General features: G+C 44.2%; 1 protein-coding gene, 2 long non-coding RNA genes, 2 other non-coding genes and 2 pseudogenes across 6 annotated transcripts; 5 read left to right on the forward strand and 2 right to left on the reverse strand.

The window, feature by feature from the left end:
• Positions 1-38,850: 38,850 nt before the first annotated feature.
• LOC148755211 (5S ribosomal RNA) lies at positions 38,851-38,970 on the reverse strand (annotated as a pseudogene).
• Positions 38,971-49,126: 10,156 nt separating this feature from the next.
• On the reverse strand, positions 49,127-49,244 carry LOC148755212 (5S ribosomal RNA). The gene has a single exon (XR_016019119.1). It is a non-coding gene; the product is annotated as a 5S ribosomal RNA (ribosomal RNA).
• Positions 49,245-51,821: 2,577 nt separating this feature from the next.
• LOC148755213 (testis-specific Y-encoded-like protein 4) lies at positions 51,822-95,037 on the forward strand (annotated as a pseudogene). The gene is made up of 8 exons (XR_016018952.1): positions 51,822-54,855; positions 62,092-62,273; positions 64,284-64,423; positions 68,576-68,699; positions 72,068-72,247; positions 74,666-74,881; positions 76,274-77,206; positions 87,121-95,037. The product of XR_016018952.1 is annotated as a testis-specific Y-encoded-like protein 4 (transcript).
• LOC148755214 (U5 spliceosomal RNA) lies at positions 74,803-74,924 on the forward strand. The gene has a single exon (XR_016019114.1). It is a non-coding gene; the product is annotated as a U5 spliceosomal RNA (small nuclear RNA).
• A 2,822-nt stretch (positions 95,038-97,859) lies between the features above and the next one.
• LOC148755215 (uncharacterized) lies at positions 97,860-100,869 on the forward strand. Its single transcript, XR_016018953.1, has 2 exons — positions 97,860-99,705; positions 100,551-100,869. It is a non-coding gene; the product is annotated as an uncharacterized LOC148755215 (long non-coding RNA).
• Positions 100,870-100,921: 52 nt separating this feature from the next.
• On the forward strand, positions 100,922-111,631 carry LOC148755216 (uncharacterized). The gene is made up of 3 exons (XR_016018954.1): positions 100,922-101,068; positions 101,484-101,866; positions 110,733-111,631. It is a non-coding gene; the product is annotated as an uncharacterized LOC148755216 (long non-coding RNA).
• A 13,651-nt stretch (positions 111,632-125,282) lies between these two features.
• On the forward strand, positions 125,283-126,150 carry LOC109437054 (malignant T-cell-amplified sequence 1-like). Its single transcript, XM_019715998.3, has one exon. It carries the CDS (start codon positions 125,456-125,458, stop codon positions 125,999-126,001), a length of 546 nt encoding a protein of 181 aa, XP_019571557.1. The 5' UTR covers positions 125,283-125,455; the 3' UTR covers positions 126,002-126,150.
• The last annotated feature ends 15,781 nt before the right edge of the window (positions 126,151-141,931 follow it).

Below are 141,931 nucleotides of genomic sequence, written 5' to 3' on the forward strand. Positions count from 1 at the left end.
GGGTTATTGTTACTTTTAGGGATAGGGTTACGGTTAGGTTCAGGGTTTGGTTTATGGTAAGGTTAGGGTTAGGTTTAGCGTAGGTTAGGGTTAGGGTTAAGGATAGGGTTAGGGTTATGGTTAGGTTAGTGTTAGTGTTAAGTTAGAATTAGGGTTAATGTTAGGACTTTTTAGCTTTATGATTAGGTTTAGGGTTAAGGTTAATGTTAGGGTTTAGGGTTAGGGTTAGTGTTAGGGTTTGGTTAGATTTAGGGTTAGGGTTAGTGTTATTTTAGGGTTAGGTTTAGGTTTAGGGTTAGGTTTAGGGTTAGTGTTAAGGTTATGTTTGCGTTAGGATTAGGGTTAGGGTTAGGGTTTAGCGTAAGGTTAGGGTAAGTTTAGGTTTAGGGTTAGGTTTATTGTTAGGGTTAGGGTTTTGGTTAGGTTTAGGTTGAGTATTAGGATCAGGTTTTGAGTTAAGGTAGGGTGAGGGTTAGGTTTAGGTTGTCGTTTGGATTAGGATTATGGTTAGGGTTTTAGGTTAAGGTTAAGGTTAGGATTAGGGTTAATGTTATGTTAGCGTTAGGTTTAGGGTTAGTGTTAAGGTTATGATTTAGGGTTAGGATTACGTTTAGGGTTAGGGTTAGGTTTAGGTTAGGGTTCGGATTAGGGTTAGGGTTAGGTTTAAGGGTTAGGTTTAGGATTAATGTTAAGGATAGTTTAGGGTTAGGGTTAGGGTTAGGGTTTGGGTTAGGGTAAGTTAGGTTTAGGGTCAGGGTTAGGGTTAAGGTTTAGCGTTAGTTTTAAGTTTAGGGTTACGGTAGGTTTAGGGTTAGGTTTAGGATTAGGGTTTGGGTTAGGGTTAGGGTTTGGGTTAGGGTTAAGTTTAGGGTGAGCCTTACGTGAAAATTCGGAGTAGGATTATGGTTAGTGTTAGGATGAGGGTTAGGATTAGGGTTATGGTTATGTTAGCGTTAGGGTTAGGGTTAGGGTTAATGTTAGGTTTAGGTTTAGTTTTAGGGTTAGGATAGTGTTAGGGCTTAGGGTTAGGGTTACGATTAGGGTTAGGGTTATGTTAGTTTTAGGGTTAGGGTTAGGTTAGGGTTAGAATTTTTTAAAAATTAAATTTATTGGGGTGACAATTGTTAGGGTTACACTTTTATTTGTTTTTCATTCACCTATTATTTATTTATTTATTTAAATTTATTGGGGTGACAAATGTTAGTAAAATTACATAGATTTCAGGCGTATAATTCTGTATTACATCATCTATAAATCCCATTGTGAGTTCATCACCAAGAGTAAGTTCTCCTTCCATCACCATATATTCGATCCCCATTACCCTCATGTCCCACCCCCCACCACCCACCCGCCTTACCCTCTGGCAACCAGTAAACTATTATCTGTGTCTATGAGTTTCTGTTTCTCATTTGTTTGTCTTTAGGGTTAGGGTTAGCGTTACGGTTAGGTTAGGTTTAGGGTTACATTTAGGGATAGGCTTAGGGTTAGGGTTAATGTTAGGGTTAGTTTAGGTTTAGCGTTAGGGTTAATGTTTGGGTTAGGGTAAGATTACTGTTAGGGTTAGGGTTGGGTTTTAGGTTTAGGGTTGGGTTTAGGGTTAGGGTAGTGTTACGGTTAGCTTTAGTGTTAGGGTTAGGGTTAGGGTTTAGTGGTAGTGTTAGGGTTAATATTAGGTTAGGTTTAGGGTTAGGGTTATGGTTTGGGTTAGAGTTAGGTTTAGTGTTAGGGTTAGGTTTAGTGTTAGGGTAAGGGTAAGGGTTAGGTTTAGGTTAGTGTTCGGTTTAGGGTTAGGGTTAGGTTAATGTTTACGTTAGGGTTAGTGTTAGCTTTAATGTTAGGTTTAGGTTAGGGTTAGTGTTAGTGTTAGGGTTTGGTTAGGGTTAGGGTTAGGTTTAGGGTTAGGGTTAGGATTAGGTTTCGGGTTATGTTATCGTTAGGGTTAGGGTTAGTGTAAGGCTTAGGATTTAGGATTAGGGTTAGGGTTAATATTAGGGATAGTTTAGGGTTAGGGTTAGGGTTTGGGTTAGGGTAAGGTTAGTTTTAGGATTAGGGTTAGGGTTAAGGTTTAACGTTAGGGTTAGTGTAGGGTAAGGGTTCGGGTTAGTGTAAGGGTTTGGGTTACGGTTAGGATTAGGGTTAGGGTTAGGTTAAGGTTCGTATTAGGATTAGAATTAGGGTTTAGGATTAGTGTTATCTTAACGTTAGGGTTAGGTTTAGAGCAAAGGTTAATGTTAAGTTTAGGTTTGGGTTACGGTTAGGGTTAGGTTTAGGGTTAGGGTTAAGGTCAATGTTAGGGTTAGGGTTAGGTTTAGTGTTAGGGTTAGGGTTAGGTTTAGGTTAGGGTTTGGTTTAACCTTAGGATTAGGGTTATGTTAACGTTAGTGTTAGCATTAGGATTAGGGTTAGGTTTAATATTAGGGAGTAGGTTTAGGGTTAGTGTCAAGGTTAGGGTTAGGTTTAGGGTTAGCGTTTGGGTAGGTTTAGGGTTACGGTTAGTTTAGGGTTAGGGTTAGGGTTACGGTTTAGGGTTAGGTTAAGGCTTAGGGTTTGGGTTATCTTAGCGTTAGAGTTAGGGTTAATGGTTAGGGTTAAGTTTAGGGTTAGGTTAGGTTTAGGATTAGGGTTAGGGTTAGGGATTGTGTAGGGTTAGGTTTAGAGATAGGTTTGGGTTTAGTGTTAGGGTTAGACTAGGTTAGGGTTAGGGTTAGGTTTAGGGTTAGGGTTAGGGTTAGTGTTAGGGTAAGGCTTATGCTTAGGGATTAGGGTTAGGTTTAGGGATATGGTTAGGGTTATGTGAGCGTTAGGGTTAGGGTTAGGTTTAATGTTAGGGTTAGGGTAAGTGTTAGTGTTAGGGTTGGGGTTAGAGTTAGGGTTAGTGTTAGGGTAGGTTTAGGGTTACGGTTAGGTTAGGGTTAGGTTTAGGGTTAGGGTTAATATTTAGGATTAGTTTAGGGTTAGAGTTATGTTAGCGTTAGGGTTAGGGTTAGGGTTAATGTTAGGATTTAGGGTTAGTGTTAGGGTTATGGTTAGTTTAGGTTTATGGTTAGGGTTATGGTTAGGGTTAGGGTTTCGGTTATGGTAAGGTTTAGGGTTAGGTTTAGGGTTAAGTTTAGGTTAGGATTCGGATTAGGGTTAGGGTTGGGGTTAGGGTTAGAGTTTGGGTTAGGGTTAGGTTTAGGGATAGGGTTAAGATAGGGTTTGGATTAGGTTTAGGGTTAGGGTTTAGTTTTAGGGTTAGGGTTAGCGTTAGGGTTATGTTAGCATTTGGTTAGGGTTAGGGTTATGGTCAATGTTAGGCTTAGGGTTAGGGTTAGGTTTAGGGTTAGGATTAGGGTTAGAGTTAGGGTTAGGTTTAGGTTTAGTGTTAGGATTAGGGCTAATGTTAGGTTTAGGGTTAGGGTTTGGTTTGGGTTATGTTAGGGTTCGGATTAGGGTTAGGGTTAGTGTTTCGGTTTAGTTTTAGGGTTAGGGTTCTGTTAGTTAGGGTTACGATTAGGATTAGGGTTAATGTTAGGGTTAGTGTTAGGGTGAGGTTTAGGTTTAGGTTTACTGTTATGGTTAGGGTTACTGTTAGGTTTAGGGTTAATATTAGGATTAGCTTTATGTTAGCTTTAGGGTTAGGGTTAGGTTAAGGGTTAGTGTTTAGGGTGTGGTTTAGGGTTATGGTTAATATTAGGGTTAGATTGGGGTTAGGGTTTGGGTTATGGTTTGGGTTAGGGTAAGATTAGGTTTAGGGTTTAGTGTTAGGGATAGCTTAGGGTTATGTTATGGTTAGGGTTAGGTTTAGGGTTAGGGATAAGGTTAGGGTTCGGGTTAGGTTTAGGGTTAGGTTTAGTGTTAGGGTTAGGTTTAAGTTAGGGTTCGGATTAGGTTTATGGTTAGGGTTTAGGCTTAGTTTTAGAGTTATGTTAGCGTTACGGTTAGGTTTAGGGTTAGCGTTAGGGTTTAGGGTTAGGGCTTAGGTTACGGTTAGGTTAGGTCTAGGGTTAGGGTTAGGTTAAGGGTTCTGGGTTAGGCTTAGGTTTGGGTTAGCATAATGTTAGCGTTAAGGTTAGGGTTAGGGTTAGGGTTTCGATTTAGGTTTAGGCTTAGGGTTAGTGTTATGTTTATGTTAGGGTTAGGGTTTGGGTTAGGGTCAACGTTAGGGTTAGGGTTAGGGTTAGATTTAGGGTTAGGATTAGGGTTAGGGTTAGAGTTAGGCTTAGGGTTAAGTGTTAGGGTTCGGTTAGTGTTAATATTTGGGTTAGTTTATGGTTAGGGTTTGGGTTTAGGTTAGGGTAAGGTTAGGGTTAAGGTTTGTAGTAGGGTTAAAGTTATGCTTATGGTCTGGTTAGGGTAAGGTTAGGGTTAGGTTTAGGGTAGGGTTATGGTTAGGGTTACGGTTAGGGTTTGGGTTAGGATTAGGTTAGCGTTACGATTAGTGTTAGGGTTAGGGTTTAGGGTTAGGTTTAGGTTAGGTTTAGGGTTTAGTTGAGGGTTAGATTTAAGTTTGGGGTTAGGTTATGGTTAGGCTTTAGGTTTAGGTTTAGGTTAGGTTTAGATTAGGTTTAGGGTTAGGGTTAGGTTTAGGTATAGGGTTAGGTTTATGGTTACTGTTAGGGTTAGGATTAGGGTTAGGTCAGGGTTTGGAATAGGGTTGGGGTTAGGGTTAGCATTTAGGTTTAGGTTTTGAGGTACGGTAAGGTTAGGGTTAGGGTTAGGAACAGTGTTTAGGTTTACGTTTAGGGTTACGGTAGTGTACGATTAGGGTTATGTTTAGGGTTAGGGATAAGTTTAGGGTGGGTTTGACTTAGTGTTTAGGTTTAGGGTTAGGATTGAGTTAGGTTAGGGTTCGGATTATTGTTAGGGTTAGGGTTTAGATTTAGGGTTATGTGAGCGTTAGGGTTAGGGTTAGGTTTAATGTTAGGGTTAGGGTAAGTGTTAGTGTTAGGGTTGGGGTTAGAGTTAGGGTTAGTGTTAGGGTAGGTTTAGGGTTACGGTTAGGTTAGGGTTAGGTTTAGGGTTAGGGTTAATATTTAGGATTAGTTTAGGGTTAGAGTTATGTTAGCGTTAGGGTTAGGGTTAGGGTTAATGTTAGGATTTAGGGTTAGTGTTAGGGTTATGGTTAGTTTAGGTTTATGGTTAGGGTTATGGTTAGGGTTAGGGTTTCGGTTATGGTAAGGTTTAGGGTTAGGTTTAGGGTTAAGTTTAGGTTAGGATTCGGATTAGGGTTAGGGTTGGGGTTAGGGTTAGAGTTTGGGTTAGGGTTAGGTTTAGGGATAGGGTTAAGATAGGGTTTGGATTAGGTTTAGGGTTAGGGTTTAGTTTTAGGGTTAGGGTTAGCGTTAGGGTTATGTTAGCATTTGGTTAGGGTTAGGGTTATGGTCAATGTTAGGCTTAGGGTTAGGGTTAGGTTTAGGGTTAGGATTAGGGTTAGAGTTAGGGTTAGGTTTAGGTTTAGTGTTAGGATTAGGGCTAATGTTAGGTTTAGGGTTAGGGTTTGGTTTGGGTTATGTTAGGGTTCGGATTAGGGTTAGGGTTAGTGTTTCGGTTTAGTTTTAGGGTTAGGGTTCTGTTAGTTAGGGTTACGATTAGGATTAGGGTTAATGTTAGGGTTAGTGTTAGGGTGAGGTTTAGGTTTAGGTTTACTGTTATGGTTAGGGTTACTGTTAGGTTTAGGGTTAATATTAGGATTAGCTTTATGTTAGCTTTAGGGTTAGGGTTAGGTTAAGGGTTAGTGTTTAGGGTGTGGTTTAGGGTTATGGTTAATATTAGGGTTAGATTGGGGTTAGGGTTTGGGTTATGGTTTGGGTTAGGGTAAGATTAGGTTTAGGGTTTAGTGTTAGGGATAGCTTAGGGTTATGTTATGGTTAGGGTTAGGTTTAGGGTTAGGGATAAGGTTAGGGTTCGGGTTAGGTTTAGGGTTAGGTTTAGTGTTAGGGTTAGGTTTAAGTTAGGGTTCGGATTAGGTTTATGGTTAGGGTTTAGGCTTAGTTTTAGAGTTATGTTAGCGTTACGGTTAGGTTTAGGGTTAGCGTTAGGGTTTAGGGTTAGGGCTTAGGTTACGGTTAGGTTAGGTCTAGGGTTAGGGTTAGGTTAAGGGTTCTGGGTTAGGCTTAGGTTTGGGTTAGCATAATGTTAGCGTTAAGGTTAGGGTTAGGGTTAGGGTTTCGATTTAGGTTTAGGCTTAGGGTTAGTGTTATGTTTATGTTAGGGTTAGGGTTTGGGTTAGGGTCAACGTTAGGGTTAGGGTTAGGGTTAGATTTAGGGTTAGGATTAGGGTTAGGGTTAGAGTTAGGCTTAGGGTTAAGTGTTAGGGTTCGGTTAGTGTTAATATTTGGGTTAGTTTATGGTTAGGGTTTGGGTTTAGGTTAGGGTAAGGTTAGGGTTAAGGTTTGTAGTAGGGTTAAAGTTATGCTTATGGTCTGGTTAGGGTAAGGTTAGGGTTAGGTTTAGGGTAGGGTTATGGTTAGGGTTACGGTTAGGGTTTGGGTTAGGATTAGGTTAGCGTTACGATTAGTGTTAGGGTTAGGGTTTAGGGTTAGGTTTAGGTTAGGTTTAGGGTTTAGTTGAGGGTTAGATTTAAGTTTGGGGTTAGGTTATGGTTAGGCTTTAGGTTTAGGTTTAGGTTAGGTTTAGATTAGGTTTAGGGTTAGGGTTAGGTTTAGGTATAGGGTTAGGTTTATGGTTACTGTTAGGGTTAGGATTAGGGTTAGGTCAGGGTTTGGAATAGGGTTGGGGTTAGGGTTAGCATTTAGGTTTAGGTTTTGAGGTACGGTAAGGTTAGGGTTAGGGTTAGGAACAGTGTTTAGGTTTACGTTTAGGGTTACGGTAGTGTACGATTAGGGTTATGTTTAGGGTTAGGGATAAGTTTAGGGTGGGTTTGACTTAGTGTTTAGGTTTAGGGTTAGGATTGAGTTAGGTTAGGGTTCGGATTATTGTTAGGGTTAGGGTTTAGATTTAGGGTTATGTTAGCGTTAGGGTTAGGGTTAATGTTAGCGTTAGTGTTTGATTTAGGTTTTGGGTTAGGTTTACGGTTAGGGTTAGGTTTACGGTTATGGTTAGGGTTAATGTTAGGTTTTGGGTTATGTTAGCTTTAGGGTTAGGGTTTGGGTTAGAGTTTATGGTTAGGATTAGGATTAGGGTAGGGTTAGGGTTACAGTTAGGGTTAGGGTTAGGTTTGGGTGAGGGTTACGATTAGGGTTAGGGTTAGGTTTTAGGGTTATGATTAGGGTTAACGTTAGGGTTATGTTAGCGTTACGACTAGGGTTAATGTTAGAGTTAAGGTTAGGGTAATGGTTATATTTTTGGTTAGGATTAGGGTTAGGGTTAGGTTTAGGATTAGGGTTAATATTTGTGTTAGGGTTAGTTTCGGGTTAGGGTTAGGATTAGGTTGTCGGTTAGTTTTAGGTTAGGGTTCGGATTAGGGTTACGTTTTGGGTTTAGGGTTAGGATTAGGTTAGGGTTAATGTTACGGTTAGTTTAGTGTTTCGTTAAGGTTTGGGTTTCGGTTAGGGTAAGGTTTGTGTTAAGATTTGGATTAGGGTTAAGTTTCGGGTTAGTGTCTGGGTTTGGGTAAGGTTAGTGTTAGGTTTAGGGTAGCGTTAGTGTTAGGGTTTAGGTTAGGGTTAAGTTTAGTGTTAGGGTTATGTTAGCGATACAGTAAAGTTTAGGGTTAGTGTTAATGTTAGGGTTAGGGATAGTTTAGGGTTAGGGTTAGGATTTGGGTTAGGATTAGGTAAGTGTTAAGGTTGGGCTTAGGTTTAGGATTTATGTTTAGGTTAGGTTAGGGTTACGGTTAAGTTTATGTTAGGTTTAAGGTTAGAGTTAGGTTAGGGTTAGGGTTTAGGGTTAGGTTTAAAGTTATGTTTAGGTTATGTTTAGAGGTAGGGTTAGGTTTATGGTTAGGGTTATGGTTTAGAGTTAGGTTTAGAGCCAGTGTTAGTGTAACGTTAGCTTTAGGGTTAGGGTTATGGTTAGGTTAGTGTTAAGGTTTAGTGTTAGTGTTAAAGTTAGGGTTAGGTTATGTTTAGGATTAGGGTTATGGTTAGGGTTAGGATTTTGTTAGGGTTAGGTTTAGGGTTAGGTTTAGGGTTAAGTTAAGATTCTGATTAGGGTACGATTCAGGTTTAGGGTTAGGGTTAAGATTAGGATTAGAGTTAATATTAAGGTTAGTTTAGGGTTAGGGTTACTGTTAGGCTTTGGGTTCAAGTAAGGTTAGGGTTAGGGTTAGGGTTTAGGTTTACAGTTAGGGTTAGGGTTATTGTAGTGTTAGGGTTAGGGATAAGGTTACGAATAGGGTTAGGTTTTGGTTTACGGTTCGGGTTAGGGTTAGGCTAAGGTTAGGTTTCAGATTAGGTTTAGGGTTATTGTTTAGGTTTAGTGTTAGGGTTAGGGTTAGCGTAGTGCTAGGGTTAGGGTTAGGGTTAGGGTTAGGGATAGGGTTAGTGTAGGTTTGGGTTAGGTTTCGGATTAGGGATATGGTTAGGTTAGGGTTCGAATTAGTGGTAGGGTTAGGGTTATGGTTAGGGTACTTTAGGGTTAGGGCTAGTTTATGGTTAGGGTTAGGGTTAGGGTTAGGATTTAGGGATAGGTTTAGGGTTAGAGTTTGTTTAGGTTTATGGTTAGGGTTATGGTTAGGGTTAGGGTTTGGGTTAAGGTTAGGGTTATGGTTAGGTGTAAGGTAAGGTTTAGGTTAGTGTTCGGATTAGGGTTAGTGTTAGGGTTTAGGGTTAGTGTTAGTGTTAGGGTTAATGTTAGCGTTAGTTTATGTTTAGGGTTATGGTTAGTGTTTGGTTTAGAGTAAGGTAAGGTTTAGTGTTAAAGTTAGGGTTAGGGTTTAGGTTTAGGGTTAGGGTTATCTTAGCGTTAGTTTTATGGTTAGGGTTAGGCTTAGGTTAAGGGTTAGGTTTAGGATTAGGTTTAGGTTTAGGGTTAATATTAGGGTTAGGGTTAGTATTAGGTTTAGGGTTAGGATTAGGGTTAGGGTTAAGATTAGGTTTAGGGTTAGGGTTAGGGATTGGCTTAGGTTTATGTTTAGGGTTAGGGTTAGGGTTAAGGTTTGGTTATATTTAGGTTACAGTTAGGGTTATGGTTCAGGGTTAGGGTTAGGGTTAGTGTTAAAATTAGGGTAGGGTTAGGGTTAGGTTTACAGTTAGGGTTATGTTTAGGATTAGGGTTATGGTTAGGATAAGGTTCGGATTAGGGTTAGGGTTAGGAATTAGGGTTAGGGTTAGGGTTATGTTAGCATTACGGTAATGGTTAGGGTTAATGTTAATGTTAGCTTAGGGTTATTTTATGGTTAGGGTTACGTTAGCGTTAGGGTTTAGGTTTAGTTTTAGGGTTAGGGTTAGGTTAGGTTTAGGGTTACGGTTAGGTTTAGTGTTAGGGTTAGGTTTAGGGTTACTGTTAAGGTTATGGTTAGGTTAGGGTTCAGATTAGGTTTACGGTTAGGGTTTATGTTTAGGGTTAGGGTTAGGGTTTTGTTAGCGTTAGGGTTAGGGTTTGGGTTAATATTAGGGTTAGGGTTTAGGGTTAAGGTTATGTTTAGGCTTAGGGTTTGGGTTAGGGTTAGGGTTAGGGTTATGTTAGGTTTCGGATTATGGTTAGGGTTATGGTTTAGGTATAGGGTTCGCTTTAGCGTTAATTTTAGGGTTAGTTTAGGTTTAGGGTTAGGTTAGGGTTTGGTTTAGTGTAAGGTAATGTTTAGGGTTAGAGTTAGGGTTAGGGTTCAGGGTTAGGTTTAGGATTTGTGTTAGAGTTAGGGTTTGGGTTAGGGTTAGGGTTAGGGTTTTTGTTTGGGTTAAGTTTAGGCTTAGGGTTAGGATTAGGTTTTGGTTTAGGTTAAGGTTAGTGTTAAGGTAAGGGTAGGTTTATGGTTCGGGTAAGTTTAGGGTTAGGGTTTAGGTTAGGTTTTGTGTTTAGGGTTAGGTTTACGGTTAGGGTTGTGTTTAGGGTTATCATTGGGGTTTAGTTTTAAAGTTAGGGATAAGGTTATGTTAGCCTTAGGGTTAGGTTTAGGGTTGAGGGTTAGGTTTATGGTTAAGGTTACGTTTGGTTTAGGGTTAGGTTTATGGTTATGGTTAGGGTTTATTTTTTGAGTTAAGTTTAGGGTTAGGGTTAGGGTTAGGGTTAGGGTTATGGTTAGGGTTAGGTTAGTGTTCGGAAAGGTGTTAGGGTTAGGGTTCGCGTTTAGGGGTATGGTTAGCTTCAGGGTTAATATTAGGGTTAGTTTGGGTTACGATAAAGTTAGGGTTATGGTTAAGTTTAGGGTTTAGAGCTAGGATTAGGGTTAGGGTTAGGGATGGGTTAGGATTAAGATTTGGCTTAGGGCTAGTTTTTTGGTTATGGTTTGGTTAGTGTTCAGATTATGGTTAGGGTTAGGGTTTAGGGTTATCGTTAGCGATAGTATTATGTTAGCTTTAGGGTTAGGGTTAGGATTAATGTTAGGATTAGGTTAGGGTTAGGATTAGGTTTAGGATAAGGGTTATTGTTAGGGTTAGGGTTAGGGTTAGGGTTTGGGTTATTGTTCATTTTAGGGTTAGGGTTATTTATGGTTATGTTTAGTGTTAGGGTTTGGGTTATGTTTAGGTTAGGGTGAGAGTTAGGGTTAGGTTTAGGGTTTAGGAGTAGGGTTAGGTTAAGTTTAATGTTAGGGTTAGTTTAGCGTTAGGGTTAGGGTTTGGTTTGGGTTACTATTAGGGTTAGGTTTACGTTAGGGTTCGGATTAGGGTTAGGGTTATGGTTTAATGTTAGGGTGAGGTTTTGTGTTATGGTTAGGGTTGCTGTGTTGGGTTAAGTTAGCTTTGGGTTAGGATTAGGTTTAGCGTTAGGATTAGGGTTAGGTTTAGGGTTAGGGCTAGGGTTATGGTTAGGTTAGGGTTAGGGTTATATTTAGGGTTTAGGGTTAGTCTTAGGTTAGGGTTATTGTTCGGGTTAGTTTACAGTTAGTTATATGTATAGGGTTTGGCTTAGTGTAAGGTTACTGTTTAGGTTAGGATTAGTGTTAAATTTAGGGTTAGGTTCTGGGTTATTGTAAAGTTAGAGTTAGGTTTAGAGTTAGGGTTAGGTGAGGTTTAGGGTTAGGGTTACGTTTAGGGTTAGGTTTACGTTTAGGTTTACTGTTATGGTTAAGGTTACATTAGTGTTCGGATTAGGGTTAGGGTTAGGGTTTAGGGTTACGGTTAATGTTAGGGTTTGGGTTAGGGTTAGGTTATCATTACGGTTAAGGTTACGTTTAGGGTTCATGATCAGGGTTAGTTTATTTTGGGGGTTAGGGTTTTGGGTCAGGTTTAGGTTAAGGTTCGGGTTACGTTTAGGGTTAGGGTTAGGTTTGGGTTAGGGTTTAAGGTAAGGTTTAGGGTTAGGGATAGGGTTAGGGTTAGGGTTAGGGTTAGGGTTAGGTTAGGGTTACGGTTATGTTAGCGTTAGTGTTAGGGTTGTGGTTAGGGTTAATGCTAGGGTTAGGGTTAGGTTTAAGGTAAGGGTTAGGGTAAGGTTAGGGTTAGGGTTAGGGTTATGGGTACGTTGAGTGTTAGGATGGACGTTAGGGTTAGTGTTATGGTTAACGTTACAGTTAAGGTTAGTTAACGGTTAGGGTTAGGGTTAGGTTTAGGGTTTGGATTAGAATTAGGGTTAGGGTGAGGATTATGGTTAGTGTTAGGGTTAGGTTAGGGTTCAGATTAGGGTTAGGATTAGGGTTTATGATTATGTTACGGTTAGGTTTATGGTTATGGTAGCGTTAGTGTTAGGGTTAAGGTTAGGGTTAGGGTTAGTGTTTAGGGTTATGGTTAGGGTCATGGTAGTGTTAGGGTTAGGTTTATGGTTAGGGTGTGGCTTAGGGTTAGGGTTAGATTTTAGGGATAGTATTAGCGTTAGGGCTAGGGTTATGTTAGCGTTAGGGTTCTCGTTAGCGTTAGGGTTAGGTTAGGTTTAGGGTTAGGTTTAGGTTTAGGGTTAGTGTTTAGGGTTAGTGTTAGGTTTACTGTAGGGCGATGATTAGGGTTAGGGTTGGGGTTAGGGTTTGGGTTAAGGTTAGTGTCAGGGTTAGGGTTAGGGTTATTTTTAGGTTAGGGTTCTGATTAGGGTTAGGGTTAGGGTTTAGGTTTAGTTTAAGGTTAGTGTAGTGTTAGGGTTAGGGTTTAGGTTTAGGATTAGGGTTATGTTAGCGTTAGGGTAAGGGTTAGGTTTAGGGTTTGGGTTAGTGTTTAGTGTTAGGGTTAGTGTTTAGGTTTAGGGTAAGTGTTAGGTTTAGGGTTAGAGTTTAGGGTTATGGTTAGGTTTGGATTTGGGTTAGGGTTAGGGTTAGGGTTACGGTTAATGTTAGGATTAGGTTAGTGTTCAGATTAGGGTGAGGGTTAGGGTTAGGATTATGTTTGCGTTAGGTTTCGGATTAATGTTAGGGTGAATGTTAAGATGAGGGTTAGAGTTATGTTTAGAGTTAGGTATAGGTTTAAGTTTAGGGTTAGGGTTTATGGTTAGGCTTAGGGTTAGTGTTAGGGTTATTGTTTATTGTTAGGGTTAGTGTTGGGTTTATTCTTTGGGTTATGGTTAGGGTTAGGTTTAGGGTTAGCTTTAGGGTTAGGGTTAGGTTTAAGTTTAGGGTTAGGGTTTAGGGTTAGTGTTAAGGTTAGGGATAGGGTTAGTGTTTAGGTCTAGGGTTAGGCTATGGTTAGGGTTAGGGGTAGGGTTGGGGTTATGGTTTGTTTTAGGGTTAGGTTTAGGTATAGGATTAGGGTTAGATATAGGTTAGGGTTCGGATTAGGGTTAGCGTTTGTGTTTATTGTTAGTGTTAAGTTTAGTGTTAGGATTTGGATTTATGTTTAGTGTTTAGGGTTAGGGTTAATTTATGGTTGGGGTTAGGGTAAGGTTTAGGGTTTGGGTTAGGTATAGGGTTAGGTTTAGGGTTAGTGTTTATGGTTAGGGCTAAGGTTACTGTTGGGTAGGTTTAGGGTTTGGGTTAGGGTTAGGGTTAGGTTAGGGTTACGGTTTTGGTTAGGGTTAGGGTTTAGATTTAGGGTTAGGGTTAGGGTTATGTTTGCGTTAGGGTTAGGGTTAGAGGTGGGGTTAATGTTAGGATTACGGCTAGGGATAGGGTTAGGGTTAGGGTTTGGTTTAGGGTAAGGTTAGGGTTAGGGTTATGGTTAGGTTTAGGGTTTCGTGTTAATGTGAGGTTTATGGTAAGGATAGAGTTAGGGTTACGGTTAAGGTTATTGTGTGGGTTAGGGTTAGGTTTTGGAAACGGTTAGGGGGTTAAATTAGGATTAAGTTTAGGGTTAGGCTTATGTAACCGAAACGGTTAAGGTTATGGTCATTGTTAATATTAGGGTTTGCGTAAGTTTAGTGTTAGTGTTAGAGTTAGGGTGTGGCTTAGGTTTAGCGTTAGGGTTAGGGTTATGTTTAGGGTTAGAGTTACGGTAGGGTTTAGGGTTAGGTTTACTGTTAGGGTTAGGGTTAGTGTTAGTGTTTTGGGTTAGGTTTAGGGTGAGGTGTAGTGTAGGATTAGGGTTCAGGCTAGAGTTAGGGTTGGGGTTAGGGTTGGGGTTAGGGTTTAGGGTTAGATTTAGGGTTAGGTTTAGTGTTTAGGGTTAGGGTTAGTATTAGGGTTATTGTTAGGGTTGGGGTTAGGTTTTGGGTTAGGGTTAGGGTTAGGGTTAGTGTTATGGTTAGTGTTTAGGGTTAGGGTTAGGGTTAGGATAGGTTTAGTGTTAGGTTTGAGGTTAGGTTTGGGGTTAGGGTTTGGGTTAGTTTTAGGGTTAGGGTTAGGTTTAGGGTTAGGTTAGCGTTCGGATTAGGGTTAGGGTTAGGTTTTAGGGTTAGTGTTATTGTTAGGGTTAGGGTTAGGGTTTGGCTTAGGGTTAGGTTAGGGTTAGGGTTAGCTTTTAGGTTTAGGATTAGGGTTAGTTTAGGGTTAGGTTTAGGTTTAGGGTTAGGGTTTGGGTTAGGTTAAAGTTAGGGTTAGGGATAGGGTTAGGGTTAGGGTTTAGATTTAGGGTTAGGTTTAGGTTTAGTGTAGGGTTAGCGTTAGGGTTAGGTTTAGGGTTTGTATTACGGTTAGTTTTAGGGTTAGGTTAGGGTTCAGATTATAGTTAGGGTTAGGGTTAATTTAGTGTTAGTGTTAGGGTTATGGTTATGTCAGCGTTTGGGTTAGGGTTTTTGTTAGGGTTAGGGGTAGGGTTTAGGGTTAGGGTTAGTGTTAATGTTAGGGTCAGTTTCCGGTTAGGGTTAGGGTTAAGTTTCTGTTAGGGTAAGGTTAGGGTTAAGGTCAGTGTTAGGGTTAGTGTTTAGGGTTAGGGCTAGGGTTAGGGTAGGGTTAGGGTTAGTGCAAGGGTGTGGATTTGGGTTAGGGTTAAGGTTAGGGTTAGGGTTTTGTGTTAGGGGTAGCCTTAGGGTTAGGTTTATGTTAGCGTTAGGGTTCCGGTTAGTCTTAAGTTTAATGTTACGGTTACTTTTCGTTAGGTTTAGTGTTAGGTTTAGGGTTAGGGTTATGGTTAGGGTTAGGGTTAGGGTTAGGGTTAGGGTTAGGGTTAGGGTTAGGGTTTTGCTTAGGTTTAGGGTTATGGTTAGTTTTAGTGTCAGGGTTAGGTTTTGGGTAGGTTAGTGTTCGGGTTACTGTTAGGGTTAGGGTTTAGTGTTAGTGTTAGCATTAGGTTTAGGGCTCTGTGAGCGTTAGAGTTCGGGTTAGTGTTAGGGTAAATGTTACTATTATGGATTGCGTTAGTGTTAGTGTTAGGTTTAGGGTTAGGGTTAGGGTTTAGGGTTAGAGTTAGTGTTAAGTTTAAGGTTAGGGTTATGGTTGGTGTTAGGGTTTGGGTTAAGGTTAAGTTTAGGTTTTGTTTTAGTGTTATGTTAGGTTTCGTATTAGTGTTAGGATTAGGGTTAGGGTTAGGGTTATGTATCCGATACGGTTAAGGTTATGGTTATTGTTAATGTTAGGGTTAGGGTAATTTTAGTGTTAGTGTTAGAATTAGGGTGTGGCTTAGGGTTAGCGTTAGGGTTAGAGTTATGATTAGGGTTAGAGTTACGGTATGGGTTTAGGGTTAGGTTTAGCGTTAGGGTTAGGGTTAGGGTTAGTGTTTAGGGTTAGGTGTAGGGTAAGGGTTAGTGTAGGGTTAGGGTTCGGGCTGGTTTTAGGGTTGGGGTTAGGGTTTGGGTTAGGGTTAGGTTTAGGGTTGGGGTTAGGGTTTGGGTTAGGGTTAGGGTTAGTTTTAGGGTTAGGCTTAGTGTTTAGGGTTAGTGTTAGAGTTAGGGTTAGGTTTATTGTTAGTGTTGGGGTTAGGTTTTGGGTTAGGTTTAGGGTTAGTGTTATGGTTAGTGTTTAGGGATAGGGTTAGGGTTATGGTATGTTTAGTGCTAGGGTTTGGGTCAGGTTTAGGGTTAGGGTTAGGGTTAGGATAGCGTTCGGATTACAGTTAGGATTAGGGTTTAGGTTTAGTGTTAAGGTTAGGGATAGGTTTAGTGTTTAGGTCTAGGGTTAGGGTTAGGGTTAGGGTAGGGTTAGGTTTAGGGTTAGGGTTGGGGTTATGGTTTGTGTTAGGGTTATGTTTATGTATAGGGTTAGGTTTAGATTTAGGTTAGGTTTCGGATTAGGGTTAGCGTTTGTTTTTAGGGTTAGTGTTAAGGTTAGGGTTAGGGTTAAGTTAGGGTTAGGGTTACGGTTAGGGTTAGGGTTAGTGTTAGGGTTTGGTTTATGGTTAGGTTAGGGTTCAGATTAGGGTTAGGGTTAGGGTTTAGGGTTAGGGTTAGCATTAGGGTTAGGGTTATGTTAGCGTTATGTTTTGGGTTAGTGTTAGTGTTAATGTTAGTAGTAGGGTTAGCGTTAGTGTTAGCGTTAGGTTTAGGGTTAGTGTTAGGGTTAATGTTAGGGTTAGGGTTAGTGTTTAGGGGTAGGGTTATGGTTAGGGTTAGAGTAGAATTAGGTTTAGAGTTAGGGTTAGTATTCGTGTTAGGTATTTTTTCGGGTTAGGTTTAGGGTTAGGTTTACGGTTTGTATGAGGGTTAGGTGTATGTTTAGGTTAGGGTTCAGATTAGAGTTAGGGTTTAGTTTAGTGTTAGGTTTAGGGTTATTGTTATGTTATCGTTAGGGTCAGGGTTTTTGTTAGGGTTAGGGTATGGTTTAGGGGTAGGGTTAGTGTTAATGTTAGGGTCAGTTTCCAGTTAGGGTGAAGATTAAGGTTTCTGTTACGGTAAGGTTAGGGTTAAGGTCAGTGTTAGGGTTAGTGTTTATGGTTAGGGCTAGGGTTAGGGTAGGGTTAGGGTTAGTGTTAGTGTGTGGATTAGGGTTAGGGTTAAGGTTAGGGTAGGGTTTTGTGTTAGGGGTAGCCTTAGGGTTAGGGTTATGTTAGCGTTAGGGTTCCGGATATTCTTAAATTCAATGTTACGGTTAATTTTCTCGTTACGTTTAGTGTTAGGTTTAGTGTTAGGTTTAGGGTTAGGGTTAGGGTTAGGGTTAGGGTAGAGTAAGGTAAGGGTTAGGTTTAGGGTTGTGGTTAGGGTTTGTGTTAGGGTTAGGTTTAGGGTTAGGGTTAGGGTTAAGGTTAGTGTTAGGTTAGGGTTCGGATTAGGGTTAGGGTTCGGGTTTAGGGTTAGTGTTACGGTTAGGTTTAGGGTTATGTTAGCGTTTGGGTTAGGTTTATGGTTAATGTTAGGGTTAGTGTTAGCATTAGGGTTAGGGTTAGGTTGAGGGTTAGGGTTTGGTTTAGGGTTTAGGGATAGTTTTACTGTTAGGTTTCAGGGTTAGGTTTAATATTAGTGCTAGATTTAGGTTTTGGGTTAGTGTTAGCGTTAAGGTTAAGGTTAAGTTTAGTTTTTAGGGGTAGGTTTATGGTCAGGGTTAGGGTAGGGTTAAGGGTAGAATTAGGGTTAGTGTTGGAGCTAAGGTTAGGGTTGGTTCAGGGTTAGTGTAGGGTTAGGGTAAGGGTTAGGTTTAGGCTTCTGGTTCGGGTTACGTTTAGGGATATGGATATGGTTAGGGTTAGGTTTAGGTTAGGGTTAGGATTAGGGTTAGGGTTAGGTTTAGGGTTAGTGTATAGGTTTAGGTTTAGGGTTAGGTTTGGTTTAGTGTTAGGGTTTAGGGTTAGGTTTAGCGTTATGGTTAGAGTTATGTTTAAGGTTAGAGTTAGGGTTTGGGTTTAGATTTAGGGTTACGGTTAGGGTTAGGTTTAGGGTTAGGGTTAGTGTTTAGGGTTAAGTTTAGAGTTAGGGTTAGGGTTAGGGTAGGGTTAGTTTAAGGGTTAGGGTTGGGGTAGTTTTTGGGTTAGGGTTAGGGTTAGTGTGAGGTTTAGTGTAGTGTTATGGTTTTGGTTAGGGTTAGGTTTAGGGTTTGGGTTAGTGTTCGGGTAATGGTTAGGGTTAGAGTTAGGTTAGGGTTCAGATTAGGGTTAGTGTTACGGTTTAGGGTTAGGTTTAGGGTTAGGTTTAGCGTTATGTTAGCGTTAGGGTTAGGGTTAGGTTTATTGTTAGTGTTAGGGTTAGAGTTATGGTTAGGGTTAAGATTAGGGTCAGGGATAGGTTTAAGGTTAGGCTTTAGGGTTAGTGTTAGGATTAATGTTAGGTTTAGGGTTAGGGTTACGGTTAGGTATAGGTTTTGGGATAGAGTAAGGTTAGGGTTAGGGTTAGGGTTAGGGTTTGGGTTAGGGTTCGTGTAGGGTTAGGGTTAGGGTAGGGTTAGGATGTGGCTTAGAGTTCAGTTTAGGTTTAGGATTAGGGTTAGCGTTAGGGTTAGGGTTAGGTTAGGATTCGGATTAGGGTGAGGGTTCGGGGTTAGGTTTAGTGTTAGGGTTATGGTTGTGGTTAGGTTTTGGGTTAGGTTTAGGTTAGGGTTAGGGTATAGGGTTAGGTTTAGGGTTAGTTTAGTGTTAGGTTTAGGGTTAGGGTAAGTTTATGGTTAGGGTTATGGTTACGGTTGAGGATTAGGGTTAGTGTTAGGGTAAGGATTTGTGTAGGGTTAAGGTAGGGGTGGGGTTAGGGTTGGGGTTAGGTTTGGCATTAGGGTTAGCGTTAGGTTTAGGTTTAGGATTAGGGTTTGGGTTAGGGTTTAGTGTTAGTGTAGTGTTAGGGTTAGCGTTAGTGTTTAGATTTAGTGTTAGGTTTAGGTTTAGGGTTAATGTTTAGCGTTAGTGTTAGGTTTGGGTCTGGATTAGGGTTAGTTTTAGGGATATGGTTAAGGTTAGGGTTAGGTTAGGGTTCGGATTAGGGTTAGGATTAGGGTTATGTTTGCGTTAGAGTGTCAGTTTAATGTTAGAGTGAATGTTAGGGTTAGGGTTAGTGTTAGGTTTGGAGTTAGGTTTAGGGTTAGTGTTAGGGTTAGGGTTAAAGATAGGTTAGGGTTCGGATTAGGGTTAGGGTTAGGGTTTAGGGTTATTGTTAGGGTTAGGGTTAGGTTTAGGTTAGGGTTTGGTTAGGGTTTAGGGTTAGGTTTAGTTTTAGTTTAGGGTTAGGTTTAGGGTTAGTGTTTAGGGTTAGGGTTAGGGTAAATGTTAGTATAGGTTTAGGTTTAGGGTTAGGGTTGGGGTTACGGTTTGGGTTAAGGTTAAAGTTAGGGTTAAGTTTATCGTTTAGATTATTGTTAGGATTATGTTTAGGGTTATGTTAGCGTTAGGGTTAGGGTTAATGTTAGGGTTAGGGTTAGTGTTAGGGTTAGGGTTAGATTTAGGGTTAGTGTTAGGGTATGGTTAGGGTTAGGGTTTGAGTTGGGGTTAGGGTAGGGTTAGGGTTAGGGTGAGGGTTAGGGTGGGGTTAGGATGTGGCTTAGAGTTCAGTTTAGGTTTAGGATTAGGGTTAGCGTTAGGGTTAGGGTTAGGTTAGGATTCGGATTAGGGTGAGGGTTCGGGGTTAGGTTTAGTGTTAGGGTTATGGTTGTGGTTAGGTTTTGGGTTAGGTTTAGGTTAGGGTTAGGGTATAGGGTTAGGTTTAGGGTTAGTTTAGTGTTAGGTTTAGGGTTAGGGTAAGTTTATGGTTAGGGTTATGGTTACGGTTGAGGATTAGGGTTAGTGTTAGGGTAAGGATTTGTGTAGGGTTAAGGTAGGGGTGGGGTTAGGGTTGGGGTTAGGTTTGGCATTAGGGTTAGCGTTAGGTTTAGGTTTAGGATTAGGGTTTGGGTTAGGGTTTAGTGTTAGTGTAGTGTTAGGGTTAGCGTTAGTGTTTAGATTTAGTGTTAGGTTTAGGTTTAGGGTTAATGTTTAGCGTTAGTGTTAGGTTTGGGTCTGGATTAGGGTTAGTTTTAGGGATATGGTTAAGGTTAGGGTTAGGTTAGGGTTCGGATTAGGGTTAGGATTAGGGTTATGTTTGCGTTAGAGTGTCAGTTTAATGTTAGAGTGAATGTTAGGGTTAGGGTTAGTGTTAGGTTTGGAGTTAGGTTTAGGGTTAGTGTTAGGGTTAGGGTTAAAGATAGGTTAGGGTTCGGATTAGGGTTAGGGTTAGGGTTTAGGGTTATTGTTAGGGTTAGGGTTAGGTTTAGGTTAGGGTTTGGTTAGGGTTTAGGGTTAGGTTTAGTTTTAGTTTAGGGTTAGGTTTAGGGTTAGTGTTTAGGGTTAGGGTTAGGGTAAATGTTAGTATAGGTTTAGGTTTAGGGTTAGGGTTGGGGTTACGGTTTGGGTTAAGGTTAAAGTTAGGGTTAAGTTTATCGTTTAGATTATTGTTAGGATTATGTTTAGGGTTATGTTAGCGTTAGGGTTAGGGTTAATGTTAGGGTTAGGGTTAGGGTTAGTGTTAGGGTTAGGGTTAGATTTAGGGTTAGTGTTAGGGTATGGTTAGGGTTAGGGTTTGAGTTGGGGTTAGGGTAGGGTTAGGGTTAGGGTGAGGGTTAGGGTGGGGTTAGGATTTGGGTTAGGGTAAGGTTTAGGGTTTGGGTTAAGATTCGGGTTAGGGTTAGAGTTAATGTTTAGTATAAGGTTTAGGGTTAGTGTTAGGGTATGGTTAGGGTTAGGGTTAGGGTTGGGGTTAGGGTATGTTTAGGGTTAGGGTGAGGGTTAGGGGGGGTTTAGGATTTGGGTTAGGGTAAGGTTTAGGGTTAGGGTTAGGATCAGGTTTAGGGTTAGAGTTAGGAGTAGTGTTAGGGTTACAGTTAGGGTTAGTGTAGGGTTTGACTTAGGGTTAGGTTTAAGGTTTGTTTTAGGTTTAGATTTAGGGTTAGTTTAGGGTTCATATTAGAGTTAGGGTTAGGGTTTAGGTTATTGTTAGGTTTAGGGTTAGGGTTTAGGTTTAGTGTTAGGGTTAATTTTAGCGTCAGGTTACGGTTAGGGTTAGGGTTAAGGTTTCGGTTAGGGTAAGGTTAGGGTTAGTGTTAGGGTTAGTGTTTAGGGTTAGGGCTAGGGGTAGAGTAGCGTTAGGGTTTGGGTTAGGGTGTGGATTAGCGTTAGGATTAAGGTTAGGGTTTGGTTTTAGTGTTAGGGGTAGCCTTAGGTATAGGGTTATGTTATCGTTACGGTTCGGGTTATTCTTAGGGTTAATGGTACGGTTACGTTTATCGTTAGGTTTAGGGTTAGGGTTAGGTTTAGAGTTTAGGGTTAGGGTTAGGGTTAGGGTTAGTGTTAAATTTAGTGTTTAGGGTTAGGTTTAGTGTTAGTGTTAGGGTTATGGTTAGGGTAGAGTTAGGGTTAGGGTTAGTTTTAGGGTTCGTGTTAGGTTTTGTCTTAGGTTTAGGTTTAGGGTTAGGGTTAGGGTTAAATTTAGTGTTAGGTTAGGGCTCGGATTACGGTTAGGGTTAGGGTTTAAGCTTAGTGTTAGGGTTAGTGTAGGGTTAGTGTTAGGTTTAGGCTTAGGTTTAGGGTTTGGGTTAGGTTTAGGGTTAGGGTAAGTGTTATGGTTAGGTTAGGGTTATGTTAGCGTTAGGGTTAGGTTTATGGTTAATGCTAGGGTTAGTGTTGCCATTAGGCTTAGCATTAGGTTATGGTTAGGGTCTGGTTTAGGGTTTAGGGATAGGGTTAGTGTTAGGGTTAGGGTTAGTTTGAATGTTAGGGCTTGGGTTAGGTTTCTGGTTAGGGTTAGGTTTAAGGTTAGGGTTAGGGTAGTGTTAGGGTTTGGTTTATGGTTAGAGTTAGGGTAGTGTTAGGGGTAGAATTAAAGTTAGTGTTTGGGTTAGGGTTTGGTTTAGGTTTAGGGTTAGTGTAGCGTTAGGGTTAGGGTTAGGCTTTAGGTTTAGTGTTAGGGTTAATGATAGTTAGTTTATGGTTAGGGCTAGGATTAGGGTTTGGGTTACGGTAAGGTTAGGGTTAGGGTTAGTGTTAGGGTTAGTGTATAGTGTTAAGTTTAGGTTTAGGTTTGAGTTAGGGTTAGGGTTAGGGTTTAGGTTTAGTTTTAGCGTTAGAGTTAGGGTTAGGTTTAAGGTTATGGTTAGGGTTTGCGTATAGAGTTAGTTTTACTGTTAGGGTTAGGATTAGGGTTAGTGTTTAGGGTTAAGTTTAGGGTTAGGTTTAGGGTTAGGGTAGAGTTATGTTTAGGTTTAGGGTTCGGTTAGGGTTTGAGTTAGGGTTAGGTTTAGGGTTAGTGTGAGGTTATGGTTAGGATTAGGGTTAGGGTTAGGGTTTAGGGTCAGTGTTAGGGTTAGTGTATCGTTAAGCTTTGGGTTAGGGTAGGTTTAGGGTTTGGGTTAGGGTTAGGTTTATGGTTAGGGTTAGGGTTAGGTTAGGGTTCAGATTAGGGTTAGGGTTATGGTTTAGGTTTAGCTTTAGGATTAGGCTTAGGGTTATGTTAGCGTTAGGGTTAGGTTTAAGGTAAATGTTAGGGTTAGGGTTAGCGTTAGGGTTATGGATAGGTTTAGGGTTAGGGTTTGGGTTAGGGTTTAGGGTTAGGGTTAGGGTTAGGTTTAGGGTTAGTGTTTAGTGTTAGGCTGAGTTTTAGTGTTAGGGTAGGGTTAGTTTTAGGGTTAGGGTTAGGGTTAGTGTTGGGTTTAGTGTTTGGTTAGGGTGAGGGTTTTTGTGGGGTTAGGTTTTGTGTTAGGGTTAAGGTTAGTGTTAGGTTTAGGGTAGGTTTAGGGTTAGGGTTAGGTTAGGGTTACGGTTAGCATTAGGGTTATGTTAGCGTTAGTGTTAGGATTAGGCTTAGGGTTAGGGTTATGTTTAGGTGTATGGTTTGGTGTAGGGTTTAGGGTTAGGTTTAGTGGTAAGGTTAGGGTTAGGTTTATTGTTTAGGATTAGGTTTAGTGTTAGGGTTAGGGTAGGGTTAGAGTTAGAATTAGGGTTAGTGTTGGGGTTAGGGTTTTGCTTAGGGTTAGGTTTAGTGTTAGGTTTAGGTTTATTGTAGGGTTTGGGTTAGGGTTACGGTTAGGTTTAGAGTTCGGTTTAGGGTTTGGGTTATGGTAGGCTGAGGGTTAGGTTTGGGTTCATTTTAGGGTTAAGATTAGGGTTTAGGATTAGTGTTAAGGTTATTGTTAGGGTTATTTTAGCGTTAGGGTTAGCGTTAGCGTTGGGGTTAATTTTTAGGGTTAGGGTTAGAGTTAATGTTATGGTCTGTTTAGGGTAGGGATAGGATTAGAGTTTGGGTTAGTGTAAGGTTCGGGGTACGGTTAGTGTTAGGGTTAGTGTATAGGTTTGGTTTAGTGTTAGGGTAGGGTTAGGGTTAGGGTTAGTGTTAGGTTTAGGGTGAGGGTTAGGGTTAGGGTTTAGTGTTAGGGTTACCTTTAGGTTTAGGGTTATGTTAGGTTAGGGTTCGGGTTAGTATTAGTGTTAATATTAGGGTTAAGTTTAGGTTAGGGTTCAGATTAGGGTTAGGGTTAAGGTTTAGGTTTATGGTTAGGGTTAGGTTTAGGGTTAGTGTGTAGGGGTCGGTTTAGTGTTAGGGTAGGGTTAGGGTTAGGGTTAGTGTTAGGGTTTAGTTGTGGATTAGTGTTAGGGTTAGGGTTAGTGTTAGGGATTAGGGTTAGGGTTAGCTTTAGCGTTAGGTTTATGTTAGGTTAGGTTTCGGGTTAGTCTTAGTGTTAATATTATGGTTAAGGTTAGTTTAGGTTCATATTAGGGTTAGGGTTAGGATTAGGGTAGGGTTAGAGTTAAGGTAAGGTTTAGGGTTCGGCTTAGGAATTGGCTTTGGTTTCAGGTTAGTGTTAGGGTTAGTGCTAGTGTTAGGTTAGGTTTCGGATTAGGGGTAGGGTTAGGACTTGGTTTAGGGTTATGTTTAGTGTTAGGGTTATGGGTAGGGTAGGGTTACGTGAGGGTTTAGATTAAGGTTAGGGTTAGGATTTATGGTTAGTATTACGGTTAGGTTTAGGGATATATTTGCGTTAGGGTTAGGGTTAATGTTAGGGTTAGTGTTAGCGTTAGGGTTAGGTTTAGGTTTAGAATTAGGGTTTGGGTTAGGGTTTAGGGATAGGGTTAGGGTTAGGGTTAGGGTGAATATAAGGGCTGGGTTAGGGTTAGGTTTAGGGTTACGGTTATGTTAGCTTTAGTGTTAGCATTAGGTTTAGGGTTAATGTTAGCGGTAGGGTTAGTGTTAGGTTTAGGGTTAAGTTTAGGGTTAGGGTGGAGGTTAGTGTTAAATTTAGGGTTAATGTTAGGGTTAAAGTTTGTTAAGGGTTACGGTTATGGTTAGGTTTAGGGTTTGGTTTAGTGTTAGGGTTAGGGTTAGTCTTAGGGTTAGGGTTAGGGTTATAGTTAGGGTTACGGTTAGGTTATGGTTCTGATTAGTGTTAGGGTTATTGTTAGGGTTAGGTTTAGGGTTAGTGTTATTGTTAAGGTTAGGGTTATAGTTATGGTTAGAATTAGGTTATGGTTCAGATTATGGTTAGGTTTAGTGTTTAGGGTTAGGTTTAGGGTTATGTATAGGATTAGTGGTAGGGTTAGGTTTGTGTTAGGTTTAGTGTTCGGGTTAGGGTTAGTGTTTAGGGTTAGAGTTAGTGTTAGGGTTAGATTAGGGTTAGGGTTAGGATTAGTTTTGGGGTTATGGTTTGGGTTAGGGTTAGGGTTAGGGTTAGTGTGAAGTATAGGATTTGTGTTAGGGTTAGGTTTATGGTTAGGTTTAGGGTTTGGGTTAGGGTTAGAATTAGGGTTAGGTTTAAAATTTGGGTTAGGGTTAGGGTTAGGGTTAGGGTTAGGTTAGGGTTCAGATTAGGATTACGGTTAGGGTTTAGTTTTAGTGTTGGTGTTAGGGTTAGGGTTATGTTAGCTTATGGTTAGGGTTAGGGTTAGAGTTAGGGTTAGGTTTCGGGTTAGGTTTTGGGTTAGGGTTTAGGGTTAGGGTTACGGTTAAGGTTAGGGTTAGTGTTTAAGTTTAGGGTTAGGTTTAGGGTTAGGGTACGGTTATTGTTAGGGTTATCGTTGGGGTTAGGGTTTGGGTTAGGGTTAGGGTTAGGGTTAGGGTTAGTGTTTAAGTTTAGGGTTCGGATTAAGGTTAGTGTTTAGTGTTAGTGTTAGTGTTAGGGTTACTGTAGGGTTAGGGTTAGGGTTAGTTTTGGGTTGGGGTTTGGGTTAGTGTTAGGGTTAGGGTTAGGTTTAAGTATAGGATTAGTGTTAGGGTTAGGTTTCGGGTTAGGTTAGGGTTCGGGTTAGGGTTAGTTTTAGGGTTATGTTAGCGTTAGGGTTATGGTTAGTGTTTATGTTAGGGTTAGGGTTAGGGTTAGGGTTAAGATTAGGGTTAGGGATAGGATTAGGGTTAGGGTTAGTGTTAGGTTTAGGGTTAGAGTTAGGGTTAGGATTAGGGCTTGGTTTAGGGTTATGCTTTGGTTTAGGGTTATGCTTAGGTTTAGATTTTAGGGTTAGGGTTAGGGTTAGGGTAGGGTAAGGGTAAGGGTTATGGTTAGGGTTATAGTTAGGGTTAGGATAGGGTTAAGGTTAGGGTTAGGGTAATGTTAGCGTTACTGTTAATGTAAGTGTTAGGGAAAGTTTACTGTTATGGTTAGGGTTAGGGTTTGGTTTAAGGTTAGGTTAGCTTCACGGTTTTGTTAAAGTTAGGGTTAGGGTTAGGGTTAGGGTTAATGTTAGGCTAGGGTTAGGGTTGGGTTAGAGTTAGGGTATGTTTAGGTTTAGGGTTAGGGTTAGGGTGGGCCTTAGGGTTAGGGTTAGCGTTAGGTTTACGGTTAGTCTTAGGTTTTAGGTTTAGGGTTAGTGTTAGGGTTAGGGTTAGTGTTTAGGGTTAGGTTTAGGGTAAGTGTAGGGTAGGTTTAGGGTAAGGGTTAGGGTTAGGATTGTGGTTATGATTTGGGTTTGGGTTAGGTTTAGGTTTAGGGTTTAAGTTTAGTTTTAGAGTTAGGTTGAAGGTCATGTTAGTGTTAGCATTAGGGTTAGGGTTAGGGTTAATTTTAGGGTTAGGTTTAGTGTTAGGTTTAGGGTTAAGTTTAGGGTTAGGGTTTGGATTAGTGTTTAGGGTTAGGGTTATGTTTAGTGTTAGGGTAGGCTTAGGGTTAGGTTTAGGTTTAGATTTGGGTTTACGGTTTTGGTTAGTGTTAGGTTTAGGGTTTAGGTTTGTTTAGGGTTAGGCGTAGTGTTAGGGTAAGTTTAGGGTTAGGGTTAGGGTTAGGGTTAGGGTTAGGGTTAGGGTTTAGGGTTAGAGTTAGTGTTAAGTTTAGGGTTAGGGTTAGGGTTGGTGTTAGGGTTTGGATTAAGGTTACGTTTAGGTTTTGGTTTAGTGTTATGTTAGGTTTCGGATTAGTGTTTGGATTAGGGTTAGGGTTAGGGTTATGTATCCGATACGGTTAAGTTTATGGTTATTGTTAATGTTAGGGTTAGGGTAATTTTAGTGTTAGTGTTAGAATTAGGGTGTGGCTTAGGGTTAGCGTTAGGGTTAGAGTTATTATTAGGGTTAGAATTACGGTATGGGTTTAGGGTTAGGTTTAGTGTTAGGGTTAGGATTAGTGTTTAGGGTTAGGTGTAGGGTAAGGGTTAGTGTAGGGTTAGGGTTCGGGCTGGTTTTAGGGTTGGGGTTAGGCTTTGGGTTATGGTTAGGTTTAGGTTTAGGGTGGGGATTAGGGTTTGGGTTAGGGTTAGGGTTAGGTTTAGGGTTAGGCTTAGTGTTTAGGGTTAGGTTTAGTGTTAGGGTTAGGTTTATTGTTAGTGTTGGGGTTAGGTTTTCGGTTAGGGTTAGGGTTAGTGTTATGGCTAGTGTTTAGGGATAGTGTTAGGGTTAGGGTTAGGGTATGTTTAGTGCTAGGGTTAGGGTTAGGTTTGGGGTTAGGTTTTGGGTCAGGTTTAGGGTTAGGGTTAGGGATAGGGTTAGGTTAGCGTTCGGATTAGGGTTAGGGTTAGGGTTTAGGTTCAGTTTTAAGGTTAGGGATAGGGTTAGTGTTTAGGTCTAGGGTTAGGGTTAGGGTTAGGGTAGGGTTAGGTTTAGGGTTAGGGTTGGGGTAATGGTTTGTGTTAGGGTTTGTTTAGGTATAGGGTTAGGTTTAGATTTAGGTTAGGTTTCGGATTAGGGTTAGCGTTTGTTTTTAGGGTTAGTGTTAAGGTTAGGGTTAGGGTTAAGTTAGGGTTAGGGTTACGGTTAGGGTTAGGGTTAGTGTTAGGGTTTGGTTTAGGGTTAGGTTAGGGTTCAGATGAGGGTTAGGTTTAGGGTTTAGGGTTAGGGTTAGCGTTAGGGTTAGGGTTATGTTAGCGTTAGGTTTTGGGTTAATGTTAGTATTAGGGTTAGCGTTAGTGTTAGCGTTAGGTTTAGGGTTAGTATTAGGGTTAATGTTAGGGTGTGGGTTAGTGTTTAGGTTTAGGGTTAGGGTTAGCCTAGAATTAGGTTTAGAGATAGGGTTAGTGTTTTTGTTAGGTATTTTTTCGTGTTAGTTTATGGTTAGTTTTAGGGTTAGTGTAGGATTAGGTTAGGGTTAGGTTTAGGGTTAGTGTTAGTGTTAATGTTAGGGTCAGTTTCCAGTTAGGGTTAAGATTAAGGTTTCTGTTAGGGTAAGGTTAGGATTAAGGTCAGTGTTAGGGTTAGTGTTTATGGTTAGGGCTAGGGTTAGGGTAGGGTTAGGGTTAGTGTTAGTTTGTGGATTACGGATAGGGTTAAGGTTAGGTTAGGTTTTGTGTTAGGGGTAGCCTTAGGGTTAGGGTTATGTTAGCGTTAGGGTTCCGGATATTCTTAAATTTAATGTTACGGTTAATTTTCTCGTTACATTTAGTGTTAGGTTTAGTGTTAGGTTTAGGGTTAGGGTTACGGTTAGGGTTAGAGTAGAGTAAGGTGAGGGTTAGGTTTAGGGTTGTGGTTAGGGTTTGTGTTAGGGTTAGGTATAGGGTTAGGGTTAGGGTTAAGGTTAGCGTTAGGTTAGGGTTCGGGTTTGGGTTAGGGTTCGGGTTTAGGGTTAGTGTTACGGTTAGGTTTAGGGTTATGTTAGCGTTAGGGTTAGGTTTATGGTTAATGTTAGGGTTAGTGTTAGCATTAGGGTTAGGGTTAGGTTGAGAGTTAGGGTCTGGTTTAGGATTTAGGGATAGTTTTACTGTTAGGGTTTAGGGTTAGGTTTAATATTAGGGCTAGATTTAGGTTTTGGGTTAGTGTTAGCGTTAAGGTTAAGGTTAAGGTTAGTTTTTAGGGGTAGGTTTATGGTCGGGGTTAGGGTAGGGTTAGGGGTAGAATTAGGGTTAGTGTTGGGGCTAAGGTTAGGGTTAGTGTAGGGTTAGGTTTAGGGTTAGTTTTAGGGTTCTGGTTCGGGTTACGTTTAGGGATATGGATATGGTTATGGTTAGGGTTAGGTTAGGGTTCAGATTAGGGTTAGGGTTAGGTTTAGGGTTAGTGTATAGGGTTAGGTTTAGGGTTAGGTTTGGTTTAGTGTTAGGGTTTAGGGTTAGGTTTAGCGTTATGGTTAGAGTTATGTTTAAGGTTAGGGTTAGGTTTTGGGTTTAGAATTAGGGTTATGGTTAGGGTTAGGGATAGTGTTTAGGGTTAAGTTTAGTGTTAGGGTTAGGGTTAGGGTAGGGTTAGTTTAAGGGTTAGGGTTGGGGTAGTTTTTGGGTTAGGGTTAGGGTTAGTGTGAGGTTTAGTGTAGTGTTATGTTTTTGGTTAGGGTTAGGTTTAGGGTTTGGGTTAGTGTTCGGGTTATGGTTAGGGTTAGAGTTAGGTTAGGGTTCAGATTAGGGTTAGGGTTACGGTTTAGGGTTAGGTTTAGTGTTATGTTAGCGTTAGGGTTAGGGTTAGGGTTATTGTTAGGGTCAAGGTTAGGGTTAGGGTTAGGGTTAGGGTTAGGGTTAGGGTTAGGGTTTAGGATTAGGTTTTGGGTTAGGGTTCGTGTAGGGTTAGGGTTAGGGTAGGGTTAGGATGTGGCTTAGAGTTAAGTTTAGGTTTAGGATTAGGGTCAGCGTTAGGGTTAGGGTTAGGTTTAGGGTTAGTTTAGTGCTAGGTTTAGGGTTAGTGTTTGGGTTAGGGTAAGGTTATGGTTAGGGTTAGGGTTACGGTTTAGGATTAGGGTTAGTGTTAGGCTAAGGATTAGTGTAGAGTTAAGGTTAGGGGTGGGGTTAGGGTTGGGTTTAGGTTTGGGGTTAGGGTTAGCGTTTGGGTTAGGTTTAGGATTAGGGTTTGGGTTAGGGTTCAGTGTTAGTGTAGTGTTAGGGTTAGCGTTAGTGTTTAGATTTAGTGTTAGGTTTAGGTTTAGGGTTAATATTTAGCGTTAGGGTTAGGTTTGGGTCTGGGTTAGGTTTAGGTTTAGGGATATGGTTAAGGTTAGGGTTAGGTTAGGTTTCGGATTAGGGTTAGGATTAGGGTTATGTTTGCGTTAGAGTGTCGGGTTAATGTTAGGGTGAATATTAGGGTTAGGGTTAGAGTTAGGTTTGGAGTTAGGTTTAGGGTTAGTGTTAGGTTTAGGGTTAAAGATAGGTTAGGGTTTGGATTAGGGTTAGGGTTAGGGTTTAGGATTAGTGTTAGGGTTAGCTTTAGTTTAGGGCTTGGATTAAGGTTAGGGTTAGGTTTTAGAGTTATGTTTAAGGTTCTGGTTAGGGTTATGTTAGAATTAGGGTTAGCTTTTGGGATAGGGTTAGGTTTTAAGTTTAGGGTTAGGGTTAGGTTAGGTTTACGGTTAGTGTTACGGTTTGGGTTTGGGTTAGGGTTAGTTTTAGGGTTACGGTTAGTTTTAGGGTTAGGTTTAGGTTAGATTAATGTTAGATTAAGATTAGGGTTAGGGTTTAGGGTTAGGTTTTGGTTTATGGTTATGTTAGGGTTAGTTTAAGGTTAAGGTTAGGGTTATGTTTTGGGTTAGGGTAAGGTTAGTGTTAGGGTTTCGTTTAGGGTTTAGGTTTTGGTTTAGGGTTAGTGGTAGGGTAGGGCTAGTGTTAGGGTTAGGGTTATGGTTTGGTTTAGGTTTAGGCTTAGTGTTAGGATTAGGGTTAGTGTTAGCATTAGGTTAGGGTTCGGATTAAAGTTAGAGTTAGGGTTTAGGGTTAGGTTTATTATTAGTATTAGAGTTTGGTTAGCGTTATGGTTAGGGTCATGGTTAGGGTTAATGTTAGGTCAGGGTTAGCTTTAGGGTTAGTGTTAGGATTAAGGTTAGGGTTAATTTTAGGGATAGGGTTATTTTAGGATTAGGGTTATGTTTAGGATTTAGGTTTAGGGTTAGGTTAGGGTTAATATTAGGGTTAGTTTATGGTTAGTGTTAGGTTTAGGTATAGTGTTATTGTTAAGGATAGGGTTAGTTCAGGGTTAGGGTTTGGGTTAGTGTTAGGTTAGAGTTATGGTTAGGGTTACGGTTACGGTCTGGGTTAGGGAAAGGTTAGGGTTAGTTTTAGGGTAGGTTAGAGTTACGGTTAAGGTTAGGGTTAGGTTTATATTTAGGGTTAGGATTAGGGTTAGGGTAGGTTTAGGGTTAGGCTTAAGGTTAAGTTTAGGGTTAGGGTTTTGATTAGTGTTAGGTTAGGGTTAGGGTTAGTGTTATAGTTAGGTTTAGCGTTAAGGTTCGGTTAGGGTTAGGGTTAGGTTTATGTTACTGTTAGGGTTAGTGTTAAGGTTATGTTAGCATTAGGATTAGGAATAGTGTTAGGGTTATGGTTATGGTTAATGTTAGTGTTTGTTTTGGGTTAGCGTTAATGTTAGGGTTAGGGTTTTGGTTAGGGTTTGGGTTAATTTAGGTTTAGGTTTAGGGTTAGGGTTAGGGTTAGGTTTAGGTTTAGGGGTTAGGGGTTAGGGTTACTGTTAGCGTTAGGGTTATGGTAAGGTTTAGGTGTTAATTTTACTGTTAGGGTTAGGGTTAGGGTTAGGGGTTAGGGTTAGGTTTAGGTTTAGGGTTAGGATAGGTTTAGGGCTAGGGTTAGGGTTTGGGTTAGGTTTAGGTTTAAAGTTAGGGGTAGGTTAGGCGTTAGGTTAGGGTTTGGGTTATATTTAGGTTAGGGTTTGGATTAGACTTAGGGTTTGGGTTAAGGTAAGGTTAGCGTTTGGGTAAGGGTTAGGGTTTAGGGTTAGGTTTAGGGTTTGTGTTAGGGTAGGGTTAGGGTTAGGGATAGATTTATGGTTAGGATTTGTTTGGGTTAGTGTTAGTGTTAGGGTTAGGGTTAGGTTAGGTTTCGATTAGGGTTAGGGTTATGGATTAGGGTTAGGTTTAGAGTTCTTATTAGGGTTATGTTAGAGTTAGCGTTAGGGTTTGGGATAGGGTTAGGATTTAGTGTTAGGGTTAGGGTAGGTTAGGTTTAGGATTAGGGTTACGGTTATGGTTAGGGATTGGGTTAGGGTTAGGTTTAGTGTTAGGATTAGGTTTAGGGTTAGGGTTAGGGTTAGGATGTGGGTTAATTTAGGGTTCGGATTAGGGTTAGGGTTAGGGTTTAGGGTTAGGGTTAGCGTTTCGGTAAATGCTAGGTTTAGTTTAGGGTTAAGTTTAGGGTTAGGTTTTGGTTTAGGTGAAGGTTAGGATTATGGTTAAGGTTAGTGTTTCGTGTTATTCTTAGGTTTAGGGATGGGTAGGGTAAAGGTTAGGGTTCGGGTTAGGTTTTGGGTTAGTGTTAGGCTTAGGGTTCGGATTAGGGTTAGATTTAGGGTTAGGTTATGGTGCGGATTAGTGTTAGAGTTAGGGATTAGTGTTAGGGATAAAATTAGGGTTATGGTTAGGTAAGGTTTTGGATTAGTCTTAGGGTTAGGATTTAGAGTGAAGCTTAGCGTTAGGGTAGGTTTATGTTACAGTAGAGTTCGGGTTAGTGTTAGGGTTAATATTAGTATTATTGTTAGCGTTAGTGCTATGGTTAGGTTTAGGGTTAGGGTTAGGGTTTAGGGTTAGGGTTAGGTTTGTGGTTATTGTTAGGGTTAATGTTAGGGTTAGGGTTAGGGTTAGTTTTAGGGTTAGGGTGAAGGTTTGGGTTAGTTTTTAAATTAGGGTTAGGTTTAGGATTATGTTAGCGTTAGGGTTAGGGTTAGGGTTAGGGTTTATGGTTAGGGTTAGGTTTAGGGTTAGGGTTAGGATTAGGTTAGGGTTTCGGTTAGGGTTTAGGTTTAGAGTTAGTGTTAGGGTTATGTTAGCGTTAGGGTTAGGAGTAGGGTTAATTCTAGGGCCAGGGTGAGGGTTAGTGTTAGTTTTAGGTTTATTGTTAGGGTTTAGTATAGGGTTAATATTAGGGTTGTGTTAGTTTAGGGTTAGATGTTAGGGTTTTGTTTAGGTTTAGGGTTAGGGTTAGGGTTAAGGTTAGGGTTCGGGTTAGTGTTAGGGTTAATATTAGAATTTGGTTTAGGGTAAGGTTTGGGGTTAGGGTTAGGGTTAGAATTAGGGTTAATATTAGGGTTAGGATTAGGGTTAGGATTAGGTTTAGGGTTAGGGTTAGTGTGTATGTTAGGGTTAGGGTAAGTTTAAGTTTAGGGTTCGGTTTATGTTTAGAGTTAAGTTTTGGGTTAATTTAGGCTTAATGTTAGGGTTAGTGTTAGGTTTAGGGTAGGGTTAGGGTTAGGGTGAGGGTTAGGTTTAGAGTTAATGTTAGGGTTATGGTTAGGGTTAATGTTAGGGTTAGGGTTAGTTTAGGGTTAAGTTTAGGGTTAGGCTTAGGTTTAGGGTTAGGTTTAGGTTTAGAGTAGGTTTAATGTTAGGGTTAGGTTTATGTTTTGGTTTAGGTTTGGGTTCGGATTAGTGTTATGCTTAGGGTTTTGGTTTAGGGTTAGGTTTAGGGTCAGGGTTAATGTTATGGTTAAGTTTAGTTTAGGTATACGGTTAGGATTAGGGTTATGGTTAGAGTTAGATATAGTGTTGGGTTACAGTTAGGGTTAAGGTCAGTGTTAGGTTTAGGTTAGGTTTCGGATTAGGGTTATGGCTATTGTTTAGGGTTAGGTTCAGGGTTAGGGTTATGTTAGCCTAATGGTTTATGGTTATTGTTAGGGTTAGGCTTAGGGTTAATGTTAGGGTTAGTTTAGGGTTAGAGTTAGGGTTAGGATTACGGGTAGGGTAAGGTTAGGTTTAGGGTTAGGGTTAGGTTTACGGTAGGTTTAAGGTTAAGGTTAGGGTTATGTATAGGGTTAGGTTTGGGATCGGCTTAGGGTTAGACTTAGAGTTTTGGGTTAGGTTTAGGGTTAGAGTTAGGGTTAATGTTATGGTTAGGGTTAGTTTAGGTATACGGTTAGGATTAGGGTTATGGTTAGGGTTAGAGATAGTGTTGGGTTATGGTTAGGTTAGTGTTAGGTTTATAGTTAGCTTTAGGGTGAATGTTAGGGTGAGGTTTAGGGTTAACGTTAGGGTTAGTGTTAGGTTTAATGTTAGAGTTAGGGTTAGGGTTAGGTTTAGGGTATAGCTTAGGGTTAGGGTTAGGTTTAGGGTTAATTTTAGGGTTAGTTTAGGGTTAGGGTTAGGGTTAGGGTATGGGTTAGTGTAAGGTTAGGTTTAGTGTTAGGGTTAGGGTTTAGGGTTAGGGTTAGGGTTAGGGTTAGGGTTAGGGTTTGGGTTAGAGTTAGGCTTAGGTTTAGGGTGAGGGTCAGGGTTAGGGTAAGGTTAGGTTTCGGATTAGGGTTATGATTAGGGTTTGGGTTTAGGTTTGCGTTTAGGGTTAGGGTTATGTTAGCGTTAGGTTTAGGGTTAGGGTTAATGTTATTGTTAGGTTTAGCATTAGGTTTAGGGTTAGGGTTAGGGTTAGGTTTAGTTTTAGGGTTAGGTTTAGTTTTAGGGTTGGGGTTAGGTTTAGGATTTAGGTTTAGGGTAAGTTTATGGTTAATATTAGGGTTTGTTTAGGGTTAGGGTTAGGGTTAGGGTTTGGGTTATGGTAAGGTTAGAGTTAAGGTTAGGGTTAGGGTAAATCTTAGGGTTATCGTTTGGGTTAGAGTATGGTTAGGGTTAGGTTTGGTAGGTTTATGATTAGGGTTAAGGTTAGTGTTAGGGCTATGTTTAAGTTTAGTTTAGGGTTAAGGTTAAGTTAGCGTTAGTGTTACGGTTAGGGTTAGGTTTTTGTTAGCGTTAGGGTAAAGGATATGGCTACTCTAACTGTTACTGTTAGGGTTAGGGATAGTTTAGTGTTACAGTTAGGGATAGGGTTTGGGTTAGACTTAGGTTAGGATTAAGGTTAAGGTTAGATTTAGAGTTAGGTTCACCGTTAGGGTTATGTTAGCCTTAGTGTTTAGGGATAGGGTTAGGCTTAGGGTCAATGTTAGGGTTAGTGTTAGTGTTAGTGGTAGGGTTAGGGTTAGGGTCAATGTTAGGGTTATGCTTAGGGTTAGGGTTAGTGTTACGTTTAGGGTTAGGGTCAATGTTAGTGTTAGGATTTTGGGTAGGGTAAGGTTAGGGTTAGGGTTAGGGTTAGGGCAGGTTTAAGGTTAGGGTTAGAGTTATGGTTAGGGTTAGGTTTGGGTTTGGGTTATGGTTAGGGTTAGGGTTTTGTATTAGGTTTAGGGTTAGGGTTAGGGTTAATGTTATGGTTAGGGTTAGTTTAGGTATGCGGTTAGGTTTAGGGTTATGGTTAGGGTTAGAGATAGTGTTGGGTTATCGTTAGGGTTAGAGTTAGGGTTAAGGTTATGTTTAGGTTTTGAGTTAGCATTAGGGTTAACGTTAGGGTGTGGTTTAGGGTTAGGGTTAGGGTTAGGGTTAATGTTAGGGTTAGGGTTAGGGTTAGGGTATGGGTTAGGGTTAGGTTTAGTGTTAGGGTTAATATTAGGGTTAGTTTAGGGTTAGGGTTACAGTTAGGGTTAGGGTTAGGTTTAATGTTAGGGTTAGTTTAGGGTTAGGTTAGGGTTAGGGTTTGTGTTAGTGTAAGGTTAGGGTTAGTGTTAGGGTTAGGGTTAGCGTTTAGTGTTAGAGTTAGGATTAGGGTTAGGGTTAGGTTAGGTTTAGGGTTAGGGTTATGTTTAGGATTAGAGTTTGCTTTAGGGTGAGGTTTACGATTAGGCTTAGGTATAGGGTTAGGCTTAGTGTTAGGTTTAGGGTTAGTTTAGGGTTCAGATTAGGGTTAGGATTTGTGTTAGTGTTTAGGGTTTGGGTTAGGGTTAGAGTTACATTTTATGTTAGGGCTAGTTTAGGGTTAGAATTAGGGTTTGGGTTAGGGTAAGGTTAGTTTTAGTGTTAGGGTTAATATTGGGGTAGGGTTAGTTTTAGGTTAGGGTCAGGGTTTTGGTTAGGGAAAGTTTAACTTTAGGGTAAGGATTAGGTTTAGGGTTTATTATTAGGGTTAGGTTAGGGTTACTGTTATGGTTAGTATAGGGTTTGGTTAGTGTTAGGGTTTGGTTTAGGGTAAGGTGAGGGTTAAGGTTAGAGTTAGGGTTAGGTTTAGGGTTAGGGTTAGGTTTTGGGTTAGGGTAAGTTTACGGTTAAGTTTAGGGTAGGGTTAGGTTTAGGGTTATGTTAGCGTTACGGTAAAGGTTAGGGTTAGTGTTATTGTTAGGGTTAGTGATAGTTTAGGGTTAGGGTTAGGATTAGGTTTTCAGATAGGTTTAGGTGTGGGTTATGGTTAGGGTTATGGTAAGGGCTTAGTGTTAGAGTTAGTTTAGGGTTAGGTTTAAGGTTAGGTTTAGGATTAGGGTTACGGCTAGGTTAGGGTTATGGTTAGGGTTAGCGTTAGGGTTATGGTTAGGTTTAGGGTTTGGGAAAGGTTTATGGTTAGGGTTAGTGTTAGGGTTAGGGTTAGTTTAGAGTTCGGGTTAGGGTTAGGGTTAGGTTTAGGGTTAGGGTTAGAGTTAGGTTTATGTTAGCTTTAGGGTTAGGTTTAGTGTTAATGTTAGGGTTAGGGTTAGGTTTAGGTTTAGGTTTAGGGTTAGGTTTAGGTTTAGAGTTAATTTTAGTGTTAGGGTTAGTTTAGGGTTAGGGTTAGGGTTAAGGTTTGGGTTAGGTTTAGGGGAGAGTTAGGGTTAGGGTTAGGTTTAGGGTTTATCGTTAGGGTTAGGTTACGGTTAATGTTAGCGTTAGTTTAGGGTTAGGTTTAATTTAGGGTTTGGGTTAGGGTAAGGGTAGGGTTAAGGCTACGGTTAGGGTTAGTGTTAGGGTTTTGGTTAGGGTAAGGGTTAGTGTTAGTGTTAGGGTTAGATTTAGGATTGATTTAGGGTAGGGTTATGGTTAGGGTTAAGGTTAGAATTAGGGTTAGGTTAGGGTTGGGGTTAATTTAAGTTTAGGTTTAGGGTTAGGGTTATGTTAGCATTAGGGTAAATGTTAGCTTTATTTTTAATGTTAGGGTTAGTGATAGTTTATGGTTAGGGTTAGAGTTAGTTATTAAGGGTATCGTTACATTACGGTTAGGGTTAAGGTTAGGTTAGGGTTATGTTTAGGTCAGGGTTAGGGTTAAGTTAGGGTTATGATTAGGGTAGGGTTATATTAGCATTACGCTAAATGTTAGGGTTACTGTTAATGTTTGGGTTAGGGTTAGTTTAGGGTTAGGATTAGGGTTAGGGTTTGGTTTTGGGTTAGTTTAGATTTACGGTTAGAGTTAGGGTTAGGGTTTAAGGTTAAGTTTAGTTTAGGTTTAGGATTAAGGTTAGCGTTAGGTTTAGGGTTAGGGTTAGGTTAGAGTTAGGGTTAGGGTTAGGTTAGGGTTAGGGTTAGTGTTAGTAAAGGGTTAGGGTTAGATTTAGGTTTAGGGTTAGGTTTAGTGTTAGGCTTAGTGTTAGGTTTAGGTTAGGGTTCGTTTTAGGGTTAGGGTTAGGGTTATGTTTTCGTTATGGTTAGCGTTAGGGTTACGGTTAGATTTAATGTTAGGGTTAGGGTTTGGTTAGGGTTCGGATTTGGGTTAGGGTTAGGGTTTAGGGTTATGGTTAGGATTAGGGTTATGATTAGGTTAGGGTTCGGATTAGGGTTTGGGTTAGGGTTAGGCTTTAGTTTTAAGTTTAGGATTAATATTAGGTTTAGTTTAGGGTTATGGTTAGGATTAGGGTTGGGTCAGATTTAGGATTTGGCTTAGGGTTAGGATTAGGGTTAGGGTTAGGGTTATGTTAGCGACCGCGGCTCGGTGAAGGGATCGGGCTGATGGCCTGCGGGACCTATGAGGACTAAGAAGAGGCGGGGGAGCCCTGGCCGATGGGCCTGGTGTGCACCCTGGGCTGCGAGCTTGTAGTGCCGGGCGGCTGACCCGCCACTGGCCCGGGGACCTTATGCTGGCTGGGCAGCTGCAGAGGGGCAAGGGGTGGCAAGGGTTCAGAGGGAGCCACTTCGGGGCGGTGGGGCAAAAGGAGAGGTGAGCAAAAGCCTACAGGTATTCCCAGGCAGTCTCCCATCCAAGTAGTAACCAGGCCTGACCCTGCTTAGTTTCCAAGATCAGCCGAGATCTGGCGCTTTCAGGGTGGTATGGCGGTAGACGCTCGAGCCGGCTCCCGGCGCCCCAAGAGCCTGCTCCCGGCCTGCCTTCTAAGCGCGCGCTGTGCTTCTGGGCCGCTCGGGTGGCGAGCATGTCTGCCGGCGGGCCTCCTGCCAGCTCCCCGCCTCCTCCCGATGCCGCTGGCGTGGGCGACGGGCTACTCCTTGCCCGCAGCATGGCCCTTCGCGCCCCCCGTGGCCCCATGTGCCTCTGTCACTTCCCTGACTGTGACAGATATCTGGGCGCCCTGGCATCCTGGGACTCCCCAGGCCCCGAACAGCTTTTACCCCACCTCCCTACCCCAACCCCTCTCATCCCCACCCCCAGCCTCACAACCGCACACCCCCTTGCTGCTGTGCTGTCCCCACCACTCAGGGCCACCGAGGGGTTCGCAGCATCCTCTCAGTCCCCTCCGGCCCTAGGCACGTGCAACCCTGGCCCTGGCCCTGGCCGGCCCCACCCCTGGCCCAAAGCCAGTGAGAGCCACCCGCGCCACCAGGGTGCAGCAGCTCCAGTCTGCCGCCACCCTTCGTCACAAGCCTTCCGTCTGGGCCCTCACCCCTCGTCAGCGACTGGCGTCCCGCCCGATCTCTGGTCCCTTCACTGGCTACACATCACCTCTCCTGACCCAGGGAGGTGAGAGAGCGGATGAGAGAAGGCCAGAGATGGAGCAGGAGAGAGGCAGAGAGAGACAGACGGGGACTGTGGGGACAGACTCCCAGAGAGCAGTTGCCAGGCTCTGGTCCTCGCGTGGAGGGGTGCTGCCTCGGGTGGAGCATGGTCATCAGCTGTGACCGCTTGGCCATCAGCTGTTGCCAGTTGGCCATTGAGCTGCAGTGGCCAAGCTAGGAAGCGCGGATGGTGGACTGCAAATTGCAGAGGGGCGCGGACTGCAGTTGGCCAGCTTGGTGGGTCAGTCGGTTGGTGGGTCGGTTGGTTGGCAGAGAGGCGGCCGGCAGGTTGGGGATCGGGCGGCTCCGGCTTGCCGTGTCTCCGAGCCAGCCACCCGTGAGAAATGGTGCTATGAGCCCCCTATCCATGGCTCCGTTGGTGTTCCTTCTTGGCCTCGCCATATCCTGCGTTCTTATGCGGGCAGAGGGACTAGAGTCCCCGTAGGACAGGGACCGACAGACAGAACGGGAGGAGGAGTAAGAGGGAAAGAGATGGAAATATACATGTATATGTACATGTATGTATCTAGACATACAGAGAGACATGGACAGAGACAGAGAAAGAGGGGACTGGCACGCGGGGAGAGAGCTCCTGAGTGAGAGCCAGAGCCCAACAGGCACATCACAGAGCCAGACAGACAGGGGGTGGGGGAGGGTGGGAGGGAAACACAGGCAGGCACACGGACTGGGACAGACGCACTGAGGCTGTGTTGAAGTGGCAGCTTCTCCACCGGAGTGTTGTCGTGCCCGGGGCTGGGCTCCATTAAGGAGGCAGTGCCCGGGCATTGGCAGTCACCCTTGAAGCCCCCAGGGCGGGCCGCCAGGGTCTCCAGAGTGCCAGTGGGCTCCAAGCCCCGCCCAGGGACACGCCCACGGGAGGACAGTGGCAGCCCCCGGGCCCCCTGGTTGTGAGGGTTGTGTGCCTGCGTGCCTGCTCTTCCCCATGTGGTGGTCTCTCCTGGAGTCACGGGAGTGCTGTGTGTTGGGGTGCTGCTCCCTCCGTCCCCTGGTTGGTCCCGGCTCTTTGTGCCCTGTGTGTTGGGGCCACTGCCGCCGGCGGGAAGGGTGGGCTCCTGGCTCTTGTGGGAGAGGGGAGGGGGCGCGCGGGGGTGTGGGGCGAGGTGCCTGCCAGCGGAGACAGAGGCCTCCAGTGGGGCGGGGAGGGTGGGCGTCCCGTTTGCACGGAGGACACGCAGATCCTGTGTCTCGGGGCCCAGGGGCAGGCGCAGGGATGGGCGTCCCCTGCGCATGGGCCGAGGTGCAGAGGACTAGCACGTCCTGGGATTGGAGAACGCCTGGTGGAGGACTGCGCCGGCCGGCAGCCCTGGGCTTGGGCGTTGGGGGCTGCGGCGGCGGCAACGTCGGGGAGAGGGAGGGAGCGCTGTGATGGCGGTGGCGGCAGTGGCGAGGCTAACTGCTGCAGGCTGACGGCCTGCCTCATTGAAGAGGACTAAGAAGAGTGTGTGGAGGGGAGCCCTCGCCGATGGGCCTGGTGTGCACGCGTGGCTGCGAGCTTGTAGTGCCGGGCGGCTGACCCTCCGCTGGCCAGGGGTACCTTCGGCTGGCTGGGCAGCTGCAGAGGGGCAAGGGGTGGCAGGGGTTCGGAGGGAGCCACGCCGGGACGGCGGTGCAAAAGGAGAGGCGAGCAGAAGCCTACAGGTATTCCCAGGCGGTCTCCCATCCAAGTACTAACCAGGACCCTCCCTGCTTAGCTTCCGAGATCAGAGGAGATCGGGCGCGTTCAGGGTGGTATGGCCGTAGACGCTGGGACCCGGCTCCCGGCGCCGCAAGAGGCTGTTCCCGGCCTGCCTCGTGAGCGTGCGCCCTGCAGCTGATCCACTCGCTAGGCAAGCATCTCACTGCTGGCTGGCTCCGCCAACGCCACGCCTCCCTCCTGCTCCCCGCCTCCTCCAGATGACTCTGGCGTGGGCGGTGTGCTGCTCCTGGGCGAACACTGTCCCTTTCCTCACCCTCATCCTGACCATTATACCAACATTTTGCTTCCCTCACGGTTACCGTGGGTCAAACACTGTTCCGAACCTAAATGTATACCTGGCAACAGCCAAACACGGTTCCATCCCTCATCCTCAACTAAACCAACATATGAACCTTTTCCATACCCTCGCGGTAACCTTGGCTCTAACACACTTCCGACCCTAAACTTACACTTGGTTGTTATCCGAATCCGTACCTTGTCCAAACCATCACGCTCACTTTATCTAACACGTCAACACTGTCCCCAACTTCGGGCTAACCGAGGCCCTAACACTGAACCGAAATTTAATGTATACCTGGCTGCAGGCAGTAGCTGAAACATGTCCCATCCCTCAGCCTCACACTAACTGACATTCAATCCTTTCCCATAACCTCCCGCTAACCGTGGCCCTAAGAGTCTTCCGAGCCAAAACGTGCACCTGGCTGTAAGCAGAACCTGAACCCTGTCCCATCACTCACACTCACCCTAACCAACATACCAACCTTTAACTTCCCTCACGCTGACCAAGCTTCAAATACTGTTCCGAACCTACTTGGTTGTTATCCGAAACTCTACACTGTCCAAACCCTCACCGTCACTTTAACACACCAACCCTGTTCACCCTCGGGCTAATCAAGTTCCTAACCCTCACCCTAACCTTAATGTATACCTGGATACAGGCAGTAGCCGAACACTCTCCCATCCTTCAGATTGACACTAAGCAAATGCAATCGTTTTCCATACCCCCCAGCTAACCGTGGCCCTAACAGTGTTCCTAGCTTAGACGTACACCTGGCTGTAAGCAAAAGGCGTACCCTGTCCCATTTCTCACCCTCACCCTAACCATCATACCAACCTTTTACTTCCCTCACAGTTACCGTGGCTCAAACACTGTTCCGAACCTAAATGTATACCTGGTTGTAGGCAACATCCAAACAAGGTTCCATTCCTCACCCTCAACTAAACCAACATATGAACCTTTCCCTACCCTCGCGGTAACCATGGCTCTAACACAGTTCTGACCCTAAACATATATTTGGCTGTTATCCAAACTACTGTACCCTCTCTGAACACTCATCCTCACTTTAACTAACAAGTCAACACTATCCCCAACTTCGGGCTAACCGAGGCCCTAACACTGAACCGAAAATTAATGTACACTTGGCTGCAGGCAGTAGCCGAACTCTGTCTCATCCCTCAGACTAACACTAAGCAAAATGCAACCCTTTCCCATACCCTCCAGCTAACAGTAGCCCTAACATAGTTCCGAGCCCAAACGTACACCTGGCTCCAAGCAGAACCCAAACCCTGTCCCATCCCTCACCCTCCCCATAACCAATATACAAACCTTTAGTTTCCCTCGCAGTGACCGTGGCTCAAACACTGTTCCGACCGTAAATGTATACCTGGCTGTAGGCAACAGCTGAACATGGTTCCATCCCTCACCCTCAACTTAACCAACATACCAACCTTTTCCCTATCCTTGCGGTAACCGTGGCTCTAACACTCTTCTGACCCTAAACGTATACTTGGCTGTTATCCAAACCCCTACCCTGTCCAACCTTCACCCTCACTTTAACTCACACACCAACCCTGTCTCACCCTCAGCCTAACCAACATACCAAACTTTAACTTCCCTCGCGCTGACCAAGGTTGAAACATTGTTCCGAACATAAATGTGTACCTGGCTGTAGGCAACAGCCGAAAACCTTTCCATCAATCAGCCTCAATTTAAGCAACATACCAACCTTTTCCTACCCTCGCGGTAACCGTGGCTCTAACACTCTTCCAAACCTAAACGTATACTTGGCTGTTATCCGAAACCGTACCTTGTCCGAACACTCACCCTCATTTTAACTAACACACCAACCCTGTCTCACCCTCCGGCTAACCGACCCTAACACTGACCGGAACCTTCATGTATACCTGGCTGCAGGCAGTAACCGAACCCTGACCCATCCCAAAGATTGACACTAACCAATATACAATCCTTTCCCATACCCTCCAGCTCACTGTGGCCATAACAGTGTTCCAAGCCTAAACGTACACCTGGCTGTAAGCAGAAGCCGAACACTGTCCCATTCCTCACCCTCACCCTAACAATCATACCAACCTTATCTTCCCTCGCAGTTACCATGGCTCAAACTCTGTTCCAAACCTAAATGTATACCTGGCTGTAGGCAATAGCCGAACATGGTTGCATCCCTGTTATAGAAAAAGAACAGAGAATAGCCCAATTGTTATTAATTCCATATATCAAAATAGGTCAGGTTAAACAAAATAAACCTAGGGGAGAACATGGTATCAGCTCATCAGATGCTTATTGGGTTCAAGCAATAAATCATCAAAGACCAGAAATGACTCTCACTGTTAATGGCCACTCTTTTATAGGTCTTTTAGATACGGGAGCTGATGTATCTGTTATAACTGCTCAACAATGGCCGGCACATTGGCCAAAACATCAAACCATAACTCAATTACAAGGAATAGGAATGTCACAATCACCAGAACAAAGTAGTGATAATTTAAATTGGAAAGATCAGGAGGGACATCGAGGGACTTTTCAACCGTATATTGTAGCAGGATTACCTGTTAATTTATGGGGGAGAGACATCATGAGTAAGATGGGAGTGTATTTGTATAGTTCTAATCAACAGGTCACTAATATGATGTCTGACCAAGGCTTCCTCCCTGAAAATGGACTGGGAACAAACAATCAAGGAAGAAGGTCACCTATTGTCCCATCTCCTTTACCCCTTAGATCAGGACTAGGATATGTTTAGCTGGGGTCGCTGAGCGTCCTGTACCCTATGCTGACGCCATCACTTGGAAAAGTGATGCCCAGTATGGGTAGATCAGTGGCCCCCAATCAGCAGAAAAGATTCAAGCTGCCAAGCTGCTAGTACAGGAGCAACTTGAAAAAGGACACATTGTTCCCTCTAATTCTCCCTGGAATTCTCCCATATTTGTTATCAAGAAAAAATCTGGTCAGTGGAGATTGTTACAGGATTTACAAAAAATCAACGAAACCATGGAATTAATGGGAGCTTTACAGCCAGGCTTACCCTGCCCTGCAGCCATACCAAAAAACACATATAAAATTGTTTTGGATTTAAAAGATTGTTTTTATACCATACCTTTAAATCCTAATGATTGCCCTAGATTTGCATTCAATGTTCCTTCTGTTAATTTACAAGAACCTTTTAAGAGATATCATTGGCTAGTGCTACCTCAGGGAATGGCTAATAGCCCTACATTATGTCAAAAATTTGTATCAGCTGCAATAGAACCTACCCGAAGGGCATTTCCAGATATTTACATCATCCACTACATGGATGACATACTCCTTGCCCACTCATGTGAAACAAAGTTGCTTACTGCTTTTGCTCATTTACAGAAAAAACTCCTCAATTATGGGCTGGTTATAGCCCCAGAAAAAATTCAGCAAGTGCCTCCTTACTCTTATCTGGGATATTGTTTAATGCCTCAGGCCATTGTGCCTCAAAAAATACAAATCCGGTGAGATTGTTTAAAAACATTAAATGATTTTCAAAAGCTACTGGGAGACATTAATTGGATTAGACCTCAGTTGCGGTTGACAACCGGAGATTTGCAACCTTTGTTTAAAATGTTACGAGGGGAAGCCGATCCTACTTCTCCCCGCGAGATGACTAAAGAGGGATTAAAGGCTTTAGATAAAGTAGAAACCGCCATAAATGAACAACAAATATTATATGTAGATTATACCCAACCCTGGGAGGCATACATTTTACCCACAAACCTCACCCCAACAACAGTTATTTGGCAAAAAGGACCCCTAAGATGGATCCATCTCCCTGTTTCTCCTGTGAAAGTGTTAAATCCGTATCATGAAGCTGTAGCGCTGTTAGTTCAGCTATGTCGGGGAGAATCAATTGAATATTTTGGAAGAGAGCCACAAACCATTACAGTTCCCTTTACTATGCAGCAAATAGAATGGCTGTTTCAACATTCTAACACTTGGGGCATTGCACTTGCTAATTTTTCAGGAAAAATTGGTACACATCACCCAAACAACAAATTACTGCATTTTGCTATGACACATGCCTTTATATTTCCTAAGATTGTTCAGCAACAACCCATTAAAAATGCTGTTCTTGTTTTTACTGATGGCTCCTCTAATGGAAGAGCTACCTATGTTATTGGTGATCAACCACATGTAATTTCATCACCTCCAGCATCAGCTCAAGTAGTTGAATTATGGGCTGTCAGTGCTGTATTTCAAACCTTACACTCAGTTCCTTTTAACTTGTATACTGATAGCTACTATGTAGCTCAATCAGTAGATAAATTTGAAACTATGGCGTCCATTAAAATTCAAAATAATGAAATTCAGGGGCTGTTCATTCAAATCCAAACTCTTATCAGACAACGTACAAATCCTTGCTTTATCGGACACATTCGGGCCCATTCCGGGCTACCTGGCCCCCTCACTGAAGGCAATACCACAGCAGATCAGCTCACAAAATTGGTGGCCCTAACTAACGTTGAATTGGCTGAACAATCACACAAGTTACACCACCAAAACAGTCGGAGTCTACAAAGACAATTCCAGCTTACAAAAGAAACAGCCAGACAAATTGTAAAACAATGCCCTATCTGTCCTGTACATCACTCTGTGCCACATTTAGGGGTTAACCCTCGGGGTATCACGCCCAATCAATTATGGCAGATGGACGTTACACACGTCCCTAGTTTTGGGAAATTACAATATGTACATGTCACTATAGATACCTTCTCTGGATTTCTCATGGCTACGGCCCAGACAGGAGAAGCCACGAAACATATTATTAATCACTGCTTGCATTGCTTCTCTGCTATGGGCCTTCCAGAAATAATTAAAACAGATAATGGTACTGGATATACCAGTAAAGGTTTTCAACACTTCTGCTCTCAATTTAACATCACACACAAAACGGGTATTCCTTATAATCCACAAGGACAAGGAATTGTTGAACGTGCTCATAGAATGCTAAAAGCCCAACTAAAAAATAAAAATAAAAAAGGGGGAGACCTACCCTGTCTCTCCACATACTATCTTAAATCATACTTTATTTATTTTAAATTTTTTAAATTTGGATGCACGGGGCAGATCTGCCGCAGATCGCTTGTGGCATCCCACTACTCAACATGATTACGCATATGTAAAGTGGAGGGACCCTCTTGACAATAACTGGCATGGGCCAGATCCAGTCCTCATATGGGGACGAGGACATGTTTGTGTTTATTCACAGGATAGTGGAGGAGCACGGTGGCTGCCGGAAAGGCTGGTGCGTTCTGCTGCAGATCCTACTTGGAGTCTTGACGGTCCTGACCTCAGCTGATGGAACCACGTATTGGGCTTACATCCCTGATCCCCCGCTCTTGCATCCCACCATATGGGAAGGACCCCAGACTGTAGATCCTTGTGAAAAAGAGAAGCGCACAAGCAGCAAAACTGCATTATGCAGAGACTGTTACATCGAACCCTGGAGGTATTCCCATCCCAGGGTTTAATAGATCCTGCATAGACTGGTCCGGGGTACCCCGGACAATTGGGAATAGTTGCAGGCCTATGGTGGGCTGATTCCTATCCCCAACATCATAGTTGGAAAATAGCAGGAGCATTAGATGCCGTGGAATTGGCAGCTAAAACCCCCTCCAGTAAAGTTACTATTAGACAAGAAAATGTTACTGCCTGTGTCAGACCCCCACATGTACTTTTGATAGGCAATGTCACCATTCATGTTATAGGTAACTCTCAGTTCAATGTTTCTTGTATAAACTGTAAACTTAGTAGTTGTGTCACATGGCTCCCCAAAAAACAGAGAGTCATGGTATTACATCAACCTTCCTTTGTGATGTTACCTGTTAACATGTCTGAAGAATGGTATTCTGACAAAGGATATCAAGTAATAGTAAAGTTAGAAGCGGCTCTTTCAAGACCAATTCGAGCCGCAGGGCTTATTATAGCTGGGATAACTGCTTTAATTGTGCTCATAGCCTCCTGTGTAATGGCGGCAGTTTCTCTATCCCAGACTGTTAAAACAGCTGCTTATGTAAACTCATTGTCTAAAAATGTATCCACTGCTTTAGGTACCCAAGAACTCATAGATCAAAAATTAAGCGCCAAAATCGATGCCTTATACGAGATGATATTTTGGATGGGTGAGGAGGTACAAGCCCTAAAAATTAAGACAAGGTTATCTTGTCATGCAGAGTACACTTGGATCTGTGTGACGGCAAAACAATATAATCAATCTGAGACACCTTGGGATAAGGTGAAAAAACACTTATTAGGCATTTGGCATCATGAAAACGTTACTCTTGACCTTATCCAATTTCATAAAGAGGTCTTGACACTGCAAGAGACCTCTCCTTTAAATACTGATATAGCTGAGACGCTCAACAAGCTTGTCTCTAGCTTTCACAATGTATTTCCATCGTACTCTTCAATGCTTCAATTTATGGCACCCCTTGTAATTCCGCTTGTTGTGATCCTCCTGATACTATGTTTCCTCCCCTGCATCACAAAAGCTGTGATCGGGACAGTCACAGATATTTATGGAGAAATTCACAAAATAAGGCTCCACATGGCTAATAAACCAAAAGCCACTGCCCCTGTCTAACCCCAAAGGAGATCGGTAGCCAATGACGGGTAATAATCAGTAAGCGTATTGACAACCTAAGACAGGAGTCCATCGCTTTGATGATCGATATCCAATGATGGGTAAGTGAGAATGTCTGTACTGACTACCTAAGCCAGACACGATCTCAAAAAAATAAAAAAGGGGGATATGTAGGGAGCTGGAGCATTAAGGGTTAAGAAAATGTAACTTCAAGCAGAGGTTGGGAGGATCGCTGAGGGGAACTCCGATAAGCATAGAGAACAAACAGACACCAGCTGTTCTGGGGATGAGGAATTATCAAAAAGATAAAGACAGTCAGGGTCAAACTTTGAAAAAACATAACTAATCTGTACGTGCTGCCTCAGCCACTCTATGTAACCTTCTTGTTTCTGTGTGTATAAAAGAAAGCTGGAAAATAAAACAGGTGCAGCAATCTAATTAGAACTGCTCGCCCTCCCGATCCCATCTTTGTCTCTTGTCTTTTTTTTCTCAATCCTCACTCCCCACTTCAGGAACCGTTCGTCTCGTCGGCAGCTCCGACAAGGCAGTAGCCGAACCATGTCCCATCCCTCAGCCTCACACTAACCAACATACAATCCTTTCCCATAACCTCCCGGTAATCGTGGCCTTAACTGTCTTTCGAGCCTAAACGTACACCTGGCTGTAAGCAGAACTCGAACCCTGTCCCATCCCTCACCCTCAGCCTAACCAGCATACCAACCTATAACTTCACTCGCGCTGACAAATGTTCAAACCCTATTCCGAACCTAAATGTATACCTGGCTGTAGGCAACAGCCGAACACGTTTCCATCACTCACCCTCAACTTAACCAAAATAACAACCTTTTCCCCATGCAAGTACTAACCAGACCAGACCCTGCTTAGCTTCCGAGATCAGACGAGATCGGGCTCGTTAAAGGTGGTATGGCCGAAGACGCTGGGACCTGGCTCCCGTCGCCCAAGAGCCAATACCCGGCCTGCCTCGTGAGCGCGCGCCATGCTACTTGGCCACTCGGGTAGCGAGCATCTCCCCGCTGACCGGCTCCGCCACCAGCGAGCCTCCCGCCTGCTCCCCGCATCCTCTGGACGCTGCTGGCGTAGGCAATGGGCTACTCCTGGCCCGCACGAAGCCAGGCCCCTTCGCGCCACCCATGGCTCCATGGGCCTCTGTCACTTCCCTGACGGTGACATAAGTCTGGGCGCCCTGGCATCCTGGGACTCCCCAGGCCCCGAACGGCTTTCACCCTGCCCCCCACCCCAACCCTGCTCACCCCCACCCCCAGTCCCACCACCGCAGACCCGACTGGCTGCTGTGCGGTACCCCCGCTCAGGGCAACCGAGGGGGTTGCTGGGTCCTCTCCGTCCTCTCTGTCCCCAGGCACGTGCAACCCTGGCCCTGGCCCTGGCCGGCCCCACCCACTGGCCCAAAGCCTCGGGGAGCCACCCGCGCCACCAGGGTGCAGCAGCTCCAGTCTGCCGCCACCCTTCGTTACACAGCCTTCTGGCTGGGCCCTCGCCCCTCCTCAGCAACCAGCGTCCCGCCCGATCTCCGGTCCCTTCACTGGCTACACATCACCTCTCCTGACCCAGGGAGGTGAGAGAGAGGATGAGAGAAGGCCAGAGACGGAGCAAGAGAGAGGCGGAGACAGACAGATGGGGACTGTGGGGACAGAGTCCCAGAGAGCCGTTTCCAGACTCTGGGTCTCGCGTGGAGGGGTGCTGCCTCGGGTGGTGCATGGTCGTCAGCTGTGACTGCTTGGCCTTCAGCTGTTGCCAGTTGGCTATGGGCCACCGGTAGAGCTGCGGTGGCCAAGCTAGGAAGCTCGGATGGTGGACTGCAAATTGCAGAGGGGCGCGGACTGCAGTTGGCCAGCTTGGTGGGTCAGTCGGTTGGTGGGTCGGTTGGTTGGCAGAGATGCGGCCGGCAGGTTGGGGATCGTGCGACTCCGGATTGCTGTGTCTCCGAGCCAGCCACCCGTGAGAAATGGTGCTATGAGCCCCCTATCCATGGCTCCGTTGGCATTCCTTCTTGGCCTCGCCACATCCTGCGTTCTTGTGCGGGCAGAGGGACTAGAGTCCCCGCAGGACAGGGACCGACAGACAGAACGGGAGGAGGAGTAGGAGGGAAAGAGATGGAAATATGCACGTATATGTACATGTATGTATCTAGACATACAGAGAGACATGGACAGAGACAGAGAAAGAGGCGGCTGGCACGCGGGGAGAGAGCTCCTGAGCGAGAGCCAGAGCCCAACAGGCACGTCACAGAGCCAGACAGACAGGGGGTGGGAGTTGAGGGGGGGGGGGAGGGACACACCGGCTGGGACACAGACTGCGACAGACGCACTGAGGCTGTGTTGAGGTGGCAGCTTCTCCACCGGAGTGTGGTCGTGCCCGGGGCTGGGCTCCGCTAAGGAGGCAGTGCCCAGGCGTTGGCAGTCACCCTTGAAGCCCCCGGGGTGGGCCGCCAGGGTCTCCGGAGTGCCGGTGGGCTCTAAGCCCCGCCCAGGGACCTGCCCGCGGGAGGAGAGTGGCAGCCCCCAGGCACCCTCGTTGTGAGGGTTGTGTGCCTGCGTGCCTGCTCTTCCCCTTGTGGTGGTCTCTCCTGGAGTCCGAGGGCCCGCGGTGTGTTGGGGTGCTGCTCCCTCCGTCCCCTGGTTTGTCCCAGCTCTTTTTCCCCTGTGTGTCGGGGCCACCGCGGCCGGTGGGAACGGAGGGCTACTGGCTCTTGTGGGAGACGGGAGGGGGCGCGCAGGGGTATGGGGTGAGGTGCCTGCCAGTGGAGACAGAGGCCTCCAGTGGGGCGGGGCGGGTGGGCGTTTCGTTTGCCCGAGGACACGCTGATCCTTTGTCTCAGGGCCCATGGGCAGGCACAGGGATGGTCGTCCCCTGGGCTCGGGTCGAGGTGCAAAGGACCTGCACGTCCTGAGATGGAGAAAGCCTGGTGGAGGCCTGCGCCAACAGGCAGCCATGGGCTTTAGCATTGGCGGCTGCGGCAGCAGGTGCGGGGAGCGGGAGGGAGCGCGGAGATGGCGGCGGTGGCGACCAGGGCTCAGAGAAGGGCTGCGGGCTGTCGGCCTGCGGGAGCGAAGAGGACTGAGAAGAGGGTGTGGGGGGGGAGCTGGGGCTGACGGGCCTGGCGTGCGGCCCAGGCTGTGAGCTTGTAGTGCCGGGCGGCTGACCCGCCACTGGCCAGGAGGACCTTCGGCTGGCTGGGCGGCTGCAGAGTCGCAAGGTGCGGCAGGTGTTCGGAGGGAGGCACGCCAGGGCAGCAGCGCAAAAGGAGAGGCGAGCAAAAGCCTACAGCACCGGTATTCCCAGGTGGTCGCCCATCCAAGTACCAACCAGGCCCGACCCTGCTTAGCTTCCGAGATCAGACGAGATCGGGCGCATTCAGGGTGGTATGGCCGTAGACGCTGGGATCCGGCTCCCGGCGCCCCAAGAGCCTGCACCCGGCCTGCCCCTTGAGCGCGCGCCATGCAGCTGGGCCGCCCGGGTGGCGAGCATCTCCCTGCTGGCCGGCTTTGCGAGCGCCGCGCCTCCTGCCTGCTCCCCGCCTCCTCCGGACACCTCTGGCATGGGCGGGGTGCTACTCCTGGCCCACAACGAGGCCCCTTCACGCCATCTGTGGCTCCACGGGACTCTGCCACTTCCCTGATGGTGACAGAAGTCATGGAACTCTGGCATCCTCAGACTCCCCAGGCCCCGACCGGCATACACCCCGCCCATCTACCGCCACCAGGCCCACCCCCAACAGCACCCCCAACGCTGGTGGAGGCCTGCGCCAGCAGGCAGCCCTGTGCTTGGGAGTTGTGGGAGGAGCCGGCGGCGGCGGCGGCGGGAGAGGGCGGGGCTGGCGGGGGAGGCAGGGAGCCCTGTGGCTGGAGCTGGAGGGGGTGCGGCAACGGCGGTGGCGGCAGTGGCGGGGGCGGGGCGGGGGCGAGGGCAGCGCTGGAGGCGGGAATGGGGAGTGCGGCAATGGCGGCTGCGGCGGTGTGGGCAGGGGAGAGGGCGGCGCTGGCGGTGGCAGCGGGGAGCGCGTTGTAGGGAACTGGAGGGAGTGCTGTGATGGCGGCGTCAGCGGCGGCGGCGGCGGGTGTGGGGAGCAGGAGGGAGCGCGGAGATAGCGGCGACGGCGGCAGCGACCGAGGCGCGGTGAACAGCTGCGGGCCTACTGCCGCAGGAGCCTAGAGGACTAAGAAGAGGGTGCGGGGGTGTCGTGCGGGAGACCCTGCTCGCTCCACCATTTGTCGTGCGGGGCGGCCTGCGGGGTCTCTGGTCCTGCTCCCCACATAAGAATGCAGTATATGGTGAGGCCTAAAAGGAACACCCACGGAGCCATAGGTAGGGGAGTCTTACCACTATGGTCTCACTGGAGGCTGGGTTCATCGGATGTGCGACCTGCCGTCCGCCTTTCCGCCAACCGACCGACTGACGACTCTCCTCCACTCTCCTCGACTCTCTTCCGCTCTCTCGGCTCTCAACATCCCCTAGGGTGGCCATGGCAGTTGTAACTTCATGGATCCGTCGCCCTACATACGGTGTAAGAATAGCAACCAAGGATCCAAAAGCACTCGCAGGTGCAGTATCTAAAACCAGATCTCTCATGCTGGCAGTAAAAAGCTCGTCATCTGGGCCCTGCATGTTGAGGTTAAAAATAGCATGTCTCATACCCATTTCACGGATTATTTGTGTAAGTTCTGTATATGACTGCCATTGACTCACAGTGTCTGGCAACTCACCAGCCTGTTCCCATACGGTGCGTACTGCAGCCGTGAGCCATGCCATTAGAGAATGGTTGCCCTGGTTGTTGGCCAACCTATGGCAGTTTTGTAATCTTTGTCGCAGGGACGGATGCACTGTCACGAAGGCTAGCTTTTCCATCTCGCCTGGGGAGCAGAGAATGCTGTCTGCTCCCTCATCCCATAAACATAATAGCCAAGCCGAGACTGGCTCTCCAGGGCGCTGTCTGTACCGCCTCCCCAGCTCCTGCAACTCAGTGGGAGTATATGGGGTGTAGGTTGTGAACTCAGTCACAGCTGGGTTGCCGGCAGCAACGCCCCCAGGGCCCAAAGGTTGCTCACGTTTTATCCTTTGCTTCAAGATTGGCCGGGCTTGGGGGTTGGGAGCTACATTGTCTCCACTTGCTTCCTCCACCTCTGCCTCAGAGTCTCCATCTTGAGGCCCCTGTTCTAACAGGTGGACCCGGGCTTCCAGCGCTTCCAACCGGGACACCTGGTTCGGCACCCGGGCCATTTCATTAAGCCCATTTTCCGTGTTGAGACTCAAGGCCGTGAGGAACATCCAGCCCACGTGGCCGGCTGTAGCCTTCTCCTCCTCCGGCAACCGCTCAGCCAGAGCCTGCAGGGCCCTCTCCACACTGGCCGGAGAGCCGTCCATGTCCTCCCACCCCTCCTTGGGGGTCAACTCCTGAGAACAGTGGCCACCGGACACCATACACTGTGTGGGGGCCACATGTCCTCCTGCCCAGAGTCAAACGCCATTCCTACCTGGTTGGAATCTTGCTCACCGTGCCAGGTGTCTGAGTGGGTGGAGTCCTCCGCGGCAGATGTCCACAACTCTTGGAGCTTAAGGCCGCAGCAGATTACCAAAATGAATGCAATGCCGTCCATGGCCAAGAGGGTGATGTGCCAGCTGGAGGCTTGAGTCTTCCAGGCAGACAGCACCTCCCTTTCCAGGTGTCGCTCCTCATGGGCCTCCCGAAGCTGGGCTTTCACACGCACAAACTGCTCCACCATGCTTCGGTAGGTTTTGGCCGGCACCGTACCCTGCTCGCTGTGCCATTTGTCGTGCGCAAGACCCTGCTCGCTCCGCCTTTTGTCGTGCAGGAGACCCTCCTCGCTGCGCCATTTGTCGGTCGGTCGGTTGGCGGAAAGGCGGACGGCAGGTCGCACATCCGATGAACCCAGCCTCCAGTGAGACCATAGTGGTATGACTCCCCTACCTATGGCTCCGTGGGTGTTCCTTTTAGGCCTAGCCACTTCCTGCTTTCTTATGTGAGGAGCGGGAGCAGAGACCCTGCAGGCCGCCCTGCGTGACAATGATGGTCACCCTGACATTACTGAGTAGAGTGCCCCTAAATTTGAAAGATAATTAGTAGGCAGAAAAGAGAGATTTTCACCTCTTTTTCTCTAAAGCTTCACGGAACCTGGTCCAGAAATGTCAGTGAATTCAAGGGGATGGTGGGTCTCTGTCAAATTAACTTTGTGACATCCCACAATATACCACAGCAATTAAAAAAATAAACCATTGTAGATGCACTTACAGTGCACCTCAGATGACTCTGAGCTTTTGAAAAATCGATTTTCTAGGATCATTTGGTGGTGTAGAAATTACGTGTATCAAGTTCTTCTGGTTCTCCAGTTCAAGGGCTCACCTCTTGCTTCCCAGGCATCAGCCACAGTTTGTTGGGCTGGAATCTGCCCTAACTCGCTCTGCAGACATAGATTATGGCTCTAATGGACTCATCAATTCCCTGCTGGGAAGGAACTGAAAAGCTAGTGAAAACTTATCCTTTTCAATCTTTTAAATGGCTTTTAGGTCTACGCTAATGCATTTTTGCATCCAAAGTTCATAATTTTTGGTTCAAGCACGTAATTCTTATTTTGTTTACAATCTCAAGAGTCTTAGCATAAAATGCTACTTTCATCATTGTAGACCCAAAAGAAAAATACCTGTCAGTTTGAATTAAAGATAGTTTCCTTTTTTTCAATATGGTAAGAAAAACCTTGATTGCTTGGAAGCTAGACCTGTTATTCAGGTATTTGAAATATGTACACAGGAGGGTAAAAACAAACTATAGAATTACATGTTTAAACTATTTCTTACTCTAATTCTATGTAAGTGTATGAATAACATATTTGTTATAAATTACACTACAGATACACATCATAGAAAACGTACAGGAAGGTAGAGGGTGCAGTGACTAGTACAACACACAACATTCAGATAATTCTAGACTCATTTCTGTTCCTTATTGGCTGTGTGACCTTCACTGAGTCATTCAGTCTCTGAGTTTTACATTTCTTATCTGTGAGTGTGGATACTAATATTTGTCTCCCACACCCTACTGACTGATTTATACCCGGCATGATTCTAAAAGTAATATGCAGGAACCCCATGGCGTTACTTACATCAATACCTCATTTGGATCAGGAAATGATTTATAGTGACCAGTGAAAGGTATTTTAGTTATAGTTGAAAATATCACAAGTTGAATATCCATGATGAGAGCAGGGATACATCATCTGTATATCCCATTGTGTGGTCACCATCCAGAGTCAGTTCTCCATCACCTTATCTTGCACCCCTCAAAATGCAGGAACTTAGTTCTTAAGACATTTCTGGTATCTTTGGATAGGTCTTCCTTCCTTCCTTTATAGAAAATCTTCCTTTATATTGACAACAATCTTGTTGTCACTTGTTTTGGTTCTCCCATGGACAACGTCCAGAATTAAGGTAACACTTCCCCCACACAAATGGTGTTTGTTCATTTAAACACAGTAACCCTGATCACTCATCTTTATTTTCTGAGATTCCTGCTGGCTTTTGAGTATTATCATTCTGGCAACTTTCCTCTGAATAGTTCTGCTTTACACACACTCTCTCAAGTATGTTGCTCAGAACTGAACATAGTACTACTACAGCTGTGCTGGGGCTACAGAAAGAACAAACAAGCCTGTGTTCTCTCTTGTTCTATTGTCTGTCCATTTCTATTACTGCAATTTAAGCTTTTATTGGCTTTTTCTAGTAGTTGTTTTAACAGGAGTGGAATAGGACAGAATTTATGTTATAAAAACATAATTACTGATATTGCGGAAGATAAAGTGAAGGGGAAAATGATCTGATGGAATTTTGACATATCTTAAACCTTATACTCTCAACAATTTGAGAAATAAGCAGTGATTTGGGGGAAAGACTGGGCATGGAAATGAGTCAGCTCTTATTCATTTGGAAGAATGGTGAACATGATTCAGAAGAAATAAAATCTTTGACAAAGTAACTTAAAATAAACAAACAAATAATCTAATATCTCACATAATTTCTGCAGGTCAGGGATATGAGAGAGGCTTAGCTGGAGGGATCTGGGTCAGGGTCTTTGTGAAGTTGCAGGAAAAATGTTGGCCAGAGCTTCAGTCATGGTAAGGCCTGACTGGGGTTGGAGAATCAATTTTGAAGAAGGATTAAGCACACATCTTTTAATTAGAGGCCTCAGTTTCTAATTGGATGTTGACAGAAGGCTTATTTCCTTAGTTTCTACCACATGGACAACTTCTAACAGTGGCACAGCTGGCCTTCACAAGAGATGAGGAAGAGAGAGAGAGGAGTGATAAATTTATCATTCAACAATGATAAATAAATGAGGATGACTTTATTCCAATAACACTTTATTTTTTAAAAAAAACAACCCATCCTGCTAGGTTTGGCCCGTGGGGCATAGTTTGTGACCGCTTCTCTGCTTGTATCCCAGTTCTTTGACTTGCTGATCTAGAGCTCTCTCAAAGAAGGAATTAAAGCAAAATGTACACAATTTGTAATAAGTGACCACAAGCTGGGGCCTGATGACCTTGGTTTCTTTCTCTGAACATTTACACACCCACCTCCAGCAATGCAGTCTAGCATTTTGCACATCGTTGATGCTGAGCTCACTGGTGGACAGAATCCATCTTTGCCTCTCTGGACAATGGACACGATTTCTGCTCATATTTCCTTTTGGAGCATCTATACTGTTTTCTGGAATTCATGTCAGCCATATGGTCTTTCATTTTAAATTCTTGTGGCACCCTGAATATGGTCTCCCTGAGGACTTGAAGTCATTGAGAGATGCTACATTCTCTCTTATAATCTCAGTTCTCATCATGGACATCAATTAACTTTTTTCAGTATTCTCCTTTCTCACCATCTCCCTCTCAAATTTATATTCAAAGATGTGTTGGGTGAAGCTCTGTGTTCAGTTGATCATCCATCAGTATTCCACTCTTCTCAGCAGCACAGACAAGACTCAGGTAACACGTCCCCCACCAGTTACTGGCCCTTTCCTCTGCTCTCCTTAATAGCCCAGTTTTCTTCCTTCCTTCCTTCCTTTCCTTCTTTTTTTAAATTAAATTTTATTGGGATGACAATTGTTAGTAAAATTACATAGGTTTCAGGTGTACAATTCTGTATTACATCATCTATAAATCCCATTGTGTGTTCACCACCCAGAGTCCGTTCTCCTTCCATCATCATATATTTGATCCCCCTTACCCTCATCTCCCGCCCCCCACCCCCCTTACCTCTGATAACCACTAAACTATTGTCTGTGTCTATGAGTTTTTGTTTCTCATTTGTTTGTCTTGTTCTTTTGTTGCTTTTGGTTTATATACCACATATCAGTGAAATCATATGGTTCTCTGATTTTTCTGTCTGACTTATTTCGCTTAGCATTATACTCTCAAGATCCATCCATGTTGTCAGAAATGTTGCTATTTCTTCTCTACTTACCACTAAATAGTATTCCATTGTGTATATATACCACAACTTCTTTATCCATTCATCTATCGAAGGACATTTTGGTTGTTTCCATGTCTTGGCCACCGTAAACAAAGTTGCACTGAACATTGGAGCACACGTGACTTTATGGATGAATGTTTTCAGATATTTTGGGTAGATACCCAGGAGAGGGATTGCTGGGTCATAAGATAATTCTATTCAAAAATTTTTGAGGAACCTCCACACTGCCTTCCATAGCAGCTGCACCAGTCTGCATTCCCACCAACAGTGTATGAGGGTTCCTTTTTCTCTACAGCCTCTCCAACACTTGTTACTATTTGTCTTGTTGATGGTAGCCATTCTAACTGGGGTGAGGTGATATCTCATTGTGGTTTTCATTTACATTTCTCTGATAATTAGTGATGCTGAACATTTTTTCATATGTCTGTTTGCCATTTGTATGTCCTCTTTGGAGAAATGCCTCTTCAGTTCCTCTGCCCGTTTTTCAATTGGGTTGTTTTTTTGTTGTTGTTGTTAAGTTGCAGGAGTTCCTTGTTTATTTTGCTTATTAGCCCCTTATCGGAGGTGCTGTTTGCAAAAACTTTTCTCCCATTCAGTTGGTTGCCTCTTTGTCGATGGTTTCCTTTGCTGTGCAGAAGCTTTTAACTTTCATATAGTCCCATTTGTTTATTTTAGCTTTTACTTCCATTGCCTTTGGAGTCAAATTCATAAAATGCTCTTTGAACCCAAGGTCAGTAAGTTTAGTACCTATGTTTTCTTCTCTGCAGTTTATTGTGTCAGGTCTTATGCTTAAGTCTTTGATCCATTTTGAATTAATTTTGGTACATGGTGACAGATAGCAGTCCAGTTTCATTCTTTTGCATGTGGCTTTCCAATTTTCCCAGCACCAATTATTGAAGAGGCTGTCTTTCCTCAATTGTATGTTTTTAGCTTCTGTGTCAAAAATTATCTTTCCATATTTATGTGGTTTTATTTCTGGGTTCTCAATTCTATTCCATTGGTCTATGTGTCTGTTTATTTCTGGGTTCTGAATTCTATTCCATTGGTCTATGCTGTTTTGATTATTGTAGCCCTGTAGTACAAGCTAAAGTCAGGAATTGTGATACCTCCGTTATTGTTCTTTTTTCATAAGATTGCTTTGGCTATTCGGGGTCTTTTGTGGTTCCAAACAAATCTGATGATTTTTTGTTCTATTTCTTTAAAAAATGCCATTGGGATTTTGATGGGGATTGCATTAAATCTGTATACTGCTTTGGGTAATATGGCCATTTTAACTATGTTGATTCTTCCAATCCATGAGCACGGAATGTCTCTCCATTTCTTTGTGTCTTCTTCAATTTCTTTCAAAAATGTCTTATAGTTTTCAGCATATAGGTCTTTCACATCCTTGGTTAAGTTTATTCCTAGGTATTTTATTCTTTTTGCTGCAATTGCAAAAGGAATTATTTTTTGTATTTCTTTTTCTGAGATTTCATTGTTAGTATATAGGAAAGCGATGGACTTTTGTACGTTGGTTTTGTAGCCAGCAACTTTACTGTATTCGTTGATTGTTTCTAATAGCTTTTTGGTGGAGTCTTTAGGGTTTTCTATATATAGCATCATGTCATCTGCAAAGAGTGATAATTTAACTTCTTCATTCCCAATTTGGATGCCTTTTATTTCTTTCTCTTGCCTGATTGCTCTGGCGAGGACTTCCAAAACTATGTTGAAAAGCAGAGGTGATAGGGGACAGCCCTGTCATGTTCCTGAATGTAGAGCAAAAGTCTTCAGTTTTTCACCTTAATTATGAGATTAGCTGAGGGTTTGTCATATATGGCCTTTATTATGTTAAGGTAGTTTCCTTCTATACCTATTTTATGAAGTGTTTTAATCATAAATGGATGTTGTATCTTGTCAAATGCTTTTTCTGCATCGATTGATATGATCGTATGATTTTTGTCCTTTATTTTGTTTATGTGATGTATCACATTGATGGATTTGCGTATGTTGAACCATCCTTGTGCCCCGGGGGTAAACCCCACTTGGTCATGATGAATAATCTTTTTAATGCATTGTTGTATTCGATTTGCTAGAATTTTATTTAGGATTTTTGCATCTGTATTCATCAGCGATATTGGTCTGTAGTTTTCTTTTTTGTGTTGTCCTTACCAGGTTTTGGTATCAGGGTAATGTTAGCCTCCCTAAAAAATGAGTTAGGGAGTACTGTCTCTTCTTCAATTTTTTGGAAGAGTTTGAGCAGGATGGGTATTAGATACTCTTTGAAGGTTTGGTAGAATTCACTAGTGAAGCCATCTGGTCCCCGACTTTTGCTTTTGGGAAGGTTTTGAATGACTGATTCAATTTCATTACTGGTGATCGGTCTATTTAGATTTTCCAGTTCTTCATGGTTCAGACTAGGAAGGCTATATGTTTCTAAGAACTTGTCCATTTCTTCTAGGTGATTGAATTTGGTGGCATATAGTCAATCATAGTATTCTGGGATGATCCTTGTGTTTCTGTGGTGTCCATGATAACTTCCACTTTTTCGTTTCTGATTTTGTTAATTAGTGTCTTCTCTCTTTTTATCTTAGTGAGTCTAGCCAAGGCTTTGTCAATTTTGTTAATGTTTTCAAAGAACCAGCTCTTTGTCACATTAATTTTTTCTATTGTCTTTTTGTACTCTATTTCATTTAGTTCTGCTCTGGTTTTTGTTATTTCCTTTCTTCTGCTGACCTTGGGTTTCATTTGTTCTTCTTTTTCTAGTTCTTTAAGGTGTAATATGAGGTTATTTATTTGGGAGTTTTCTTGTTTCTTGAGATAGGCCTGTAATGAGATAAGTTTCCCTCTTAAAACTGCTTTCGCTGTGTCCCAAAAATTTGGTAGGATGTATTTTCATTGTCATTTGTTTCTATGTATCTTTTGATCTCTCCTCTAATTTCTTCTTTGACCCAGTCGTTCTTTAAAAGTATGTTGTTTAAGCTCCATGTATTTGTGTTTCTTCCTGCTTTCTTTTTGCAGTTGATATCCAATTTCAAAGCCTTGTGATCAGAGAATATGCTTGGTATGATTTCAATCTTCTTAAATTTGCTGAGGCTGATTTTATGTCCCAACGAATGGTCTATCCTTGAGAATGTTCCATGTACACTAGAAAAGAATGTATAGTCTGATGTTTTAGGATGAAGTGCTCTATAAATGTCAGTTATGTCCATTTCATCTAATGTGTCATTTAGGGCTGCTATTTTCTTATTTATTTTCTGTTTGCAAGATCTATCCAGTGCTGTCAATGATGTATTTAAGTCCCCTAGTATAATTGTGTTTTGGTCAATTTCTCCCTTTAGTTCTGTTAGTAGTTTCTTGGTATATTTCGGTGCTCCCTGCGTGGAGGCATAAATATTGATGACTGTTATGTCTTCTTGTTGTACAGTCCCCTTCACCATTATGAAATGTCCATCTTTGTCTCTTGTTATCTTTTTCACCTTGAAGTCTGTTTCATCTGATATCATTATGGCTACACCTGATTTTCTCTGGGTACCATTTGCTTGAAATATCAATTTCCACCCTTTCACTTTGAGTCTATGCTTGTCCTTGTAGCTGAGATGTGTCTCTTGGAGACAGCATATGGTTGGGTTTAGTTTTTTGATCCAATCTGCTACTCTGTGCCTTTTTTTGGTGAGTTCAGTCCATTTACATTTAGGGTGATTATTGATATGTGAGGATTTCCTATCATTCTATCTTTAGTTTTCTGGTAAGGCTGTGTCTCCATTGTTTCTTTGACTTTTTGTTGTTGTCTATTATTTCTGTGTGGTGGTATTCTATGATTTTCCCCTCTGTTTCTTCTTTTATTACAGTATATATTTCAGTTCTGGATTTTTTTTGAGTGGTTACCCTTAAGTTTATGTAAAAGAAAGTTTGATATTTAGAGTATTCCGTTTTCTTCAGCACGCTTACTTTCTCCATTCCCATATTCCGGTTCAGGCCTTTACTCTCCTCCTTTTTATGTTTTGTTTGACACAAATTGTCACTGTTGATGCTGGTCGAATAGCCTCCTTTAGTATTTCTTGTAGTGCAGATCGTGTATTATAAAATCCCCTCAGCTTCTGTATGTCTGGAAAGGTCTTTATTACTCCTTCATATCTAAAGGATATCTTTGCTGGATATATTATTCTTGGCTCATAAGTTCTCTCTTTCAATAGTTTGAATATTTGGTTCCACTCCCTTCTGGCTTGTAGAGTTTCTGCTGAAAAATCTGATGATAATCTAATGGGCTTTCCTTTGTAAGTTACCGTCTTCTTTTCTCTGGCTGCCTTGAGGATTCTTTCTTTGTCGTTGATTTTAGACAGCTTCAATACAATGTGCCTTGGAGAAGGCCTGTTGGGATTGAGGTAATTAGGTGTTATATGTGTTTCTTGGATTCGAGAGTCCAGTTCTGTCCACAAGTTTGGGAAGTTCCCATCAACGATTTGTTTGAATATATTCTCTGTTCCCTTCTCTCTTTCTTCTCCTTCTGGTATGCCCATTATTCTTATATTGCTCTTTCTGATGGAGTCAGAAAGTTCTTGTAGAGTTCTTTCATTTCTTTGAAGTCTCAAGTCTCTTTCTTCTTCCATCCGTGTCATTTCCAGGTTTCTATCTTTGATGTCACCGATTCTTTCCTCCATCTGGTCAACTCTACTACCTAAGCTGGCTATTTCATTCTTAATTTCTTCTATTGAGTTCTTAATTTCCAGAAATTCTATTTGGTTTTTTTAAAAAATTTCAATCTCTTTCGTAAAATGCTCATGCTGTTCTTTGATTGAGTTTCTGAGTTCATTTAACTGCCTATCTGTGTTTTCTTGTATCTCGTTGAGTTTTTTCAGAACTGCAATCTGTGGCGTGCCAGCCACCACGAGTCGATCAGTACCTGAAAAGGGGAGTGGGAATGAAAGAAGACACTCACACAATATGATGCGATCGATCGGACTCCAGTGATGCTGAAGCGTCGAGTTTATTCTGTCCCCAGAATTTATACATTCTGTGGACGTGCAGTTTAACAATCACAAAAATGCATTACCTCATTAACAGTAAATCTTTAACTTTAGACACAGAAACTACAAAATCACTGAAACTACAAAAGATGATTATCCTATCAATTGCCCTGATAGGCATCAGCCTTCTGTGTCCGGGAACTGGCCGCTCCCACCACATTCCTGAGCAGCTTGCAAGCACCCTCCAGGTGCAGGCAGAGACAATTGCCTCAGGGGGAGGAAACAGGTTAAGCATAAACCGAGCCATTCTGTTAAGGCTCAGAGTTAGCTGTAACCATGGCTCCCCACAGCAATCTTGAATTCTCTGTCATTTAAGTCACATATTTCTGTATCTTTAAGTGCCTTCTCTGGAGATTTTTCACTTTCTTTCTGAGCTATCTTGTTGCCTTGGTTATTCATGGCGATTACTGGTTTACTATTTCTCTTCCTAGACATCTACAGGAGTGACTTGTGCAACAGGTTGATAGAAAGCGGTCTTTCTTTTGTTTGCCAGTACTTGTTGGTAGAATGTTTTATTATTTCTCCAACTTCAACTTATTTTTCTTCTTCCACACGGTAGTGCTATGTTTTCTCTGCACTATTCCAACTTCTCACACAATGGGGGGATTCCCTGGGAGACGGGCTTCTCCTCTGCTAATAGTTCATCTAGGTCACAGGGCTCAGTGTCCGGTGGGTATGTGGAGAGCTTTTGATGTTCCAAAGCTCTTCCAGCTCCAGATTCAGAGCCCGTGTGTTTCAGCAGTTCTGTTTACTCCTGTAGGTGACTTCGGTAGTGGGCCTCTTCATCTTGCCTGTCTGCTGTACAGGGAGTCCTTGGTGAAGTTATTGTTGTTCGATTTGTTGTAAATTCCAGGGGAGCTTTACAGAGGCTCACCTCACGCTGCCATTTTGATGACGTCTCCCGAGCTCCAGTTTTTGATAGGAGAGTCTATGCTTTTCCTTCACAGCATTTCGTTTTTCTTTCCACAATTTTCTACTAACTAGGAAGTCCAAAAATTAAGAATTACATTTACACATACATTGGAGAAAAGACAGCCTCTTCAATAAATGGTGCTGGATGAATTGGATAGCCACATGCAAAAGAATGAAACTTGACTGCTATCTGTCACCATGTACCAAAATTAATTCAAAATGGATCAAAGACTTAAGCATAAGACCTGACACACATTTATACATAAAGACACGTATGCTCCAATGTTCATTGCAGCTTTGTTTATGGTGGCCAAGACATGGAAACAACCAAGATGTCTTTTGATAGATGAATGGATTAAGAAGTTGTGGTATATATACATAATGTAATACTATTTGGTGGTAAGAAAAGATGATACAGGAACATTTGTGACAACATGGATGGATCTTGAGAGTATGATGCTAAGCGAAATAAGTCAGACAGAAAAAGCAGAGAACCATATGATTTCACTGATATGAGGTATATAAACCAAAAACAACAAAAGAACAAGACAAACAAATGAGAAACAAAAACTCATAGACACAGACAATAGTTTAGTGGTTACCAGAGGGTAAGGGGGATCAAATATATGGTGATGGAAGGAGAACTGACTCTGGGTGGTGAACACACAATGGGATTTATAGATGATGTAATACAGAATTGTACATCTGAAATCTATGTAATTTTACTAACAATTGTCACCCCAATAAATTTTTTAAAAATGCCTTGCTGAAGACTTGTTAGTCAAATTTTGAAATAACTTAATGGTGACGCATGATGTTCTGTGCTTGACACAGCTCAGAACAGATGGATCAAGAGGATAAAGGACATGAGAAAGTGGTTCTCTCCCTCCTCTGTATGGTTAAACATAAGCTCTTCTATGTTGCTGACTCCTGCAATGAGCAAGCCCGGACAGCCTATTGTCCAAGGAACTAACCAGCTCATCTTTAATGCAGCTACACATGTGTCATTAAAGCAGGTCGGTGAAGCACAGGGACTGAGATGAACCCAAGCAGAGATCAGTTCTTGGGAGTCAGGGGCATGGGCTGAGGCAACTTTGATTCTCTATAGAGTTCTCTAACCTGTGATGATGGTATGAGTGAAAATGTAAGTGGGTTTGTTTCCTATGTTCGTGGTTAGGACAGAGATATGGTCTTACAGAGGTGCACAGAAGGTCACCAGTCAAAACTAAGAAGTTATGCCATAGGGAGAAACACTATTCTGTAGCCTGGCTCAACTCAGAAGCAAAGAGTGAAGACAGATAAAGTGGAGCGTTGCTCCTAAGTGAGGGGGTAAGGACTGGCATAAGGAGACCCAGGACACAATGTGACTTTGCTCTTTAGATCCAAATTCTTAGAGTATGGGGCAAAGGATCTCACTTTGATTCAGTAATTATTAAGGTCAACAAATTGAATCCGACCTCCATCCTAGATGCAGTAGGAAAGACTTAAAGGTAAATATTATAACATGCTATAAGTGTTATAAAAATTATGTAAGGAGCACCTAATATTGTTACAATAAGATTAGATCGGGAAAGAGGTGACTTGAAAGTGGTGATCAGATAATAGTTGTTTAAGGTAGATAGGGACACAATTTGGCAGGATCAAGATAGAGTATTTTTGGCAAGCAGACAGAATTTATTGAGCACCAACCATTATTCAACCTCTGTACTGAGTCCTGAAAACTATAGTGATGAATGACATTATGTACATTTACTCAGGGAGTTTACAATCAAGCAAAAATGTAACCTGGGAATGCTGTGGTTAGGGAGAATGATAAATGGGAAAGGGATGGAGTCAAACCACAGATGGAGGCTGGCATGGAGGCTGAATTTTCATATACACACAATAGAGAGCTATGAAATGATTTTTCACAAGGAATGAAGTTAGACAAAACTCATACTATAATAACATAATTTCTGTGAGTGTGGAAGATAAAGTAAAGGAAAAAGGGGTCTGAAGGAACTTCGATTTATGTCTTAACTTGTTTTATTCTCATCAACTTGAGAAATAATCAGTGATTTGGGGAAAAGATTGGACATGGAAATGAGTCAGCTTTTATTCATTTGTAAGGATGGTGAACATGAGTCATAAAAAATAAAAACTTTGACATAGTAGCTGAAAATACACAAAACTTCTAATAAATAATATCTGAAGGTCAGGGATATTAGAGAGACTTAGCGGGAGGGATATGACTCAGGGTCTTTTTGAAGTTGCAGGTAAAACGTTGGGCAGAGCTTCAGTCATGGTAAGTCCTGACCAGTTCTGGAGAATCAATTTTGAAGAAGGCTCATTCACACGTCTTATGATTGGAGGTCTCTGTTTCTAATTGGATGTTGACAGAAGGCTTATTTCCTTAGTTTCTACCACATGGACCTCTTCTAACAGCAGTACAGCTGGCCTTCCCAAGAGATGAGGAAGAGAGAGAGAGGAACAGCATTCTCTTCAATAATGATAAATAAATGAGGATGGCTCTAGTCCAATACTACTTTATTTAAAAAAAAAACCCCATCTAGCTAGATTTGGCCTTTGGGGCATAGTTTGTGACCTCTTCTCTGCTTGAATCCCAGTTCTTTGAATTGCTGATCTAGAGCTATATCAAAAAAAAAAGAATTAAAGCCGAATGTACACAATTTGTACTAAGTGACCACAAACTGGGGCTTGGTGACGTTGGGTTCTTTTCCTGAACATTTACACACCCCGCCTCCAGCAATGCAGTCTAGCGTTTTGCATGTTGTTGATGCTGAGCTCACTGGTGGACAGAATCCATCTATGCCCATGTTTAGACAATGGACATATTCCCTTTTGAGGCATCTATACTGTTTTCAGGATTGATGTCAGCAATACGGAATTTCATTTTAAGTTCTTGTGGCACCCTGAAATATGGTGTCCCTAGGGACTTGAAGTTATTTAGAGATGCTGCATTCTCTCTTATAACCTCATTTCTCATGATGGACCTCAATTTGTTTGTTTGTTTGTTTGTTTTCCAGTATTCCCTTTTCTCAGCTTCTCCCTGTCAAATTAATACCGAAGATGTGTTGGGTGAAGCTCTGTGTTCTGTTGATCGTCCATGACTGTTCCTTTCTATTCAGCTGCAGAAACAATACTCAGGCCTCACAGTCCCCACCAGGTACTTGCCCTTTCCTCTGCTCTCCGTAATAGCACAGTTTTGTTTTTTTAAGAGACATTTTTATATACCGACTCTACTTTCTTAACTCCCTTTACTTTTCCTTCTGTGCCAACCAACTAGAACAGCAATCCATTAAGTAAAATTGTTCTCATTAGCAAAGATTGAAAGGTCAATTTCTACAATTTCCTAAAGCAAATGTAAAGATGTTAGGAACTTTGGTTGCAATAAGTGCAGAATAAATTAATTCACCTAGTTTTTACCACAAGTACTTGGAATGAGCATTTTGTAACCGTTTTGGGCCATTCTTATATTAGCTACATTGTCAGGATTTATGACTTTGATGCAAGATTGATTTGCCGTATACGTTACTATTAGGCAAGATTTTAATACTGCCAGGGATTTGCTACTTCATCCTGTATCATGTGTGCAGAAAAATGAAGATCTTATTTACTGTGGTCCTCTTTTTTACAAAAATCATTATTTTTATTAGTTTCAGGTGTACAAAGAAATGTAACAGTTAGACATTTACACCCCTCACAAAGCGATATCCTCCCTTCCCCAAGCTACTACCACTCTGACATCTTATATAGCTGTTACAATACCATTCACTGTCTTCCTTATGCTGTACTTCTCCCTCTGTCACAACATATATGTATGTGTATGTATATGTATTTAATTATAGGTGAGATGTCCACTAATTATTCTACCTCAGCTTCAGTGTCCACCGTAGTGGTCAGGCATCGGCACAGGCTCCCAGTGATCCCACTGAGAAGGCCAGTGCCCATCTGGCACCTTACGTAATCTTTACAACATTGTTGATTATATTCCTCATACTCTGTTTCATATCCTCATGACTATATTGAGTCTCCTAATTTGTTCTTTCTGATTCCTTCACCTTCTTGCCATTCTCTCCTCCCCACCATTGAGCAACCAACATTTTTTCCCCTATATCTCTGAGTCTATTTCTGTTTTGTTTGCTCATTTATTCTGTTCTTTAGGTTCCACATGTAATTGAGATCATATGGTATGTGTTTTTCTAAGTCTCAGTTATTTAACTTAGCACAATATTTACAAGGTCCATTCATGTTGTTGCAAATGGTAATATTTAATTCTATTTTATAGCCAAATAATAATCCATTGTATAAATGTACAACAGTTTCTTTATCCAACCATATATTGATTGGCATTTCAGTTTTTTCCGTATCTTGGCTGATGTAAATAGTGCTGCACTAAACATAGGGGTGCATTTTTTTTCAAATTAGAGTTTTGTATTTTTTAGGACAGATACTCAGGAATGTAATTGCTCGGTCATAAAGCAGTGCCATTTTCAATTTTTTGAGGTCCTTCCATACTGTTTTCCATAGTGGCTGCACCAATTTGCAACCCCATCAACAATGCACAGTGTTCTCTTTTCTCCAAATCCTTGCCAACACTTGTTGTTTGTTGATTTATTGATGATAGCTATTCTGATAGGTGTGGGGTGGTATCTCATTGTGGTTTTTATTTGCATTTATCTAATGATTAGTGATGTTGAGCATGTTTTCTTATGTCTGTCTGTTTGCCATCTTTATGTCCACTTTTTTTTTTAACTTGAAAATGTTTTGATCTTTTCTTTTTGTTCTTTTATTTTAATTAAAGTTTTTTGGGGTGACAATTGTTAGTAAAGTTACATAGATTTCAGGTGAACAATTCTGTATTACATCATCTATAAATCACATTGTGTGTTCACCACCGAGAGTCAGTTCTCCTTCCATCATCATATATTTGATCCCCTTTAACCTCATCTACCATCCCCCCCCTTGCCCTCTCGTAACCACTAAACTATTGTCTGTGTCTATGAGTTTTTGTTTCTCATTTGTTTGTCTTGTTCGTTTGTTTTTGGCACTCCCTCTCCTGGGTATCTACCCCAAAATTCTGAAAACATTTATCCATAAAGACATGTGTGCTCCAATGTTCATTGCAGTTGTATTTATAGTGGCCAAGACAAGGAAACAACCAAAATGTCCTTCGATAGATGAACGGAGAAAGAAGTTGTGGTATATATCCACAATGGAATACTATTTGGTGGTAAGAAAAGATGAAATAGAACCATTTGTGACAACATGGATGGAATTTGAGATTATAATGCGAAGCAAAATAAGCCAGACAGAAAAAGTAGAGAAACATATGGTTTCACTGACACATGGTATATGTCCACTTTGGAGAAATATTTCTTGATGTCCTCTGCCCATTTTTTAATAGTTTTTTTGGTACTGAGTTGAGTTTTTAAGTAAATTATGGCATTAACCCCTTATGAGATATATCATTGGAAAATACCTTGTCCCACTCAGTAGGATGCGTTTTTGTTTTATTTATGGTTAAGATTCCCGTGAAAAAACTTTTCAGTTTGATATAGTCCCAAATATTCTCTTTTCTGTCTCCTGACTGTGATGGAATACAGCAAGCTATAAGAGAAAACAATGGTAAAAACATTATATCAAGCTATTCATATATGATATGTTATTAATAGATATTCAGATGATGCTGTTAAATAAGAGAACACTGAATTTAGAGGACAAAGGAATTTTCTTTTAGTTTGTTTTTCTTGAAAAATTTAAATAAACCTCCAGTAAATGCATACACAAAAAACAATGTGTTGTCCAGTACTTTGAATAAAATGACCTAATCAGAGCTTCCCACCCATCAGGTGACCCATTACATACTACTGAGCTGTCAGGGGATCAGTACCTTTTCTAGTTACCCCAGTGTTCGCTGTATGAATACAAATATTTTCTATGTGTGCCATGATGTGTAGAAGGTAGATAACACTTGTCACTTGTAAATATATATATATACACACACACACATATATGTATATATGTAGACATATATGTCTATATGGCCTCCAGTGAGACCATAATGGTATGACTCCCCTACCTATGGCTCCGTGGGTGTTCCTTTTAGGCCTCACCATATCCTGCGTTCTTGTGTGGGGAGCAGGAGCAGAGACCCCCACAGTCCGCCCCGCCTGAAAGATGGCGCGGCGAGAAGGCCTCCGCGCACGACAGTTATTATAGTCATTATTTATGATAAGTTCTTTTTTATGTTTTCTCTCTGCGTTTTTATGTTTTCTACCTCTTTGTTGAAGTTCTCCCTGAGAACATTGAGCATCCTTATAACCAGTGATTTGAATTCTACATCTGGTAGATTTCTTGTGTTCGTTTTGTTTAAGTCTTTTTCTGGACCTTTGTCTGTTCTTTCATTTACCAAATATTTCTTTGTCTCCCCATTTTGGTTGCCCCCCTATGTTTGTTTCTATGTAAGGCTGCTATGCCTCCCAGTCTTAGCAGAGTAGGCTTACGTAGTAGGTGTCCTGTGGGACCCAGTGGTGCAGACTCCTTGGTCACCAGAGCTGGGTGTTTCAGGTGTGTCCCCTGTGTGCCATACGTGTACCTACCTCTTGTAGTTGAGACTTGATCACTGCTTACAAGTCAATGAGAAAGATTGACTGGCTGTGAGGACTGGCTGTGACTACAGTATAGGAGCTGTCGTGTGGGGGCTGACCCTACAGAGCACAATTCAGTTTAGTGGGGGTTCAGCTGCCTGTCAGATCAGCCCTTTAGATTTGTCATCCTTGGAGATGGCTGTGTAATGCTCTGGCTCTGTTTAAAGCTGGTAACTGGGCCTGCCAGCCCCAGGGCCTTCTGAAGAAGGCCTCATTGCAGACCAGGTTCAGCTGCAGTCTGTGCCCTGCCTGACGGCACCGGGCATGAGACTCCCATTAATCCGCAGATGGCTGCCACCTGCACTGTACTTGGAGTTGCCTTGAGAGGCCAAGCTCTGAACTGAGGCCAGCTGCCACCAATGCCGGGCTTAGGGCCGCTCAGGCACTGATAAGGGTCATGCTGAAGCCAGATGTTGCTTGTTTGGGTTTTGTGAACATATGAGAGATTTTAGGAATGTCCTAGCATGAGTGAAAGTAGGCCATTTTAATGGAAAAGCGGTTTGGGTGTGCCTGAAATTTGGGTACGGCAGGGCTTCACAATCACCAGGGCAAATGAACGGCATTAGCCAGTTTGATGAGACTCAGGTGAGACGTCTGTGTGCGTCTGCATGCAGGGAGGGGGAGGGCTCAACAAACTAATAATCGCTTTCACCTGCTCTTCGGTCCAGGAGAAAGCAGCCCCTTCAGCCTTCAATCTGAAGCCAGAAAACTCGGTTCCTCCCCATATGTTCCTGGTACCTTCTGAGCTGCTATTCCAGTGCTGGAGCTCAGAGCCAGTGATTCCGTTGGTGGGTAAGTCCATATGTGTTCCCTTTAAGAGGCGTGCCTGGCAGTGCAGCCGCCCTCTATCACACTCAGTCATAATCTCCCCTGGTCTTCACAGCCAGAAGTCTGGGGACTTCTCTCCCCAGCATTGGAGCCCTGGGATGGGGAGCGGCTGGGACACCTCCCACCTCTGGGGAGGGAAACTGCAGTTGAGATATACCTCCGAATTTTTAATGGTCACATTCAAGTGTTGGAACAGCCCATTCCATGTTTCTGGTTTCTACCTCTTTAACTAGTCTCAAGTTGGCTTCTTGTGTATGTTTGTAGGGGCAGGGCTTTCGGTACAGCTGGAATTCAGATGATTCTGAACAATGTTTTTCTTGGTTTAGTTGTAATTGATGTGGTCCTGAGAATTGAGCACAGTGTTTACCTGCTCTGCTATTTTGACCAGAAATTCCCAAGCTATTTAACTCTAGAGGAAAGGTGATTTAATCCTCCAGCGTGAAGAAGCTTCTCTCAATTGTATTTGAGGTAATAAAACCGTAAGAGATGATTTTCTGCCACAACGTAATGAATATTTTATAGGAGAAAAATTTCCAGGTTGTGGAGTGTGAATCAAGGCTGAATAGAGAAAAACGCAGCTCCTGAGAACAGGAAGCAGGAGAATGTGGCAAATTATAGTTAAGTAAATGCGAGATCTTAAGATGACATGGAGAGTTTCACTTCCTGGGAAGGTGAGAGGCGGAGTCAATATTGTAGCTGAGAGTGTTACAAAATAAGCATCTTTGGCTCAACTATGATGGTCACCCTGACATTACTGTCATGCAGGGTGTTGTGCGGGAGACCCTGCTCGCTGCGCCATTTTTCGTGCGGGAGACCCTTCTCGCTGAGCCATTTGTCTTTGATAAGATGGCCATTTCATAAAAGTCCTTAAAGTCAGCATGAGATACCAAAGGAAACTAAGTTTGGAAACAAAAGAAATTAGAGAATTCATTCCATAAGTTCTAAAATTGTTGTTTTCAGTAAATGTTACACGGAATTTGAAATATAAATTATTTTTTATATCTAATATTTCTGTGGCTGTTAAATTATTTTTTTCTGTTTAATATCATATTTCATGTTGAAGGTTCATTCTACATCATTTCTTAGAGGATTTTGATATAGCTTCTTACATGAGCAGATCAAGAAACTTTGCGATGTTTGTAAAGTAGAGGATACGAGAAGTATAGGCATACTAGTAGGCCACATTGGTGTGGAAAGTAATGAATATTTTTATGAATTGATATTCTGTCATTGCATATCCCAGTTGATCGATTCATAACACTTCATCTGTTGACAAATGCATTATGCATTCAACAGAACTCTCCTCACAACTGTGTACTTGCTGAATTACAGGAAAAATTGAAGAACATGATAAATACTTGTAGCATGATGGTATAAATGTTTCTGATGTATTGCAGTCAAGATATGCTGTTGATTCTATCCTCAGGTTTCCCATTGATCCAGTCTTCAGATAAAAAATATTATCTCTGACATGCTCAGTCTTCTTACTCATTCCTTTGTGTGTGTTTTTTTCATTTTACAAATGTAATTGATGGATTTGATGTAAATAGTATAGATGTCATTGTTTGTATCCATATTTGAGAAAAAAAGATGTTTACAAGAATAAGAAAAAGACATTCAAAAAATGTGTGCTTTAATTGAGATGTTTCTACTTCTGTTTTGACACCCTAAATTTCCCAGTTTGGAATTCCTTATTTAATCGGCTTTCCCAGTAGTTAATTATCACACACGGAGAATTTTCCAGTATTCTGAAATGCTCATTTGAATGTTGCCCTTTACCTAATTTGCTAACATGTCGACTATGGTTTAACTTGACGTCATGTTAGTGTTACACGAATGACGTTAAGCCAACCTGATGTTCTGATTAGCAGACTATGTGTGTGTGTGCAGGCAAGCACGCTTATGGTGTCTTTGATTATTTAAAGTGGTGGGAGTAATTAATCACAATGAATAGTTGGTAGACACAATCTTCGAAAACTGTAATTCTGAAAGTTTTGGGCCTTAGGGTCCTTTTATACTATTAAGAATTTAAAAAAACAAAAAACAGAAAGAATTATTGAGAATGCCAAAGAATTTTGTGTAAGTTGGGAGTATCTGTTGATACTCTGTTTCCCCAAAAATAAGGCCTAGCCAGACAATCAGCTATACTGCATCTTTTGGAGCAAAAATCAATGTAAGACCTGGTCTTATTTTATGTTCGATAAGACCTGGTTTATAATTTAGTAAAATAAGACGAGGTCTTACATTAATTTTTGCTCCAAAAGACGCATTAGAACTGATTGTCCAGTTAGGTGTGATTTTCGGGGAAACACGATATTTACAATATTAGAAATTATAACAGAAAAATTTAAAGTGCAAGCACACCCATCATGCACATTCCATCCGCCCTTAGAGAGATGACCCAGTAACCACTAGAGCTATGATGTTACCATGGCTGTGGAACACTCTATGGGACACTGATCAAGAGAATGAGAGTGAAAGTGGCAAATAACATTTAGTATTCCTGAGAAGGTAGTTTTGACCTCTTCAGGCCCCTGAACTCATACATCTTGGGACTTCAGGGACTCTCATGTGACATTGAGAACTACCTTTGGAAGCCCCATACGGTGTTCATGGATGTGACATGATGAAGCTACTCCTCATGAAGAAACAGGCTTTAAAGCTTCACCTCTATAGTCGTTTCTTTTGTCTTGCCCTTGTCTTAAAAACTTAATCTGAGAGTTTTGTTTTCTATAAAAGGAAAATAATTTTGTTATATATTCCCTTTCTGTCTTGTGACACTCTGTACCCTTTGGAGGTAGCTAGTTTGGACCTAATCTGATCCTATATTTCCTTGGTAGCAGTAAGATCACCCAAGGCTGTCCTTTGTCATATGAAGTTCTGTTTACTTGAGGCTTAAAGGATGAATTCTGAAGATATTTGTGCATTTAGAAAAGACCATTTCCTTGGAATAAGTGGTCTCTTATTTGAAGTGGTACCATTCATTAAAAGTTTTTTAAACCCATGTTTTACATGCATATTTAAACTTAAAATAGGTGGTTGGACATAACTTTTGATAATAACAAAGAAATTCATACCCTGAACAATCTTAACTATTAAGAAGCAAAGCTCTGACCTGAAACAAATTATGTAACAGAAATTGCTGAGTGGCAACACTTAATTGAACTTATCTATGTGAATGGCAAGTATAAGACACCTAAAGTAACATGTGCAATGAAGGAGTAGCGTGTTTTGGGAAAGGGAGGACATGGGACTGCTTATCTGAAGAAGGAAGTTTTACACGATTGTCAAATTTGTGTTATCATTTCCATTTTACTCAATGAAAACTTCAGATTCTTCAGAATGGGATCCTACTGCTTTGAGCTTCAGTTATGACACTCGTGAAAGATCCAGGGATTGGAAAGTTGATGATCAATGTCCATTTGCATCACACTCAATGACGCAAAATCTGTCAGCATCCACAGAGTTTGGACACATGATCTTAGTAGATAAAGAAAAGACTCATATTGGAGGTGTCTTTCTATTAGGATATTATAGGCTCTGTGACTTGTGTGAATCACAGCTACCAGGAAACAGAGACAGCAAAGAACATAAAAAAAAAAGAAACAGAAAGAGTTTAACCCTAGACCACCTCTGTGTGGCTTCACCATAGTTTTCTGACTTTCCAAAAGTCATTTTGTGGCAAACTCTACTTTATATTCACTCCATTTATTCAACAGATACACAAACGGAATACCTTTCAGCAAGACATTTGCATTCTTCCTGTAACTACAGTAACATATACGTAAAATAAGAAAGACAATGAGTTGACAGCATGATTTCCTTTAGAGTAACAGTTAGCCTACACGGGGAGTGGGCAGGGGGATTATATGTAGAACGTTGGGAGCAGATTGGAAACATAGGCAGAGATCTAAAGATTGATTACTGAGAGGACACGTGGTTTCTTAGCTTTAGTTTTATAGCCCTGAGTTAATTCCCAAGTATCAGTTATAACTCTATTCAGTGTAACTGAAAAAGCACCTTCTGAAACCAAATATTAAAATATTTCTTGGATTTTCTATAGCTTTATGTATCTCAGAGTGGACATTTCCAGCCGTAATGGATTTTGCTGAGAATTTGCTGCATTGTACTTCCTTCGCAGCTGTGTCCACATAGTTTGTCCCCTCTTATCTTGGTTCTTCCTTAAAGCCCATTGCTGAATCCTCAAAGATTAAAGGAAATTTGTCAGAATAGTAGAGGAAAACATTTCAGATATGAGGAAAGGTGTACACTTACAAAGGCGTAAACAGTAACACAAATTCTGGAAACTGTGAACGATGTTGCAGTTGAATCTTAGGGTGCTGTTCAAAGGTACTCTTAGGAGGTAGACAACAGAGTACATCATGACTAGATATGTCTGTCCGGTATTTATTTGTTTTGTTCTGTTTCTGACTGTATTTTCATTGAAATTGGGTGAATGAATTTGTGAATGGATTTTGACATGTTTATATGCCTTCAGCTTTGTGACATTTGTTATTTTCCAAATGGTTTGTTGAAGTTTTAGATAATCACAAGTATTTTTTAAGTCAATGTTCAGTCAAAGATTAAGCTTAATTTAAAGTCTCAATTGATAACAAGTTATTTTGTTTCTATAGAGATTATAGTTTTTATCTAAATATCCTGAGTAGTTCATTTTATCTAATATATAGATTTATCTATAGAACTACATTTAAGCATGAAATCACAGAAAGAGCAAGTGAGGCTTGATGGAAGTGAAAAGAACCACTGTCATGTATGTGAAAATTTACTTTTAAATTTCTAGAATAATGTCGTTTTTAATGCATCAATAACGTAACATGGCCCATTGAAATTAACTTTCAAGCTAGCTTTTTAAGAGTCAATAGGTCATAATTGAATATTATTTTCATCACATTTGAACTGCTTACAAAACTTTAAATATTGTTAGAATCTATAGTTACTTGTAAGTCAATTTTATTCTTGGAACTGAGGCAAAAAAAAAAAAAGTCCTGAATATTGTTTCCTTCTTCATTGTTTTAACTTCCTTACATGATAAAGAAGGTACCATCAGTTATTGAATCAGACGATTAAACAGTTGAAATTATGAACACAGTACAAATGCTGACCACTGAGTCAGACTCGTGTGAAAGGACTCATCATTCTCAGTGGTTCAAAATTTGGAGTTTTGTATGGCTACTCACTAAGGCCGAGGTGAGAGATGGACTCTGCCTTGGGACCTCTGTGTAATTGACTTCCGAGTCTACATTGAGGTAGAGGATGGGGTCATGAAATCAACTCACCTGCCTATTAAGAGAACCACATCCTGCACGATGAGACCTTCTGTTCTTAGGGTACAAGCACTTTCTAGTTTTTCATTTTGGTGTGGGAAATTGGTCAATGTTACTCATTGTTTTTATCTGCTCACCTCAGTGGGTATTAGAATCAATTGGAACTGAATGCAACAGGTAACTCTATGAATGCATAACCCTTTCATAGTATATAATTTGAATAAAAATTTAGAAATTGGCTTCTCTTTCTGCTTCATGTAAATGTTTTTGGCTCCTAATAGTTTAAAGTTTGCCTCTTCTCCAGCTATTAATCTTTAAAAATGTTGTTAGGTTCACGGTAGGTACTCACTAATTAAGATATGGTGGGGTGACATATTTTAAGGGAGGAAGCCTCTATAACATTTAGCAATCATCTACTAATTCATTTTTGGGTGGATTTAACATCTAACGAATTGTTTAGTTCAAACAGGGACAAAATTCGATTGGTGGGTTCATGTTTTTCTCTTAATTTAGACTGAGGCACTTTATCTGCCACTTCCTAGTTGTAGTCCAGTAATTTGGGAGTAAGTAAACATCAATTAAGAAGTTTAACACTTAAATTTTCATTATATTCTAAATTTTCTTTGTTCATACTCGATTCTCTAGGTGGCACTAGAGCAACATGACACTCAGAGGAGACGTTCTCCAGGGCACAATGACAGAATATTACAAGATGCAATTCTGACTAATGACCTTTGCAAACAAAAGGAGAAAGAAATAGATTTTAAGAAAATGAACTCTTTATACTCTGGTTTCTCTCCAAATCGTATAAATCTTTCTCCTTTTACTAAAGATTTCCGTGGAAAGAAAATGAACTCTGAGGTATTTTGTATAGTCATTTTCAAACACATGTGTATTTGTGTGTGTATATATTTAAAAACCAACACTGTACATATGGGAAATATTGAGGATTTTGAAAGCATATGTATGTGTGTATCTGTTTGTGAGTCTGTGTGTATCTCTGTGTGCATGTGTGAAAGTGTGTGTGTGTGTGTGTGTGTGTGTGTTTTATGTGGAGTGGCGTTTTTGGTCCATTGCAGTAAATGATATTCTTGATTCAAATCAGTCTATGTCCGACAGACAAGTGGTGACATTCACAGTGGCCTCATCCATAGTGGAGGCTTTAACACTTTTTGCAGGAACCTATGAGCTTTCTATAATCTCAAAACTATTGCTACTATCAACAGATGTTCCAGTTTTCGGCAGTGATTTCATCCCCTTGCTGTATCAATAGAGAGGTTAGTTTTCATTTCCATTGAGGCTAATGTACAGCCAGGTCAGACCATATTTTACATTCATTCTCCTCCTTTTGAGAAAAGGAACAATTTGCTCCAAGTAGTATCCTATTTCAGTACAATGAACTTTTGAAGAAGATTGTATGCCATGGTATATTTATATATATATTCCAAGTGATAATTTACTGATGAGTATTTTATTCCTAGTCAAATAGGTCAGTGTATTTTCCCATTTTATAATTATGGCTACTTTAAACATTATAAAGAGGAAATAAAATTACTGCAGCAGCAAATAATCTCATGAATTTCTAAGACCTCTTCAATTTATATATTTACACTACAGGAATCACTGTGGTTTGGTGTGAGAGCACTATTGTAGAGTCAGAAGTCCTGGGGGAAATCCTAAACTCACTGATCTTTTCAATTTCTCTGTTTTAGCTTGTGAAAACTAACGAGAAGAGCTTAGTGCAATGCGTAGATTTATCAGTTATTAGTAGATGTAATTTTCATAACTGACTATGAAAATACTGGAAAATTAGAACATCTATGGAATATATCAGAAAAAAGAATTTTCGGAAATTTAATCTGTCCGAATATATGCAGAGTTAATACTCTTACTCTGGATTTGCTATATTTTCCGACTGGAAACTCTTTTTTAAAGTGAGATTTCTTAATCATTTATGCCTTCTCATTTTGTATCTTTTCCAAATCTGAGACTCTTAAAATTCTCTTATGATTTGAAAAATTCTGTTTTCCACGCTCATGGATTCAGCCTGTTGTACTAAATTTTTGAACTTTGGAGAATTTATGCTTGTATAAAGTTGGAGGTTTGGGATATGCATTTATTTCAATCAGTGGGATATCCATTTATTGCAACCTTTCATTATATAAACATATAGGTTCTTCTTTAATTTCAGAGGATATCATGATACGTCATTTCACTGAGGGCTAGTTACAAGTCTTTTTTTCTTTTACCTAGGTTTCTGAGAGTCATGAAAAAACAAAAAGATCTGTTGCATGAAATTGCCATACTAAGACTGGAAACAGATAGGTTTAAAAATGCATATCAGGAAATGGAAAAAAAGTATTTTGAGGACATTGCAATTGTAAAAGAAAAGAATGACCGTCTTCAAAAGATAATAAAACTGAATGAGGAAACACTAATGAAAACAATATTTCAAGGTAATGGACAGCTGAATGTTCTGACAGCTGAGAATAAAAGACTAACCTCTGAAACGCGGAGTGAAAAACGAAACAGAGAAAGACTGCAAACAGAAGTTGAATCCTGCCATTCTAGACTGGCTACTGCTATCCACGGTCTTGAGCAAAGTCAGAAATCTAAAAGAGGTGTACAGCTTGCTTTCCAGAGAGCAAGAGAGGAATGGTTTGTTTTATGGGACAAAGTGAATTTTGATGTGTCTAACCTAAAGATAACAATGAGATTCTTTCTCAACAACTTTCTAAAGCTGAAAGTAAATTCAGTAGTCTAGAAACTAAGTGCCATCACACAAGAGTTTCTCTTAGAGAAACGACTTTGGTTTTAGAATGTGTACACAGAGACCTAAGCCAAACACAGTGTCAAAAAAAGGAAATTGAAGACATGTATCAAAGTGAACGAGAAAAAGTGAACACATACATTGGAAAGCTGGAATCCCTAGAGGAGAGGTGTTCTCACCTACAAAGTGAAAATACATTGCTTCGACAGCAACGGGATGATGCTCGCAACAAAAGTCACAATGAAAAGAGAGTAATTAGAATCCAAGACCAGTTTCAGGATATCATAAAAATATTTCAAGCTCAAACTGAGAAACTAGATTGTATGCTGGAGGAGAGAAATAAGGTGTTACTCAATGAATGGACTCACTTAAATGAAAGACTGTGTCATCATGAAAACATTAAAGCAGAAAGAGAAGTAAGTATCCAGAAAGAAACATAGTTTTCAAATTACCTGAAAGAAAATTCAATGTTCAGATATTTGATGATGGTGAAATGTTGAATGTAGTTGAATATTAAAAATATATAGACTACAAATATATAGCCCCTGCTCAGGGCCACCCAGGGGGTCGCAGGGTCCTTACCGTCCCCTCTGTACCTACGCACGCGCAGGCCTGGCCCTGGCCCTGGCCAGCCCCACCCACTGGCCCAAAGCCACGGGGTGGCTACCCACTCCACCAGGGTGCAGCAGCTCCAGTCTGCCGCCACCCTTCGTCACAGAGCCTTCGGTCTGGGCCCCCACCCGTCGTCAGCCACCAGCGACCCTCCCAATCTTCGGTCCCTTCACTGGCTACACATCACCTCTCCTTACCCAGGGAGGTGAGAGAGAGGATGAGAGAAGGCCAGAGACAGAGCAAGAGAGAGGCAGCGAGAGACAGACGGGGACTGTGGGGACAGAGTCCCAGAGAGCAGTTTCCAGGCTCTGGTCCTAGCGTGGAGGGGTCTGCCTCGGGTGGAGCATGGTCATGAGCTGTGACAGCTTGGCCATCAGCTGTTGCCAGTTGGCCATTGGCCACCGGCAGAGCTGCGGTGGCCAAGCTAGGAAGCGCGGATGGTGGACTGCAAATTGCAGAGGGGAACGGATTGCAGTTGGCCGGCTTGGTGGGTCGACAGCTGGTGTGTCGGTTGGTTGGCAGAGAGGCGGCCGGCAGGTTGGGGATCGGGCGGCTCTGGCTTGCCGTGTCTCCGAGCCAGCCGCCCGTGAGAAATGGTGCTATGAGCCCCCTATCCGTGGCTCCGTTGGTGTTCCTTCTTGGCCTCGCCACATCCTGCGTTCTTGTGCGGGCAGAGGGACTAGAGTCCCCGCAGGACAGGGACCGACGGACAGAACGGGAGGAGGAGTAAGAGGGAAAGAGATGGAAATATGCACGTATATGTACATGTATGTATCTAGACATACAGAGAGACATGGACAGAGACAGAGAAAGAGGGGGCTGGCACGCGGGGAGAGAGCTCCTGAGCGAGAGCCAGAGCCCAACAGGCACGTCACAGAGCCAGACAGACATGGGGTGGGGGAGGGGATGGAGGGACGCACAGGCGGGCACACGGACTGGGACAGACGCACTGAGGCTGTGTTGAGGTGGCAGATTCTCCACCGGAGTGTGGTCATGCCCGGGGCTGGGCTCTGCTAAGGAGGCAGTGCCCGGGCGTTGGCAGTCACCCTTGAAGACCCCGGGGTGGGCCGCCAGGGTCTCTGGAGGGCCAGTGGGCTCCGAGCCCCGCCCAAGGACCCGCCCACGGGAGGAGAGTGGCTGCCCCCAGGCACCCTGTTTGTGAGGGTTGTGTGCCTGCGTGCCTGCTCTTCCCCTTGTGGTGGTCTCTCCTGGAGTCGAGGGCGCGCAGTGTATTGGGGTGTTGCTTCCTCCGTCCCCTGGTTTGTCCCGGCTCTTTGTGCCCTGTGTGTTGGGGCCACCGCGGCCAGCGGGATTGGAGGGCTCCTGAGGGGGCTGATGGCCTCTTTCAGGGACAGACCAGACTGCCAAACTCACTTGACAACCACGAGTCCACCGACCCAGCACCCTGGGGGTCGGGGTGCAGGATGGAGGACCCCAGACAGGTGTGGTCTAAGGTGGCCTGGAGATGCCAGGTTGGCAGAGGGCAGGCAGAATGAACAGGACATGTTCTGGAATAATGGGATCATTGGCCAGGTAGGAGGTTCTGTGGAGGCGGCTGTGGGCATAGGCCTGTGAATTGCGGCTGTTCTGGTAGTGTGGGTTTACAGCAGGAAGAATCAGTGGGATGGGGTGCAGGGGTGAGCTGGAAGGACAATCTCCCCCAGGAAGCTGCCAGGGAAGGGAACTGCAACACATGGCACCCAATGCCCAGCCCTGTGCCTCCTTGGGCCCTGGTCACCTGGGCATGGGCCTTTTACGTCTGGGCACAGAGAAAGGAAAGCTGAGGTCATCTGTGTTGCTGTTACAAAGTGGGCCCTCGCATTTACCAGGTGAGTGGATGAGCCTGTTGGTTGCCACACACCCTTGGCCTACCTCAAATGGCCCAAGGCATCATTGATCCAGGAGGGGAAAGGGGGAGATGTGGGCCAGGCTGGAAATGGCACAGTGACAGTCCCCAGAGCCCCAACCCCCATTATCTCCTGCCCCTAAAATTCAAAGGGCTGAAGGTGGGAGAGGTTGCTGTAGTCCATGGTGCACTGGGCAAGCAGTGGGCGTTGGGAAGTTTACTGTAAGCTGTGGAACCAGCCGTCCTGCAGAAAATTCCAGAAAAATAGAGGCTTGATTGAATTCATGGAAGATGAGGAATGAAGCTCCCAGGCTGCCTTACAACCCCCAGCCATGCACAGTTCCCCCACGAACTAAGGGTGGAGGAGGGGCAACAGGGTATTCCTGGATGGGGCTGGGTGACCATGGGCAGGAAGAGAGGCTTCCTGGCTTAGAGCTCACAGCCCCAGTTCTGCACGCCCCCCGCCCATGTTGCAGGGTGCCAGTCACGTACATTAATTCTGCAGAAAAACAGAAAGAAGGTTGTGCTCCAAAGTAACTGTGCCCATGAAGTCCAGGCCCAGAGATAGAGATGAGATAGAAAGAGAGAGAGAAGGAAAGTGGTGGAGGGTCCTCGGGTTTGTGGTCAGAGAGACATGCTAGGAAGTCTCTGACCCCACTGGCCCCCCAGCGGCCCCTTTGCCTCTAAGAACATGGGTGGGGGACACACCTGAGACCAGAGTGATAAGGCCAGCCTAGTTCCCCTGGCCTGGAGGGTGGCATCAGGGGAGACTCTCTGAGGCCATTGGGAAGCCCTCCAGTGCAATGGGAGGAGTCCTGGTGGGGGCAACTCCTTGTTTCTCCTGTAAGCCTGGTGAAGGGTGGAGGGCTCCACATGCTGTCCACATACAAGAGGAAGGCCTGGTCTACATGCCCCAGTGGCCAGGGCACACCTGGTAGTGTGTAGAGGGTGTGGGGCTGTCAGGCCCATGGAGGGACATCGGGGCTCAGAAGGGAGGGCATTTGTGAGGCGAGGCCTCTGCCTCACGCAGCTCATGCACCATCACAGACACCACAGGTCTGAGGGCTCACACTTATTTATCACAGTTCAGGGAGCCAGCATGGTGGGTTTCTGAAGAGTGTCTTCTTCCTGGCTGGCAGATGGTTGCCTTCTCCATGGGTCCTGCTAGAGAGGAGAGAAGGGTCTGGTCTCTTCTTCTTCTAAGGGCACCAATCCCATCCTGAGGACTCCACAGTCCTGACTGCATCTAAACCTCATCACCCACCTCCCAAACCCCACCTTCCAAAGCCCCACCTCCTAATACCATCAGCCGCTTCAAAATATTGACTAGGGAGACATAAACAGGCATGCATGGCAGTCAGTCACAGCCTGAGGGGTACAGGCAGGTGGGAGGGGTGAAGTGGTAAGGTGGGGCTGGTGGGGAGCGTGTGTGACCTATGGAGTGAGCATATGGTCAGAGTGGGTGGAAAGAATGTGGGGCCCTGGACGTCAAAGCCACCTGGGTGGGTATCATGTGGCTGTAGCGGGGCTGAGTGGGAGAGACCATTGCAGAGTGGGAGGTCATAAAGTGAGAGTCTGGGCTTGCGGCCGACGGTCCACGTGGAGGCAAAGTCCTCCACTTCCCCAGGTATGAATCCAGGAGAGGTTCTGCCCAGGGAAGATTAGGAGGTATAGGAGATACAAGGTGAGGGAGGGGCAGTAATCTAGTTCCAGGTCCCCAGGGGCTTGGAAGCTCCCAGGGGACAGGCAGGAATAAACAGCCCAGTTGGAAACAGCGGGAGTGGGGAGGGGCTCCTGGGGAGTCTCAGTCAAGGTGCAGAGAAACTGCAAAGTCCTGGGCAAAGGGCATGGGTTCAGGAAAAGGTGACAAGCCCAGGTCCCTGAAAGCTGTCTGCTTCAGCTCTCAGTCTTGGCCACCATAGTTCATGTCCCTTGTGTGTGTCAGGTGTCTTCACCCCATCTTGCATCTCAGGTCCCCCAGGTCCCATCTCATCAGGGTATCAGACTTGAATCCAGGATCTCGTGGTATCCCTCCCAGAGGGCCCTGTAAGTCATACACCTTGGAACTAAATGAGAAGTTACTAAGCTCCCACGGGCTCAGCACCTGCGTGGGGACAGAGAGCATGTGACTGCAGTCCTGTGAGAAAGAAGACTGGGAACACAGGGCAGTCGCAGTCCTGGGAAGTTCAGTCCCTTGGACAATGTTAGGACTTGTTAACCAGGGGAGAGGGTATTCCCTGATGTTTGTGACTTGGAGTGGTTCCCTGTCCATTTTCCCCTTCACTCTGTCCCCTAAGACCGCCTTCCTTTTCCACGTGTTCATTACTCCCTTTGGTCACTTCTGAAGGAGACATTGGGACACGGCCATGTGCTCAGCGGGTTTCCTGCCTGCAGAAAGTCGGTGGACCCACAGGCCTTTCTTCACTTTTCACCATCTCAGTCAGTGCTTTTGCCAATACAGCTCTTTGAACCACTCTGTGGGTTTTCTGTGTAGTGGATTCTAACTTAATCCAGGTACCAAAAGCCACACCCACAGTTCCTTAAGAAACGGGCGTCTTTCTCTATATTTGGTCATTAGAATTTTGAGGGTTTCAATCTACTGATGGACAGTGCCCTGAGCAGCTCGAGAATCTACTTGGCACCCCTTAATACTAACAGAGGTCCTCTCACAGTCTGCACTTTTTTTGTACCCTGAGGCTGACTGACTGCGGCACCTGCTACGTCCCCAGTCTGTACTACAACGGCCATGACCTACATCTCACCCTGGGCCCTGGCTTAACCCTACCACAGGGTTTGCTTTGGAAATGAGAGGCCCTGAGATCCTGGTGTCCCCTTCCCATGTGGGGCCCTTTCCTCTGGGCATCTCCACACAGACACAGGTACACACACACACACGCGCACACACACATGCACACTGGGGGTAAGAAGAGGTGTGCACACTTGGGAGATGACAAGGGGACAAGAAGTAAGAGGTTGGAGGTAGCTCTGCTATGGGGCAGGGGCATCCAGTCTCTTGGCACCATGTCCGGTTCCCACAGATAGGGAGGGCAGAGACACCAGGCTGATGGGCAGGACAACCTCGAAGTGCCCAGGGGTCTGTCTGAGACAGGGTCATTCCTGGGCACCTGAAGAGAACAAGGTCTGGGTCCTGTGTCTTCCACTCTGGGACCCTGTAACCAGGAGGAGATGACCCCAGTATGGAGAGGCTGCAGGAGAGAAGGCCTCAGCTTATTCTCCTGTAATGTGCGGTGCATATGCGGGGTGACACCAAGAGTCTCATGATCTGCAGAAGAGTCTGTCGCCCCTGGTTCGCTTGTATGACCCAGCGTGCTCCCTGTCCCTGGAAAATGCTTTCTGCTCCCTCGAGGTCCTTCTGAGAAGAGGGCAGCCTTCTGAGAAGGGACCTGGACCTGTCACTGTGCCCAGCAACCATAGGGGAAGGGAAAGAGCCATCACCTGCACCAGCTTCAGCTCCGGTGCCTTCTAGGGGACATGGAGCTGTCACTGCGACCCGCATCCCTGCAGGGGTGGCTGGCTCTGGAACGCCCTTCAGAACTATTTCCTGTTCCACAGCTTTAACCCTGTTCTCCACCAGAACGTTCTTTCCCTTCCCTCTTATGGTTTACATTTGTTGTTTGGCTTAATTTTAATTTTTTGTCATATTTATGTGATGACTTACATTTGGGGTTTAAATTTATTGTAATTAAATGCAACAGACATTGTTATACATTGCACATTCCTGAGCAGTTAGTACATTCGCAGACCGGGCATCCATCGTCACCCTCTAGCTATGAAATATTTCATCTCCCAAACCGAAATCCATCACCCACATGCTTCACTCCCCATTGCTTCTTCCCCAACCCCTGGCAACCCCGATCTCTTTTCTGTCTCTGTTACTGTAATTATTCTGGCTCTTTCCTCTAAATGGAAGCATAGAATAGGTTCCCTTTTGTGTCTGCCCATGAATCTTTTAATGGAACTCATTCATTTTAATTGGAACTCGTTTCTGTTTTAATTGGAACTCATTTTTTTTAAGTGAAACCTCAGGTAGATGAACTATTAGATGTATAAAATAAAGCCTTTTAGTAAATACTGTATGTACTTAATCTCGGGGTAGACACCACTGTTCACATGTGACATCAGCCTTAGAAGACAGACAGGAAGTACCTGGCTCTTCCTGTGGCCAAAACAGAATCACAAAAAATGTAAGAAGCTGGAAAACAAACCAGAAACCCCAAAGCATTTTTCACAACCCCGAATCAAAGAAAGGTTTAACATCCCTTTGGTGCAAAAACTTCTCAAATATCAATGTTTCAAAAATGACAAAGAGCAATCACATGCAATTCCAATAAGAGGCAACACCTACCACCAATACATGTCAGAAATGCCAGTCCTCCCGATGGGTACACGCAGATGTAAACAGTGCAGAGATAGGGACACCGTGAGCAAGCAGAGGTCCCAGCAGACCCCTGAACAGAAGTGGGAAATGCCCCTCCTCTGGAAGGACAGGACACAGGACCCATCCCAGGTCCACAGGAGCTCCCCTCCCCCAGCAGTGCTCACCCTAGGATGTGACCCACAGACAGGCTTGCACAATGTTTCAAAGATGTTTTACAAGATGTATTTACAAGGCATTCCTCACAGCACTGGTTCAAACAGCAGGAAACTGGAACAAACACTAATATCCACGGAGAGGGGCTGGGATCCACTCATCCTGGTCCATATGGACAAATAACGCTCAGCGGCCGCTAACGTCAGTGCCTGGTGTCCAGGTGCAGGCAGGGTCTTTGGGGTTCTCTGACGTGAGACACGCATGGACCCACCATGTGCATCTGGGATCCAGTGTCTGAGACCACATGGGCCATTTCTGATTTCCATCACCGAGCTGAAGGGGACATCTGCATCCACGAATCTGACTTAAGAACAGATCCCTGGAAGTACAGATTCTTGGTCATGATGTAAACACAATGCTAAGGTATAGGACGCAGTTTCCTACATCCCAGATCTCCTTTCCCATTTTGAGCTTTTTTGGGGAACCAGGGTGCTGAGACCCTGGGGCTGAGACTTTAGGGGCAGAGGGAAGACGTGCTGGGAGTGGGGTTGATGAAGGTACCTGGGAGTGACCACCTAGCTGGAAGTCTGCACCCCCACCTGCCCTGCCCCTGCCGCACCCCATCATAACTCACCTGATCAGCCTGACCCTGCCATCCAGTACAGGAGAAGGGCGGCCTGGACACCCGCACCTGCTCCCTTTCCCTCCGAGCACAGGACCCTTCCCCTAAGTCAGGAAAGCACCTCTAGAGCTGCTCAGTGTGTCACGGGGACCACCCTGAACTGGCTGCATCCAGGTGAAGGTCTCAGTTTCAAGGGCAGGATGCACTTGAGCTTGTGTGAGCAGAAGCCTTTGTGAAACACAGAGGGGCTCAGAGAAGCTGCTGGGAGGTCAGAGCACGAGACTGGGGGCTTTGGAGATGAGACAAAGTGCCAACCACATCTAAGGATCCAGCGGGAGTAACCCCACCCCCATGCCAGGGGCCAGCCCACACAGCGGGCACATGCAGCTGCGGTGAGGGGTTCTGTCTGTGGGCTCCATGGAGACGGACCTCATCTCCCTCCAAGTCAGGCCAGGACTTCACTTGGTCTGAGGCGTCAGGTGAGGCCACGGTCAGCGACAACATGTCACTTGTCTACACAGATCTGTAAACCCTCACCACACACACACTCCCACCAAGCAGAGAACATGGTTCCTCCGTGGGGAAACTTGCCAGGCTCTCTTCCTGGAGGAGGAAGAGAACAGCCTCTGATTGTAGGGGAAGCAGGAGATGGAGAGGAGGAAGGAATTTGGGAATGGTTGCCTTGGGCTGAGGGTGGTGACTTTTTTTCAGTGACAGTACGCATGTAATATTATATCAATTTCAGGTGTACCGTGTGGTGGTTAGACATTTATATAACTTATGAGGTAATCCCTCAATACATCTAGAACCCACCTGACACCATATATAGTTTTTACAATATTATTGACTATATTCCCTGTGCTGTACTTTACATCCCCGTGACTATTTTGTAACTACAATTTGAACTTCTTAGTCCCTTTACCTTTTTCCCCCAGACCTCCAACCTTGCTCCCATCTGACAACCATCAGTTTGGTCCCTGTATCTATGAACCTGTTCCTGTTTTGTTTCTTCATGTTTTTGTATTTTGGATTCCACATGTAAGTGAGATCATATGGTATTTGTCTTTCTCAGCCTGACTTAATTTCACTTAGCATAATATACTCTAGGTCCATCCATGTTGTTACAAATGGTAAGATTTCATTCTTTTTCATGTCTTTGTAATACTCCATTGTATATATGTACCACATCTTTATCCAATCATCTATCAATGGACCCTTAGGTTGCCTTGATATCTTGGCTATTGCAAGCAGTGTTGCAATGAACATAAGGGTGCATATATTTTTTCAAATTTTTGTTTTGGATTTCTTCAAATAAATACCCGGAAGTGGAATTGCTGGGTCATAAGGTAGTTCTATTTTTTTAATTTTTGAGGAACCTCCATACTATTTTCCATGGTGGCTGCACAAATTTGCAACCCCAACAACAGTACAACAGTACACGAGTGTTCCCTTTTATCTCCACATCCTCACCAACACCTATCGTTTGTTGATTTATTTGATGATGGTCATCCTAACAGGTGTGAAGTGATATCTCATTGTGGATTTTATTTGTATTTCCCTGATGATTAGTGACGTTGAGCATCTTTTCATATGTCCATTGGCTATCTGTATGTCCTCTTTGGAAAAAAGTCTATTCAGGTTCTCTGCCCATTTTTAACCAGATTGTTTGTGTTTGTTTGGCTTTTTTGGTATTAAATTGTATGTGTTCCTTATATATTTTGGATGTTAACCTGTTATCGGATATATCACTTGAGAATACCTTCTCCCATTCTATTTTGTGGAATATTTTCTCCCATTTTATTTTGTTGATGGTTTCCTTTGCTGTGCAAAAACTTTTGAGTTAAACATAGTCCCATTTGTTTATTTTTCTTTTGCTTCCCTTGCCTGAGGAGACTAATCCAAAAAAAGATTGCTAAGATCAATGTCTGGCAGTGTATTACCCATGTATTTTTCTAGGAATTTTATGGTTTTAGGTCTTACATTTAAGTCTTTAATCCATTTTGAGTTTATTCCCGCATGTGGTGTAAGAAAGTGGCCTAGTGTCATTGCTTTGCACATATCTGTCCAGTGTTCCCAAAACCACTTAGTGAAGAGTCTGTCTTTACCCCATTGCATATTCTTGCCTCCTTTGTCATAGGTTAATTGACCAGATAGGCATGGGTTTATTTCTGGGCTCTCCATTCTGTTCCACTGATCTATGCATCTGTTTTTATGCCAGTACCATGCTATTTTGATGACTACAGGTAGTGTGATACCTCGATGTTGCCTTACAGCTGCCAAACCATTTGTTCTCCCCACGCTTTTCCCAGGATTTCACAAGGGAGTGCCTCAGCAAACTGAGGCCCGAAGGAGAGATATCGGGAAAGCTCCTTTGAGGGGAAGTCTCAGCAAACTGAGACCCGATGGAATTATATCGCTCCCTCCCCTTCAATGGATTCCTTGGAGATGTGCTTGTGTGAAGGCAAAGTACAAGCTGGAACACAATGGGAACTTTCAGAAAGATAGCCAGCAGGCTACTAACACACAGATCTTGAGATTAACCATCTTTTACCTCTTTAGAAGTTTACCAATAAAAACTACGTGTTAGCCTGATTAGGCGGTCAGTCCCTGAGGCTGATTCCCTTGGCACCGCAGTTTGCATTGTATTCGTGGCTACTGTCTTTTCTTAACCCTGCGCTGCCCTTCTCTCTCCCCACAGCCCTCTCGTGCTGGACGTGACACCTCCACCTTTGTTCTTCTTTCTCAAGATTGCTTTGACTATTCATGGTCTTTTGTCATGCCATATAAATTTTAGGGTTAGTAGTTCTAGATCTGTGAGAAATGTCATTGGTATTTGGTAGAGATTGCATTGAATCTGTAGACTGCTTTGGGTAGTGTGGACATTTTAATAATGTTAAATCTTATTCAGGAGCGCGGTCTATGCTTTCATTTGTATCTTCTTAAGTTTCTTAGTCAATGTCTTATAATTTTCTGAGTACAGGTCTTTCACCTTTCACCTCTTTGGTTAAACTTCTTCCTAGGTGTTTTTAAAAGGAATTGTAAACGAGAACTGTTTTCTTAATTTCTCTTTCTGATAATTTATTATTTGTGTATAAAAATGCAACTGATTTCTGACTATTAATTTTGTATCCTGCCACATTACTGAATTCATTTATTAGTTATAGCAGGTTTTTTTGTCAGATCAAATGCTTCATGTTTCACTTTAATGATTCTGTTCCTACCACTTGTCTCTAAGACAAATATAATAATAGTCAATTGTACAGAAGGTCAGCTTCTAAAGCTATTGACTTTTCTAATAGGGATCGATTAACTAACAGTGTATAGTATTTCAATTTAAATCTTTCAAGTATTCAAATCGTTGCTTTATATATGTGTGGTATTATTAAAATGGCTAAATTTGAAATGTATTATTTTTCTTCATCAATAGCAATGTTAAAATTAAAAATAATTGGTGACTTGGCATAGCGATATTTACAATAGCCTATAAGCATTATGACAAGACATTCCATTAACAATTCTACCAATGAGGAATTTAAGGTTACCCAGGTACCCTAACTAGTCAGTGGTGGAAATGAATTGGATGTTTCCTTTCCAGAGGTCATATTTTTAACATTAACCAACCACCCTCAAAATCAGAAGAAAGTACATTTAAGGAACTTAATGTAGCAGTTAAATAGTGCTTGATTTCTATTTGTCATACTTTGTGATTCTTTTTTCTTTCAATTAAAGTTTATTGGGGTGACAGTTGTTAGTAAAATTACGTAGATTTCAGGTGTACAATTCTGTATTACATCATCTATAAATCACACTGTGTGTTCATCACCCAGAGTCAGTTCTCCTTCCCACCATATATTTGATCCCCTTTACCCTCACCTACCACCCCCACCCCCCTTACCCTCTGGTAACCACTAAATTAATGTCTGTATCTATGAGGTTTTTTTTCTCATTTGTTTCTCTTGTTCTTTCATTGATTTTGGTTTATATACTGCACATCAGTGAAACCATATGGTTCTCTGCTTTTCTGTCTGACTTATTTTGCTTAGCATTATACTCTCAACATCCATCCATGTTGTCACAAATGTTCCTATTTCATCTTTTCTTACCGCTCAATAGTATTCCATTGTGTATATATACCACAACTTCTTTATCCATTCATCTATCGAAGGACATTTTGGTTGTTTCCATGTCTTGGCCACCATAAACAAAGCTGCAATGAACAGTGCAGCACACGTGTCTTTATGGATAAATGTTTTCAGATTTTTTGGGTAGGGGAAGGATAGCTGGGTCATATGGTAATTCTATTTATAATTTTTTGAGGAACCTCGACACTGCCTTCCATAGCGGCTGCACCAATCTGCATTCCCACCAACAGTGTATGAGGGTTCCTTTTTCTCCACAGCCTCTCCAACCCTTGTTACTATTTGTCTTGTTGACGATAGCCATTCTAACTGGGGTGAGGTGACATCTCATTGTGGTTTTTATTTGTATTTCTCTGATGATTAGTGATGTTGAGCATTTTTTCATGTCTATTTGCCATTTGTATGTCCTCTTTGAAGAAATGTCTCTTCAGGTCCTCTGCCCATTTTTCAGTTGGGTTGTTTGTTTTTTTGTTGTTGAGTTGCATGAGTCCCTTGTATATTTTGGATACTAGCCCCTTATCAGAGGCACTGTTTGCAAAAATCTTCTCCCATTCTGTTGGTTGCCTCTTTATTTTGTCGATGGTTTCTTTTGTTGTGCAGAAGCTTTTAAGTTTCATATAGTCCCATTCATTTATTTTAGCTTTTACTTCCCTTGCCTTTGGAGTCAAATTCATGAAATGCTCTTTGAAAGCAAGGTCCATAAGTTTAGTACCTATGTTTTCTTCTATGCAGTTTATTGTGTCAGGTCTTATGCTTAAGTCTTTGATCCATTTTGGATTAATTTTGGTACATGGTGACAGATAGCGGTCCAGTTTCATTCTTTTGCACGTGGTTATCCAATTCTCCCAGCACCATTTATTGAAGAGGCTGTCTTTGCTCCATTGTATGTTTTTAGCTTCTTTGTCAAAAATTATCTGTCCATATTTATGTGGTTTTATTTCTGGGTTCTCAATTCTATTCCATTGGTCTATGTGTCTGTTGTTTTCTGCCAATACCCTGCTGTTTTGATTATTTTTGCCCTGTAGTACAAGTTAAAGGCAGGGAGTGTGATACCTCCAGCACTGTTGTTTTTTCTTAAGATTGCTTTGGCTATTAGGGGTCTTTGTGGTTCCAAAAAAATCTGATGATTTCTTGTTCTATTTTTTTTTTAAATGCCACTGGGATTTTGATGGGGATTGCATTAAATCTGTATATTGCTTTGGGTAATATGGCCATTTTAACTATGTTGATTCTTCCAATCCATGAGCATGGAATGTCTTTCCATTTCTTTGTGTCTTCTTCAATTTTTTTTTTAAATGTCCTATTGTTTTCAGCATATAGGTCTTTCACATCCTTGCTTAAGTTTATTCCTAGGTATTTTATTCTTTTTGCTACAATTGCAAAAGGATTTTTTTCTATTTCATTTTCTGAGAATTCATTGTTAGTATATAGGAATGCGATGACTTTTGTACATTGATTTTGTAGCCAGCAACCTCACTGTATTCGTTGATTGTTTCTAATAGCTTTTTGGTGGAATCTTTAGGGTTTTCTATATATAGTATTATGTCATCTGCAAAGAGTGACAATTTAACTTCTTCATTCCCAATTTGGATGCCTTTTATTTCTTTCTCTTGCCTGATTGCTCTGGCGAGGACTTCCAAAACTATGTTGAAAAGCAGAGGTGATAGGGGACAGCCCTGTCATGTTCCTGAATGTAGAGCAAAAGTCTTCAGTTTTTCACCTTAATTATGAGATTAGCTGAGGGTTTGTCATATATGGCCTTTATTATGTTAAGGTAGTTTCCTTCTATACCTATTTTATGAAGTGTTTTAATCATAAATGGATGTTGTATCTTGTCAAATGCTTTTTCTGCATCAATTGATATAATGGTATGATTTTTGTCCTTTATTTTGTTTATGTGAGGTATCATATTGATGGATTTGCGTATGTTGAACCATCCTTGTGCCCCTAGGATAAACCCAGGGTTTCGAGTTGGGCACTTGAAGGTCATTGGTAGGGAATATTCTCCCGGTAACCCTCCCCTGCATCCCTGGCCCAGGGACAGTGCAGGAGGCCGATCTTCTCCAGGGGAGGTTGTGGGACTCCCTAGGGAGCTGCTCCTGCAGCTTGGACCCCACAAGCAGCATTAGCTCCAGGAGCCTCATGGGAGGCTGCCACCCCAGCCCCGTCCTAGCCCTCCTTCCTCAGGTGCCCTGACACAGCCTTTCAATCTCCCTGCACCCCTGTCCCTGCCATGGGCATCTAGCCAACCTGAGCTTCCAGCCAGCCTGGGTGGGCCGGGAGGAAGGGGTGCTTTGGGCCCTTCCCTCCCCAGGGCACAGAGGGCCAGTGCTGGCACTGAGCCCTCAGGGTGGCACAGCCACCTGGTGGGCACTGCCAACCTGGGAGGTCCCTGAAGAAGGAGATTTCTCTCTCTGAAGTTCTGATTTCATTCTCTGTGGCTCTATACACAGAAAAGAGACTGCTGGCGCATATGGATTTTCTATTTGTAGTTTGTTAAGGAACCTTCATACTGTTTCCCAGAATGGCTGTACCAATTTCCTCCGTTTCATACAGCCGTCGGCCATTTTTATGTCTTCTTCAGAAAAATGTCTATTCAGATCCTTTGTCAATGTTTCAATCAGGTTGTTTGTTTCTTTGTTATTGTGCTGTTTTATTGGATATCTACCCCTTATCAGACATGTAGTTGGCATATATGCTCCCAATCCACAGGCTGCTGTTCTATTTGGTTGTTTCCTTTGCTGCACTGAAGCTTTTTAGTTGGTGGAATCCCACTTGTTTACTCTTGATTTTATCGTCTGAGCTTCCAGACACTGAAAGAAAAAAATCCCTTCATGATCTCCTTCATATGTGGAATCTAAAAGGACAAACACAGGAGCAGAGAGCAGAATGGTGGTTAACAGGGAATTTGCGGAGGTGGGGGAGGGGGAGATGTCGGTCAGAAGGGACAAAGTTGCAGTTTGCGGGATAAATAAGTCTAGAGAGCAAACATATAGCATTATGACTCTAGTTAATAATACCACATTGAATACGGGAAATTTGTTCAGAGAGTAGATGTCAGATGCTCGCATCACAAAAAAACTGGGAACTATGAGGAGATATGTTAACTAGCTCCACTGTACTCATCATTTCATCACGTATATGTATATCAACACATTATGCTGTACAGCTCAGATATTTAAATTTTTATTTAAAAATAGAATGAAATTTGTTGCAGTTCTATATATTAACAATGAACCGTGCAAAAAGGAAATTAAGAAAACAACCTCATTTACAATATCATCAAAACCAGTAAGATATGGCTTCTGCAGAGGACAAGGATCGCTCTCTCATTCTGCGGGTCTGACTTCTACCAAAACGAGTGGCCTGGATGAGGGCAACAACCTTCCTGTCTCTAAAACCTGTGGCCTTGTTACTCCTGACCGTGCTCCAGGACATCAGGACCTGAACCAGGGCCAGAGCAAGAAAACTGAGGAGACACATGTGATGGCAGTTTGGAAACTGCCTTGGAGGGAGGCCCATCTCGGGCCCACTGGGGCTGTGGCCCTGTGCTCTGCATTCAAGTTGCTGGGAGTTGCAGCTGTGCAATGACTAAAATGGGCCAGAAAGAGGCTACGGAGGGCCTGGAAGCAGCCTCTGCCTCTGCCTCAGTGGCAGCAGACAATAGACAGGAAAATGGCTGTCAGCGTAGAGAACTGAGAGGTCCTGCTGGGGAGAAATTTCTAGAAGCATGTGGCACAGGGGAGTTTGGGTCTCAAATGATGTCTGGGGCAAAGGCCAAGGAAGTGATGACAAAAAAGTGTGCCATCTCAGCGACACCAGAAAAGGAGGGAGTAGCAGAGGAGGTGGTGGAGGAAAAGAAGGTAACACAGAAGGAGAAAAAGGTGGTAGGAGTGAAACAGGAGACAGGTGCCAGGGGTCCGAAGATCAATAACTGCATGGACTCACTAGAGGCCATTGATCAGGAGCTGTCAAACATAAGTGCCCAGGTAGACAGGGCCTTCCTTCAGCTGGAGCGCAATTTGGCTGGATGCAAAGGCTCCATATGCAGTGTGGAAGTATCCAGAATATCCCAGGTTTTTGGGTCACTGCTTTTCAGAACCATCCCTAGCTGTCACCTATGACCAGTGGCCAAGATGAAGACATGATGAGGCACATCATCAATTTGGAAGTTGAGGAGCTTAAACACCCTAAAATAGGCTGCAAATTCAGGCTCATCTTTCAAAGCAAACTCTACTTCTGAAATGAGGGGCTCATCAAGGAATATGAGTGCAGATCCTCTGGCTGGATGGTGTCCCTTTCCATTCCAATCTGCTGGCACCAGGGCCAACACCCCCAGTCCCATATCCATAGGAAACAGGAAGGGAACACCATTCCCAGTTCCTTCAACTGGTTCTTAGACTATAGTCTCCTAGAATTCAACAGGATTGCTGAGATTATGAAAGCAGAACTGTGGCTCAATCCCCTACAGTATTACCTGATGGATGAAGGACCCCACAGAGGAATTTGAGATCCAGCAAGGCAACCAGTGGAGAGCCCCAGGTCCTTCAGGCTGCAGTCTGGCTAACTCCTGACCTGTGAGAAGCTCCTGCACAAGTTTCCTTACCACCTTCTCTTGGATTCTACGCTTAGACAACAGCATGCAATCCTCCATCTGCTTTCTCTTCACACGGGATTATTTTTTTTCTTTGGTTCTTCTAAGTCTTCAACCAGTTGCAAGATTGTTGCTTACATGCCTATGCTCTTCTTCCGCTGGGCCTCGGTGCTGTTCTGCAGTGTTATGTGTTCCAAGTGCATGGCTGTCCACTGCTTCAATGCCAAGCACATGATGCCATAGATATGCACTGACCCCTGTACTCTATGGTGAGCTGTCTGAGTGTCACTGCTGTAAGATGAAGCTGAAATAGATGATACCAGCCATGATCCCACACTGGACATTCCAGGCTACCACTAACTGGTTCCCAGCTGCTTTCCTGGGCCTGTACCATCCAGCCTGCTGGTTACTTGGCAGAATAATCAGGTGGCTGATGGGTGGCTACTAGGCATGAATGAGGTAACAGATGACATGTGTTCTGTGTTATCATGTTAATCTGCTTAATGCCCTTGGTCACTCTGCATTGTGACCAGTTACTGGTGAGTATGAAAACCTGTGCTGTGGCCCACCCAAACCTATTCTCAGTCTTTTGGATGAGCTTTGCACAGTCACCATGGCCTGCCTCCTCAGGAACAATCCGTGGACTTAAGACCCCAGGCAGCATGCAGGAACCACTCCCTTCCCAAATGGTTACCCATAAACTCAATTGGTTTTTGGGAAGGTTGGGCAGTCATATGTGACAGTGTCCAAAGCAAGGTTGGAATGGGGTCCCTTCCAACAGTTAGCCTTTCTGAGTCCTAGACAATAAACCACCCGGGGGCACTGAAGAAGATGTATTTCTGGTCTGTCTGTCTCCCTCCTCCTCCTTCCTTTGTCTCCTTGCCCCCCTTTCCCTTCCCTCCTCCCCCATCTGCTCCCTTCCTCTCTCAAGCAGTTATTGCTCAGAAACAAACAAAAGGTGAGACAGCAGTGCTGTCGGGGCTGTCTTACTTACAGAGGGGTATAGTGGTGGTGATGACATCCGCACTCCTCTTTTCTCCTTTCTTTTTGAAGGCACTGCCATAAGCTCCCCGAGGGCTTAGTAGATCTAGATACAAAGCGGTGGGGAGGGTGCTCTAGGCTGGAGAAACTGAAAGCCCAGACACAGAAATGAGCCTGCTGTGGAGCGGGTTTGGAAAGGCAGTCAGAGAAAACGATCCTTGCAGGGTCTGAGGTTGGAGAAGAGGCCTTGATGCTCTTGCCAGGAGAGGTGGGTGGGAGAATCGAAGTGGTTAATGTTTAAAGAGGATGCTTGGAAGAGAGTTTTCCTCCAATTTTTCCTATGTCCTTGAATTCACCAGTAGATTTTTATACACAAAAATGCAAGTCTAGATGTTTTCTCTCTATTATTCTAGGAATGACCTTATATGTGGAATATTAATGGTATATACTTCTTATTTCACTGTGAGTAAATTCAAATTCCTTCATTTTTGCTGGCTGGCAAAATTGACACTTACAGGCCTGGTTTTTGCTTGTAATTGAGAACGTTTGCAAAAATATCAAACTAGTTTCCTGTGCAGTGTGAAGACTTTGATAATATATCAGCTTGCTCTAATCTCTTCATATATAGTCTATTTTTAGAAATATAATTTGAGTAATGTGATCTTTGAAGAGTCTGAAACTTTGCAAATTGTCACTGTCTTATGAAAGTAATCTCAAGAAGAAAACCATAACTCTGTCTTACTTGATATTTCTTGCCCTAATAGTAATGTGGTACTTGATATTTTATGTGCCTAACCCGTGTAAGTACTTGTAGAATTGCTCTATCAAACTAAACAAGGATTGTTAGTACTTTTGTCTTCTATGTGCTCGAAGAAAAAATAAAATCTGTCCCTCTTCTGTATTTCTTGTTTTCACTAAAAAAGAAAAATTAATAAAGTTAAAAAACCACACCAGTAAAATACCTGGGAATAAATTTAACCAAGGAGGTGAAAGACTTGTACATTGAAAACTATGAAACATTATGAATAAAATTAAAAGAGACAAACAGAAAATCATCTCATGCTCTCATGCTGGAAAACTTAATGTTGTTAAAATGTCCATACTATCCACAGAGATCTAGAAACTCGTGCTACTCCCATCGAAATCACATTTGTTTTTACAAAAATAGGAAAAGAAATAACATTCATATGGAACCACAAAAGACCCAGAATAGCCAAAATGGTCTTGAGAAAGAAGAACCAAGCTGGAGGGGTCACATCGCCTGATTTCAAAATATATTAGAGACAGAGTCATTAAAATGGTATTGCTACTGGAATAAAGACAGACAGATAAGAGAGCACACAGAAGAGAGAGCACAGAAATAGACCCCCAAACATACGGTCAGTTAATCTTTGACAAGGGTATCCAAAGCACACACTGGGTCTATTAGCACACACAGAGACAGTTCTTCAACAAATGGTGTTGGGAAAACTGAAGATCCCCAGGCAAAAAAATGTAACACTGGACCTCTACCTTACTCCGCCCCCCCAAAATCAACTCAAAATGGATTAGAGACATCAATGGAAGACCTGAAACTGTAAGACTCCTACAATAAACGAAGGGAAAACCTTCATAACTTTGGTCTTGGCAATTATTTCTTGGTTATGGTACTAAAAGCACAGGTAACAAAACCAAAAATCAAATAGTAGCACTATCAAACTAAAAAACTTCTGCACAGTAAAGAAAACAACAGAATGAAAAATCAACCGTTGGATTGGGAGAAAGTACTTGTAAACCATATACCTGATAAATAAAATTAATTTCCAATATATACAAGGAACTCCTACAACTCAATAGCAAAAAAAAAAAAAAAGCAAATCCAGATTTCAAAATGGACAAAGGACTTGAACATTTCTCCAAAGAAGACATACAAATGGACAACAGGTATATGAAAAGATGCCCCCACATCATGAATCATTAGGGAAATGCAAATCAAAACTGCAATGAGATAATACCTCAGTCCCACTGGCAATGACTATTACAAAATAAAAATGATAAGAACTGGCAAAGTTGTAGAGAAATTGGTAGGAGTGTAGTGTTGGCACCACAGCTGTGAAAAACAGTACGGAGATTCCTCAGATGGAACTGCCATGTGATCCAGTCATCCCTCTTCTGGGCAGATCCAGGACTGAAGTCAAGACCTTATGAGATGTCTGCACCGTCATGTGGCAGCTCTGTTCCCAACAGCCAGGGATGGAAACACCCAAGTGTCGGTGACACCGATGGGAAGAGACGAAGGAGCCATGACGACTAAATGGTATATGGTATTCAGGGACAGACGAACAGATGAAGAAAATATGGGGTATACATATAGTACACACATACAAAACATACATTATGTGTGTGTGTGTGTATATATATATATATATATATATATATATATATATATATATATATATATATATATATATATAAAACACAATAGACCACTTGGGAATTTCTGTGCCCACATTTCACCTGGAGGAGGAGGAGGTCCAGAGGGAAAGGCAGGCAGCAGTGTGGGGGAGGCAGCATTTTTCAAGAAGGAGGGGAGAGATCTGAGCCATGGAGTTTTGAAAAAATAGGAAGTGTCCCTTTCTTTCTTGAGCTGAAGACAGGGGATCGGGAAGATGGGACAAGCCCACAAAGCCCCTATGGGGAGGATTCGACCATCAGTTTCCATGCAGGTGTGCCTGATTCAATCACTTGGCCTTGTTGGGTGTCTTTGTGGGGACTACAGGGTGGGCTGGTCAAGGGCGGTGGTATGCCTCCCATTCATGTTGGGGGAGGGGTCTCTACCTGGGTAGAGCCCCAGGTGTCTGGGAGTAGTGTGGGCAGAAACAGCTGCCAGGGGTGACTTAGGAGTGTCAGGGAGACAAACCCACCTGACAAAAAATATCCCAGAGCTGGTATTCTGTGACGGGCCAGCCGCCACAAGTCGATCGGTTCCCGAATGGGGGAGTGGGAATGAATAAAAGACACTCTCACATATGATGGCGATCGCGGACCCCAGTGATGCTGGAGACACTAAGTTTATTTTACTGCACCTATATATGCAGTTTGAGTACGTGCAACTTAGCAACGAAAGTATGCATTATCTTAGCAACTGTAAATTCTTTAACTTTTACATAGGAGACACAAAATTCACTGAAACTCCCAAAAGTAATTATCTTATCAATTGCCCTGATAGGCATCAGCTTCTGTGTCCGGGAACTGGCCTTCCCACCACATACCTGAGCAGCTTACAAGCTTAAGCTCCCCCCAGGTGCAGGCAGAGACAATTGCCTCAGGGGGAGGAAACAGGTAGCATAAACCGAGCCATTCTGTAAAGCTCAGAGTTTCCTGTAACCATGGCTCCCCACAGTATTCCAAAGTGTGCAAGACAATTTTCTTAGGTGGACTCCTCAGAAAATGTCATGACTCGCAGAGCAAGAGTCATTCCTTCTCAGTTCTCCTTTCATCCTTCTTGTTGCCTGGAAGGGAAGGACCCTGCTTCTGTGAGGCGTCTCACCACTGTTCCAACACTTGCTAATCAGCGTCAGCCTCAGTGCCTTTTGCAGGCAGTAGTATGTAGAATTTGATAAAAACTTTTATTTTCATTTTATTGATTTTTGGCAGTTATCTGATTTATGGAGAGATGTTGGCTTCTCATTTATGGTAGTGATTTAAAATATCCTTTAAAAATTTAAGTACAGGATGAAGTAGTGTATAAAGAAATAATGATGGTGGTGGGAGGACTGAGGTAATAACCATAAGCCTGGTAGGGAAGTGAGTGAGGTAGTGGAACGTGACACTCCATGTCATATAGGCTGCTAGTTGGGTGTCAATCATCTTTTCAGGAGGATGAAAGCACAGCAATCACAAGAGGAATGAGTGGAAGCATGTCATGATTCCAAGATAGCACCTTGCTGGACCCCACTCTGGGCTGCCTGACTATCTCAGACTTCAGGAGTCAACCCTGGTCATTTCTTAGGGGAAGTCCTCCAGGGTGTTCTGGAGTCATCTGTCTTCCCATACACTGATCACCATCTACCTTTCTCTGGAACTAGCTGTGTCATCAAAGGTCACAGAATAGATGCCTGCCAGGGCTGGGAGAGGGGGACCTACAGCAAGTTACAGAGCCCACAGCAGAAACGTAGGCCCAATGTGGCCACACATTCCAATTTCTCAACAAAAGTCAGAAATCTAAATTCTTACATGAAATTTCACCATTTTTAGTGTTCCCCTTACCTGGTGCAGGATCCTGTCTCTGCAGCCTCAGGTGACATGGAGGGAAGCTTCTAGGTGGAGATAGCCATCAAGCTGCAGTGCCCTCACACTCTGGCCCCTAAAATGAGGGGACCCAGGAGAGGAAATCACCTGCTACAGTGGGTTGTGCTAGTCACGTGTTTCCCATAAGACCAGGCCCTCCTGGTGGGCAGGGAGGGGCCTGAGTCATCTGGCCCCTCCCTGCCCACCAGGGCTCACAGGTCTGGAGCAGAGTGAATGACAAGATCCAAAGAGACAGGTGTCCATCCTCTAGAGAAGTAGGGCAGAGTCTGGGACACAAAGCAGAGATATTCCAACAGACACACCCATGGGGAGGAGGGTCACTGTGTTGAGGGCAGCAGGCCTGGCTGGGCAGTGACTCCAGGCTCAGGACCTTGCTAGAGAAGAGAGATCCCAGCTGGGGCTCCCACTGCACACCTGCTCCAGGATGGAGAAGTATGCTTGGAATGCTGAGTTGGAAAAGCTGGGGAGAGTGTGCAAAGGCTATTTCAGGCATGGCCTGGGGAGAGCAAAGTCCAGGAGGTTAGATGCCCACGTGGGATCCAGGTCAGGTGAGGGCTGCAACCAGCCTGTGCTCCAGGAGGGAGGGCCAGGTCTGGATAGAAGAGGCCGTGCTCCCAAGCTGCAATAGAGGGGGATGGGGACTTCAGGCAGAGAGAAGGACCGAGAGAACGTTGTCTCTCTCTGATCTTTGGCGTAGCCCCTGCAGTGCGTGCACCTGCCTATAAAGACGGTTCTGGCCTCCCTCTCAGCCCTGTGCCCCTTCCTGCCCCAGGGCGCAGAGAGAGGGCAAGGCGGCCCCCTTGCAATGCCGGGCTGACTGGTGGAACTCGGGCGCCCCAGGCGGAGTCTCCCGGTGGGGATGCACTGGCTATCCCCATGCAGGCCGCGGCGCTTCTGCCACCGCTTCCTGCTTTCCCTGCTCCTCTGCGAGCCTGGAACATCGGCGGCGGCTGCGCGGAGAAGCACCGGGTCACTGCAGGCTGAGGCGCCCCTGTTCCTGCCCTCCCCGCGCTCGCTCGTTTCCTCTCCCGCTTCCCTTCCACGCTCCCTGCCTCCCCTCTGCACCTTGCCTCCTCCTCCCCACACCCTGCTGTCCTGCGGCTGCGGGCGGCTCCTGCTGCCCCCAGTAGTGGGTCGGGCGGCGCGCGGGGAACTTTTCGTGCCGGCTGCGAGTGCGGGACCCTGACTACAATCGGGCTGCAAGGGATCCGCTGGCTGAAGCCGATTGCCGCCTGCTCTGCGCGGTGATGCTGCCGCTGCTGCTGACCCCGCGGCACAGGTAGGTGAGGAGGGACCCTTCCCCTCCCACGCCCCCGTCAGCCGGGCCCCGCCGCCCCACGCGCCCCGCCGCCCCACGCGCCCCGCCGCCCCACGCGCCCCGCCGCCCCACGCGCCCCGCCGCCCCACGCGCCCCGCCGCCCCACGCGCCCCGCCGCCCCACGCGCCCCGCCGCCCCGCCCCAGGCAGCTTCCAGCCCGACTTGACAAACTTCGCGCGCACTGGTCTGGGCCGCGTTGGCTAAGTTTGGGGCCCGGGCGGTCGCGGGACCGGGGAAGTCTCGGGGTCCCCGCGGCTCCCAGGACGCGGATCATTAAGGCGAAGGGCTGGGAGGGTCCCGCGGCGGACGTCCCAGCGGCAGCTCCAACGGGTCCGGGAGAGCCAGGGTGAGGCGTCGCCCGCGGTGGTGTCCGGAGACGCTGAGACGGTGCCCAGCGCACAGCCTGGGGCCCTGGGGATTGGTTAGGGTGCGCAGAAAGGGATCCCCAAAGTCCCGAGGGGCCCTACTCCACCCCTTCAGGGACTGAGAACCGACAGCGGCCTCACCGGAGCTGAAAACGGAGGAGAGTTCCTCCCGTGCCAGGGGCTACGGAGTCTTCACTGCCCCAGGGCCACTGAAGGGTAGAAGCGCAGGTGTAAGGGGCTGCATAAAGCATGTACAATATATAATATATGTGGATTGAGGTTAGCAAAACAAGTTGGTTACCACTAGGGACAGGACTATGGCCGCAAGTGTGAGACTGATAAAAGTGAAAGTAAACATGTGTATGTTTTTGTGTGAAACGGAGCATAACAAAATTGAGTGATAAACACGTTCACCAAAACAACTTCTGGTTATCACCTCAGAGGTAAACAAGTCCCAGGAAGAGAGGATAAAAGCAGAACTCCAGAGCAAGACCATGAATAGTCTGACAGGGCGCTATGGCTAAGACCCTCTGCGAGGTGCAAGCCACCTACTCCCAGACTCTCCGAAGTTCTTCCTTGCAAGACCAGCTCGCCTCAGACCCCAGTCGGCCCAGTCGCCTCTCTCAGACTGGGGCCTTCACCACCTCGATTGACTCTGGGACTTGGTTCATTATTAAATTCTATTCTGTATAACCTTCCCTGTACCAGAGCATTGGCCTCTGGAAGGACATTGGTTCCCAAATAAAGCTGTGTTACTCAATCTGTCTGAACCTGTGTGCCCAGACTTTGTTCCCCACTAGCGTCATGAATACCACGCAGGTACATAGGGCCCTGCCCAGGGGTAAATGTCCTCTTGACGTTCAGGAAGAGACTGAAATGTAGCGACTACTCTTTCAGTCGCTCACAACAGGGGCCAAACAGGAAAGGCTTCAGAGCAGCCCCACCTCCTGCCCAGGAAGGTAGGTTCACCCCAGGGGGTACGCTCTGACGCGGCTGTCCCCTGGGGAACTGTGAAGAGCCCGCGGAGCCCCACCCCTAAATCGGGCAAGGTTGCAGAGCACTTTGCTGGCGTCACAGAGCCGGATGCCCAGGGCGGCGGGGCTCCGTAGTGGTGGCTGTGTTAACGCACCTCCCGGGTATGGAGATGGCCAGGGAAGTACCGCCTAGTTGTTGGCGGTTGCCTGGCGGAATGCCCTTCACTTTGCAGTGGGGGCAAGGCTGGGGGATACGGGACTCAGCGGGGTGGGGACTCTAGGGGCTGGGGACCCTAGGGGCTGGGGGCGGGGCTGGGAGATGCCGGACTCAGCGGGGTGGGGCCTCTAGGAGTTGGAGGCTCCTAAGTTTCTGTGGCTCTAATATCCCTTCTCCTTGCAGGTGAGCCCCTGGCGCGCAGAGCAGAGCTCACCCTAGCGGTGCCAGTGCGCACTGACGCCCAGGGCCTCTTGGTGTCCCACGTCGTGTTGGCGGCGACAGCCAAAGAGAGAGTTTGGGCCCTCAGAGTCGCCCTGGTCCAGACCTCAGGTTTCCTGGGAGGCAGCGAGGAGGATCCTGGCGGCAGCTTCTTCTACAATGTCACGGTCTTCGGGGGAGACCTGCACTTGCGGCTGCGCCCAATGCCCGCCTAGTGGCTCCAGGGGCCACGGTGCAGTGGCAGAGAGAGTCCTTTGTGGAGCCCTGCTTGGGATCTGCCTCTGATTCCGAGACTTGGCCGTCCTGACCCAAAACTCCTCCGTGGCGTTCAGCAACTGCAGAGGCTGGTGAGTAACCACTTCTCCTGCTCCTTTCTGTCCCTGTCCGTTGCCTGGGCCTCAGAAGCCAGTTACCTGGTGTCCCCTTTTAACTGGAGGGCAAGAGCCTGCCTGCACTAAGATATTCTCTACTTAGGGAAGACTGGACATCTATTCAAGGGGCTGGCTGGAAGGCAAGCCATTCTGACTGGCGGGAGAAGGGTGATTTATGGAGTGGGAGAGCCAGGGGCTCCCAAGTGCTGATCAAGTAGCCAGCCCATGTGTGTCTCCTTTAGGCCTGTAGGCACAGGTCTTGTCTTGCATCCAAGTGTGTGTGTATACCTCTGGGAATGTGTGAACATGTGTTTTGGAATGTCGCTGTGTACTGGTGTCTGGATACCTGTGCACCTATGAACACGTGAATGTGCCATTGTGAGTCTTGTGCATGTGTGTATCTATAAGTTCCTGCTAATTCGACCCTGTGCATTTTAGTACGTGTATGGGGGGCACGTGTGCTGGCAGTCAGTCTTCTTGTTTCTGTGTGTGCGGGTGGTATCAGACCAGGGGACGACAGGCCGTGATGCTGAAATACCCAGTTATTTTTCTGCCACCTAATTGAGCGGGAGCCATGGTTTTTATGCTGTGACTTTTAACGCAAGTGTTACCGGGTTGTGATGATTTCCTTGGCTCTTCTCTTCTCAAGGGAAAGAGTTCAGTCAAGAGACAGTGTTTTGTGCATGCATAGTGTAGTAAGGAGTTTATTCACAAAGGCAGATACACTCTCAGATGTGGAGAGGACCAATCCCAAGAGGGGGAAAAGCCTCTCCTTACATTGTATGAAGGCTTTTATTTGTTTGGGTAGAATTGCCTGCCCCTCTCCTTTTTCTTTATCTCTTTCTCTTCTGCCGTGGTGTCCAGCCCTCCCTTTTGCTTCTCAAGGTAGTTTCTGTCAATTTTCTTTTTATGATTTGTTTGAGAAGGTCACTAAAATGGTCCTGAAAAACAGGATGTATTCTCTGATAAGTGGGATGTCTTCCTTCCTTCTTTGGCTTCTAACAACACATCCCTTTGACTCAGGGGCATGTGTGAGCCTGGAATCCTGGCGGGCCAATGAGGCATTGGTGTCCTAAGTGAGGGCAGCTGCAAGGGGTCTTGACCCAAGTAGGAGCTGCAGCAAGGGGCTTTCTATCCAGGGCTAGGTCTCTCCTTCTGCTGCTCACTTCTATCTACCCATCCTATCATTCCCCTCTCAAGAGTTTGAGACCCTGAACTCTTAGGAAAGGGGACAATGTGTCTCTTCTGTATCTACTTCCTGCTGAAAGGAAGTGATGTCATAGTCAGGGTCCAATCCTCTTGCTCTCTGTCAGGAGGAAAGAGGTGTTGTCCCTGTACTTTCAGCGGGTAGGAGGCGAAAGCGGTGCGACATTGTTGAGAGGAGACTGGTTAAATCTGAGTCTTCTGTTTCTGGAGGGACAGGTTGGAATTTCTGGAGGACCATCATTTTTAAGTGGAACTGTTGTAATCTGGAGGACATAAATTTGACAGGTAGATTAAAAAGACATGGGCAGAATAGCAGTAGAAGCAATATACAAACTAAAGGCCAGAGTAAGGGTAGAAACCAAGTCATGGAAGGTAGAATGTCTTTTACCGCCTGCCCGATAGAGTCAGTCATTGGACATTCCTTTGCAAAATTATGAAGCTATTCAGCCTGATTATATATATATATATCTTTTAAATATCTTCTTCTACTTGACTGGTGGCATTTACACAAGTGCAGCAAGTCTTACTAATTACTGCACATACTCCCCCTTGTCCAGCTAATAAGTAATCAAGGGCTAGTCAGTAGTCAAAGACAACATTTGCAAACGAATCGAGGCACCCCTGGAGATTCTGGAGGCGGCTCCCATGCTTTGAGCTAGGGCAGCTAGGACTTTGTTAGGGTGGTTAAAGTAGCCTCACGATAGGCAGATCCTCCCCAAAAGGCTGCTAGACCAACGGCAGCCCCAGTACCAACTAAATGAGTCCTACAGCCCATTTGGCTTGGGGATGAGTGATGTTATGAACCGTGATTGATATGCCCCAAAGGCCTAAACACCCTAAGGGATGTCCTTCAAACTGAGACTTGTCAATACATGTGTAGCCAGGGAGATAGGAGAGTGGTGGTAGACCCCACCTGGCAACTTTTCGTTGGGTAGTTCATTTTGAGGACCACAGAGAAATAAATACCCTGGAGGGGAGTACAAGCTCGATGTGGGAGGAGGACTTAAACCATGTGGTCAGACCTGAGCCCCAAGGAGGAGCTCTGTTGTATTGGGGAGAGGAAAGGTCTCCCCTTAGCCCAGCAACCCTGGGCCTTGTTGGTACCCATCCTGCTCTTGGAGGTAGGTGGCGAAGTTTCCGAGATGTTGTTGCCTGTCTGTCGTGAGCTCTGTGACTAGCTGGACACCAGAAGGTAGTATTTGGAGTGCCCCTTTTAGAAATGTCAAAGGTAATGGGCTAATAGGGGGACTGGACAGACAAGAGGTAGCCTCCCTCTCGATATGTACAGAAGTGACAAGGGCTTGATGTGGATGTACAGTTGAGGGTTCTGACCCTAGTTGTATCAGACCGATTAACTAGTGGGGTGAGGTGAGTGCAGCCCAGACGTGTAGCTGAGAAGTCTAACCTGACAACAAAGGGAGTACTGTGGAAGAACTCTTTAGGGACCCCAGACAGAAAGGTAAGGCTGAGATTAAAAAGGGCAGGCTGAAACTGGGGAGAGGAGGGGTGTTTCCAGGCTGCGTGTGGCATGTCCAACAGTCAGAGAGTCCATTTCCCTTTGCAATTATGTTGGGAAAGTTTGCAAGGGTGTTAGTCTTGTCGACTGGACAAAATAATTTGCCAGGCAGTCCGCCAAAAGGAGGGTTTATTTGGGAAAAGGTAAAAGCAAAACCACCGCAGCAATGTGAGAACGCACACCTCCGGCTGGCGCCCACTTGCAGTGTTCTACCACTCTCCCAAGATGGTCCCTATATATGAGTATATTCCCCCTGAAGGAAGTTAGAACCATAAAGTTTAACAGGAAGTCAGGACTAGAGAGTAACAGGAAGCCCAGCTCCATCCATAGACCTCCCAGCTCCCGGGTCAGTTTACTTAAAGTGCCAGTTCGCTTTTATCATTCCCTCCTTTTGATCAAGATCTTTTCTCTAAAAGCATCATTGATCAACAGTCAGGTCTTCAGGTCTCAGGTTTTACAGTCGTCAGCCTTTTGTCCTTCAGTGTCAGGAAGGACCTTCTCTGGCCGTCATCTCTTTCATCAAGGGGAGAGTGCATGGACTGGGAACAGCTAGTGTCCAGGGTTGATGGGCATCAGGAGCAGAGCTTAAAAACAATAAGATTTAAAGGTAGAATTAGAACATAACAACCTAGTTTATATGGTAGGTGTAAACCAGAAGTTTAAGCTTATAGCTAATGAGACAAAGATTATTTTTATCTTAGATAGATCAAAGTTCTTGATGATAGATTCAACAACCAGAAAGACTTGGTAACCCATTTCCTTAGAGGTCACCTGCTTTAAATTTTGACAGCTTTAGGTTCAGGTCACCAGACTGTGTGCAGTTCCAGTCAGGGTTTGGTGCCTTCTTTAGGTGTGACACGTGTATCCAAGAGTCTACTTCCTGCAGTTTAGCAGCACAGAGGTTAGTCAACAGTACCTGGTAAGGGCCCTTCCAGTGTGACTGGAGGGAATCCTTTTTGAGGTGTCTTTTCCAGTAAAAAAAACTCCAGGTTGTAGAGTATGAATTTGCAGTTTTTCATTTCCCTGGAGTGCACTGTGAAACGATTGTTCTACTAAAGCATGATTATTGTTGATAAAACCAATTAAGCCTTTACAATATTGAAGTATGTCTCCTTTCACCAACTGTGGATCAAGAGAGGCAGGGGCCAAATGCATAGGGCATCCTGCAATTATCTCAAAAGGTGAAAGCTTATGAGTCCCAAAAGGTGTAGATCTGAGATTTAAAAGGACTAATGGCAATGCTTTTGGCCAAGGTATTTGAAGAGTTTCTACCAAAATTTTGCCAATTGAGTGTTAATAATGCCATTAGTGCATTCAACCAATCCTGAAGATTGAGGATGGTGAGCACAGTGAAAATGTTGCAGAGCTGACCAAACAGCACAGACTGGTTTTAGCACCAGACCAGTGAAATGGGTTTCTCGATCACTGTGGAATTCAAGAGGAGTTCCCCAAGTAGGAATAATCTTTTCTAACAGTACTTTAACTACTGCAGACACATTAGCTTGTCTGCAAGGGAAAGCTTCAGCCCACTGAGAAAATATACGTATCATGACTAAAATATACTTTTATCCATGAGATGGGGGAAGCTGTATGAAGTCCATTTGCCAGACAGCAAATTGTCCATTTGGCAATTTAAAATGTCCAGGGGCAGTGCAAACAGGCTTCCCTGAGTTGTACTTTGGACAGGTGGGACACCTGAGGTAGGCACTTTTTTCAGCCTTATTAATATCTGTCCACCAATATTGGTGCATGAATGCTACCATTTTGTCAGTAGACCAATGATTCAACACATGTAAAGTGGTTAGGACTGGGAATTTTAGCGTTTCTCGTAGAACTGGGTTGTTATTTGGTCCAAACCAGAGTTTATTTCCTTATTAAACCAGCAATTGTTGGATTTCCAGTCATGTTTTTCTTCAAAAGCTGATTGTTGGGCTTCTCTAGCCAGTAACACAAGTAGCTTCTCTTTGGACCATGACAGAAGTCTGACTGCTGCTGATGCCTTTAAGGGCAGCATTCTTAGCAGAAATCTCGGCAAGGTGATTTCCCTTAGTTTTCAGGGAATCTAGTTTAGAATGTCCTGGAATCTTAATAATGGCTAAAGCAGAACTATAGCATCTAATAATCCCCATAAATATGAACCATTCTTAATTTTATCTCTATTGGAGGTAAGGAAACCATGTTTCCATTGCATCCCAAAGTTATGAGCCACTCCAAAAGCATACCTACTGTCAGTATAAATGTTCACAGTTTTGCCCTTTGCTAAAATGCAAGCTTGAGTGAGGGCATATAATTCAGCCTGCTGTCCTGAAGTGGCCAGAGGCAAAGGTGCTGCCTCGATGACTTCAGAAGGGGCTGCAACAGCATAATAAGCACAGTACTTATCATTGTTTTTTTTTTAAGTAAATTGACCATCTGTAAACCAGGAAAGATCAGCTTTATCTAGAGGAGTTTTCTGCAAATCGTCATGAGAAGTCAGAAGGTGATCTGTTAATGGCAGGCAGTCATGAGGGGCTTCCTCAGTCTCAGAAGAAAGAAAAGTAGCTGAAAGGGTCATATGGGAAGCGGTTAACAAAAGGATTTCATAGGATGTAAGATGACTGACTGAAAGATGCTAGGTGTGATGAGAATTTAGGAGAGCTTCTACTGCATTAGACACAAAGATAGTTAGAGGGGATCCCACAATAATCTTCTCTGTGGCCTTAACCAGGAGGGCAGTGGCAACAACAGCTCTGAGGCAAGAAGGGTATCCCCGAGCCACAGGGTCCAGTTGCTGACTATAGTTTCCTAGGGGTTTATGTTGATCCCCATGTTTCTAAGTGAGCACGCCAAGGGCATTTCCTTGCTTTTCATGCACAGAAATGAAAAATGGAATCTGATAGTTAGGATGCCCAAGAGAAGGTGGGTTTATTAAACTCTCCTTCAAGGCCTTGAAGGCCACGTCATCCTGTTCTTCCCACGAAATTGGGTCAGGACTGTCATTCTTTAATAAGACATATAGAGGTTTTGTCATAAGAGAGAGATTTGGGATCCAATTCTGGTAATTGCTGATTAGCCCAAGAAAACCTCGCAATTGGTGCTTAGTCTTGGGCCTCGGGAAATTTAGGATGCAATGGAGCCTGTCTGGTTCCAGGTGTAGACCCTGTTCTGGTATCAGATGTCTGAAATATCGAACCTGAGTTTAAGCAAATTGTAATTTTTCTTTAGCGACCTTATGCCCTTTAAGGCCAAAAGTGTCGACAGATGGATGCTATCATCCTGTGAAGAAACCTGAGGAGAGCAAAGAAGTAAATCATCCACATACGTATTGTAACAAGATGGAACCTTTAGGGAAAACACATCATCCAAATCAGTCTTCAGAATCTGTGAGAAATAAGAAAGGCTGTCAGTGAAACCCTGAGGCATTACCGTCCAGATAAATTGTTTTCCTTCCCAAGTGAAAGCAAAAAGGTATTGGCTAGCTTCCTCAACTGGGATGCCAAAGAATGCACTGCATAAGTCAATTACTGTAAAGAATTTACTTGCAGTTGGGATGGATGCTGGGCAGCGTATGAGGGTCAGGAACAACAGAGTGTCAAGGGATGACAATATGGTTTATTGCTCAGAGGTCCTGGACATACCTCCACCCTCATCCCTTTGGCTTTCTCACAGGTAGAATAGGAATGTTACAAGGACTAGTGCAAGGAATAATAAGACCCTGAGTTATGTCATCTTCTATTATGGGCTTTATACCTTGGAAGGCCTCCTTACTTATAGGATATTGATTAATTCTGGGCAGAGGCTTTGAAGGATCAATTTGAACCTTGATAGAAGGTACACTGTGAATTCTGCCAATATCAGTTGAAGATTTTGCCCATACGGAAGATGGCAGTTGGTTGAATAGGGACCGTTGATCAGTGCTCTCAGATTCAGTTACTGTACCATCAGAGACAGCACAAGTGGAAAATGCTGCAACATCGGGGCCGGCCCGGTGGCTCAGGTGGTTAGAGCTCCATGCTCCTAACTCCGAAGGTTGCCAGTTCGATTCCCACATGGGCCAGTGGGCTCTCAACCACAAGGTTGCCAGTTCAACTCCTCGAGTCCCGCAAGGGATGGTGGGCTCCACCCCCTGCAACTAAGATTGAACACGGCACCTTGAGTTGAGCTGCCTCCCGGATGGCTCAGTTGATTGGAGTGTGTCCTCTCAACCACAAGGTTCCCGGTTCGACTCCCACAAGGGATGGTGGGCTGCGCCCTCTGCAACTAGAAAACGGCAACTGGACCTGGAGCGAGCTGCGCCCTCCACAACTAAGACTGAAAGGAAAACAAGTTGAAGCTGAATGGGCATCCTCCGCAGCTAAGATTGAAAGGACAGCAACTTGACTTGGAAAAAAGGCCTGGAAGTACACACTGTTCCCCAATAAAGTCCTGTTCCCATACCCCAATAAAATCTTTTTTAAAAAAAAGAAAAAGAAAAATGCTGAAACGTCACGTAATTTACCTGATTGGTCATTCTGATGGTTGCCAACAAATTCTAACATTATTTCTCTCTTTTTTCTTTAATTAAAGTTTATTGGGATGACAATTGTTAGTAAAGGTACATAGATTTCAGGTGAACAATTCTGTACTACATCATCTATAAATCACATTGTGTGTTCACCACCCAGAGTCAGTTCTCCTTCCATCACCATATATTTGATCCCCTTTACCCTCATCTACCATCTCCTTTCCCCCATTACCCTCTAATAACCACTAAACTATTGTCTGTGTCTATGAGTTTCTGTTTCTCATGTGTTTGTCTTGTTCTTTTGTTGTTTTTGGTTTATATACCACATATCAGTGAAATCACACAGTTCTCTGCTTTTTATGTCTGACTTATTTCGCTCAGCATTACACTCTCAAGATCCATCCATGTTGTCACAAATGTTCCTATATCATCTTTTCTTACCGCCGAATAGTAGTATTCCATTGTGTATATATACCACTACTTCTTATCCATTCATCTATCAAAGGACATTTTGGTTGTTTCCATGTCTTGGCCACTGTAAACAATGCTGCAATGAACATTGGAGCACAAGTGTCTTTATGTATAAATGTTTTCAGACTTTTTGGGTAGATACGAAGGAGAGGGATTGCTGGGTCATATGGTAATTCTATTCGTAATTTTTGAGGAACCTCCACACTGCCTTCCATAACGGCTGCACCAGTCTGCATTCCCACCAACAGTGTATGAGGGTTCCTTTTTCTCCACAGCCTCTCCAACACTTGTTACTATTTGTCTTGTGGATGATAGCCATTCTGACTGGGGTGAGGTGATATCTCATTGTGGTTTTTATTTGCATTTCTCTGATGGTTAGTGATGTTGAGCATTTTTTCATATGTCTATCTGCCATTTGTATGTCCTCTTTGGAGAAATGTCTCTTCAGGTCCTCTGCCCATTTTTCAATTGGGTTGTTTGTTTTCTTGTTGTTGAGTTTCATGAGTTCCTTGTATATTTTGGATATTAGCCCCTTATCAGAGGCACTGTTTGCAAAAATCTTCTCCCATTCAGTTGGTTGCCTCTTTATTTTGTCGATGGTTTCTTTTGCTGTGCAGAAGCTTTTAAGTTTCATATAGTCCCATTCGTTTATTTTAGCTTTTACTTCCATTGCCTTTAGAGTCAAATTCATAAAATGCTCTTTGAACCCAAGGTCCATAAGTTTAGTACCCATGTTTTCTTCTATGCAGTTCATTGTGTCAGGTCTTATGCTTAAGTCTTTGATCCATTTTGAATTAATTTTGGTACATGGTGACAGATAGCAGTCAGTTTCATTCTTTTGCACGTGGTTATCCAATTCTCCCAGCACCATTTATTGAAGAGGCTGTCTTTGCTCCATTGTATGTTTTTAGCTTCTTTGTCAAAAATTATCTGTCCATATTTATGTGGTTTTATTTCTGGGTTCTCAATTCTATTCCATTGGTCTATGTGTCTGTTTTTCTGCCAATACCATGCTGTTTTGATTATTGTTGCCCTGTAGTACAAGCTAAAGTCAGGAAGTGTGATACCTCCATTATTGTTCTTTTCTCTTAAGATTGCTGTGGCTATTCAGGGTCTTTTGTGGTTCCAAACAAATCTGATGATTTTTTGTCCTTTTTTTTTTAAAGATGAATGGATAAAGAAGTTGTGGTATCAGCAAAAGAAACCATTGACAAAATAAAGAGGCTACCAACTGAATGGGAGAAGATTTTTGCAAACAGTGCCTCCGATAAGGGGCTAGTATCCAGAATATACAAGGAACTCATGGAACTCAACAACAAAAAAACAAACAACCCAATTGAAAAATGGGCAGAGGACTTGAAGAGACATTTCTCCAAAGAGGACATACAAATGGCAAATAGACATATGAAAAAATGCTCAACATCACTAATCATCAGAGAAATGCAAATCAAAACCACAATGAGATATCACCTCACCCCAGTCAGAATGGCTATCATCAACAAGACAAATAATAACAAATGTTGGAGAGGCTGTGGAGAAAAAGGAACCCTCATACACTGTTGGTGGGAATGCAGACTGGTGCAGCCGTTATGGAAGGCAGTGTGGAGGTTCCTCAAAGAATTACGAATAGAATTGCCATATGACCCAGCAATCCCTCTCCTGGGTATCTACTCAAAAAATCTGAAAACATTTAGAGATAAAGACACGTGTGCTCCAATGTTCATTGCAGCTTTGTTTACGGTGGCCAAGACATGGAAACAACCAAAATGTCCTTCGATAGATGAATGGATAAAGAAGTTGTGGTATATATACACAATGGAATACTATTCGGCAGTAAGAAAAGATGAAATAGGAACATTTGTGACAACATGGATGGATCTTGAGAGAGTAATGCTGAGCGAAACAAGTCAGACAGAAAAAGCAGAGAACCATGTTATCTCACTGCTATGTGGTATATAAACCAAAAACAACAAAAAAACAAGACAAACACATGAGAAACAGAAACTCATAGACACAGACAATAGTTTAGTGGTTACCAGAGGGTAAGGGGGGTGGGGGGTGGGAGATGAGGGTAAGGGGGATCAAATATATGGTGATGGAAGGAGAACTGACTCTGGGTGGTGAACACACAATGGGATTTATAGATGATGTAATACAGAATTGTACACCTGAAATCTATGTAATTTTACTAACAATTGTCACCCCAATAAATTTAAAAAATAAATTAAAAAAAAGAAAATATTATCAATGACTATAAGCTGACAATTTGGAAAAATGAAATGAAATTTAAAAAATTCCTATAGGCTGAATTGTCCTATGATCATTCAAAAAAATAAAGCAATTAGTTAAAAACATACACATACACACAGAATTCTACAAAAGTTTCAAAGAAATCATCATCTCAATTTAACACAAAATCTTTCAGACAAGGGAAAAAGAAGGAATCACTCCCAACTCATTCTACCTAACCAGCATAACCCTGAAATCAAAAGCACACAAAAATATTAAAAGTTACATATTTATCTCACTTATGAAAATAGTTGCAAAAATCCTCAGTAAAATAATAGCAAATTGGATATAATGATACAGGGAAAAATAATATAGCACACCCATAGTGGGGTTATCTTAGACATCCAAGGATGGCTTGACAATAGAAAATCCATAATAACCCACAGATTAAAAGAGAAACAACAAGAAAATCATCCCAATCGAAGACTCAACACCCATTCATGATTTAAACTCTTAGTAAATTAGGAGAAAAGAAAATTCTTTAACCTGATAAAGAATATCCATATTTAAAGCAACAACAAAAAAATCAAGGATGAAAAGCAGAGAACCATATGATTTCACTGATATGTGGTATATAAACCAAAAAATACAAAAGAACAAGACAAACAAATGAGAAACAGAAACTCATAGACACAGACAATAGTTTAGTGGTTACCAGAGGGTAAGGGGCGTGGGGGGTGGGAGATGAGGGTAAGGGGGATCAAATATATGGTGATGGAAGGAGAACTGACTCTGGGTGGTGAACACACAATGGGATTTATAGATGACGTAATACAGAATTGTACACCTGAAATCTATATAATTTTACTAACAATTGTCATCCCAATAAATTTAAAAAATAAATTACATAAAAAAAAAAATCAAGGATGAAAACACACCAACCAAAAAAACCTAGGCAAACATCACCCTAGTCGTGGAAATACTGGAAGCACTGCGTTTAAAATCAGGGACAAGACTGAATGACCACTGGACTGGAGGTCCTGGCCAGAACAAGCAGCTCAGAAACAGCAATCTGAGACTCAAGGATTAGAAAAAAAGCAAAGGAAACTATCATTATTTGAAAATGGTATGATCATTTATGTAGAAAACCCAACAGTCTGCAGGCAAATTAACGGAAATAATAATACAGTACAGCAAAATTTCTGGAAATGTGATGAACCTACCAACGATAACCGTTTTTCTCTGCACTGACAGCAAACAAATTGAGAACACAATTTCAGCAAAGCAACATTTCCAAGAGTGTCACAGACACTCAAGTACCCAGGAATAATTCCACCAAACGAAGTATGTGTTCTCTACAGGGAGAACCATACAACCGCATAAAGAGGTACTTAGAGAGGAAATATATTAACAGAGAAATATGCCAGATTTGAAAGCCAGATTTGATATCATAAGATGTCAATTCTGCCCAGATTGATCTACGGATTTCATCTGATTCCACAGGCCCTGACAGACCAATGCCCCCTCCTCTTGCATCTGAGCTGTCTGTGTTTTACTTTGGGCGACAAAATGCAACAGAGATGCCAGTTCCAACCAGAGGGCTCAGGACACCTGGCAGGTCTCCGCCTCTGCCATCATCCTGAGAATACTCCCAGACTTGCCTGCTTGAGGATGAGAGTTAAGTGGAGCCAAGCAGAGTAGCCCTGATGGTCCCAAGGGAGACCCGCCAATCCCTGGATGTGTGAGTGAGTGAGGACCATGACCCCCAGAGCTGCCCACCCTGCGTGCAGCGGTAATAAACCACATGCTTGTAAGCCACCCAGCTTTTGTGGTTGACTGTTACACAGCATTTCTGGGGCAACAGGCTGTGGTGTTACACTATCAAAAAGAACGAAATCAAAACAAGCCTTTGCATGGATGGGGGCAGGGCGATTGTGATTAAATCCAACTCTATGCCCCTGAAGTCCAACAACAATAAAAAGGGAATGTGTTGACCCATAAGCACGGTTTTCACAGCTTTTCCTTGTGCTGTGTACAGGAATGTCTGGACTCCTACACTCAGCTGTGTGCTGAAGACACAGGACATAAAAGACAGAATTGAAGTCAGGCAATAAAGTCAAGACAGTTAAAGCCACTGAATGGCTGCCAAATATGCTTGTCCTTGGCTAGATGCTGAGAACAACACCTGTGGCCTCTAAGAGTTCATACGTCTTAGAATAATCTACATATTTAGATGAGCAGGGATTGTCCTTCTAATTCCGAGTCTTCTAACTTCCTATGTGATTTCTGGAAGCAACATCTTTTTATCAAAGACTAAATTAAAAAGAAAACAGAAAGGCTTTTTAGTTAGTGCCTTGTTGCAAAGCACTGACAAGAATTAGAAGTCCAAGGGGAAAGTTCCAAAGTTCAAAGTGCTTCCACCCTCAGGTTTTTACACAGGTAACGTGAAGCTTCAGTTTAAAACCAAGTTGGCGACAACACCGTTTCCTTATCTTTTTGATACACATAACGTGTTCCAGTGACAGTTGGCTGCTGTTTGATCTAGTTAGGTGACTGCCACTATTTTTGCCCTTACCCAAGCTCCACAACATTTTCTTCTGGGCTTTCCCAAACATTATTTCTGAATAATTATGATTTGGCCTCAATATGAACTACCATAGGGACAATCCCCATTTTCAGAAAATCTGTGGTCTAAAATTCCATCCATTTTGCAAACACAGGAAGCCTCGCAGGGAGGTACAGGAGACCGGCTGGGCAGGCCAATGCAGCTGCACGTGTCCCCTCGGTAGCCTCTCCACATTCAGGCTAGTCGCGGGAAGGAAAGGCGCCGCCCTTCCCCCCTCCCCGCCCCTCCCCCCGCCACCCACCACCTTCCCGCCTCCGACTGCCCGGCGATGCTGCCTCACTTCCAGGTGCCCAGCCCCCAAATACAATCGGCATCTTCTCCACTTCAGGGGGACGTCCCCGGCTGCTGCGCGACTCTCGAGGGAAGCCACAGTGGACACCTATTGGCTCGCGGCATCACAGGAGGGCGGCGCGGGCCGTGGACACCTCGATTGTCTGGCGGCGCCAGCGTCTGGAGGCCCCGATTGGCTAGAGGTTCAGAGGCGGCCGGTTAGCTGACCCGGCCGCAGCGGCCAGCGGGCACGCCCACATCTCTGAAGGTGGGACTTTGGGAAAGGGGGAGCACGCGCCACGCGTTGAGGCCCAGGCGGGACCAGGTCCGGGCCCCAGTGTCCCAGCAAAATTCCCGTGGCTCACCGCATCCCGAGGGGAGCTATTCCAGGCTGGTGGGCTGGGGTCCCGAGGGTCCCAGTCGGTCAGCCTGGAGAGGACGGGGTCTGGAGTGCTGTGTCCACCGCTCTGGGCGCCTGCGACCAGGACAAGCCCCCATGGGGAGGGTCCTCCAGGATATAGAAGGAAGACCTGATTCCTTCACTGCAACTGGAATATACTTGGGGCGGGGACCCCGAGGATCTCACATGCTCGTAGGAGACTGTGTGCTATCACTGTTCTCCATCGATGACCCACTGCGCTGAGTCCAGTAAATGCTTTCTACCCCGAGGTCCCTGGGACGGGGTGGCCTGGGAGCCAGGGGCAGGCTACTAGACGGCTTCTCGGGGATCAGGGGCCGGAACACCCATGCCGGAGCCTCCGGGGGGAAACTGGGCACCCCAGGACAGTGGACATAAACCGGGGACATCGACCATCCGAGGTTCCTCTCATCTCTCCTGGAGCCAGCTCCACTGCTTTGAAGACCCCAAAGGTGTATTTTTTTTGGTCTGGTTTTCTTCCGCCTGCGGCTGCAGTGCTGAGGATGACCAACAGGGGGCGGGCCGTGCCCACTGTGCTCAATGGAGCGCTGGAGAGGGAAGGGGACACCCAGGGGTCATTCTGGGCGTGCTCCTGCCTCCAACTCAACTTGCACCTTTTATTATTAGACTCCAGTTCCACAATGTGAGCTGCTCAGAGGCGGGAGGGGGTTCCGAGAGATTGACTCATTCAGCTACTGTGAAAACAATTACTTTTGCCGGGATATCAGAAAATTCTTTAAATACCGCTTTTACTTCACATTATGGCCATAAGTATTTTTGCTCTCTGATACTATTCGTATTGTTTGTCCCGTTCCTCTTCTGTACCACCCCAGTGTAAAAGTAATCGTCCCTGAACCTGGATGGGGACCGTGAACGCAGGAACGCCAGAGAAGCTGCTAGAATATGTAGTATCTGCCCCCCCCCCCCAGGCAGACTCCGTGTCCCCATCTTCCCATCTATCCACTGAAACTTCTCCAGCACTGTGGGGACAGAGCCCCAGAAAGTAGTTTACAGGCTCTCGGCCTCACGTGGAAAGGTGCTGGCTCGGGTGGTGGATGGCCGTCGGCTGTGGCTGATCGGCCGTGGGCTGTGGCCGGTTAGCCGATTGGTCGCTGGTATAACTGCTGCGGCTACGAAGGATTGCCGAGGAGCCGAGCAGAGCAGAGGAGAGCGGAAGAGAGGAGAGGAACAGAGTCGAGAGAGTGGAGGGGAGTCGTCGGTCGGTCGGTTGGCGGAAAGGCGGACGGTAGGTCGCGCGTCCGGTGAACCCAGCCTCGTGAGACCATGGTGGTATGGCTCCCCTACCTATTGCTCCGTGGGTGTTCCTTTTTGGCCTCACCATATCCTGCGTTCATGTGTGGGGAACGGGAGCAGAGACCCCGCAGGCCGCCCCGCCTGAAAAATGGCGCAGTGAGCAGGGTCTCCCGCACGACAAGCACCCAACAGGTCACACGCCTGCTGCGGAAAAGGTGGGTGCCTCTCCCCTGTACAGCACAGTGGTTACTCTGCCACCTCCTAGCTGTACATGTTGGGAATGTCACCTCACCTCTGAGCCTGTTTGCGTGTGTGAAAACTGGGGAGCTATGGGGACCAAACGCCCTTGTAGGGATCTCGTCAGGATTAAATGAGATAAGCCATGGAGAGTGCTGACCCCATGCCTGGTCCCGTGGAAAGGGCTGCCAAGGGCTGTGGTCGTTCCTACTTATGATTTTCTCTCTCCCATGAAGGAGCTTTCTGCCTCAAGCTTCACTTATTCTGAGGCCTTGGAAAGAGCTGTTTTCCATCTGTAAAGGCTTCATGTTCTATTGGAGGGGGAGGCGGGGGACAGTCTCCTATCCTGGGTGTAGCCAGAGCAGGAAACCCAGAGGGCTGACTGAGGTATCTGAAGTTCATTCAGTCAAGAAGATAATATTAAGTGCCTACTGTGTGCAGGCACTTTTCTAGGCACTTGGTGTAGCTCACTGAATGGAGCAGACTGAAGTCCCTACTGCCCCAGGCTTCCATTCCCCAGGGACGTTCAAGGCGATGCCCTCCTGACCTCGTCTGGATATGGAATCCTTTGCCCTCGTTGTCAGGGTGACAGACTCCAGGAACAACTAAGAGCAAGTGGGCTTTGGGATAAGAGAGAGGGCTCCTGTGCCTGTGGTGGCGGATTTCTGGGGGTTGAGACCTGGGACCAGTATCTGGAGGATGCGGCTTTGTCGCCCTGAAGCAGTTTGTGGCTTACACGCAGCTCAGCATGCCCGGCCCACACCTGGAGCACCGTGCCCACTTCTTTTGACCCAGCTGGCTGACCAGGAATCCGCAGAGACAGAACCCTAGAGTGAACGTATGGGGAGGGGTCAGTGCTGGGGCTACTCAGGGAGGAACTGCCAGAGACTAGAGCAGGATCGGGAGCCACTGTCCTCATACCACCCGTCAGGTGGACTCAGCCTGGGAAGATGTTCTTCTGTGGAAAGCTCTGGGATGTGTTCCGTGTTTGGCCCCTGAGGAAGAAGGCCTGTGGGTGATGTCCCCAATGGCCTTGTCCCCAGCACTGGCTCCTGCGCCATCTCAAAAGCCAGATCCAGCTGCATGGCTACAGAAGCAAAGCCGCTCTAGAGCTGGAGGCATTTGTGTCATTAGATCTGATGCCACCTCCGGGTGCATAGCCAGAGCCACAGCCACGTGCACACCACTTCTAGCAGCAACTGTGGCACTAGAGCTGGCTTCTGCTGGGCTGGAAGGGGCGCTAGAGCCGGGTGAGGCACCTGTGGAGCTGGGGCTGCACCTGGCGCCTCCCTCAGCACCCTCTCCTAAGCTCCACCCAGCACCAGAGCTGGCCTCTCCACTGCTGGTAGCATGTTTTGTTTTTCATTTTTCTCTTTTATATTTTTTAAATTTTTGATAAATATCTTATGTGTTAAAATTTAGATTCAATAAAACGTAACCTTTTAATCATTTTAAATTGTGCAATTCAGGGGTATTAAGTACTTCTATAAGTATTTCTATATAAATTTCGAAATTAGGTCACCATTTCCACAAAGAGATACTTGTTGAGGCATTTTATGGGGACTGTATTGAATCTATAAATCAAGTTGGGGAGAACTGATATTTTAACACTATACCAGGGGAAAAGGTACCATATTTTAAAAAGGAAGAAATGATAAGCTCGGAGCAAATATTTGCAATTCATGTCTCAGGCTAAGGGCCTAACACCCCCTATAAATAAAGAGATCCTAGAAACCAATGAGGAAAAGAGCAGTTACACGGTATAAAATGGGCAAAATACATTATAATACACTTCATGAAAAATAAATATAAATAGCCTTAACTACGTGATGCTCAGTCTCAGCCCTAACACAAAATTAAATCCAGAAGACTGAGAATATATCCGAAGCTGTGTACAAATAGGAACTTTTATTCATTACTGATGAGGTACAAGTTGCCTTCCAAAGGAGGCAGTTTGGCTATGTCTATCAAACGACAAATGTATTTACCCTTTGATTCAACTATCCCGGTTCAGGGAATTTAGTCCATGTAATTAGTCCATGGACATAAGTAGTCATTCACTGCAGCCTTCTTCATACAAGCAAAAGACTGGGAACAACCCAGTTTCCTTCACTGTTGATCTGCTTAAATGAATGATGACCATCCCTGAGATGAAACACAGTGTAGGCAGAAAGACCAGGAAGAAAGAGTGGAGGGAGTAAGCTCTTTATCTACTGATTTGCAGCCCTTTTGCTGGTCCTGCCTGCCTGCAGGGCTGGCCCTCTCTGTTTTGTCCCTCCCATGGGAAGCTGGCTTTTTTGAGCACCTGGAGACATGGCTTGACTAGTGTGCCAGGGTCATTGTAGCCACTGGGGGTTCAAGCCCAGGGATCCCTGCCAAGTGTGGACACTGACCAGAGAGGAGCCCCAGCCAGTCTTCTGAAGGACATTGCCCAGTTCCTTTGGTAAACTCAAACCCCAGCGTCCGGGGTGCCCAGTGGAAAGACAGATCACAGGGAGGTCTTTGTGTGTCTGACAGGAGCAAGAGAAACTTGGTGGAGGGACCAAAGAATGCTTCTCTCACATGCCCATTTTACAGATGGGAATGGCCACCTGGGAGTACACAAAGCCTGGGCACTCACGCCAAGGCCCAAGGCCCCTCTAGCTCTTCCCAGGACGGTCCTGAGTTGCTGGACAAAGACGTGCACGACCCGCTCATCCAGGCAGCTGCTCCCAAACGAGCTGGACGGCCTGCCTGTGCCCACACTCCTGTCAGTCAGCTCCCTGTGAGCAGGTGCGGTGCCTTTTCTTTGCTGTATCCCCAAGCCTCCAGAATAGCGCCTGGCACCAGGAGGCATGGTCACATGCACTGAGTCAGTGTAATCCCCCAGCAGTCCTATGAGATGGCTGCTGTCACCTTACAGATGAGAGACCTGAGACATAAAGAAGTCTTGGGGTGACTGGTTCGTTCATCATTGCATTCCTGTGCAGGGCTCCCTGTCGTGTGCAGGCGGCTGCAACACTCATATAAACATGAGCCCCAGACACCTTCACAGCCCTCAGAGCTCACAGCCCAGCAGGTGAGACAGCATCTAACCCACAGGCAGCAGGTGGGGCTACAGAGCCACAGCCCCTGCTAGCACAAGGCCTACACAACTGGGCTTGGACAGCTCTGGCACCAGCTCAAGTGTTCCCGCCAGCTCTGGTCCTAGCTCTATACCTATAGCAACGTCCATAAGCCATTCTCTCACCAGTTCTAGAACCAGTGACAGAATCGGAGTACCACAGAAAGAGAGCCAATTCTAGAACCAGCTCCAGCACCAGCTCTGTCACCAGGTCCTAAGCCAGTTCCACAGCCAAGGCCAGTGGTGTCTCTAGCACTCGGGGTGGCACCGCTCCAGGGCCAGATGTATCTTAGCAGCCTCATCAGCATCAGCTCCTGAGGCAGCAACGGCTCCTATACCCGGGCTGCCCTTCTCCCTGTGCCTGTAACTTTTATTTCCTTTTTCTATTTCATCTACTTTACGCTTTACATTGTTATGTTTCAAAATTTACACAGTGAAATTTTACCTCTTAATCATTTTAAATGGTACCACTCAGTGGCATTAAGTAAATTCAGTGTGCTGTTGCAACCATCACCACCATCTATTTCTAGAATGCTCCATCACACTGTACACATTAATGCAAACGCCCACCACCTATCACTCCTCTCTTCCTGGGTGTGGGTCACTGCCATCTCTGCCCACAGGCACCCTGGGACACCCACTCTCCCAGAGGGTCTGACCACTGCAAAACCAGCCTTTCACTCAGCCACAAGGGCCCCAAAGAAGGGCCCCAGAGAAGAGCCCCGGACCAGCCGCAGCTCCCTTTCAAGTCCTGTGCCCATTAGAGGCAGCCCAACAACAGCAGAGGGGCTTGACTAGTGTGTTCCGCGAGCACTCAGCTGGCTCCTCCAGCTCTGGAGTGAAGAAAACCAACATGAGCTTTTTCCTGGAGTCCTCTGATGGCCAAGAAAAGGAGTGCCTGCCCCTTGTCTGACAGCACTGCCTCAGCACCTGCCTTCTCAGTGCCAGTGTTCTCCAGTCTGCACCTACAAAAGGAGCCAAGAAGCCCCAGGTTCTCAGAGTTCCCAAAGCTGCACCCCGCCATGGGGTGCCCTGCACAATTTGGGACCTCTGCTGACCTTACCACTCCCCACTGTTCCAGGAGTGGACCTCCTCAGCCCCCAACATCACCAGCTCCAGTTCGGCCTCCAGCAGCATCTCCTTGTCAGCTTTCACCATGCCCTGGATGGCCACACACTGCCACAAGCACCGCACCTCCCTGCTGCTCTGCACCCTCCCCGTCAGCCTAGAGCCACTCGGACAGGAGCGCCCTGATATGGACAGGTGGGACAGTCCCCTCGGTGCCCGCTAGGACCTCTCTGGGTGTTGTTCCTTTGACCAGTAGCCAGCTCTGGCCTTCCAGGTAGCACACCCCGTCCTGGAAGGCATACAATGACCACAGCCCTCCACTGCACACAAGAGCACACCCAGGCAGGTCTCATCCCCTGGGGCTCTTGGTGGGGGTGGGTAACATGTTCGGCTCAGCTCTCCAAGGCTGTGGCTCTAGACTGTTTCCTGCCCAGCCCCAACCCACAGTGCCCCCTGGCTGCCTGGCATTTAGAGTCCTGTGTGATCTGGTCCTGATGTCCCCAATGTGCACCCCTCACCCCCATTTCAGCCTCCCTAGAGCTTTACTCACTCAGGGGCCCTCACAGCCCCTTGCCTGCTCTGCCCCTTTCCATAGTCCCTCTTCCATGAGGGACTCACCTCCAAGTCTGGGCCCAGGGGCCACCTCCTTGGGCTTCCATGCAAGCACCGCCTTTGGGGTCAGACTAACCTGGGGCCGTGTCACAGCCCTGTGACAGGCATGCTTCTACCCTGACTTCACAGAGACTCAGTTCAGTGGGGCTCAGTCACTTAGAGTTGAGGGACCTTGAGTGCTGGTGCCACTGCTCATCTATAAAATGGGGTGAACTCCATCAATGAGCATGTGGGGTTTCCTAATAACAGTACTGCCCCCAACACTCACTCTGCTTTCACTGTGGGGCCACTTCCTCCCAGGGCTCATTCCTGCCCCCTTCTACACCAGCCTAGGATGAGGCCAGGGGTCCTGCCTCAGAAAACAGGAAGGAGAGCAGAGGAGGAAGGGTAAGAAGCAGCCTGACTTTCTCCCTGCCTGGATTCGTTGTCCACTGCTGTCTCCAGGGCCCTCTGACCCAGCCATGCACGAGCTGGCCCCTAGGATAGTCTGAGGACAGCTGGATGGTGTATTCCATGACTCTCATGTACCCAGGTCTCTGGCCCTCCTGGCCGGAGTGGGACAGCATGGAGGTTCCAGGGTTCATGGGTTCTCAGAGCAGTGGCCACTAGAGACGAGTGGTACCGCCTGGCTGGGAGCTGTTGGTGCATAGTGCATGCAGCGAGGTGACATCTTGCACACGTGCTGTCCGTGGCCCCATGCATATCCAGCCACCCCCACCCAGAGGCTGGGTCCGTGGTGAGCTGGGCTCACCCAGCTCGGTGTCTGATCCTCATGTGACAATTGTGAAACTAAGGCCAGGAGAGGCAGGGGTTGGTCCAGGCAGGGAGGTGGGTGGAATCCAGAGAAGGGAGGGTTCCAGCCTCCTAGGCCAGGGCTCAACACTCCCAAGAGGTTATTTTGGGAATGAGAGCCCCTAAGATCCTGGGGCTCCCCACAAGCGCACACACACACCCCACCCCCTCCTAACTATCCATCTATATGCTGGGTATGTAGAGAACATTTTTTGGAGTAGATGAGAAAAGTGTTACCAGTAGAATGGAGCAATCGGGTAGAAGACAAAATTAAAAAAATTTGGATGTTGAGAGGTTATTTTTACAATATATAGGTAACCCCCATATTAACATAGCTGTTAGGTTCCTAAAAAATGTTATGCGAATCTGTGTTATGCAAAACAAAGAACTAGTACAAAAAAGAGGGTTAGGTTCTCTATATAGGAACAATGCAACAACCCCAAAGAACTAAAGAAAAAGAATCATCTTCTAAGAGTTAAACACATAAAACCCATACATAATGGGCAAGATAAACTGCTAATAAAATAACCAGAGATGTGTCTGGAAATGTGTGACTCTTCACAGGATCAAACTGACTGGAGTGAAGTCTCAGGGAGGCAGATCAGAGACTCAGCCATAAATAGGACAGCTGAAATCTTGGGCCAGTTATACTATATTCTGTAAGAAAAGATCATTGAAATATACATGTAACTTTTTTATGTTAATTTAATAATAGCTATGTGACATACTTAAATGCAATTGTTCTAAGTACTAATTCAAGCAATTCTCACCCTCACCCCCAGGAGATGGGTATTCTTGTAAACTAGACATTCATGACGAATAAATTAAGACACAGACAAGTTCAGTAACTTTCAGGATTTCCATCTAGTAAGTAGGGAGAAGTCTTTCCTGGGTTCTAGGGTCAGCACACATAAACACCCTGTCGTGTAGGAGACCCTGCTCACTGCGCCATTTGTCGTGTGGGGCGGCCTGCGGGGCCTCTGGTCCCGTTCCCCACATAAGAACGCAGGACATGGCTAGGCCAAAAAGGAACACCCACTGGAGTCACAGATAGGGGAGTCATACCACTATAGTCTCGCTGGCAGCCAGGCGAGACACACGCAGTAGTAGCCACACGATCCGAAGTCCGCCATTCACTTTTCTGCCTGCCAACCAACCAACCAATCAACGCAGACCCGCAGTTACATCAGTAGCCAATCGGCTAACCAGTTACAGCTGATGGCCAAACAATCACAGTTGATGGTCATTCACCACCCAAGCCAGCACCTCCCGACACCAGGCCGAGAGCCTGGAAACTGCTCTCTGGGAATCTGTCCCCACAACCCCACATTCTACAGTGCCTCATTTAAGATGGTCTACCCTTGTGATGGTTATTGTTATGTGACAACTTGATTGGTCCCCTGGGTGCCCAGCTATTTGGTCGAACATTATTCTGGGTGTTTCTGGATAAGATTAACATGTTAATTGGTAGAATAAAGCGGATTGCCCTCCCTAAGGTGGATAGGTCTCATCTAACCAGTTGAAGGCCTGAATAGGACAAAATATCTGACTTTCCCCTGAGTAAGAAGGAATTCCTCCTGCCTGATGGCTTCTGAGCTGGGACATTGGTCTTCTCCTGACTTCGGACTTGGACAGAGACTACAATTCATACCATTAGCTCTCCCCATCCTCAGGTCTTCGGACTCAAGACTGAATCACACCATTGGCTCTCCTGGGTTTCTAGCTTGTTGACTGGATGTCGCAATTTCTCAGCCAACATAATCATGTGAGCCAATTCCTTATAATTAAAAAAAAATATATATATATATATATGTGTGTGTGTGTGTATACACACACATACAAACACATATACACATACACAGAAATACTTTCATATAGGTAGATAGCCTGGGAGAACCCAGACTAACACAGATTTTTGTCCTGAGAATGAGGAGATTACACATGACACTCTCACTTACTATAAACTCCAAGAATGCAGAACCGTATGTGACCTTTCCAACACCTGTTCTAATTTCAGTGTAGGCTTCCCAAATTAAGCATGTGTTTACTGGATAGGAGAAGTGTCCAGATAGCAAGGATTTGAGCTTATTCTTTTCACCCACTGCTAGGGAAAGAAAAGGACCAGATCTTGGGGAAGAGGAAGCATTCTTTCATTCATTTATCAGTCATTTGTTGGGTGTGTAGTATGTAGTATAAAACAGCTTTTGCGCTAAGTGAAAGAATACAGGGATAAAATACATAATTCCTGCTCTCATGGACCTCACAATTCTTAGGATGACAAGTAAAATCCTAATTAACAGGGTGACTTCCACATCAATCTTAAGTGAGTATGGACATAATAATGGAGTTTCAAAATATACGAATCCAAAGTTAATAGAACGGAAAAGGAAAATAGATCCATAATCATGGTTTCAATAAGCTGTGATTTCAATATGCTGATCTGTAACTGATATAACGAGTAAACAGAAAATAAGGTATAGAGGTGACCTGAACAACTCTATCCACCAACGGGCATCATTGGAATGAACGGAGCGCACTGGACCCAAACAAAGCAGAACACTCATTCTTTTCAGGAGCACCTGGTACACTGATCTAAACAGACTGTGTTCTGGGCCATAAAATAAATTTGGATACATTTAAAAAGACTGAAATCCAACATTTGCATCCCTCCTGGGCGCAAAGCCTCTCCGCTCTGGGTGCCGGTGGAGAGAGCTCGGTAGGGACAAGGTTGCATTTAGGGGTGACAAGCAGCAACCGCTTACAATTGTACGGACCTGAGCTCCACAATGTGGGAGAGCGTGAGGGCAGCGGGAGATTGTGAGAGATGTGGAAGAGGAACAATGAACAGGACCCGCCCCTTGTAGTGACCGTGGAGAGCCTGAGAGGCCCATCAGCCAGGAGTCGTCCCCTGGTCTCTGGCTTGGGTAAGTGGATGGTAACGCGGCTTCCCAAAAATAAAAATAAAAGACAAGCCCCCTCCAACCTTCTCTTCCTGCAACAAGGACTGTTTCAACTTTTCTTCCTTCTCAAGCCCCGCCAGGTTACCTACCTGTCGTGGAGGGGAACCCGCAGTACCAAACCGCCGGCAAAAGCACCGCGTTCCGAGGAGCGGAAGTCGATTGTACGAGAGCCGTAAAGCACGTCCGTTTCCGGTTCACGACACGCGCTCCGACCGTCTCTGCGGGCCTTCCGCCGGTAAGCGTCTCTCCTTGACCCTCGCGAATTTCGTTTTTCCTTCATTCCGGGCACTTTTGTACTGTCGCCCAGTTCACTTTGGATCATGTTCAAGAAATTTGATGAAAAAGAAAATGTGTCCAACTGCATCCAGTTGAAAACGTCAGTTATTAAGGGTATTAAGAACCAGTTGACAGAGCAGTTTCCACGCATTGAACCATGGCTTAATCAAATCATGCCTAAGAAAGATCCAGTCAAAATAGTGCGATGCCACGAACATATAGAAATCCTTACAGTAAATGGAGAGTTACTATTTTTCAGACAAAGAGAAGGGCCTTTTTATCCAACTCTAAGGCTGCTTCACAAATACCCTTGTATCCTGCCACGCCAGCAAGTTGATAAAGGAGCCATCAAATTTGTACTCAGTGGAGCAAATATCATGTGTCCAGGCTTAACTTCTCCCGGAGCCAAGCTTTACCCTGCTGCAGTGGATTCAATTGTTGCGATCATGGCAGAAGGAAAACAGCATGCTCTGTGTGTCGGAGTCATGAAGATGTCTGCAGAAGATATTGAGAAGGTCAACAAAGGGATTGGTATTGAAAATACCCATTATTTAAATGATGGGCTGTGGCATATGAAGACATATAAATGAGCCTCAAAAGGAATACGCTCGGGCTAAATATGGACATTGTGCTGTGTCTGTGTCTGTCTATGTGTAGCAGCATGAAGACAATACCTTTATGGTTATGCTGAATAAATTTAACAGAAGCTAAAGAGAAAAGTAAAGATTTGGAACTTGTCCATATGTCTGTGTATCTGTCATATGCACATTTGTGTGTGTGTATGCATGTGAGTGTGTGTGTGTGTGTGTGTGTGTGTGTGTTGAAGAGGAGTAATTAGTTTAGGTTTGCTGTCTTGTCTGTCCAAGCTGATATCATTTCAAGCGCAGGTAAATTATCTCTTGTAGAAAAATAGATTTCAAAGGCAAGAGCATACAGTGGTAGACAGGCCCAATGGTGTGAGTGAAGAGTTGGGAGGAAGAAAATGACTGGAGACGAACCCAGAACAGCTCTATTAATATGAACATTTAAAGGATGAGCAGAAGATGGGATGCTTGAACAATTGTAGTGGAAGCAGAAAATCCATTAAAAAGTATACAGCCAGCGTTATTGGTTGTGCATCCAACCAACATTGCCCCCTCCCTCTTTGCTGGCAGAACTCTGTCCATCTCTATTCGACATGATCCAGGTAAATGCTGATTAGTCTAGGCCCATGTGGTGGTCTATTTCCCTGTGAGATTGATTCATTTATAGGTGGACATGGGGCCTAAAGCCAAGTAGGATCTTCTCTATTAAGGAACTCCTGTGGCAATGGGTGTCTTTTCTCCCTTGGTTTTGAATCATTTTCAGGAGGCACCACTAAAAGATTTCCAGAAAAAGTTTTCAGGCTCTTAAAAGTGCATGGGGAGAAACAGTCTCCCTATTCTGAATGAACATTGGCATGTGTGATTTTGCTCTTATATCAAACACACACACACACACAATCTTGATACACGTGAAGTCTGAACATGGTAAAATTGAAAAGCAACAGTGCCCTTGATGATTTCTAAACTGATGATTAATCATCCATGGAGCCTCCATATATTAGGATGTCTTATTAAGGGGTGTGGCTAAATTATTAAAGAACAAAATTTCCTTATAGATTATTCCATTTTTATTGGAGGTTTCTGAAATTTAAAGCCAAAGAATCCCAATTTTTACAGAATGGTATAGACACCCAACTGAAAAATTGCTTAAAGGGGATAAAATAGGTCAAGTGAATGTTCATCAGTGACTTTTGCATGAGCAGTTTCAGTAAAACTCAAATGTAAAAATCATCAACTGCAGTAGATTTTGGGGTGAAAAGAAAGTGAGAAGGTAGGATGCGGAGGTTTAGACTTCATGTTATTCCTTACAGAATTTTGGTTGTGAATTAAAAGGTATTGGGTGAAAGCTAGAGGAAGGTAATAGTCAAGATGTTTTGTTTTGGAGTTTAGATTATTTTGCTGTTGCTTTTATTATTTTTTTGTTGCATGTTTGTTAATGAGATTTCTGAGTATTTTTATATGCTGAGGGGGAAGAGTCATTAAGAGAGGGGAGACTTGATAGGAATATAATCGGGAACAGGAATAGGAAGGAATGGCCTTCTGTTCTCATGAATCTACACATTGGATCATATCCTCTCACCAGAGTTGTCATGTGACAACTCTTAAATACTTCTTGTCAACACTGGTTTTTCCTCAGAGGATTGGGCTTCCGTCCCTATTAATTCTCCACCCCGATCATTACCATTAACTATGGCCATTAGTGCATACCTGTGGAGGACTTCTAAACCTCTCATGACAAGATTCTGGAGCACCAACGACTTTGACAAACACTGAGGGAGACAGTGAAGGTAAATACCCTTTGTTTTTTTTTTACCATGTCCTAAACAACTGTCTCTGTTACAGGAGAGTGGGCCCTCCTCGGCGTAGTGTCCAGGTTCTTGGCATCTCAAGCAAAGAACTGAATGAGATACCGAGGTAATGTAGTGAAAAAGCAGTTTATTAGAAGAAAAAGTACACTTCAAAGAGGTAGAAGTGGGCCCGAGCAAAAGAATGGGCTCAAAAGGCTCAAACCTCAAGGTGGCATTATTAGGAGAAAAAGTACACTCCCAAAGGTTTGGAGCAGGCCCCAAGCAAAGACAAGACTCAAGAGGCGCTGACTGGCAAGGACTTGGAGTTTTTATCCTTTTTTTCTCTAGAATGGGCTGTTCCTTTCTGGGCTTGGGACCACTTGATTGACACCTGTGATTGATAAGAGGCTATTACCTCATCTTTTTAGACTGTGCATGTTCCTTCCCAGAATTCAGTGTTACAACGATATTAATGAACTTCCAGGCATATGTATATTATAATGATGGTATAATGAGGCCCAGGTGAAATGAAGGTCGCATTGGCCTTTACTGCAGAGGTGTGAGTGACTGGTTTAATCTAGCTGGGTATTTTGTACCCATTTGTTTCCTCACTGGGGTAGATAATTACAATGAGAAGGAAGTTTTGGGTGGAGAGGGGAGGCCTTTGGGCAGTCACATCCTGTGGGTTGTGTTGGACATGCAGGAATGCAGAGACCTGATGCCTATCTCTAACTGCCTGCCTTGTTTTCCCCTTGAGAGACACGATCCCTGTAAAATCTTTATGGGAAGTCGAGAGACAGGTATTTTCTTCTGTATCTGCTTCCTGCTGGACAGGCGTAGAGCTGTCTCTACCTGTTGGGGGATTCATGGAACTCTTGCCCTATCTGATCTTAAATGAAAGAAAGGGGTCTCAAGATCCATCTGGAAGACCATGCTGGCTTCTTTGGTTGGGACTGGTAATCTTGCTGGGGTATCATCCATATCCCCAAGGCCCCTGAGTAAGGAAAAATAGATTTTAGTTAAACAGAGTTAAAAGTGTTGGCCCAAGCAAGAAGCAGAGCTCAAAGCTATTGATGTGAGGTGGCTGTGGGATAGAAATTCTGTTTAGCTTCGTGGAGCCTGTGGTCTTCTCCAGTTAATCTGGTCATTCAAGTGGCGGTGTTCACCCTGGAGCTGGGCCTGGAATGGCCTGGAGCAGGGGGCAGGGGACAGGGGACTTCCTATGATTCAGGCTAGGAACAATCTTCTGTTTAACATTAAAAAGCTGATTTGAAAGGTGATTAAGATCAGCAACTAGGGGGCTAAGAAACTGGGGGAAAGGAAACTTAAGGAAAGGGAAACTTAAAATTCCTATAGGAAAGAAAATTTTAAAGTTTTTCAGTGGGAGGGCTACTTGATTAGCCCGTATCATCTCCACCAAAAGTTGAAAGGGACCCTGTGGATCTATTCTAAGCCTTCTTTCAGGTCTCTTCATATATGTACACGGCCCTAACATTCCTTCCTGGTTCACCCTGGTTCAAAGGTGATATGGCTGTGACTGCTGAGTCACGGGGTCTTCAACGCTGACTTCAGTGCTATCCACAAGGGGATGGAGGTCTTTGGAGGAAGAGTTTTTTTATTGAGAGGAAAAGGAAGCCTCTGGAAACCGCCAAGCCTTGCTTCCTGTTGAGAAGCCTCACTTCCCAGTAAGCCCCTAAGGCCCCTCCCCCTCCTCGACTGCTGCCTCAGCTACTTTAGAACAAAGCTCAATGAACTGGGAAAGTTCAGTGGGATAGGAACAAAGGTGACCAACCACTCAATTTACTGGGATTGAGGTGGTTCCCAGGCCCCGGGCTTTTAGTGGAAAAATCAGGAAACTCTGGGCACACAGCTGTGAAGCAGCTCACTCTAAGAGGAACTAAAATTTTATGGCTGTGTTGCGTGCAGATGCCCATATCACCACCCTGCTTTGTCCTGTGGGGACAGGGGCTCTGGGAGTAGGGGTGGCATTGCTGAGGGCAAAAGGAGAGTCCCTGAGCCCAGGGTCTTTCTGGACACTGAGGCATGTGCACTGGAGGGGGAGCCACTGGCCTGGAACCAAAGGAGAAAAATGCCCCTGGCTGCTCCAGCCATCTGCAGGCTAGCTTCTCCTGCCACCTTTGAGTAGCAAGGGAGACATCATGACTTTCATTTAGGGCTATATAGCCCCTAATGCACAGGTGTTAAATCCTTGATCTGTGTTACCATGGCAGTGGGGGAGCAATACCTGAACTCAACTGGTAAAGTTTGAGAAAAACTCAGAGGGAGAAATTTAGGAAGAAATACATAACTAAAGTAATTAAATTTGTAGGTGAAATTCTTCAAACAATACTCCAGACCTAAAAAGTTTCACTGGTGAATTCTACCAAACATTTAAGGAAGAAATAATAAAAATTATGCAGAAATTCTTCCACAATAAAGAAGTTTTGGGGATACTTCCCAACTCAATTTTTGTGGCTAGCATTACCCAAAAATCCAAACCAAAGACATTATAAGGAAGCAAAACTACAGACCAATATCCTTCATGAACATAAACACATATATCTTGTAATGCAGGGGCTCAGCTCCCACCAGGTATATGCAGGATATGGTGAGGCCAAAAAGGAACAACAACAAAGCCATGGATAGGGGGTTCATACCACTATGTTCTCGAGGGCAGCTGGTTGAGACACAGAAAGCGAACATCCACCAATACCCCAACAAGGGATATTCCTGCACTACAGTCTCAATGGTGGCTGGTCGAGACACAGGCAGTAGGATCCACAAGATCCACACCATCCACGCTTGCTAACTTAGCCACAGCAGTTATATAGCATACAGAACAATAGTGGATGATGGCTAACTGGTTACAGCTGATGGCAAACTAGTTACATAAGTGCTTGCATGTGAGGGTTACACAACCGAGCCAGCACCTTTCTATGTGAGGTCGAGAGCCTGGAAACTGCTCTCTGGGACTCTGTCCCAACATATCCTTAAAAAATATTAGCAAAGTGAGCCCGGCAATATGTAAAAATGACAAAATGTGGAGTTTATTCTGTGGGAAATGGAAGGCTGTTTCAATATTTAGAAATCAATCAATGTAATAAGCCATATTAGTAGATTAAAGAAGGACAAGCATATGATCATTTCACTACATGCAGTAAGAACATTTGACATAATTCAATATTAATTCACTCAATAAAAGAAATATTCCTCAACCTGATAAAATAGATCTACAAAATGCCTATATATTTATTGGTGAAAGTCTGAATGCTTTCTTCCTAAAATCAGGAACAAGACAGGAATGCCCCCTATAACTACTTCTGGCCATTCTAGGTTGTGCAATAATGAAAGTGTTACTGGAGGGTGGGCTCTTCTCAGCGCGGTGTCCAGGTTCTTGGCATCTGTCATGCGGGAGACCCTGCTCACTGCGCCATTTGTTGTGTGGGAGACCCTGCTCGCCGCGCCATTTATCAGGCGGGGCGGCCTGCGGGGTCTCTGCTCCCACTCCCCACACAAGAACGCAGGATATGGTGAGGCCAAAAAGGAACACCCACGGAGCCATAGGTAGGGGAGTCATACCACTATGGTCTCACTGGAGGCTGGGCGCACTGGACGTGCGACCTGCCGTCCGCCTTTCCGCCAACCGACCGACCGACGACTCTCCTCCACTCTCTCGACTCTGTTCATTCCCTCTCTTCCGCTCTCCTCGGCTCTCCTCTTCCGCTCTCCTCGGCTCTGCTCGGCTCCGCTCAGCTCCTCAGCAATCCTCGGCAGTCCTCGGCGGTCCTCGGAAGTCCTCGGCTCTCCTCCGTAGCCGCAGCAGTTATATTAGCAGCCAATTGGCTAACCGGCCACAGCCGACGGCCAATCAGCCACAGCCGACGGCCATCCACCACCCAAGCCATGTGAGGCCGAGAGCCTGTAAACTACTCTCTGGGGCTCTGTCCCCACAGTATCTTGAGCAAAGAATTGAACAGGGTACCGAGATTAAAGTAGTGAAAAAGCAGTTTATTAGAAGAGATAGTACACTTCAAGGAAATAGGAGCAGACCCAAGCAGTAGAGAATGACTCAAGGGCCCAAGGTGGCATTATCAGGAGCAAAAGAAGGGGCTCAAAGGCAAAAAGGTCCAGGGTCTCAAGGCGGAACAAAGGAAGAGGCTCCAAAAGCAAAAAAGGTGCAAAGGGCCAAGGTCCTGGGCTCAAAAAAAGGGCTGACTGGTGAGGACTTGGAGTTTCTATCTTTTTTTCTCTAGGATGGGCTGTTCCTTTCCGGGCGTGGGACCACTTGATTGACACTTGCGATTTACCCCATCTTTTTTAAACTGCGCAAGTGTGAGTGCCCAGTGTAATCTAGTTGGGTGTTTTGTACCCATTTGTTCCTCACAGGGGTAGATAATTACAATGAAAATGGGAAGTTTGGGGCGGAGAGGGGAGGTCTTATGGGCAGTGATGCAGAGACCTGATGCCTATCTCTAACTGCTTGCCTTGAGAGAGGTGATCCCCATAAAATCTCTATGGGAAGGTGAGGGACAGGAGGTCTGTTCTTCTGTATCTGCTTCCTGCTGGGCAGGGGCGTGGAGCTATTGGGGGATTCATGGAACTCTCGCCCTACCTGATCTCAGGTGAGAGGAAGGGGTCTCAAGATCCACCTGGAAGACCTGCTGGCTTCTTTGGTTGAGACTGGCAATCTTCCTGGGGTATCCTCTGTATTCCCAAGGTCCCTGAATGAGGAAAATTAGATTTTTTTTTCTTCCAAGTCAAGTTGTTGTCCTTTCCATCTTAGTTGTGGAGGGTGCAGCTCAGCTCCAGGTCCAGTTGCCATTGCTAGTTGCAGGGGGCGCAGCCCACCATCCCCTGCGGGAGTCGAACTGGCAACCTTGTGGTTGAGAGGACATACTCCAACCAACAGGCCATCTGGGAGCTCAGCGGCAGCTCAGCTCAAGGTGCCGTGTTCAATCTTAGTTGCAGGGGGCGGAGCCCACCATCCCTTGTGGGACTCGAGGAGTTGAACCGGCAACCTTGTGGTTGAGAGCCCACTGGCCCATGTGGGAATCGAACTGGCAGCCTCCGGAGTTAGGAGCACGGAGCTCCAACCGCCTGAGCCACCGGGCCGGCCCAAAAAGTAGATTTTAATTAATAAATCGGTTAGCTCTATAGAGCCTGTGGCCATTCATCCAGTCATTTAGGTGGCATAAGTTTTCCAGCTGGGCCCAGAATGGGTTGGACAATGATTACTGGCCTGGGGGTATATTAAAATCTATTTGGTCTCTGGGATGGAATTATCCAAGAGTTAGATCCGGAATGGCTTGGGCGATACTGGGAAGTCACAGGCTTTTAAGTAGTTTTCTAAAGCAGGGCTGGGAGACATTCTGTGATTTAGGCTGGGAGAAGTCTTTAGTCTAGGACTCAGAAACTGATTAGAAAAGTAATCAAAGCTGGGGGCTAAGGAGCTAAGAAACTAGGGAAAAGGAAACTTAAAATTTCTATAATGAGGGGGCTCCCGCATGAGAAGAACAAAGGCAAAGAGCTTGCAAATAAAAAACAAAACTGTTTTTATTCATAGACAACTGTCTAAGTAGAAAATCCAAAGGAATCTACAAAAGAGCTATGAAAACAGATACGTGAGATTAGCAAATAAGTATTTTAAAATCAGTTGCATGTCCATATGCTAGCAATGAACAATTGGAAATTGAAATTTTTAAATAGACCATATTGTGTTTAAATAGCACCAAAAAACTTGAAACAATTATGTATCAATTTAACAGGGTCTGTGTGCCAAAGCTACCAAACACTTATGAAAAAAGCACTGAGTAAAGGAGACATTAATAAACATAGTAGTGTGCTCTGCTGGAATGAAAGGCTCAATACGGTGATGATGTCAATTCTTCCCAAATTAATGTATAGTATTTTAACTATAATTTGAGTCAAAATCCCACAGTATTTTTAAATAAGAATTGACAAACTTATTTTTAATAAGAATTTCTAAAATTTGAATGGCAATTCAAAGTAACAGGATAGCCCAAAACATTTATTTTGAAAAAGGGAAAACAAACTTGGTGGCTCCCACCACGTGCCTCCAGGGTTTATTCTAAAACTGCGGTAGATATGTCAGTGCAGTATTAGCAAGAGGATAGACACATCAATAGAACCAAGAGTCCAGGAATAGACTCGTTAAATATTGTTGATTGACTTTTCTATGAAGTTGCAAAGACAATTCAATTGAGGAAGTGATGTCGGAATATTTGCAAGCTAAAGAGCTCTGTGAGTCCCCACATGATGTAGGAGATTTTTGCTTTGAGTGAGTGCTGGGATCGTGTCTCTGTGTCTCCTGAGACCGAAGAATGGAAACACGGACCAAGCAGAGGTGAGGAGTTTTAAAAAGAGAATAGTTTATTGAAAGCAAAGAGCCAGAGCTCCCGAGCAGGAGAGGGTCCCGAATGAGGGTTCCCAGTGACTGAGGCAAAAGCTCTTACTTTTATATCTTCCCTTGCCTGTTTGGGGAAGGGGAGCTGACGCCTTTTAATGGAATTCCTCTACCAGGTTTGTTGTTAGCCCATCCTGAAGGAATTAGCAAAATAACCCATTCTTATCTATCAGATCTGTTCCATTTGTCAGGCCAAAAGGGATTTTATGATTAATCTCAAGGCTCTATTACATTTTGTCTTGGAGCGAAGGAATGATTTCAAAACCTGAAGTCTCAGAATATGTCTGTCTTTTTTAATTCCATCAGGGACCTCCCTGTCTACTTAAAAACATGCTAACTAACCTGTCTCCGAAGAATAGTCTTTTCAACAAATGGTTCAACAAATGGAGGCATCCATAAGTAAAAATATTGAACTTTGGCCCATACCTTGCAATGCAGACAAAAGTTAACTCACACGGATTATAGACCTAAATGTTAAGACATATCAAATTCCCAGAAGTAAGCATAGGAGAAAACCTTTGTGACTTTGAGTTCAGCAAGATTTCTTAGGCATAACACCAAAGGCGCCACCCTTAAATGAAAAAATAGAATTAATTGAATTTAAGAACATCTGAGTTTTTTGTTTTGTTTTGTTTTTATTGGGGAACAGTGTTTCTCCAGGGTCCATCAGCTACAAGTCATTGTCCTTCAATCTAGTTGTGGAGGGCGCAGCTCAGCTCCAAGTCAAGTCGCCCATTTTCAATCTTAGTTGCCGGGGGCACAGCCCACCATCCCATGTGGGAATTGAACCAGCAACCTTGTTGTTGAGAGTTCATGCTCTAGCCAACTGAGCCATCCGGCCGCCCCCAAGAACATCTGCATTTTGAAAGACACAATTCAGAAAATGAAAAGACAAGCTATATACTAAAAGAAAATGTTCACAAAACATATATTGAATGTATAATTAGCATTCAGAATATGTAACAAACTCACATTTCAATAGTGAAAAAGCAGAAGCAATTAAAAACTGGCCAAAAGATTTGAACAGACATTTCCCCAAATAAGATATATAAATAGCAAACAAGCACATGAAAAGATGCTCAACATTTGTATTCATTAGAGAAGTTCAAATTAAACTACAATGAGATACTACTACACACCTGTTAGAATGAACAACTACAAAAGACCGGCCATGTAAGTGTTGGCAAAAAGGCTGAGCCAATGCAGGAAGTCTCATCCATTGCTGGTAGGAATGGTAGAGCCTACCAGCCACTTTGGAAAGAAAATGTTTATAGTCACTATCTCCCCCAAAACTGGAAGCACCTAAAGGGACATTGCTACCATTGTCACACATTTATCCACTCTCAATCTTTATTTTACTAGGGATCTTGAATGGAAAACATACTACAAATAATAATCAATAAGGATTTCGAATATTACAATTGAAGTTTTCAGAATCTCAGGATTAATGATAATGTATATGTTGGCTTTTATTTTTTTTACCTTGATGCACTTTCTCGTTCTTTAAAAATCAAAGTCGATCAAATATATGGTGATGGAAGGAGAACTGACTCTGGGTGGTGAACACACAACGGGATTTATAGATGATGTAATACAGAATTGTACAAATGAAATCTATGTAATTTTACTAACAATTGTCACCCCAATAAATTTTTTAAAAAATCAAAGTCTACAATAACCCTAGGACCCCAGTCTCTTCAATTCATCCTCACGTGATAAAGTCCAGGAAAACTTCAAATTGTTTACAAAGAACAGGACTGCAATCTTGCATGCCCTTTCAGCAGAGCTAAATTCAGGATACAATTATTTCCTATAAAAATTCAGCTGGCTCTGCAGATTTTCAGAAGAGGAAATTCCAAGACTTTGAAAAGCACATCTGTGTCACAGAGAAAACATTTTCTAAGAAGGAAACATCTGACTATGCAAAATATCAAATGTTCAATCGCATGTTTTGGGATTATCTCTATCTGAAGACTTTTTTTTATTCAGTCAGAATGAGTCAGAAATGTGGGCAGGCAGGTCATGGTCATGTCTGAGGCATAGCCAAACAACTGCGAAAACCAAATACTGTATCAAATGATTTTAGGGCAATATAGTGCTTTTTACAGCAAGTACGGCCTTTCCCACATGTTGAGGGTTCGACCTGAAGATGACTGTGCCTTCCAAAGCATGAAATGAGCGATGCCTCCAAGGGCTCCTTACAAACATACCTACTTGGTAATTATGTCCATATTCTTTTGAGGTCAAATGTCCATTTGATTCTCTTACATTTGTATTTATTTCTATAGCTCATTAAAAACCTACCATAATGTAAAAATAGAAAAATTAGATGGAAATCCTGACATTTGCAACAAGATGGGTGAGCCTGGAGGGCATTATGCTAAATAAAGATACATTCTTAAAGCCTTTGCAGATTCTCAAGCCAAATAGAGCTGTGATTTGTTTGCTGTTGTCTTTACTGGTTATGTAATGGTTGCCCTATGTCTTCTATTTTTGAAATTTAAACCTCTGATGTAATTCAGTTTGACTAAGGATTGGCTTGGGACTTTTGGACAAAATTGTTTTTCTTTGTTTCTTCCCCTCCCGCGAAGTCTTAATAACTGTTTGCTATATATTTACTGAGCAAACCAGTTTCAGTGTTTCTGTTGACTTCGTGCCCATGCCTGCACAGTGATTTGGGAGAGGTTTGGCATCTGTACGAGATTCACTGCTGACCATGGGGCAGACCAGCCTCTGGGAAGCACTTTTTCCTGAGGTTACCTGGCCAACTTCTCCTTCCTTTGTTCTGCCCCTTCTTGCGTGTTTATAAAACATTTTGGCAGTACTAAGAGAAGGAAGGGAGTCCACTGTCTTCCCTTAATGCTGGCATTTTTTAATGAAACCTCCTTTTTCCACCAACCACACCTCTCAAGTTTTGGCTTTCATGTGGTGAGCAGCCAGACCTTTTGCATGGTAACAAATTGGCAACCACGAAGGGATAGAATTAGACTGGACCTGGAGCTGCTGAGCTCACTCCCCGGACCAGGAAGGGAGAGGGGACAGAGCACCGCAGCCTGTCAGATCCACAGATGCTTGTGGCAGACGCCCTGGGGAGACTACTGCAGGGAAGTCCTAGCAGCTACTGAGAATTCATTTTTTCTCGAGGATTTTTCCAATCTCTCCCCTTCCCAGTGTTGGACACCGATAAACGATTAAACTGGTGGAAAGAGAATGGTTGTCTGGTTCTGGAAACTGCAGGTTAGGGCCTCATTTGAAACCCATTTGCGATGCCGGTTTTGGGCTTTTGTGCCATTTGGGGCTTTTATGCTATATGGGGGTCTTTCGAGACCTATTTGAAGTCTGGGACTTATCAGCCCGGAGAACGCTCCAGAAATCCTCTGTCTCCTGTTGGGGCATCTATGCCATTTGGGGGCCTCATTTGAGCCCCATCACTGGTACTGGTTTAGGGCTTTTATGCCATTTTGGGTCTCAAGACCCATTTGCAGTACCAATTTTGGTAGGAGACCAGGTTCCCCTGTCTCCCATTGGGGCATTGATGCCATTTGGGGTCCTCATTTGAGTAACCCATTTGGTACCAGTTTGGGGGCTTTTATGTCATTTGGGGTCTTTCAAGACCCATTTGCAGTACCAGTTTTGATGGGAGACCAGGTTCTGAACCCCAGTTCTTCTTTGTTGAGGATTTGGTTTGTGAGTACTCACATTTGGCTTTGGTTTGTATTTATGTAATTTGTTGTTGGTTTTTTTGTCTGTGGTTTGTTTTATCCTCCTTTTCCTTTGTGTCTTAAGCTAAAATGGGAGGCTCTGTGTCTATACCATCTGAGAGTCCTCTGGGTCCTATATTGGTTGATTAGTCAACTTATAAACCAATAAGAAAGAAAATGATATTTTATTATAGTACAGCTTGGCCTATGTATGAGGTCTGACAATTAAGTTCGCGAACTCGTTGCAACGATGTTGCTAACTTTTTTTGCTATCAGAGGGATTATTCATTATGAATTTGTTCCAGCTGGACAAACAGTTAACTAAGTTGACTATTTGGAAGTGCTGAAAAGGCTGTGTGAAAAAGTTAGACGACCTGAACTTTTCACCAACGATTCATGGCTCTTGCATCACAACAATGCACCAGCTCACACGGCACTGTCTGTGAGGGAGTTTTTAGCCAGTAAACAAATAACTGTATTGGAACACCCTCCCTACTCACCTGGGAAGACGTTTTTATGACATTCAGGACATCAAGGGTAATTCAATGACAGCTCTGATGGCCATTCCAGAAAAAAGAGTTCCAAAATTGTTTTGAAAGGTGGACTAAGCTCTAGCATTGGTGCATAGCTTCCCAAGGGGAGTACTTCGAAGGTGACCATAGTGATATTCAGCAATGAGGTGTGTAGCGCTTTTTCTAGGATGAGTTCATGGACTTGTCAGACTTCATATAGGCAGATAATGTTTCACAAAGGAGACAAAAACATACAATGGAGAAAAGAAAGCCTCTTTAATTAATGGTGCTGGGAAAACTGGAAAACCATGTGCAAAATGTAAGACTAGACTGCTATCTATCACCATGTACCAAAATTAACCCAAAAATGGATCAAAGACCTAAACGTAAGACCTGAAACAATAAACTGCATAGAAGAAAGCACAGATATTAACTGATGGACTTTGGGTTTAAAGAGGATTTTTTGAATTTGACCTCAAAGGCAAGGGAAGTAAAAGCTAAAATAAATGAATGGGACTTTATCAAACTAAATAATAATGTGTTGGAGAGGCATTTGAGAAAAAAGGAACCCTCATGCACTGTTGGTATGTAAATTGGTACAGACACTATGGAAAACAGTATGGAGTTTCCTCAAAAAATTAAGAATAAAATTACCATATGATCCTCTCCTGGGTATCTACCCAAAAAACCTGAAAACATTTATTTGTAAAGATATTTGTACTCTGATGTTCATTGCACCATTATTTATGGTGGCCAAGACATGGCTGTAGTCAGAATTACCCTTGATGTCCTGAATGTCATCAAAATGTTTTCCTTTTGGGTAAAGAAAGAAGTCATTGGGAGCCAGATCAGGTGAGGATTGAGGGTGTTCCAATAGTTATTTGTTTACTGGCTAAAAACTCCCTCACAGATAGTCCCATGTGAGCTGGTGCATTGTCATGATGTAAGAGCCATGAATTGTTGGCAAAAAGTTCAGGTTGTCTAACTTTTTCACGCAGCCTTTTCAGCACTTCCAAAGAGTAAACTTGGTTTACTGTCCAGTTGGTACAAATTCATAATGAATAATCCCTCTGGTATCAAAAAAGTTTAGCAATATTGTTGCAACAAGTTCACGAACTTAATTGCCAGGCCTCGTATGTTGAATAAAGTGGTGAAAGTGGGCATCCTTGTCTTGTTCCTGATCTTAAGGGGAATGCTTTTAGCTTTTCCCTGTGGAGAATGATGTTAGCTGTGGGTTTATCGTATATATGGCCTTAATTATTTTGAGATATGACCCTTCTATTCCTACTTAGAGTTTTTATCATAAACGGATGGTGGATTTTGTCAAATGCTTTTGTTGCAACTATTGATATGAGCATACAATTTTCATTTTTCATTTTGTTAATGTGGTGTTTCATGTTAATTGATTTGCAGTTATTGAACCAACCTTGCATACCAGGAATGAATCCTACTTGATCGTGGTGTATGATTTTTTTTTAAGTTCATTGGTGTGACAATGGTCAGCAAAGTTACACAGGTTTCAGGTGCACAACTCTGCAACACATCATCTATATATCACACTGTGCTCTCACCCAGAGCCACTTCTCCCTCCATCACCATATACCTGATCCCGTTTACCTTCATCTACCAACCCCCTCTCCCTTACCCTCTGGTAACCGCTAAACTATTGTCTGTGTCTATGAGTTTTTCTTTCTTTATTTGTCTTGTTCCTTTGTTGCTTTCAATTTTATATCCCATATATCAGTGAAATCACATGGTTCCTGACTTTTCTGTGTGACTTATTTTGCTTAGCATTATAATCTCAAGATCCATCCATGTTGCCTCAAATGGTACTATTTCATCTTTTCTTACTGCCAAATAGTATTCCATTGTGTCTATATACCACAACTTCTTTATTCATTCATCTATCGAAGGACATTTTGGTTGTTTCCATGTCTTGGCGACCATAAATAAAGCTGCAATGAACATTGGAGCACACATGTCTTTACGGATAAATGTTTTCAGATTTTTTTGGTAGATACCCAGGAGAGGGATTGCTGGATGATATGGTAATTCTATTCTTAATTTTTTGAGGAATCTCCACACTGCCTTCCATAGCGGCTGCACCAATCTGCATTCCCACCAACAGTGTATGAGGGTTCCTTTTTCTCCACAGTTTCTTTGACACGTGTTACTATTTGTCTTGTTGATGACAAATCTATTCTAACCGGGGTGAGGTGATATCTCATTGTGTTTTTTATTTGCATTTCTCTGATGATTAGTGAATGTTGAGCATTTTTCTAATGTCTATTGTCCATCTGTATGCCGTCTTTGGAAAAATGTCTATTCATGTCCTCTGCCCATTTTTTAATTGGTTTGTTGTTGTTGAGTTGTATGAGTTTCTTATGTATTTTGGATATTAGCCCCTTATTGGAGGCATTGTTTGCAAATATCTCCTCCCATTCCATTGGTTGCCTCTTTATTTTGTCAATGGTTTCTTTTGCTGTGCAGAAGCTTTTCAGTTGATATAGTCCCATTCATTTATTTTAGCTTTTACTTCCCTTGCCTGTGAGGTCAAATTCATAAAATACTCTGTGAACTGAAGGTCCATATGTTTAGTACTTATGTTTTCTTCTATGCAATTTATTGTTTCAGGTCTTATGTTTAGGTCTTTGATCTATTTTAAGTTAATTTTGGTACACAGTGACAGTAACAGCCTAGTTTCATTCTTTTACACATGGCTTTCCAATTCTCCCTTCACCACTTATTGAAGAGGCTATCTTGTATTATCTTTTTAATGTATTGCTGAATTTGGTTTGCTAATATTTTGTTGAGGATTTTTGCATCTGTTTTCATTAGGGATATCAGCCTATAGTTTTCTTTTATTTTTGTAATGTCTTTGTCCAGTTTGGGGGTCAGTGTAATAGTGGCCTTATAAAATGTGCTTGGGAGCCTTCCCTACTTCTGGATATTTTTGGAATAGTTTGAGGAGAACAGGTGATAGTTCTTTTTTTAATATTTGTGAAGCCATCTGGTCCAGGACTTTTGTTTGTTTGGAGCTTGTTGATTACTGCTTCAATTTCATTGGTAGTAATCCATCAGTTCAGATTATCTCTTCTTTTTTTTTTAAGATTTAATTGGGGAAGGGGAACAGGACTTTATTGGGGAACAGTGTGTATTTTCAGGACTTTTTTTTTTATTGAGACACAATAGTGTGTTTTTCCCAGGATTCATCAGCAATATCCAAGTCAAGTTGTTGTCCTTTCAATCTTAGTTGTGGAGGACGCAGCTCAGCTCCAGGTCCAGTCGCCGTTGTTAGTTGCAGGGGGCGTAGCCCACCATCTCTTGTGGGAGTCGAACCAGCAACCTTGTGGTTAAGAGCCCGCATGCCAACTGAGCCATCTGGCCCCCCAGGAGCTCAGCGGCAGCTCATTGACTTCATTCTAGTTGCAGAGTGCATAACTCACTGGCCCATGTGGGAATCGAGCCGGCAGCCCTGTTGCCCAGAGCTTGCACTCTAACCAACTGTGCCA

The sequence above is a fragment of the Rhinolophus sinicus genome, chromosome 15 (genome assembly GCF_057876585.1).
Source record: "Rhinolophus sinicus isolate RSI-liver-muscle chromosome 15, RSI-T2T, whole genome shotgun sequence".
Lineage (NCBI taxonomy): Eukaryota > Metazoa > Chordata > Mammalia > Chiroptera > Rhinolophidae > Rhinolophus > Rhinolophus sinicus.

Coding starts and splice junctions, on each gene's coding strand:
- LOC109437054 (XM_019715998.3), top strand. CDS start 125,456: ATGTTCAAGAAATTTGATGAAAAAGAAAATGTGTCCAACTGCATCCAG.